The following is a 144,179-nucleotide window of genomic DNA, read 5'->3' as shown; positions in this document are numbered from 1 at the left end:
ACAGTGAAGGTGGAAGAGGTAGAAAGGAAAGAGTCAAGATAAGTACCATTCACAATTAAAGAAAAGAGAAAGAGAATTTAACATCGTATAGATAACACATTGTAACTCAGCGTGAATTCATTTTAGTAAAGTACATTTGTTTTAAAGAGAGTTTGAATTTGGAAAGTGTTGAACTTTGTTGAGTAGTGTGGTCAAGGCTATTCCACAATTTGATATATTGCACACGGAATGAATTTAAGACCATGGAAGAGGAAACCTTGGGTTGATAAAATAATTTACATTGACGAGTGTTATAATCATATACTGTTGAGTTAAGAGTAAACATATTATCAAATATCTTTGGCAAAAATCCAAATTTGTATTTATACATGAAAATAAGGGAATCCATAGAAATGAGATCAGATAAAGGTAGAATATTCATTTTGATGAACAATGGCATACTTGGACAATTATATGGAGATGATGAAATAAGTCTTATTGATTTTTTCTGGAGTATTGATAATTTAGTTAGATGACTTTTGAAAGTATGACCCCAAACTGAGTTGCAATATGTTAAGTGAGGCAAGATTAGGCTATAATACAAAGTAATAAGTATGTTTTTAGGCAATATGAATTTTAGTTTTAAAATGATTCCTATAGACCTCGAAACTTTATTACACACATTATTAATATGTGGTTTCCAAGAGAGGTATTCATTAACTGTAATACCTAAAAATTGAATATTTTCAACACATGATATATCATGACCACCAATAGTAAGATTTGAGAGGTCACTTGGAACCCTCCTGTTCCTTGTTCTGAAAATAACAAATTTAGTTTTATCAAAATTCAAAGAAAGTTTATTACAACAGAACCAATCATACAATTTGTTAACTTCTTTATTAGTAATAGATATTAAATCATAAATATTCTTGTGAAAATTTATAACACAAGTGTCATCGGCAAATAATGAATAATGGAATAATTTTGAAGAATTTGTAATATCATTTATGTATACGAGGAACAGGAGGGGCCCGAGAATAGAGCCTTGCGGAATTCCATATTTAATAAGTTTACGCTGTGATTGGACACCATTGACCATGACAAACTGATATCTGTTATGCAAATAATGTTTAAACCAATCTAACGCTAACCCTCTGACACCATAAGCATTCAGTTTACGTAAGAGTATGTCATGGTCAATGGTGTCAAAGGCTTTTGACAGATCCATGAATAAACCCAGACAGTAATTGCCATCATCAATTTTTTGTGATATGAAATTTGCAATGTTTAAGACACCCATGGAAGTTGAAAAATTTTCACGAAATCCAAATTGCTCTGGTATGAGGATATCATTTGCTTGAAGGTGGGAATATAATCTTTTGTGAATAATTTTTTCTAAAATTTTCGAAAAAAATGGTAATAATGATATGGGTCTATAATTATCCACCATTTGACGATTATCTTTTTTGTAAACAGGTATTATTTTGGATATTTTTAATTTGTCAGGAATGATCCCTTGTGATAAGGATTTATTAAATATTGCACAAAGTTGTTCAACAAATAAATGAATTGAGTCCTTAAGAACTCTGGGGGCCAAGTCATCAAACCCACTAGCTTTTGATGATTTCATAGAAGAGACAATTTTTAGAATTTCATGAATAGATGTAGGTTTTAGAAATAATGAAGAGTAGCTCTTATCAACAGGCAAGAAATCATGAAATATGTGAGAAGTGGTAGGTATATTATGTGAAATTCTTTCAGCAATATTGACAAAGTATTCGTTAAAGGAATCTGCGATCACACGAGGTGAGGACATATGAACATTATCATTATACATTTTAAGTGGTATATTTTGTCGCCTCTTCCCCAATAATCCATTGATATTATTCCAAGTTTTTTTCATGTCACCTTTGATTTTATAAAACATGTTATGAAAATATCTCTTTTTAGACGATCTGATAATAGTAGTAAGTATATTTTTGTATGTGACATATTTTTTCTTACTAACAGATTTCTTCAAATATTTATGATATAATTTCTGTTTGACGTTAATTGATTTTAGTATACCAGGTGTGACCCATGGTCTTTTACCCTTCAATTTATAGTTGTGCCTCTGAACAACAGGAAAACAATCATTATACAACTTGGAAAATAAATGTATGAATAAATCATACGATTTGTTTGCATCAGTATTGCTATTAACAGGAGACCAATCAACATTCAATAGTTTGTGTTTAAATTCTAAGAGTCGCTCATGTGTAATAAGCCGACCACTGGTTATGGAGTTGCCATTAACACATTCAATAATCTGGTTATTACTCACACACCATACAGGAAGGTGGTCTGATATAGGGCAAGTCCAAGAAAAGGTCACCCTAGAAGGCAAAATTTCATCTTTAATTTAAGAAGTTTTCTTTGGTGGGGTAAGAAAGCCTAAATATTGAATTTTAAAATTTCATTAAGAAAATTTTGATAATATGCATATTTATGCTAATTTGGGGCACCTAATTTGCATAATTGGTAAAATGGGTGTTACGTATGGGACAATAATAAAAACTCATAGAAAATCAAAACAAAACTTGTGAGATTTAGTCATAGGAGGGACATGGACCCCCTAACATCTTATTACTTTTTTGGGAAAAAAAGTGGTGTCATCTAATTAATTATGCAAATTAGGCCTTGTCCAAGGATGGAATGTCCCATACGTAACATTTTGAGGATGTTTTTTTAAGTTATTTCTCATAATACAATACTTGTATTGTTGCATCTCTGGGAAGTTCTAATTTATGAAGTATGAAAATGTTATACCCCAAAAAGTTTCAAAAATAGTGTTTACTTTTTAATTAAAAGTTAATTAAAAAATTGTTACGTATGGGACAACATGTTACGTATGGGACATTTACACACAATGCCAATGGGGAGATTCGTGTACAAAGTGAATGGAGAAAAACAAATTTCAAGAGTGCTCCAAAAAGTGATTATTTACCTTTTCTTTAGTTTTAAAGACTGATTTGTTATGAATAGTGATTAATGAAAACAATTGAAGCGAAAAAATTGTGAAAATTGAAAAATATGAAAAAAATAATAAACAATAGAAATACATAAGAAATTTATGAAACCATGAAAAACAAGAAAAAAAAATGTTGAAATGGCCAATTTCCTTTTCAGTTATATCAAATGTGTCTCAATAAAACATTTTGAAAGACAGAAACTCTTTTGTTATTTCCATATTTTAAATTATTTCAATTTGTTTAATTATGGGGAAGATTGTGTACGTTCTCTATGGGGACAAAATGTCCCATACGTAACTGTCCCATACGTAACACGTCATTAATTTGTTTAATTAGAGTCTGTAATTAGAGGGATTTGGGTTATGACATGAAACTTGCCTTAGATATACTAGAGTATTGTGACTTCTATCACACTAAGTTACAAGTTGTCAAATGAAATACTTTCAGAGAATTCTTAACTTGAAAAAATGTTTAAAAAATTGTCTTTTTTCTGCGTCCCATACGTAACGGCCAATCTTTTCTCTCTAAAAGGTCAAGGTCAAGGTCATATGTCACCATTTTTTGCATGATTATTCTTCTCCTAGATGTCTACCATCATGAGGGTATTCAATCTAATCAAAGTCAATTAACACTATTTTTCAGGTCATTAAAGCCTCTGAAATGTCCCATACGTAACGTGCGCGAATTCTTGGACTTGCCCTATATCTGAATAAATCAGTCCACTTTGAATGTCATTTTGTAATGAGTTGGTAAAAATATTGTCAATAAGCGTAGCTGTATTAGGGGTGATACGAGATGGTTTGGTAATTAGAGGAAACATGCAATGAGAATACATTGAGTTCAAGAAATTATTTGTTTTGGTTTCAAAAGAATAATTTAAAAGATTTATATTGAAATCCCCAAAAAGGTAAATTTCTTTATTTTCGTTACACAGTTTTTGCAAATAATCATCAATTGTCTCAGTAAATTCTGTAATATCTGAGTTTGGGGGCCTATAGACACAGCCTACAACAATTGATTTCTTGTTATCTTGTGGTAATTCAATGAACACCGCTTCATAAGAAGAAGTGCTTTTACAAAATTCTGTTCGTACTGTAAACTCAGAAGAATTATTGACATAAATGGCAACCCCACCACCATATTTACAAGATCTATTGATGTTGACAAGAGAATAATTATCCAATGAGAACATGTCAACAACAGTGCTTTCCCTGAACCATGTTTCAGATATTCCCATAACCGTAAAAGCATGGTTTAAATTTTTTAATAACAACTGCAACTCGTCAAAATTTCTCGGAAGACTTCGAGCGTTTAAATTCAAAATTGAAAATTTATTATTAGAATCCTGGTATTTTGTTTTAAACTCTTCTGAAAATAAATACATACAGTTGCGATCTGGAAAAAAGTCGTCAGATTCAACTTGAAAGGTTGTGTCAGATAAACTATCACCAGAGAAAGCAAGATCATTATTCATTTCAAAAGGGTTAATTTTCAGAGATTGTAATTTATCAATATCTATATTTTCATCTAGTTCAAAATAACTAAATAAGTTCCAGAGAAATTCATTGTCTGATACACACTTGTTAAATGGGAATAACTCAGCATTACACTGAGTACAGAAAGTAACAGATTGATATATACTGGCATAAGAATTACACTGAGGTTTTTTACATAGTTTGCAACAATTGAGCATAGCTTAATGTAATATAGAAAAGAAAAGAAATAGGAACACAGGATCAAAACCACATTCACACTATACAAACACACACAAAGTATCTTCTGTAAGTTACAGTCTACTAAGAACCTTGTACTAAGTTCTAGGTAGGAAATCCACACTGGGGCCAGAAAAAATCAATAAATGAACATAAGTTTGGGAAAAAACAATCACACAAATGTACATGACATGTACACACCAAGAAAAGGTAAAGTCAATAGAAAGATATAAAGGCACATTAAACTGCTACACACAAGGTGCCTTGATGCTAAATAGAATCAACGGGTCCACGTTTTAAGTAGCACAGTTGTACTATATACAGGTAAAGGTAAGCATCAGATGTATTGTCTGAAGAAATTGTTCAATAGGATATTTACAAAAGCATCAGGTCTTCTGGGCTCTTGATAAGATGCTTCTTTCCAGTAGATTTGAGTGAAACAAAAATGCGTCCGTCCATAGACCATGCTGAGCTGATCTTCTCATTCTTTTGGGCGCTTAGGAGAAGGTTGAAGTTCAGAGAAGTCAAGTCTTCATGTATTGAAATCCCGCTACTTTTCAGTTTACGTCGATTAACAAAGAGCTGCTGACGACTTCTATAGGAGCATAATTTAACGATTATACTACATTTCTTGCTACTCTTTCTCTTCTCTTGATTCGTTCCAACGGTTGCTGATGCGGAGGTTGGTCTACTCACAGATGGTTGTCTCTTTTTGATCCAATGACTGCGATCAATATCGTTGACATCAAGATTCACTCCAATACGATGGGCCACGTTCAACACAATTTGGTCAGTGTTTTCTCCTTTCAGTTCCTCTTCCACACCAACTATCCTCAGGCATGACCTTCGGGAGTATTGCTCAAGATCATTCATTTCTTTTTTTAGTCTCTCAACTTCATTACTCTTCATTTTCACTTTTTCTTCAAGAGATGCTATGTGACTCACACGAGAGTCTTTTGCATTGAGAAGGTCCATGTTTGTGGATTCTAATTGCTCACACCGTTCTGTGATACTCTGGTTATTTTTCAGAATTTGCGATTGAAGTCCAGCTATCGATTTGCCTGTCTTCTTTGACTCGGATTCAAGGGCCGCTATACGATTATCTTGTTTATCTATTCTTGCTAATATTTCATCGAGTTTTCTTTCAACAGCATCACTTATTGCTTTAAGAAAGTCGTCACTTTCAACAATATCTTTCAAAATAGTGGAAACAGATGGCCTTGGCATTGTGAAGATACAATAATAATAATATGATGAGACTGATTGTAGATCCTGTCAATGACAGCAGATAATCGATTCAAATCAAAGTCAAATATTGAGGGCAATGCAATGCAAAGTAATGCAAAGTCTATGGCAATGTACCGACACAAAATAAAGTTACTGGGACTGAAGAAAAATATTACCATGTCAGTTCAGTATCCATAGATTCATTCCAGAGTAAATCACAGCATATTTTCGGAAGCAGACATCGTGTGTAGCAACTGGGTAAGTTCACTCTCAGATTACATACCTCGATTCAACGGATGATGTACATAAAAGATGAAATCTTTGTCAAGATTTTGGGATCAGATAGCTGATATGCTCACTCGATCTAGCGCCCTCATCTCAAAATGATGCATTTGCATCAGAAAAGTATTAGTTTTTATTGTCTTTAAAGTTTAAAGGTTGTGTTGTTGCATGAGATTTATATTCCCCCACCCCCATAAAATCCCACTTTTGTCACTCGGTGTATCAGATCGAGTTCACCACCTTGATGTTTTGGTACGTGTAGCATAGTGTAGTGGTTGTGAAGTGGAGCTGCACGAACATCATTTGAGGTATAACTAGACTAGACTAGATAATGAGGTTAGTTACGGCCTAATATGAAGAATGAGTGTTTTTATCAATCACATTCACACATAAGGAAATACTGCATGTATGTGTAAACAAGTTCTGCAATTTTCTCATGCCGTGTAAAAATGTTTTAAAGGAAACCAAAACCCAAGAAGAGAATTAATCTTATTGGAAAGAGTAAAATGAGAGGAACAATTTAAAAAAAGTTTCATCAAAATCGGTTATGAAATAAGCAAGTTATGGGAGTTTGAAAACTCTTTTTGTACTTTCTATGGGCATCCTCAAATTGGCAAACGTGCTTCAAAATGGCTGATTTTGTGGACAACTCTCCATTTGTTTTGTACACAAATTTTCAGATTTTCCTCATTATTTTTCAAATTGCATCTTGCCTCCTTCTGGGCACAACATATGTCATGGGAAAATATAATCCACACCATATATGTCAAGGTCAGGAGGAGATAATGTGAAATATGTAAAATAAAGGGGAAAATCTGAAAATATGTGTACAAAACAAATGGAGAGTTGTCCACAAAATCAGCCATTTTGAAGCACGTTTGCCAATTTGAGGATCCACATAGTAAGTACAACAAGACTTTTTAATCATCCATAACTTGCTTATTTCATAACCGATTTTGATGAAACTTTTTTTAAATTGTTCCTCTCATTTTACTCTTTCCAATAAGATTGCTTCTCTTCTTGGGTTTTGGTTTCCTTTAATGGCCATTCCAAATGTTTAAAAACAATCAATCATTGGGCTGATTGCTCAATGAGACATTTGAAATACTGCCTGGTTTTATTTGTCCTGCGCGCGATGCAACAGTTCTGCAAGAACCTTCAGGATTGAAGGAAGCAGACTACATGAAGAAGAAGAAGAAGAAAATTTAGTTCACATCTTTTTAAAACATGTGGTGCATAATGAAAAGAGATAATGTGCAAGAGGTGAATATTCATCATAACTATCTTCTGTTCAATAGTCCAATGTCTTGAGTCAAACAATCAACCAAAGTATTTTTGAACTCTCTTTATTTCCTCTTCTATTACTCAGATTAAGTGCCATTGTAGTGTCAAAGATTCTCAGCAAGGTGTTGAAGAAGAGTATTTCCATTGAATATTTTGGTTTCTTTTCACTGAAGAGTATTGCCATCCAACTCCCAAAGAGCAGCATTGTAAGTATACAGTATATAGTACAATATGGGCCCCTCAAGTGTATGGAAAGCCATCAATGTCATAATTTTTTCTTCAGGAAATTTTCACAATGTCTTTTATAAACAAAGAGAAGCATCCTGAACTGTCAAGGAAAAAATGAATATATTAATATGTAGAAATAACTTTGAACAAACATGTATTTTAGATGTTTACGTTGCTGGCTTTCCATAGTTGTGGTTAATTGGATCAATTGTAACTCTTTGTAAGACGGGGCCCAGGTTTTTGTACATGTAACTGCTTTTTCTCATACTTATTGGACTCGTTCGGGCAGACCTGACTCTTCCATTCGTCTGTGCTACAGAAAATTTAGAATAATTAGTTATAATAGTACTTCCAAAATTGAATGTTATTATTTCAAGGTACAATTTAGTTCCTTAAATGGAGAGAAAGAAATTTAGTTGTTAAAACTAATTAAATCTCTATCTCTTTCCATACTTGTTATTTTTCCAAGCAGTTGACATTAGAATGATATAATACCCTAGACTTAATCCAAGACCAATCATTTAAAATAGCTTGTTGGTTCATGTCTGAGGTCCAATTGTTTATTTGTAATTTTTCAATGATTCATTTTTACCCCAACAGGAGATAGACTGTATTTGGATATCATGGAGACTCTTCAATTCCCAACAGTTGTAAGTTAGCATGTGAATTTGATATATTTGTAATATATTAATTTATCCCTAATCTTCAGGCAATTTAGTTGAATTTACCATGATACACCTAAAGCTAAAAAAAAATCACAAGAAAGCATTTTAAAAGCCAATAAAGATATTTTTATATTTTATCATCCTGCATACATGTATTTTGTGCTTTCAGTTTATTGACTAGTATTGAAAATTGGGTATATTCAGGGGTAACTCTAATCCCAAATTGAAGAAGAAAAGTTATTGCAAGTAAAATGCAAAAATAAAGTATGAAAATAGTATGAAAAATGTTAAGGTACAGTGATCCTTTAAAGGGGAAGTTCACCCTCATGAAAAGTTTGTTGTAAAAATACCAGAAAAATAATAAAAATCATTGGGGATTTAGAGGAAATCCATTAAAGATTAAGAAAGTTAGAAAGCGAATTTCATGATTTTGTTGTGTGACGTCATATATACGAGCAGCTGCCCCAAATGTTATGTAATATAAAATGCATGAGTTCAAATTTTTTGATGGTTTATGTGGACTAAAAATTTTCTTCTTTTAGGAGCGGGTGTGAAAAAACTTGTCTGTTGATATTTAAAGGTACCGGTACAATAAACCCATTTTTAATTTTTTGAGGAAATGACATTTCATTGATATTTGTAACTCATTATACATCGGAAGCTCCTCACATATATATATATGATTATATATATATGATGTCACAAATATAACAAAAAAATGAAATTCTAAGAACTTTTTTAAATATTTGATATATTTTCCCCAAACCTTCACCAGTATTGTTTATTATTTTTGTTTTGGTATTTTTACAATAAACCTTTCAGGGTGAACTCCCCTTTAAAATCATGAATTTGCTTTAACATTTGAATAATTTATTGTGATGATGTAATTTTTCTTTTTCTTTTTGTAATTAACAGACACCCTATGGCTTTGCACATAGGGGACGTAAGAGTGAGAGCAGAATTGAGTCAGGAAGATGGTAGTCTTGATGATCTACCTCCTAGAAGACCACCGCCCCACCCTGGCCCAACTAAACCAAGATCAGGTGACCAAAACATTCAACAGTGAATGCCAATATTTGTTCTTTTCATCAGCCCCATATGGCACCCCTTGAAGAGCAGGGGGCCATTTCATAAAGCTGTTCGTAAGTTAAGAGCGACTTTAAGGACGACTGGTGAACCTTTCTTACGCACTAAACCATCGCCAATGGTGTATACCATTTAACAAAAGAAAGGATCACCAGTTGTTCTTAAAGTCGCTCTTAACTTACAAACAGCTTTATGAAACACCCACCAGGCGTGTTTGTCTATTTTTCTGCTATCACCTGCCCCTGGGCCCCATTTCATAAAAGGTTGATATGATAGCAACTCTTGCTGGAATATCAACTACCATGACATCAGTGAAAATTCTGCATCTTTATCGGTTTTTCCAATGAAAGTTGACATTCCAGCAAGAGTTGCAATCATATCAACTTTTGAATTTGTGGGGCCGACGGAATGCCTGACATATCATCCATTTATTCATATTGCAATATTTCTCATGGTGTATTTTAAGTTCGCTCTTAATGTTCTTTATGATGATTTAAGGAATACATTGATTTTATAACTTTAATCTTTTTTAAATCCCAGGAATATCAAAATTCATCTTGAGCAGCCTACCTACATTGATTCAGTATGCAGCCCAGGTATGTAAAGATGCAATAAATAAAGTTTCTTAATCAACAATGGATAAAAAAATGATACATCTATTTTGGTCATGGAAAGAGAATTCAAATTCAGATATTTTTATTGTCCGTAATGCAATCAGTTATAAATGGAAATTCAATTTTTTGCACAAAATAAATTAGAATGTCGTATGATACACACAAAGATTACACAATACATAACTAAACATTATACGAATCAACAAAGAAACTTAAGACAAATTAAGATAAAGGCATAAGGGGGGGGGGGCTATATAATTTCAAGTATGACTGTTAAATGTATGGATTGAAGCAAGGAACAAAAGAATTTATGATATAATTTATATATAATCTTTATTCTCATCTTATAATAATATATTATGATTTAATTGGAAACAATGTTTAGTTTTCATTCCCATATTAGAATGACAGAAAAAAAAACCTAAACACATTAAGCTACAATAATTGGTTGGAACAAATTTTAATAAAAAGATAATCTGCTGATTGGCATGAAATCACCTTTCTGATTTCAGTGTTTATTATGTTGATGGTTCATAAATTCTTGAATAAGTTTTTTTACATTGGTATTTGACTATATGACAGTTTGGTGTGTATTTTCCAGCTCACCAATTTCTTGTGATTTCCTGTTTTCCTATACTACAGTTATCCTCGTTCCACATAGAAGCTGTCAATGTGATGCTATTAGGAGCAATGGGAACAGACTCTCTCTTACATGTAACAGTTAATGATGCATCACTAACAGGGCAGGCAATAAATGAAAGGTCAGTCTACAAAGTCATATCAAGTTAGCTAGATTTCTTATTTCTAATGATATGGGTATGCATTTATATTTTAAATGGTGATTTTTTAATTTGTGCAGCTCACTGTTAACTTGGAATGTTTTTCTTAAATGTCTGCTAGTGTTGAGTGACAAGCTTCTGTTACTTGTGTACATGTAAGTCATTTAAATGATGCAATTTTATTGGTCAAATAGGAATCTGCGCAATCCTTCTTTCTCAGTCTCTCCCTAGATTTATGTTTCTGGTGCTTTATACACTCTTTTCCTCTTTCTCTTATAATTTTGTCATTCTTACCTGATGATAGTAGGGGGAAATAATTTTAAGCAAATTTTGAAGGCAGACTTTGGAAACAATTTGAAAAACATTAATTTCTAGAATTGAGTGTGGAATTAGTATAATAGAACATACAGAAATGAAAGAACGACATCATTATCCACTTTCAGAACTACATACATTTATAGATGATTTTGAAATGCATCAAACCAATTGAATAATTCCTTTATTGTTATTATTTTGCAGACTTGTATCGGCAGACTTCTCATCTCAAAAGCTTTCCCTGAGAATGCTACGCAGTGCAAAGCCAGTATGTAAATCCTTTTTGATGTATGAATTATCAGTGCAAATTCAATCCATATTCAATCTTTCTTTTTATGACATTCAGTCTTTGAACCATTATCCAGAATAAACTTCAAAAAGTTCATAAAATATACTTTAAAAAGTCGAGAATAACTTTTAACATCCATTTCTTGGATAACATGGAAAATTGATATACGAAAGCTTGGTTTAGTGTGTGAAAACAAGTTTTCAAGTCATTCTGAGATCATGTAAAAAGTTTTAAACCATTTCAGCAGGATTTGCTGGAAGCCTGAACAACACAAGATACTTTATACATGAAGAAATTGTACAAAGAAAATATGTCTGTTTTTCAGAGGGTCAGCACCAGTTAGAGTTTAGAGAGCGGTGTTGGCTCCGTCGGTAACGCGTCTGCCCGTCGAACCAAAGATCGTGGGTTTGAGTCCTCCCCGGGTGGATGACTGAAGCCAGTGCGTTGTGTGTAAACGTCTCTCCCATGTTTCATAGATGCAGGCTATGTTACAATGGAAAACACTCCGTCCCTCGGATAGGACGTTAAATAGAGGCCCCGTGTAGAGAAGAGTCACCACCTTTGCACGTTAAGAACCCACTGCACTATTCGTAGAAGAGTAGGGGGAAACCCTGGTGTAGTGGTCCACCTGCATTCCCCCCAATCAGTTATATCGGGAGGAGAGACCTGCGGGTCATAGCAATTCAGTTCGCTTTTCATCTCCCAGGCACAGGTGACGCCAAAACAAATAATAATAATAGATAAAGTCATAACCATTTTGTTAGTTAGGTTTTAACTTACCTTCAACTGTAAGTCAAATGCATTTAACCCATTGAATCTGGTTGATTATTCTGTTTACTATAGACCCATGCCCACATGCCGACTTACTTAAAACTGAGAGTTATTTATGTAGTGTGTTGATTGTTCTGTGATTCTTTCCAAAGAATGAAGGGGAGCAGTCCCATGTTGCCCAAGCTTCTGTTGCTCTCAAGGTATCAACCCAGATTGATCTGGTAGGACGAGTCCTTACAGTAAGTAGTGTATATATTATATTTTGGGAGAGTAGGAATAATAAACCACATACGGAAATGAAATGTTTTATTAAATACTCTTATGATAGAATCACAAACTATTCTTATTCAGTCATGTAAACTCACGATCATATGAGGGGTCATTGTGTATTAGATGGTATTCAATACGTATAAAAAAGTTTGTTTTGTTATTAGAGTGTAACTGTTTATATATGAACTTCTTATTGAATAGATTGACATTCGGTGCCCTTTAAAAAATGAATGATGAAATTCATTCTATACATTGGTCATCTAACATTAATAATAACCATTATTTCAATATTTTTCATTAAAGGACAAACAAATTGTTTGTCTTTGTTGTTGTTCATTTAAACAGAACTAATCTGCAGGGGATGATTCACTGACAGCTGAAATTGATTTTAAGTGAGATGAAATCAATTTTAGTCATTTAAAATGTGTATAGCCATCAAAAATTAATTTAAGGTGATTGCTAATCATTCCCCTTTCCATCTTTTTTCTGTTCTGTGCTTGATTTCATTTATTATTTTATTTGTTCTTCTGCAGACATTGTTTGTTGAAGTTGGTAGTCCAAATATCACAATATATGATGGTAAGTACAGATAGGTAGTTTCTATAGTAACATACAAACTTGTGCTGTGAATAGGTGATCAAGACTATTATTAACACTGTCATAAACTAGTATTTTCATATTAGAGATGTGCATTTCAATATTTACAGGAAAATAGAAAAATAAAATATGTGACTGATTAATGCAGATATATGTATTTGTAAAAATTACTTTTAATTAAGATTAAATAATTATTTGGTCAAATTGCATATAACCAAATAAAATTTCCAACTTTATAATTCATATATGTGCCATTCCCTCCATTTGCTAAAGTATGCAGATTTATTTTAAAAAAATCAAGACAAAAATTCAGCAATGCGTTTATCATTAATTGGTAAAATTTTTATCAATTTGAAGTTATTACAAAGAATATAAAAATTAAAGTGATGTGCATATTGGACAAGAAGCAATAAGTGTTGTGTGATCGTAGGCTCTTATAATAGTGTGTCACTGTAGTTGGAAGTGATATCTTTTGTTTCTCACACTTACACTTCGTGTTTTCACCTTCACAAGAAAGAGGATTAACTCATCTCCTTTCTAAACATTTTTCTTTTTTTCATTGATTTTTTCTTTAACTTCTGAAGGTTTCTTGCCTACTGCTCTGACTCGAGTGTCTAAAGCTGCACCTGTCGTGATGCCAGGTATATCACATCACTTTACACTAATGATGATAGTGATCATAATTACAACACCGTCATTATTGATTTTAGAAATTATACTGCTACTGCTACTAATGCTACTACTACTACTACTACTACTACTACTACTACTACTACTACTACTACTACTAATTCTACTACTACTACTACTTCTACTACTACTACTACTACTACTACTACTACTACTACTACTACTACTACTACTACTACTACTACTACTACTAATACTTCTACTACTACTACTACTACTACTTCTACTACTACTACTACTACTACTTCTACTACTACTACTACTACTACTACTACAATTACTACTTCTAGAACTACTACCAATACTTCTACTACTACTACTACTACTTCTACTACTACTACTACTACTACTACTACTACTACTAATAATGATAATATAACCACTAATACTAGTACTAATGATAATAACTTTCCTACTACTACATCTACTTCTTCTTTTACTCATACTGTGAATTATACCAATGATGATAATGATTATAATGGTTATGTTGTTTATAATGATGATGATGGTGGTGGTAATTATGAAGATGATGTTTGTGATGATTATGAATGTGATGATTATATTGTTGATGGTATTGGCATTGGTGATGCTACTGTTTATAATGGAGAAGATAATGAGAAGGAGGATGTTTTTTGTTATGACGATGTTAGGGTATTGGGTAAGTAATCAAGGAAAGAAGATATTCAATTCTCTCCAGCACCTACAATTAAAGACTGTTGTGCCATTTTGTATTTCTCCTAAAAAAAGGAGACATCGCTGTTGTATGATTGGAGTGTTTTCCACCCACATTTGTTTGCCATATATTTACATTTCTTTGTCTACAACCATTTGATGTGAAGAATTTGTTGTAATTCCAGCCTGTTTAAATTTATTTATTCCAATTCGTAATGACCATGTATTTCCTCAATGCACAACTGTATTTTTTATTATTTTACCTAAATCTATGCCCATCATTTTCAATGTTGCAGGGACTTTATTACCCATTCAAGATGGGTTGAAAGTCAAGCTAGGAGGCCTGTGGTTTCAACACAATTTTTGTCTCACCTGCGAAGCAGAGTGAGACTATAGGCGCCGCTTTTCCGACGGCGGCGGCGACGGCGGCGGCGTCAACATCAAATCTTAACCTGAGGTTAAGTTTTTGAAATGACATCATAACTTAGAAAGTATATGGACCTAGTTCATGAAACTTGGCCATAAGGTTAATCAAGTATTACTGAACATCCTATTAAAGTTTCATGTCACATGACCAAGGTCAAAGGTCATTTAGGGTCAATGAACTTAGACCATGTTGGAGGAATCAACATTGAAATTTTAACCTGAGGTTAAGTTTTTGAAATGTCATCATAACTTAGAAAATATATGGACCTAGTTCATGAAACTTGGACATAAGGTTAATCAAGTATCACTGAACATCCCGCATGAGTTTCACGTCACATGACCAAGGTCAAAGGTCATTTAGGGTCAATGAACTTTGGCCGAATTGGGGATATCTGTTGAATTCCCATCATAACTTTGAAAGTTTATGGATCTGATTCATGAAACTTGAACATAATAGTAATCAAGCATCACTGAATATTTTGTGCAAGTTTCAGGTCTCATGATTAAGGTCAAAGGTCATTTAGGGTCAATGAACTTTGGCCAAATCGAGGGTATCTGTTGAATTACCATCATAACTTTGAATGTTTATTAGTCTAGTTCATTAAACTTGGACATATGAGTAATCAAATATCACTGAACATCCTGTGCGCATTTCAGGTCACATGACCAAGGTCAAAGGTCAATGAACTTTGGCCGAAGTGGGTGTATCAGTTGAATTACCATCAAAACTTTGAAAGTTTATGGATCTGATTCATGAAACTTGTACATAAGAGTAATCAAGTATCACTGAACATCCTGTGCGAGTTTCAGGTCACATGATCAAGGTCAAAGGTCATGTAAGGTCAATGAACTTTGGCCATGTTGGGGTGTTTTGTTGAATAACCATCATATCTCTGTAAGTTTATTGGTCTAGTTCATAAAAAGGTGGACATAAGAGTAACCATGTATCACTGAACATCTTGTGCGAGTTAGAGTAGTATTCAAAGTCAGCACTGCTGCTATATTGAACCGCGTGATGCAGGTGAGACGGCCAGAGGCATTCCACTTGTTGTTTAATTTTTACCTCTAGTTTCTCACTTTAATATTGTTCTATTTATTTGCCTGTAGATCCTGTGTGTCATTTTATTACTATCCCCATCATGGTATATAACATTTTTTCTCTCTTCACTTTTCAGTACAAGATGAATTTGTTGATGCTCCCACCACTATGATGCCAGAGAATCCACTCACTCAGAAGCTTAAAGTTATTACCAAAAAGTTTCCTGAGGTAAATCAGTATATCAAGCAAATAATTACCCTTTATGACGGTTATGGGCAAACTCTTACTTTCAAGGCAAGGTGGATGTAGCTATCTTTCCAAAGTGAAGCTAAGGGGAGATAGTCTATAAATCCAGCTTGCAGAGTAAGGGCTTTTTGGGGTCGCCTAAATTCAAGGTGATTAATTGCTTTATAATCTACTTCTGATCCATGTATACTCAAACAAAATAACATTCTTAAAAAAAAGAATGTTGGTAATAAAATTAAATGTTTTCAGCCAAGTAGGACGATTGAGACAAGATTACCATTCAAGACTTTTTTCTTGCTTGAAGTAATTGGTCTGTAATTTTTGATATTGTATGGGCATGACCATTTGTTTTCTGTGTTTGCGACTCAGATGGTATGTTGCATTTATACTGTATAATTGCAGTTGAGTAACTAACTTTTGATAAAATATCCTTGATTTTTCAATAGTACTTGCAAGTTACTCTCTCATATTTTACTATTTCCAGCTTGCAAGTTACTCTCATATTGTACTATTTCCAGCTTATTTTTTTAGTGTATTAAAGTAACTTTAACCTTCCCCTACCCCCCCCCCTCTTGTAAATGAGCTATTTATGCCTATTAGTGTACATTTTTCTTTCTTGACATGTTATATTGAATACTTTCTTACCTTTGTTATCACTGTTTATACCCATCAGGAAGCATGTTTGGATATCAAGGAAGCATCTTGGCAGATGGTCCTTCAGGGAGGTCAAAGGTTAGGTTTGAGTTAGCTATATTTCTTGTAACAAGAATTATAATTGTAACTGATATGTTAATTTTAAGTAGTATTTATTACCCAAATCTTGACTGTAACTCAAACATTCATTGTACAAAATGGAATCATTTTAGCTCAAATAATTGAAACTCACATTATAACTGTAACCTACACTGTGAAACTGAAAATTTCTTTCTATTAATCAGGTCATTGCAGTTCAACACCAAGAGCGTGATTTTGACCAGTCAGCTAGCCAGTCGAGATGGTATCATATGTTCTCAAAATGGGGATCTGGTTCTTCCCCCTATCACCTGTCATCTCACTTGCTCACGTAAGTATTCTACCAGAGTTAACTCACTATAACTCTCTGAAATCCCATGAAGGGTGTTATAAAGTGAGTCAAATAATGCTAGCTGATACTATCCTCATTTTCATTGCATGTTATATTTGTTTCATTAAACTAAAATATTTTAAATATGCTTTTATCTCAGGGAAAGGAAGATTAAAGGTATTGTTTAATTTTGTGAGCAGCCGATTTAAAAAATTCTCAAACCAAGATGAAAGATGTGTACAAGTGCATGTATTAGAACTAATAAACCCTGAAAACAACCATTATTGAGAATGAAAAGCTAAAACTACAAGGCAAACCCCGATTTTGTAAATAGGCGTCTTATAGACACCTAAATAATACACATAAGTGTATGGGATGAAATTAAGATGGTGTTTCCGGTCACTTTATATTTCAATTTTTGAAGCACTAAATAATCATTTTCGAACGCAATTTTTTCTGGGCTTCATTTTTGGAACATATCACAGACACAGGTGACAAGTGTGACCTTCTAGCTCAGATTTTTTTAAAGTCAAACCAATGTTAACCAGTCACTTTGAGTTGATGCGATGCCTCTTTATTCATGAACTATGTATGTGTGTGTGTATTCTAAATATTCAAAAACTGTAAAGTGTATGAAAAAAACAACACTGACTCAAATAATATTCACAAATAATTGTTTTTCATGATTTGATATTTTTGAATGACAGAAGATAAATCTTTACAGCAAAAAAATATTACTGCTACTCACTGGGTAATTTGTGTTCTTGCTTCTGTGAAAGCAAAATTCAAAGTTTTTTTTCTGAAAGATTCATATTGCTTGTTACACAAAGGCACACATCTGATTGTGAAGGAAGCAAATTGGAATTTACATTTCAGCAGACTATAAATACATTGTTAGAGCTACTATTTTTGCCAGGTCTTTTGCTTGATAAACTGTTGTATTTGCTGTGAACAAGCATTTACTTTTTTCTATTGGAAAATTATATATAGCCAAGATCTACTTTATTTTTAAATTCCAGATGTGGATATAATGAATGCTGATTCTGTTAAACTGTTGAGAGTAACAAGCTTAAAAACATACTTGCTGGTGAGTATTATGTAGTACAACAGATAATTTGTAATCATTATTTATATTAATCCCCCACTTGATATGTATACTAAGGGAATGTTGTAAGGTCTGTACCACGGTATGTTGTCAAATCCAACAGCTATTCTTGGTTTTGATTTGCTGGAAGGCACTCGATTAATTGTCCCCTGGTTACCAGGTGTAAGCACAATCATTTTATCATGCTATGTTTGTCCATCTTCAACAATTTTTATCACAGCAAATTGACTTTAATTGGTGATGATGAAATTCAAGTTTTGCAAAATGCTATGTATTCATGATTCATCATATAAATCTATCCTATTCTAGCATGGTATTGAATTTGTAATCAACCAATTGGCTATGAAAACTGGATGGTCTATGTACAAAGTCTATGTGAATTAGTAGTCTATTGGTTCAAAGAATATGTCACTTTTCCAGGTCAATGAAAGATGTGTACAGATAGGTGTTGAGTTACAGCGTGGACATTCCTTGTATGATGAAGAAGAGATCCTGTTCTGGGCCGGCTGGATCATGGAAACTATTGCTCTTCGCAAACCAAGGTCCACGTCCACAGGGTCAACTGGTTCGACATCGTCATCGAGATCATCATCACCCCCGTCATCGAGGTCATCGTCACCGCCCCCGCCAAGGAAAGTATCACCTACTCCGTTGCTTCCTTCCCCGCAGCAACTGAATAACACATTATCAAGGTAAAGTGTTGTATTCCAGCTTATGAGACTATAAATGAATGTTTAGTTGACTATTTTTAGTCAGGCAGTCAGGATAGATTCTGTAAAGTCAAATAAGCAGTGGAAACATTTCCTGTCGTTTTTGATCAGCAATGAATGTATAATGAATGTTATAAATTACTGTTGTATTTGTTATTTAAAACATCTAATAGAATTATTACCATTATGATTTCATGGTCTTTCAGTAAATATCACATATAATTTACCTAAACTTAAACAAAATTTGAATAGTTCCATTGTTTTAATTTATCTTGCAAATTGCCATGGATTCAACAATTAAAAGTTTGAATAGTGGACTTCATTCATGGTTATCGTATTAGTGCATATTTAAGGTCCAGTCACATGTTATTGTTAACATATTCTGCTGTATAAGGGATAATGCTAAGAGTCTGGTCATTGCTTCAAAGGACATCATAATCTTTCCTTCATGTAGTTTCATTTATTTGGTGTTATTTGTGAAGAAATTGAATCATTTACTTTTATAAATGTTTTGGATCAGTAGGTGTTGAGTGACAAAATCTTGAGTTCAAATCCAGCTGCATTACCTATGTCCTTGTCAGACATTTGTCTTTATTTCCCACTCTCCACCAGGTGTATATGAGTACCTGATATGCATGAGTGCTACTTACTTTGGCAATTTGGCTTTGACCTTGGTAATAATGTCTTGTCTGGATAAAATTAGCACCACAAAAAGATGGACATGTGTGCTATTATTTTTTTGGTTATTAATATTTTGACCCATTTTGTCTAGATCTGACTGGGAATCATGGCAACATTTCTGCTTACCTGTTGACCTTGACCTGAACCTATCTGACCTATCATGTCAGGTCAACTGTCAGGAAGTACCTCAGTGTGCTGTCAGATTGGCCACACTTCATGGAAGCTGGAGTGTTACATCTGATGCTGGGAAATCAGTCCAGAAACCATTTGCTTACATCAGGTATGATCACTATACAACAGAGACATAACTCCTTACGGTTTCCATGGTGAAGAAGAAGAGTATTAGTATTAGAGGTTTCACAGTACACTGTGTATTCAACTGGAGACATATACCTTGCAAGGCATCATGCATATGGCACTTGGAGATAGTATATACAGCCTGCTTTTACAACTTTTGCTCATTCTCCTGATGATGACAAGAACACACTTGTCGAAACACTGACTTTGGGTGTTCCTTTTCAGGACCAACCTTTGCTCATGAGAGAGTACATGGTGTCCCGTGAAACTACTACACTCATAAAATATTGATTGATGTATAAAGTATTTCAATTTATATGAATTTTTTACATGATTCATCAAGGTGCTCAATTTGGTAGTTTCCCAACCTTGTTTTCTTGGTTACCAATTTATCTTGTTTTCTCAAATTCCTTTCATCTCCACATATTTTTTTCAGAGGGAGTATGCACAGTGAACAGCTCTACTTGCTGGTTGGTGAATCAGTACGCACCCCCTCTGGAGCAATGCTTCCAACCAGACATGTCTGGGGAACTGTGTGTGCAATAGAAGCTCTTGATGCTAAGGTATTCTAATTCTCAAGACCATATTGCACAAATCTTATCTTTATTCATCTGGTATTCTTCTGTATTATAACTTGCATGGAAACTCCTTCCTAGCGCTAGCGCTGAAGAGCAGTTTTTCCAGTAGTAGCTACAATTGGTTACAACACTCTACTCTGTTCTGAATTGGTTACACAGTCACAATGAGTGAAGATTTTTATTCATTGTATCATTCCCCCTGTTTGCTAAATTGCTGATTGGTATCAATGGAGACATTTTACAGGCCTTTGCTCCAAACAGATTAATTTCAGAATATCACTAGATTCTTGAAAAGTTACAATTTCTAGCTTTCCATAGTTGAATGAACATATAGTTGTAATTCTGTCTTAATATTGAGGCAGAGATATGGTGAGCAAATGGATCATGCTTGAAAAGACTGAAAAAATACTAAGGATCTTCAGTGTGTTTTACAAAGATTGAAATCTGACTATATATCTTACAGAAAATTTCCAGTTGCATGTGATAAATAACACATCATTGCATTAGTCAGATCACGCTCATTGGATGCAATCTACAGTATGTTAATCAATGAGATTACATGATACTTAATATAATGTGCATGTTGGCACTTATGCATGGCACTTTATAGTCAACTTATATGTAAATCTCCAAGAAACATTCCCAGGTAATGTTTTCATAATAATGCTGGAGGGACAAGTACTTGTGACATATACGCTTCAAGACTTTAATTTCTTAATCTTGTAGATGGACCTATCTCCGCTCCTGGTTGACGTGGAGTGCTCCTTGCATTCTCTCCAGCTTGAGAGCTCTCCTTCCCTTCACCTCATCATCCAGCATGTCTTGAAGACCATGGTAGACCTGAAGGGAGCATCACCGCACACTTCTTCCCATCGTAGGAAGGTCAAGGTTGATCCCACCATGGGTAGGGCACGTAGGAAGTATAGATTTGCCCTGAGAATGGATGACTTTAATGCTTTTTTCACCAGCTCTATCAAAGGTTAGTTTTTAATTCATCCAACATAAACCCATGATTGTTAAAAATGTATTGCTTGTTAAATTTCAGTGTCAAAATTTGATATCTTACCCATTCAAGCACAACTTTGAGATGGACAACATATTAATAAATAAAAACAATTTCTTTCAATTTTATTTTTCACATTTATTTTTGCATATTTGACATTGACTATATATCCATTTTCTTCATCTTAGCAGCCTGAGGGGGTTGTTATTGAACCTGATTAACAATAAATTAATCAGTAAATGTACTGTATGATAGTAAGAGAATTCAATGCTCACAAAGTTTATTATTTTCTGTTATATTTGTTTAATGTCAATTGTATTATTTACCATGAACAGAGAGTTTGCTGTTACATGTTGATATGATTGAGATGAGCTCCGGTACTACAGAATCAATGTCAGCTGTAGATGGTCTCAAGTTCCTTATTATCAAGAAGGAGACAAAGGTAAGTTACATGATTACCTTTTTGCACCAGTAATTGAAAATGATATACCGGTATTAACAAAATGAGACAAATTTTTAGAAACTATGGGACTTATTGACTTGCAGTTTATATTTGAGTGCATGCTCAGTGAATTGATTTGTTTCTGGTGAATGATGTTTTTTTCCTGTAATGCAGTGTATTAAACATTAGAAATATTGATTTAACTGTTTCCATATTTTTTTAAACCTTACTTTGGTCCATATGAAAGACTTGCAGTTTCTATACTATCTTAAGTCATCTGAGGTGTAGCTGAAATTTAGAGAATTGGGGACTGTACATCATGTTGAACTAAACAGAGTGTGAAACATCTTAAAGTCATTTTGTATATATTTCAATTGCTTTCCAGTAAAGCAGTACTCTGTATAAAAAGAATAAATCTATCGATGAATAACAGTTTATATTGTTTCACTGTTATCATATTATTTTGTTCTATCAGGTCTTAAATTGTCCAAAGTATGGCAAGTTACCTGAGGGTTTGTTACAACTCAAAGAAGTCTCAACGCAATATACAGCATCTGAACGGGTAAGAAAGGTCAACACCTTCAGTTTTAAGATGTAATTGCAGGGGACATGCATGGATGGTTGCGATTTACTGCAAATCAATCTTAATAGAAAATCGGCAATTGGCTATTAAACTGCTTCTTGCATGGGAAAATTTATTATTATTAATCATTGTGCTGTAGTTAAGATTGATGTATTAATTTCTTGACTTCTTACTACATCTCTAATTATTTTTAAATAGAATTTATCATGGATGAAACCAATTTTTTGATTGAACTTGCTTGCATATTGTTGACATGTTTATGATGTGAATTCAACATTCATATTAGACTAAAAATCCCATCAGACTTTCCAAAGTTAGGTTGTCCGTAAAGAGCATTATATAAGTTTTATAATGAAAGCTAAAACGGTCTCCTTGTTCCTTGATTTATCTTTTTGTACATCAGTGTGAAGGTATAGTGCATATTAGAATAGAGTTATTCAGTAACAAAAAACATCCTAAAAATATTCAGGAGTGACATTGGGACTTGTGTATGAAAAAAATTAACTGCAAATTTATTCTTAGTGGGGCAAGGGTGGTAAAAGTAGAACATGAATCTCTTTCATGTAGAATTTTGGGATTTAATGAGTCAGTATAAAGCAATCCTTATTGTTATATTTTTTTTCAATCCATACAGAATTTGACAGTACAGCTTCCTGAGGGGATCAAAGCATCATGGGATACCTCAAGTCACATGACCATTTTCCATCACGTCAAAGAGCTGCTCGCATTTGCAAATGAACTGAAAGGTAATAGAATGCATTCCTCAAGGTGAACAAAGTTTGCATTTTTATTTTGGGAAGTTATCTATGACTCCCTTGAAATTGAAATGATGGGGTAATTGTAAGTTTAAAATGGAGATAGACTAATTTTTTTTCATTCTTCTGAATTTTAGATAAATTCCTTTATGTGAAATGCTTTAGTTATGTTAAAACCACTGAAATTTTATAAGTGGTATGTTGATGGGACGAAAGTGAGAGGAAGACCCAGAAACACATGGAATGGAAAGAATCAATGTCTTTGGAGTGATATAACAGTGCGCCACTGGAAAGGCAAATAGAAAGGCAACACGACAGCCAAGTGGTTGTGATTTTTTTACCTGATTGCTAAGAAAGCATGAATGCTTGTTGGTAAGCAATTAGAGGATTAACAGTTAAAGGTCCTCTCCAAATCATATCAAATCATTGCTCTTTTTTCAATTGCAGGGACCCTGAAAGGTGCAGGAGATGAAGCGGCATCCTTGACAGAATCCCCAACGTCAATAGCCTCTTCACCATCCACACCAGGAATTAATGCTGTGGTCAAAGTCAGACTCGTTGAGTTCCACTACAAGCTTTCTTCCAAGCACAAGTAGGTCTATCATTGATTTTTGAATGGTAAATTTTCACTTGGTCTCCCACCACTTAGCTACTTTCCATTTTGTCTCATCCTACATGGTCCATTCCTAGTTTTCCCACAACCTGTTCATCTACTAACCATTCTTGGTAATTGCCATTTAGACAATGTGCTTATGGCAAAATGGTGAGGATTTTTTTTACTTGTAAGCAAGCAACCAAGCAACCAACCTAAGGTCCTCTCCGAGGGACCTGGTAATTAGGATTAATGCCTTACCAAAGGTCGCTGGTACACTAAGTGTGAATCGGACCTGGGTCACCGGAATCCGAAACCCCCGCTCTTCCGACTTGAGCTATTGCACCTTACATGTGGTATGCAGTTTTATATGAAACTAATTTTTCACTGGTTGTTTAAATATCTAGTAGTAGTCTTATGTTCTGAACATATTTCTTTTTATTATCCGTTATGGAATCACGTTAACTTCTTTTCTTTGCCAGAAACTTTGTTCAAGCCAAAGAACTGTATCTAGTGAAAGAAGGTTCCAAGGTTCTAAAAGTCACATCCACAGAGGTCATTCTGGGCTTTGATGACCATCATCTGTTTGTTGTTCAGGTAAATCTTCAAGACTGTATTCTAATATCTGCCTCAAGTTTAACTATGGGTAGTCAAATGCCACACTGATTGCTAAAAGTAGATATTTTGGTTTTACAAAATCTCTCAGAAAGATGAAGACAATTGAAACCTTAGGCCAGAATTCAGCCATTAAGCCATGCTTAAACGATATAGTGCACACAATCTCCAATGTGTAACCTGACGGAAGACTAAGCACTCGTGCACGTCCCCTGTGTAGTGATGCATTATATACCTCAAGCATCCTGAAATTTAATTTCAACCTATAGTCAAGCTTCACTCTTTGCGAAACTTCCCCTGTATGGTATCTGTGACTTAATTTCCGATGATTCCTAATTATCTTTAACAGGCTGCATGTATAGAGAAGCTTGTAGAACATCCTCAGCTTCTTGAAGACAGACTCAGTTTCAGCCATCTGCAATCACCTACCAATAGGGCATGGTAAGAAAAGGATCTTATTCTCACCTATGTTGTTTGAATTTTACCTTATATTTGGCTAAAATTTACTAAAAAAAAGATTGATAAATGACTGTCTCAATTGTTCTTGCTTCTTGATCAGCTATGATTATTAATTACGTGTAGAGGTAATCTGGGAGCCTTGGAAAGTCTTTGGATTATGAACAATGAAGACCAATGTGTCAATCCCTCTGCAGTTTTTGTTTATGAAGAATCGTCATTTGCCTGTTTAGATCCAGGTTTTGTCAGTGGGTACTTTGGCAATTCTATTCTGTGATTGTTTGAGAGTTGCGAGAGTTGCATCAAAAGCCATAAGAATGTTATTCAAAGTCATTTTTAAGTGTCTATTAACATTCTGATACATCAAGTGCTTTTCACATTCACTTATTCACAATGTACCTCAATTCACTAAAGCAAATTCAGCAACACATCATTTTTCTCTTCCTTATGTTCTGAAGCACATTGTTTACGCTATATCAAACTGTTTGTAATTGTTATTTACTTTATTAACTACTAGATATACATGTAAATTGTTTCTTCTCTCAGTTTTCTGTTTACTGGTAATTGTTTAACCTTTATCTTCTCTGTTATCCTGTCTTATAAAGGGGTATCTTCATGAGGTCTCTTGATATTGAGTTTCCTTATCAGTATGACTTCGCAGATAACTACACAGAGGTAGGTCTGTTATGCACTCTTGCAAAGCCATTGTTTAGATTTACCTTCAAATTAGATCCTTTATCAAGTAACTGCATTTTGAAAATAAACATCGCTATTTTAGAGTTATGTTCCCTCAAAATATTATCTGAGAAATAAGATTTTACGTTGAGGATGACCTCAGAGCTTATCACAAAAAGAAAAAGACATTAATCAATTTTCAAATACACCAAATTTGGCATTGCCATGATCAATAATGACAATTGTGCCCCATCATCATTGCCATATTATACAAGGGGGGGGGGGGGGAAATCAGCTATGGTCCAACTTTTAGTAGATTTTTTTAATAACTTTAATATGTAACATATTCAGGTTGATATCTGGACTTGGTTGCTTAATTCCTGTATGATGGTGATGGTGACTTTGATTTTCTTGGTTATTTTTGTTGAATTCAATTTTGTTATTTTTTTTTACTTGTCCCTCATTTGCATTGAGACTTAAATGATATTGCATCCATCCCTTTTAAGTTCCTTTTTACACTTTTTATAGTTATTGCTACTTTGGTATGAAATCCAGAAACGTTGGTGATTTAATTCCTTCTTCAATTTTATTTCATTTTATTCCGTTCAGATCATCAACATCAGGAAATGGTTGAAGCTATTACATCAGAAGAAGCGTGTTGGTGAAGAGAAACTCTATGCTGATATCTTGATAAGAGCACAGGTAATACACATGCGAAAAATCAAAAAGTTTTCCTAACAATATTTCTATGATATTTTTTTTTTTACTTGGATGCTATGTGATCACTGGACTGGGAATGTCATGGTACCTGTCACAGTACTCCCATAGGAAGAAATCAATCTGAGATAGGTACTATGTGTGGTAACATAATATATCATATCTCTGCTTTGGTAATATTCATTTAAAAAGATTCAAGGAATATTTGTTATTGGTTTGAATCAATCTTTAGCACAGTGTACACATGGTCATGAAGGAATATTTATATTATGTTGGATCGCTCAGAATGTAATACCAGAAATATTCCAAGGTTTGAGCAAATAATCCATGAATCGCACATGAGTGGAATATTGGCCCTAACGAGTGGAATATTTCTGGTATTCCTTGAAATAAAACCATCCAATATAATTACTATCATCTATCCCATCCCTCCCCCTCCCCCACTGTGTGCTGTGTGTCACATAGCTTTCATTGTTGTATGTGTATATTTCATGCATTCGCACATGCACAGTAGACTGTTGAATACAGTCTCATATTCAATGGCAAGTTTTGTACTGAAGCCTAAGGGATATTTGTTGGATTTCAGTCCTTTTTACGGATATGCTGTGGTATTGAATGGGCATGATGCAGACCAAAAACATGTTTTAATGTATCGCTATTAAAAAACACTCTATAGAGAGATGATAATACCAATTATTTAATATTTGTTTATATGGGTGCTTGAAGCCTAACTCAAGTAGTTGCAGCAAGCAATAATTTCATGACAAAGATAAAGATCTGGTAAAGTTTATCCAAAACAAACTCTTGAAAACAATGAAATCTGCCCAGAAAAGCATATTTAGGAACATATTGTCATTGCTTGGAAAAAAGATCCATTTCCCAGGAGTACTGGTAATAAATACCCAGGCTATTTTGATATTCTCAGTAATCATGAATTTTCTACCACAGTCATTTGACCTATAATTGATGTTCTTATATTGAAACACTGGTGTGGTTATTTCATTAGACTCTGTCATAGCTCATCTTGAGATCATTGTTACAGCTGGAATTACATGTCCATGTATTTACCATACTCTTGTTCAGGTTATCAAGATGCAGATGAATGATGATCCATTCGAAGTGAAGCTGGGTGATAACTATGAAGTAAGTATTGTATTTCTTCCATTAATTTCTACTTTGAAGTTTTGAATTTCATGTTACTCATATAATCCCTCACACATTAATGTTTAGATTTGAAATTCTTGTTATGTTCGTGTGATCTGTGATTTCTTTTAATTAAATTCAAAACCATTTAATTTGTCGTTATTAAATGTAAAAATAAACAGTAGTTTAATGAGGGGAATTAAGAAAAGAGTTCAGGAGTAAGTTTTTAGGAATACTGAAATTTTCTGTATATGCACAGTGTATGTTTTTTGTGACATATGGCATCATATGGTAGTAATACACATTGGCCCATAGTCTGAAGTCAGGTTTAACTTAGACCATGGTCTAACTCTGTGCTAAAATTATGGGAAGCCAAAAGAGTCAAAAGTTTTATTAAGTTGTATGTTTCTTATGTTTACTGTGCTCTTTCCTGATTCATCGATGGTGAAGACAATCATCTATTTATACTTCCTAGACAATTATGAATGACTTGAGAGCCAAATGAGCTGAAATATGATATCTCTACTGTTAGTGATTTATGTAACAATTGGCTATCCATACTTAAACCACAACTTTAAAACCCCGGCTTCAGAATACGGGCCATTGATTTTAGACAAAATATCATACTGAAAAAAAATCATGAAGGAGATGTAGGTGAGTGGATGTATATCCTTTCTCTTCACTATGTTTCCTTTGCCCACATTTATCCATAAAAATTATCATTATTCTGTGTCTTGTTTTGTAGCTGATAAAAGATGAACGAGCAGAGAGTGAACATAGAAGAGAACTACTGGACAACAAGGTAGAGGGTCTAAAGAGGAATCACGGCCAGTTTCTACCAGGTTTGTATTCATAACCTGTGTATAAAGACCACTTAAGGGAGATGTGGTCTTTATTGACAGGTGACATAGATTTTCAGGTTTTATCAAGAAACCATCAAAGGGGGACAATATGTTGATGGTATAAAGCATTTGATAGGCCCCAGGCCTTTGTTTGTTTTGAAGTACACATGTAGTAATTTTTGTAATGTTCTGTTCTTTATTTACCTATTGTTATTGTATATATAAGTGTGCATATTTATTGGTACATTCATTCCTTTTTGTGGATTGATATTATTGAATTGTGGAAATAAGTGAAATTGATTTGATTGAGAAGATGGTTAAAATATATTATGAACAGGTGCTGAATTGAGAAACCATATGGGAAAATATACTTTAACAGCCTCTCCTGTTTGATAAGATTAATACTTCATGACAGGTGGCTGCTAAAACATGGCCAGTTACATGTAGTGATTTACATGTACATCATTGTTTGCTCCAAGATAAAAACAAACCACATGCGGATACTAAAAGTATGATTCATGTTTGTCAATAATTAATACAGTGATGGACTCGCAGTAAAAATGCTTCTAATCCCACATCATGTATTTTCTTCATAACCTAACAGCAAAGAAAATAGAAGAGCTGTACATCTCCCTGGAGAAAAAGAACATAGAGATCTTCTTGAAGCGATCCCAGAGGCTTTATGCCTCCACTCCTCAACGGAAAGTTCTCATGACCTTGACCTTGACAGGAGTAGAGATTAGCGCCCTTGCTGATGAATCTATGAATGGCAGAGAGAATATCTTACGACACATGAAAGAGATTGATGTTGCAAGGTAGGGTTGTGTTTTTTTGACAATTCATTCACATTTTTGTTAACATGGTTACCATTCATAGATCTCATCTTGATAAATCTGGCAACAAGTTGATATTAAGGTTCTGAATTAAATATGAATTAACATTTGGCCTACATGTAATTAATTAATCGCAGATTTAAAAGTGATTGCTAATCTTCTTCTAGCAACAGAATGTACAATTTAATTGCTATTGAATTTGTTGGTGATTACGGATTATTTTGCAACACCTAATATACATGCATTATTCTATCTCTGCAGTCCACCACCTTCAGACGAGACAGAATTCAGTACACTGTGGTGTCGAATGGTTCGAGGTCATGTCAAACAGTTCTCGCTCAAACTGAGAGATTATCCTTTGAATCTATGGCAGATAAGTGACTGGCATTGGTGGGGCAAGCTGGTTGGAGCGGAACAGACTGGGCCCCCAAGAGGTAAGCCCTGGGGAGACAGGCAGTCATTCGGGATGGCTTTGGAATGAACCTAGCTAATAAAAAAAACCTTCCAGATGATGATATCATATTTTTCATTTTACAACATAGCAATGCTTCCAGACAGTGATTTTGCACCAGACTTGCTTCTTTGGGTTTGACAGGGTATTTGTAATGTTTTGAACTACTGCAATCATAGACATTTAGGTTACTAGTACTTGGAACTGTTAAGATAGTATATCCCCGGGGGGGGGGGGCCACTTACATTGGCGAGTGGATACCATGCGCGACCAAAAAAACACGTAAAAAGGATGTCTTTTTCACGATAGGGCACGTTACGTACGTAACGTGATAAGGGTGTCAAAAACACAAAAATAATGAAAAAAGGGTATCTATTTCGCTAGGAAAATTACGTGTTTAGGGTCGAATATGCGGGGATGATAAAACAAAATTAAAATGTTTTATAAAGGATGTCCTTTTTGCCCCAAAACTTCGTGTTTAGAGTCCGATTTGAGCGAGGTGTAGAAGGTGGGGTCGTACTAAACCAAATAAGGTAAAGCCGACGACCGAAGGACCCGTAACAATAAAACATTCCTGTACTTGTTTAGGGGTTCATTTCAGGGAATATTTGCCAAGAGTATCGTTTTGTTTCCAATACTTGTTAAGGGTAGGGTTTCACACGCCAATACTTGTTAAGGGGTGCATTTTCAGAATATGGAATTACGTGTTTAGGGTGCTTTTCGAGACCCCATGGTCGCGCATGGTATCCACTCGTGAATGGAAGTGGCCCCCCCGGGAGTATATCTTGCCTCTTGAACTGCAGTATTCTTCTGTAGTCCTTCCTCTGCAACAGTTTTGTTTATACCTCATGTCCCATTGACATTGTTGTACACAGAGATGTTGCTAAGCTTTGTTGAGCCATGTCTGAACTGACTGAACAAGCTTCTTCTTTTTTAATTTTTTTTAGCCAAACGTGATGGTCTGGTTGAGATTGATGAACCATGGCAGGATGTGAAAGTCACTCGAAGCATGCCACCTCTGAAGTTCTTCCATGATCTCACTACAGGTAATAAAAGTGTTTGATTGACTTGACAAACAACTTGCAATGATATTGATGACGGTAGCAGTCTTGGTGGTGGTCATCTTGGTATTGGTGATGATTTCAAAGATAAGCATGAACATGAGGAGGAGGATAATGATATAAAGGGTGATAGTTATGATGGTGATGATGATGGTGAAAAGGGTGATTGTGATGGTGATGATAATGATGATGATGAGGAGGATAATGATGATTGTGATAGTGATAAGGATAATTTCTACAAGGAAAAATATGATGAACATGAACAATGAGTGGAAAGACAATTTCAGGTCAATGCTGGATATAATGATGGTAATATTACAAAATGAAGAAAGTTAAGCAGTAAAAAGTAGAGTTTTGTTAATACAATTTTACTTTTGATTCATATATTATTCCTAGATGCTACTGGTATGAGTATGGCATATGGTCCCAGCATGGAACCAGCTTGGGGTCAGGTCAACCTAGCCATGAACCTCCTCAATCGACCATCCGTTGACCCCAGCAAGCCCCTCCCCTTTTGGGACAAGGTCCGCCTACTCTTCCATGGCCGACTAACCATCTCATTGGAACAGTGCAATATGATGTGGCTTACCACCAAAGATCCTTACAATACTACAGAGCAACTGGATTGGGAGTGGAGGGATATCTATCTAGATTGGACCAATGGTTTGTGTTTTGTAACATAATGTTTGCTAATAATCGTTCAATAACAATGGCCAATCAAGAACATTGTTGCATTCACATTTCTATCAAAACACTGAGGAGGAAGCAAACTGTGTCATTCTTTCATATTTGCTGCCAATTACAAACACTATTATGGGGACATGTGTGGAATGACTCACATATTCGATCCTCAATCCTCTTTTCATGATGAATTACAGCAAGAGATCTTCTGTTTTATAATAAGGTGTGGAGAATCCCTTTCACTTGATGAAAAAGGTTTTAATACACTATATCCTTATAATCATTTAGAATTGTTCTCATTATTATTCAGTTCTCATGGTTTTAGATTTTTTTCTACAAATTAAAAAAAATTGCCAGATAGTATTATATGATGATTTTAATTCTCTTTCTTTCCCAGCACATTTCTTAATCAAGGGTAACTTAGACATCTTTGTGAGGACTGCATCAAAATATGATGATGTCAGACTTATCCACTTACCAAAGTTCAGATGGGAGTAAGTAATCTCTGTGAACTAATGTTGTATAAGAAAGTTTGAATTTAATTCAAAGTTTATTGTATTTAAGTATTTCTCACACAATTCTAATATTTTGAGTCTTGCTCATTTACCTTTATGCAGAATGTGATGTTGCTTACACCTGCTTTTATTGCTAAATCAATTTGATATTGAAAAAGTAGGCTTTGATATGATATAGGCAAGAGTTATTTGGTTGTTAAGAATGAAATCATTAGTGTTTATATTCATAATAATTATATTGATGATAATAAGCATTTATATAACTCTATTGATCTTGAAATGATCTACTCCTAGGTGCAATACTGTGATAATAACTTATTTAATATGTATGTATATCTTATATAACACTTTTCATAAAATTTATCAAATAGCTTTCCATCGTTGATGCATTAAAGCAATGAAATAAACAGAGAACAGATATTAAATCAACTAAAATAAAAGAATGAAGTAATGTTATGAATTCTTGCTTATCTACAGAAAATACATTTAGTGAAGTGTATGAATGCGATAAACAATGAGATTGAAATGGAGAATAAGTTTCATTCCCAACAATATATTTTTTGCAGCATTGGTATTGAATGGTTGACGAATGGAGATTGCAATGATCATCATAGTATCATGCCTTGTGCACCTGACAAAGTTCCTGCTCACTCTATCACACAGGTAAAATTATCTCTCTTAATACAATACAGATTAATATTGTTACACAATTTGTGTGACTTTTTTTTGGGGGGGGTACACATTTTGTATAACATTCATTTAAAAGTGAGAAGTTGAATTACACATTTTTATAGCCATACTTTTTGCAAAAATGGGTGTATCACAGAAGTTGCACATATCAAATCTTGAATTGGCCATGGATAATGATCTACTAGAAGTTATCAATGAAAGTCTGATGTGAAACATGATCCCATTACATTTTGATAGGATTCTATGATTGTCAAGAGAGTAAAATGGGAATTTGACAAGATATTTTTAAACTCAGACAAAATAAATAACACCATTTGAAACTGATTAAGTGCAGAGTGACCGTGCACTGCCATGTTGACATTGTTAATGTTAGCAGTGTAAATTCTACGCACAAAAAATTGATCAGTTTCCTATTTACACAAACTCACACATTTTGTGCGACCAAATTATCAATTGGTACTTTTAATCTTGCAGTTACACCAGTGATAAGTTTTTGTGACTGTGGCATTGCATATATGTATTTTAAAAGTTTTTTATTCTGATTGCAGGTTCATGACTCATATGGTGCTTTCAGGTCTCAGAATCTCAACCTACGAATGTCACTGGAACTCAAAGGACCTAATGTAAATATACTTAATGAATAAATATATCTTTAATTTTTTGTTTATGTTTGTGGGATACAATAATTCTGAGGTGAAAATCGCTTTCTGCATTAAATTGTTTTATTTCTTAAATTGATGTAATAAGGATGCAATTGTTATTTCATTTGTTACTCAAGGGTTGTTGATAATGTTATGTATAATTTTATAGTACTGGAGAATGAAGTGCCAAAGGGATGCCTACAGTTTTATTTTTTATGGTGTGATAGTATTTCTTGTTATATCTCACTAAATGTGACTAAAATACAACTTTACATTGATATTTTTGTTAACAGTGACAATTTTAAACTTGATATCTGCAAAAAGTTGACCATAATATATTGTATAGTATAAACATTAAATATGTTTTGACTTGACCTGTGCCTCCATATTCAAGTTAATTCTGAATTGTTTTTCATAGGATGGTGAAGAAGAAGACCCACCTGAGTGTCTGTTCTACAGTAGTACAATGAGATGGCTTCAAAATTTTCAGGTTTGTTTATTTATTTTATTTCCAGGCAAATGACAACAATGATATGTACAAGAGGAAGAAATTACCACCGTCTCGTGCCCAAGGATGACTAAAAGAAAAACTTAGTTTCTGTTGTGAAGCTCTCCTCACTAGTCGGGGCTTATGATATACAAAAGTGAAATTGGTATAAAATGGCAATAAATGTTTAGATGCATTACTTATTAAAACAAAGAAGGTAATAATAAAGAGTATTTTTTTCCATGTGCAAACGTTAAATTAACAGAAGATTAGATTTCAGTTTTGATGTATGTATTGTAATTATCAAGTGTAATGGGGAGAGAAGGTGAAGTAAATGGTAATCATATTCAAAGTTTTGGGATTGTATTCCACATTAACTTGATTGTTAATGTCTCAGAAACAACTGCATAATTCATGAATGTCATACATAAATGCAAACTGCATGTATTATGAATTTCACACCTAGTACTTTTTCTTGTTCTTGTTCTGCATAGATGAATTATGAATAGATTGATGAGTGCATTGATTGATAAATGAATGGATGAATGCATGTGGATGGAAGATTGGATAGTTGGTAGGATGGATGGATTAAATAATGGATGGAAGTTGCAATATGCATGTACAATGATAACCTCTGCTAGTCGGAACATCCATTAGCTCAAACATTAATATTTTTTCTTGTATCAAACAGTCCTGCACCCTTGGTAATGTAACAAGACCAACAAGAAGAGGAAGGCTCTTTGATAACACAGTACCAAAGAAGACTCCACTCAGTAGACATTTCAAGTAAGAATGCAGTAGTACAACATATGACTTGTGGTACATTTTTCATATGGAATATGTATCTAAATGAACTATGTTATTTCGTGCAGAGTGAATTTATATAGGTTTTGTTTCAAGTTAGATAATAAATACCCATTGAAGTATTGGTCACGAAATGAATTTCTGCAAAATCCAACAAACTCCTTCTTGTACGTGTGAAAAGAAATTCTGCACCAAATGGTCCTTGTAGAAACCGAGTATTTATTCATTTGTAAGCATAATGAGCATAATATTCAGTTACAGTAGTAGACTTAAGTTTTTTTTTGAACAATGAATAATGCATGTGCCTACATGTGTGTATCTGTATTTGGGATTTTTGTATACATTATAGTTGGCTTCATCTAATTTACATAAGCTCTTGACATCACTTTTCTTTCAATCGACTTAGTCAGAAACTTATAGATCTAGGCCCTGAAAAATTTAAAGGGCAGCTCTAGGCTGAAAATATATATTCTAAATAAATACAATCAAATTCACTGAGCAAAATGTTGAAAGTTTTATCAAAATCTGATAACAAATAACAAGTTATTGAATTTTAAACTGTAGCAATATTTTGTGAAAACTGTATGTGCACATCCTCATGAATATTCATTAGGTGGTCTGATGATGTCACATCCCCACTTTCCTTTTTCTTATATTATTACATGAAATCATAATTATTTAGATTTAGTTCCAGACTTAGTAATTTTATATATACTGAAATGTTTAGAAGTCATTTTTCTCTATGCAAAGTTAAATTAATCAGTTACCAATTTCCTGAACATTCTTGTCTTTCCAGGCTAGTAGACTTTCAAGCCAAGTTTCAAGCATTACGATTGAACTACTGGGCTTCATTTGCCCAACAAAGAGGGATAGAGGTGTGTCTAGGACCTGGTATGTTTCACTCTCAGAATGGTCTTCGGCTCTTAGAGAACAGTGATGGTCTAATCCATAGACCAATTGTAAGTTACCACTCATGCCCATCTGTAATGTCAGTGTATTGGTTACAGAACAAGTACTCTTGATGTTTATATTTTGTGCAAAATAATTTCTTTACACAAAATAAAGATGTTATGTTTATTCTATGATACATGTACTTAATAAAAAGGTAATACCAAAAAATGATCAACCTTGTTGGACATCCAACCTCCATTTTTCTCAAGTCTTACTTCACGTCATAATCTGACCAAGTCATAATCCTTTGAAAACATTACAGACTGTCAAAAGAACCAGAAATCAGAGAAAGAAAATTTCATGAAGGTCCCACATATAGGGGGTCAGACATACATATTTTATGGAATTGCCCAAATGCAATGTACATGTACATAATAAAATGTATCAGAAACAAAGTTTGACCTCCTGTTGCTATTTGAAACATAAAAAATTGAACTAAATTGATGTATATTGTATCATTTTCTATCCAACTGCAGTATATTTCATACCTATATGTCTGATAAAATAAATTATCTTTGATTTTTTTTCTTATCATCAGGCTGATTGGAGCTTTGTTGAACTTGACTTTGAAGTAGGAGAGAGCCATGTATATCTCTACACATCAAATGCAGATGAGGTTAAGGTATTATCTCAGCAGTCCAATACCTATGTGTATGAGGGTGTTTAGGGCATATGGGTTTGTGTCCTTCTGGAATATCAATTTTTATATTTTTTATTAATTTTGTTTTCTTTTGTAAGAGTAATAAGACACACATAAACAATGAAGAATTTGATTGAGAGAGCAACTGATAATGGTCATTGTTTATATCAAACTTTTTCATCATCATAATAATATTGCTAATTCAGCCTAATTATTTTGTACACGTTCCTTCTTGTGATTAATTTCATTTCACTTTGTGTTTGTTCTTTATCTTTTTTTACCACACTCTGTAACTGGAATATTTCTTCATGTTGCCTGTATAAATTCAGGATATAAACATGTATCCTCTTTGAAAGGGAGAAGAAAGTCTTGTCATAGTGATAAAACAAAGCTGAAAAAATTTAAAAAAATGTGGTTGAATTATGGTCTGAATGTTGTACTTGTTATGGTCAACCAAAAGAATTACCCTTATCCCCCCTTCCCCTCCCTCAATTGGAGAAAATAATAATTTGCCTCAAAGTTTTAGAAATGAAGACTTTGGGTAAAATTGATATAAAATTCTTAATTTTAAAAAAGGTCTGCTGTCATTCTCTTTAATTTGTTATTTCTTTGTTTTGCCAATTTGCAGTGTCACATGATCATCAAGCCCCCAGCAGAGAAGCATCATCTTGCCAGTGTCAACAGGTGACTCAATTCTTACCAAATGTGTATGATGTTCATCAATTCTTGCCAATTTTGTTCCTATACTTGTACTTATCAAGTGTTGGTGTCTTTATTTCAGTCTCAAGCTTATATATATAAACATTAACATACTTGCACAAGGGTCTATTGTTTGAGAGAGTTGGTATAGTAAAACATTTCTTTTTAAAAGCAAAATGACTAATTGCATATATTGTAAGTTTTTTTATCCTGTGAGAGCTAATCTTTCTCGTTATTTTCATCTTTTCATTTTTGTCTCACCTGCGAAGCAAAGTGAGACTATAGGCACCGCTTTTCCGACGGCGGCGGCTGCGGCGGCGGCGTCAACATCAAATCTTAACCTGAGGTTAAGTTTTTGAAATGACGTCATAACTTAGAAAGTATATGGACCTAGTTAATAAAACTTGGCCATAAGGTTAATCAAGTATTACTGAACATCCTATTAGAGTTTCATGTCACATGACCAAGGTCAAAGGTCATTTAGGGTCAATGAACTTAGACCATGTTGGAGGAATCAACATCGAAATCTTAACCTGAGGTTAAGTTTTTGAAATGTCATCATAACTTAGAAAATATATGGACCTAGTTCATGAAACTTGGACATAAGGTTAATCAATTATCACTGAACATCCTGCATGAGTTTCACGTCACATGACCAAGGTCAAAGGTCATTTAGGGTCAATGAACTTTGGCCGAATTGGGGATATCTGTTGAATTCCCATCATAACTTTGAAAGTTTATGGATCTGATTCATGAAACTTGGACATAATAGTAATCAAGCATCACTGAAAATTTTGTGCAAGTGTCAGGTCTCATGATTAAGGTCAAAGGTCATTTAGGGTCAATGAACTTTGGCCGAATCGGGGGTATCTGTTGAATTACCATCATAACTTTGAAAGTTTATTGGTCTAGTTCATTAAACTTGGACATTAGAGTAATCAAGTATCACTAAACATCCTGTGCGCGTTTCAGGTCACATGACCAAGGTCAAAGGTCAATGAACTTTGGCCGAATTGGGTGTATCTGTTGAATTACCATCATAACTTTGAAAGTTTATGGATCTGATTCATGAAACTTGTACATAAGAGTAATCAAGTATCACTGAACATCCTGTTCGAGTTTCAGGTCACATTATCAAGGTCAAAGGTCATGTAAGGTCAATGAACTTTGGTCATGTTGGGGTTTTTTGTTGAATAACCATCATATCTCTGTAAGTTTATTGGTTTAGTTCATAAAAAGTGGACATAAGAGTAACCATGTATCACTGAACATCTTGTGCGAGTTAGAGTAGTATTCAAAGTCAGCACTGCTGCTATATTGAACCGCGTGATGCAGGTGAGACGGCCAGAGGCATTCCACTTGTTAGTATATGTACACCTATCATATCCATTGATTTGTGCATGTATTACAGAGATGTATGCTAATCTTGTTATAAAGTGGTTGATTGTATACATGTACTTACACTTATGATTAAAAAGTGAGCTTCTTTGTATATACCAGAGGTGCAGAAGTTATGTGTATCATGATCAAGGTAGTGCACCTTACTTTCCCTTTCAGCTTGAATTAGATACCTACAACAAGATTTGTAACAAGATTATAGAGAAACCAAACTTCCGTGCTGTGATTTAATTTTGTAGAGTTAGCTACTGCCGGCAGAAGTGCAAGAATTTAGAGCCAGCACCTGAGAACATTTCTGATTCTGAAGATGAGGAAGAGGAAGTGAAGGATGCTAAGAGAATGAATACAGAGAATGAAGAAAGGGTAGGGTCTCATATTTCGTATCTATTGGTTTATGGAACTGGGAGGTTTCTTTCTTGCTTATACTGAGAACAAGTTAACATTTAGGGTAGTATTGAGACGGCAAAAGATTTTCTGTCATTGGAAATGTCTGATTTCCATTTCAACTTTAAAATGATTTGTAATGTATAATAAGTTTGTTGAAAATAGATTTAATCAATCTATTCACTGGTAAGCAGAAGTGAAGCATACAGTTGGTGGTATAGAATGCAATTCAACCCATTCCTTTTTTTCATAAAGGTACATGTATTGCCAGGTACTGAATTTAAAATAAAATGAGTAATGAATGTTCAAATTAATAGGTGTTTTTATACCACTTAGTTCAGCATTTTAGAGTTAATACATTTTGTGTGGATAACCTATAATTGCCACTCTCCACCCAGGTGATTAATAATTTTGGTAGTTGGGAATTTCTTTCAATGATGTGAGTACTTGTACTATGATGATACAATCAGTTAGAGTACATAGACTTGCTTGGTGGTTATCCATTGTAGTTTTTTTTCTTATTGCAGATAAATGTTCGATGCATGAAGTGTATGTATACATGGATTTTATCTTTATTAATTTTCTGCCTTTGTTTAGGATTTCATTCACAAGCTTGTAGTATATGAATTCCGTGGATCCTGGACAAGGTTCAATAGAGATGTGGTCTTTGGGCTCTATGACTCATACAGCAAAGCACAGGTAAGAAATATCCATTACCATAGCAGCTGAAATACTAACTGTTGTGGATTTAAGAAATGACCATTAGTGTTCAGAGTCTTCTTCTTTTGGGGGGTTTATATGGACTTTTGAATTTCTTAGTAATGGCTACATTTTGAGCTTTCTTGACTGTCGGATTTATATGGTCAGACATCTTTTAATGTTCTTCCTTGAGTCCAACTTTAATTGATATGTGTCTTCCAGTGTCTTCTTTTGGTGACCAGAAAGTTTTTCTAGCCATGTGGAGGATTCAGTGACATTTGCTCCAGGGGCAATCTCCAAAAACTAACCTTTACCCTGATCTCAATGAAACAAAATTCAACCAAATCAAAAGTAATCCCAAAATAACCATTCACTATCCTAACCCTATAAATTCTTTTAAAAAAATAAGGCAGGAATAGACTTACTGTCTCTCACCTCTGTAGCATCCTCCATATCTTGATTGTTGAATTGAAGAAGTGTATGAAATCAGAGTTTTTCATGTTGAATATGAAAATTGTGTGCTTTTCTTGTACCAGCTGTGCCTCTGAATGTTTTGAGTAAAAATTATTGGTAGAAAAAGTAGATAAGTTAAACTTCAATGGGCGTTGGTAATTGCTCATGAAATAAATTTTCATGCTTTCATCATTTATTTAAAACTCATCCTTGTAATGAATTTCTTTTCACAGCAGCATTGCCTGATACTAATGCAAGATATTCATGTACTTGTATTTTTTTCTCTTTCTGTATTCATTCTTTTAATGGATGTATTGCCTTTTTCCTTTCACTTATAAGTTTTTTATCAGTACTGGAAAATAAATGGAATTGAATTCTCTGTTTTTTTCCTCTTAGACTCTGAAGCAGAATCTATCCACTGAGGCCTTGAAAGGTGTGAAGATGGATAGCAGTGCACAAGCAGTAAGTAGATCTGGGCCCCGTCTTACAAAGAGTTGCGATTGATCCGATCAATCACAAATATGGAAAGCCAGCAAAGTCAACATATAAAATGCATGTTTGTTAAAAAAAATCTAGATATGAATGTATATCCATAAATTCATTGATTTCTTGACAATTTCGGGTGTTCTCCTTTGTTTACAAAGGACATTTTTGCTAATTTTCTGTAGAAAAAATTATGACACTTATGGATTTCCATTGAGTTACGATTGACTGGATCACTCGTAACTCTTTGTAAGACGGGGCACTGAATTCATTATTCGTTATGATTAGAAAGTACAAAGGTATCACGTTGTATAGTCACAGCACAGATGAAACAATTGCACATACAAATACAAATGCATTGTAAACGAAAAAATTATAGGTATCTGGGAAAGTGTGGGGTAGGGGGTAATCCACTTTGTTATTCAAAGCTTAGATTATAAAAGCCTATTTGTTTAATATGGAAATGAACCTGCATATCTTTGACAGGTTGTGTGGTGTAGTGGTTAGAGCATTGGACTCTTGATGGTAAGGTCGTGAATTGAATCTCTGCTCTGCTATTGTCTCCACTTTGATAGAAAGGCCCAAGTAATATCAGTAATCTATAATGTCAGCCACTATGTTTCAAACTTAGATGTAAAATGTTTCCTATGTGATTAGTTATAGCAGCTGGCATTAAACAGCAAAAAGCCAACCAGTTGAGTTTACCATAACCTATTTAAGTATATGCTGCAGGCTAACTTGAAGTAATATGTTGACTCTACATGTTTAATTGTTACGTCAGAGATTCAGATCCTCTTTTGATTCTTCCTGACATAGCGGCGGCAGACTGGTGGTATACAAAGTGCTCCTGGTACCCCCTCCTCGGCTGGTTCTAGCTCCACAGGGGCAGCTGGACACACCCCTAGCCCAATGTCTAAGATGCAAGCTGGTCATGGGGCTAGTATGCTGCAACAGCTTCTGGCTGAGACAAGCACCAAGTTCATGGTCTTTACTGAAGAGGTATGTACTTCTGTCACTGCTTACACTATTGCATAGTCCCATAAATAATCAACCTTTTAGCACATCCAATCAAAGTTTTCATCCCTTCCTATGTTTCTTCATGAACTGTTCACGTTAGTGGATGATGATTTGAAAGCTCTGCAACCTTTCATATGAACTGGAAATATCAAAGGATAGAAATAGAAATTTCTTGAAAATAGGGCATCAGATGTACGTACCTTATGGAATCACCCTACTATTAGTATACTACAGTGAAGACTATGGTTTATGCATGCAGAGTCTAAAACCACTGTAGTATCCAGACGGGTTACTTACATAGTTAATTAGTAGTTTGTTTGATTTCAATTCAAGTGCATTGTTATACAAATAATGCTGAGGTGTGAGTATGTAAGTGAGGCTATTTACCCTAGACACCTGCAATGGCACTATACCACAAATTATATTTGTTTTATAAATGGATTGGCAGGATGAATTTGTAGTGGAAAGTTCGTTCAAACCCAAATTTTCTAGGATCGTATTAACGAAGATGAAACACCTACTTGGCAAACTATGCGTGTAGTGCATCAAAATTCTTGACGAAACCTTTTCTTTAAAAAAAATGCATATTTCAGATGGCATCTCAGTTTTCTTTGCTAGTGGTAAAATTATACATCTAAAACTAATGATCATGTGACTTGCATATGCACTTGCTATTGGCTACATCCTTGAACCTGTTTTATTAAACTGGATATTAAGAGAATAAGTATTTGACTAGGTATACTTTATACATTATGTAAATTTAGATGACTTTTCTTTCTCAATACTTTGTTTCCATATTTATTTTCCAGACATCAGGAAGTAATGAACAACTGTCTGGTGTTATAGCTTGTAACAAAGATGATGTCATGACCAACAATTGGCTTGGTAATTCATTGAGTGTTGTGCTTTACAATGCCTTAACTGTAGTCATTATAGTGGCTGACCTTTTATAGACAGTATTTAATTGAATGTCACCATTTTAATTATTTTCAAGTTGAAGTGAGACATCAGGTCTTGCTGTACTAGTTGTGTAATGATGATATTAACTTTTTGTCTTTGATGGTACATAAGTTCATAAAGATATAGTTGGAAGCATCCATAACAATGTACAAGAATTGTGAAAAAAATAAACTAAAAAAGAGACACTTGGATCATGATTATGACATATGAATACAATGTTTTAATCTAATTCATTTTTATTGCAAGCATAAAATGTGTTTCAGTGGACCAAGTGTATTAATGTAGAATTTGTCATTGTTGATGAATAGATGTAAATCTTAATTGATATAGAAATGAGAATTAGAATTGAAATAAATATTTGAGTTGAGAGCAAGTTGAATGTGATGATTTTGAATAATTAATATTGGAAATTTGAATATGAATTCAAATTCAGCAATGAAATATGAAATCAAAAAAATATTATAAAATGGAGAATGGAAAAACTAAGATAATTGAAATTAAAATTAGAACTGGAATTGAGTGGTGTAAAAGACTTGTGTTTCAGTGATGATTGTTGAAGAATCTATGATGTTAATAGTACATTTTTGTTTTCTTTTCTACAGTTGAACTTATTAACAGTCAAGTTATGTTGCGAGGTTCAGATAGTTCTGGTTATGTATTAGTATGTGCAGCTAATGCACAGGTCATGCAGAGAGCTCATTGGCCAAAGTGGATGGAGAGTAAATTGACCAGTAAAACCACGGTGGTTGGTACATTGGATAGGATGCAGGTAAGATTCAATACGAAAAATATATCAATTAACCTTTATGTGATAATTGAAAAACTGAATTCAAATTTAGGGCAGAAAAATATTCTAGGCAGGAGTTAGTATTTTTTTTTTGGACTTATTTTGAATCTTTTGAATGTGTATTGAATCCAATTGAAATTGTAGCTCTATTGAAATGTAAGATGGTTAATTATTTTGATATATTGGAATTAAATTGTGACCTTGTAGAATATGTGTGTTTTTCTCTGTTTGGTATAATGGTGATGAGGTGTAAAATATGAGGAGGAATTTGACACTTGACTAACAGTTTGGTGGTACAGGTTTTTGGGGTTAGTGGGTAAATCATGAACTGTGAACTGGTTCCAGGGTTCAACCCCCCACAGCTCTACTTTATGTGTACTAGATTATGAGCTTCTAATTTCAGTGAATCACTTTATGTAAGACTTTCATAGGTTGATGAGATGACAGTGGGGCCAAAATGATGGTAATTAATATAAAATGCATGATAATATCTACATGAGAACATGCTAAATACCTCAAGCTCAGTGATAGTTGGCATTTCTGGATGTATTCATTTTTATTTACAATTACTGTATTAGCAGTTTAGATTCATATCTTGACTTTGCAACTGTGTTAACAATATCCCATATTCTTTGGAAGGTACATGCGTTTTAAATGGTTAATGTGTCCTTTGACAAGTTCTGACCTATCATATGTTCTTACTCCCCCACCCCTGACAGTATTTTGCAACAGTTGGTTACCCTGCTTCTCGAGTGAACCCAGCCATCCACCAAGAAGACCACGTCAAATGGCTTGCCATCTCCAACATAGAGAAGAACCCCAACCACAACCGAAGTGTGACCGACGTCCCCGCCCTGGTGGGGAGCGGGGACTCCGTGGGTGGGGTTGTCAGTGATACGGTGGGCGGGGCATCGGAGGATGTGGAGAACGATACGGTGCAGCTGCAGAGGATCATCTCGCGATGTTCCTGCAGATTCTACTACAACATGTATGGCAGGGACGTGGATCCTGATGTTGCTGCGCAGGTGCTTGCCAGAGGAGATGTGGATAAGGTGAGAGGTGCATTATTTAGGGATGATAGTACATGCAATGATGTGTAGATCTTGATGATGGGGGGGGGGTAGAAATCGAAATGAAAGGAGAAACAGAAAGATGTAAAGGAAAACATACGAAATTTTTTATTATTGATCATTTTGTAGTAGCAAGAAGCCATTTATGTTATGATTATGATATTCTTCTGGTCAATGTTGTTTCACATGTTGAATGTAAATTTGAATTCACCCCACATACATAATTATTTGCAATGAGCATGTAGTATGAGAAAAGGGAAAAAATGGTAGTGGTGAATTCCTTGAAATGGTTATGGAGTCATCGACAACCTAATATGAGGATTATTAGACATTGACTGTGGCCTGTATTCCCATGTGGTTTCTCAGTCAACCATAAAAACTATTCAGAAACACTACCCTTAATGATTTCTTTTCATATCATCCTGAACCGAAGCCCCTATCCTGACTGTAACCCAAACCAAACCAAGTAGGAAGCAAATGTGGTTCACCAATCATAAGCAGACCTGCGCTTTACCATACCAATATTTGTACTAATTCCTCAATATTTTTTTTTGTTCAGGGAGATGGAGATGATGATGGTGACCCACTTGGTAAAGAAGAATCAATAAATTCCATCACAGTGGTCCATCATGACCTAGACATCTGCACCAACTCAGCCCAGTACTCAATGATCATGGATATCATCAACAATCTACTGCTCTATGTAGAACCAAAGAGAAAGGTTTGTTCTTTGTCAATTCCATGAGATGATCAGCCTTTTTATACATCCAACCCCCATTTTCCTCCATTCTTACTACACTTCATGAACTTCCCAAACCAATATTATTGAAGAAAATTTCACATTTTTAATGAGAACTAGAAAACAGAGACAAATAATCTCAGGAAGATCCAACATATAGGGGAATGGACGAATATATTACGTAATTGACTCTTTGATGATCAACACCACCAAAGGGAATTTCTACTCATTCAATTTTGTTGGTAAGTTCTTCAAATAAACCATTTGGTCTCCTTGTCACAATATTTAACCATTTTACTCTTTTCCAGTCAGACTATGCATATAACCATAGGGAAACCAAATAATCATTGAAAAAAAATGGGAAAATCTTATAAAGTGAAGTGCTAGTAATACAATTGGATCATTAGAAATAGGACAGTAGTTAGCCAGCATTAGTATTAGACAGAGTAATGACTGGATCTGATTGGGTTTAGCTATACTGATATGAAATGGTCTTGGAAGTAAACCAACTGTTAACAAACAAAGCATATATAAAACACACCTATACCACCACCAGTTTCATAATTACCAACATGATGATTGTAATGTAATAATGGTATTTTCAAGATTTTGCTTGTCATGATAATGAGGATTATAATAATGGTAAGACTAGTACAAAGTAAGATAAACGAGATTCAAATTTTCTATTCCTCTCCATGTTTAGGAAGCCATAGCAAGGATGCAACATATGAGGTTTGCCTTACAACTCAACAATACAGAAGATCAGAAAGAGCCCATCATGCAACTTCAGAACTCTCTCAGGTAAATATCAAGCTCAGTTAATTTATTGATGCGATCACAACATATTTCATATATTCAGAGGAACTGTTAAAATTATACTGTGTTGGAAACATACATTTTCTCTTTTTCTTTGCTCTTGATATTTGTAGGAATTACATCTCCCACAATCGACGGATAGAGAGAGATCTGTACAATGCTCATCGGTCTTTGGAAGATTCAGGAAATGAGCAACCGTAAGAATGAATATGATACATTTTTCTGAATATACATTTCCCCTCTTCAATTAGTATCCTCCCTTACTTGTATGTTTAATCTCATGTTTACTTACAACGTCATCCAGATTTTTCTTGTTACTTTTTTTTATCTTAAATATTAGTATTATATGTTAATGTATTCACATAGTCGTGTTGACTGCGTATGAAGATGAGCATAGCTGCATGTTTCTATATGTTTGAAGATGTAACTGAATTAGCTTGGTGAAACTAAGAATTTTGTCCAGTTAAGTATAGATAAAAAGATGGATGGATGGAGACCTCTCGTACCTTTTATCAGTGAATACCTTAATGACGGATATGTTTCATAGATATTAATAGGAGAGAGCTGAAACATTGCCATCTGAGTGCAGTGTCAAAGTCTGTAAACAGACCATTTGCTGACTATTGGTTGAATGTCTAATTCTGGGGGCCTTAACACAAAGGCCCAAATTCACAATGGTGGTTTTTAAAAACATCGCTTGAACCCATGGTTTATGCAGATTTCCTGTTGAATTACGCTTATTTACCTTACGATGCGCGGTTTTGTCACAGTGCGCCAAATTGACACTGGTTGCCATGCTTATATAAGTACGCTATTTTATTCATGAGTCCACTGTTTGAAGAGTGGACTCATTAAATCAAAACGATGGACTCATTAAAAAAATAGCATGGATAACGACGGCAACAGGCACCAATTTGGTGCACTGTGACAAAAACGCACATCAGCATTGGACATTTTTTAGTATACGCTGTGAATAAGCATAATTGATACAGGAAGTCTGTATAAACCATGCGTTCAACTGATGGTCTTAAAAACCACCCTTGCGAATTCGGGCCAAAGTGTTTTTAAAATGGACTGATCGTTCAATTGATTTTCATGATGGTTACCTCAGTATAATCAATCATAAAAATGAGACCTATAATCAATCACAAAGCTGTATTACTGAACCATTGTTCGATTGTTTCTATATTTCTGTTCCTGAGAAATGTGTTTGATTGAATTGATATATTTGCTTTCAGACTGGTAAGGAAGGTATCTGAATTAGAGAAACAGCTGTATGAATCTAAAGAATCTCTTCTCAATGCAGCTGAGGATCTTAGGATCATGGTCAGGTAAGTGAATCCAGCAGGGGGCTGTTTCATAAAGCTGTTCGAAGTTAAGAGCGACTTTAAGAACGGCTGGTGATCCTGTCTTACGCGATTATGAATATACCATGTCCTCCCGCATTTTCCACAAGAAAGGATCACTAGCCGTTCTTCAAGTCACTCTTAACTTACAGCTTTATGAAACACCCACCAGGAGCTCATGTCATTTATCCAGGGGTTGAATGATTGGTTTGATGTATTGTTAAGAAAGAAAGAAAAAGTGTCTTATTTTAAACACAAATCTTACAGCAGTTGATATTAACTTTCCAACAGTAAATAATACTTTAAAAACTTCTAAATACTTGTACAAATATTTACTATGAAATATTATGCTATATTTTGAGTTTCTGTATAGGTAAAAAGGAAAGATAATTCCTAATAGGAGTGACATCATTGCAATTGTTCAGATATGTTACGAATCTGATTGGGCCTTTTCTTCAATATAAATTCATGAAACTGACAATAATTTTAGTTGTTGTTGATGCAACCTATGAACATGACCATTCAAGTCGAGTAGCATAACCTCTTGGCTACTACCATCTCTATACCACTCAGTTCTACAGTATTTGTCTTTCGATTCTCTTTGTTAGTTGTTATAAGGAGATCCAATTACAGACAGCACTGAAGAAGAAGATGCATCAAGGTATATCTCTTCTTTTAAATTTGATTAAATATTTTCAGTCCTAGAATACATGTGCTTTCCTGTCATGAATCTTATTTACGTTTGTAACTGAATTCCCTACATAAAGTCATGTTCAACTTTGCTACATACCTGAATAGCTTTCCAGCTTGTTAGCTATGAAGATATTGGAGGATTAAGAAATGAAAGACACTGACCAAAATTCCCACTATAAGTTGCAGCTAAAAGTGACTTTAATTTTTGCTAAGGTGCATAGAGACTTTATATCATAATGTGATATGCACTATACAAGAACTGTTTATTATTATCATTATCTTTATTAAGTCTGGACCTTCAATTTGTTTTCATCCATGAAAATAAGACAGACAAATCTTTCCTTGCATGTATCACTATTGAAATATGATCTTTGTTCTCTTTTATCAGAGCAGTGTCAGGATTGTTATTATAATTCATGAAAAATGTATTTGACTATGTAGTTACCAGAATCTGATGTTAGTAGGATTAATTTCAGATTTTTTGAGACATGCTGAATTTCTTTCTTAGTATTGAGCTATACAAAAAAGCTAATCATTGGTATTTTGTATACCATTAACTCTGCATGTTTATTACCCATCTGTAGCTGATAGTGTTCGTGTTGCTTGGCGAGCTGAGGTGTGTTTCAGTCTAGCCAAGTGGAGATTAACAGAAGCAGATGGACAACTGGGTATAGCAGACCTAGAACTCAGACATTTCAAGTAAGACATATCCTTACATTGATACAGTTGCCAATGTGATTAGGAATTCATATGAGCATGCCTACAGGTATCTGACCATAGAATGATCTGTAACCTATGACTCGTGCCAGGACCGTTATAATATGAAAAACGTCTTGTATGCTTCCTGGGTCCTGTAACATCAACAATTGATAGTGGAGCGGATTTTTATGATTGATCTTACTGGTTTTTAATACATGAAATTGTAGGAATCAGCCCCATTATTATTCGCTACGCTCTATGTTACAGGCCCCTAAGCGTAAATCCTAGAACTCAAATGATATAAAATGTCTGTCTTAATGGTTCTGTCAAGGTGTAGTTGCTGTTTAAGAATACTTCTTCTGATGATTAATGATTCTTCAGCAAGAAATTGATCAGTATTGTGCCACACTTAACCCAGGTGAGGTAAATTGGGACATGAGAGAAAGTTATTATTTGAAACCCAGATGGTGTAAGAGCTTCTTTGCTTATAGACAAGTTTATAATACTGCATTATTGTACCCTGTTTGAAACTTCTCATTAAGTTAGTGTTCATGAACATGTACAATTATCGTTATTTTCTCATTAAGGCTATGTTGTTATGATTTCAACACGGGTTCTTTCATTATGTCCTAAATATACATAGCAGTTGAGGTCCATATAAAGCTTGTTAGCTCTCTTCCTCTTATACTAGCAGTCACTTTTGTATTGTTTTTTTCATTTACATTTTTCCATTGAATATTTAATATCTGCTATGACCCCAGTGCCCAGTAACATATAAGCTACTAATCAAGTGTTCAACGTATCTCTTTGTTACAACCCCCAGGTATTGTAGGAATATCAAGTCAGATGATTCAACTGAAAACCTGATGGAGCTTGCGTATGTGACAATCACAAACCTCCTTCCCAACGATGTCTATAAGGTATGATTATAATGTTTATTTGGTGAAAATAAAAACTTGTATCCCTGGTGGCAACCCAACAGAATGCCGAAATTGTGGTCCTTATCAATCGACAATTACACATTTTTTACCAGAATATATTCACACATATTTTAGTAGTCATAAGAACAAGAACTTGGGTGGTCTTTTAGTCAGATTTTATTTTTACCTATTTTATTATCATTACCACAACTGGGGCCTGTTGCATAAAACTTTTTACCTGAGACAACTATGGTAAATACTGAAAACTAAGGTTAGTCTGATTTCTGCCATTGACTTTAACACAGGGCAAAAACTCTGGTAAAAACAACCTGAGTTTTCTCAGGTAAAAAGTTTTATGCAATGGGCCCCTGGAAAATGCGTTTTAGGGTATCATTGTTCTGATATTCTATTGGCTTTTCAGGAAGTGCTGAGACCCCAGGACACTAGTGGTAGATCAGCACAGGTCGCACTCAGGGTTATTGCAAGAGGAAAACCACCAGGTAAGCTTCATCAACTGTGAACTTTACTTTAATCAAAGATTCTCTTCTTTAGTGTAAGTTATTAAAATGTCTTTCAAACTGCTGAATTAAAATCCCTGGGGTGGAGGCTCTTTCATGTGGTACACCAGTGCTATTCTGTTATAATCTTGCCCAGTAAAATCCTCTTATGTTGTAGTCTCGTACCACAAACCACCCTTTTCACTTTTGCCATTCTAAATATTGATATGCAATTAATTTGTAACAGATTTATTGAATCATTAGTGTCCAGGCCCATCACATACTGTAGATGTGGATATCAGTTGAAAATCGGTTGTGATAATTTACTAGTGAAAATCAAACTTTCATTTAACTGGAAACTATCTGTCTGTTTTCAGTTGGTGGGATTTCGGTACAGGAGAACTTTGAGGTCAATGTTGTACCGTTGACCATCCAGTTAACCAATCGATTCTTTAAGAAGGTGATGGCATTCTTCTTTCCTGGACGATCTGTTGATCATGACGGACCTGTATCAGCTTCAGCTTTCAGTGATGATACGCTTAAGAGTGAGTTCTCAGGGCCAGTTGATATCTGCCAATTCCAAGATTTTGATGGCATTATTTTATTTCTTTTTCGATAGAAATATCTGCATGTATATTGATATGTTTTAACACATGTACAGAAAAATGTATATATAAAATATGCAAAGATTTGTATGATATGAAATACATGTACTTACGGATGTACCTTGCAGGGAATTTAAAGAACAAGAAAGAAACCAAAAATCATCATGTTAAAGCAAAAATTCAAAATTTACATCTTTATTATATACCAATATGTATGTACATATGTATATTTATTTAAATATAACCTCTGTTTATCCATTCTGAAGTATTTATCTCTTCTGTTTTTCCACTCCTATTGTTCTAAAAAGGAATTGAATCTGAAGAGAATGATACAAGTACCTTTACAAGGGTAAGCCAAAATCTTATTTCTTAAAAGTAATATTTTTTAAAGTTTAAGCCTTTTTTTAAAGCAAGAATGCCCATTTTTACTCATTCAAACTCTTGTTACTCTTTGTGAATTCTCATTCATCTTGGATTAGAATATTTCTAGATAGAGAATGCATTATAAATGTCTGTTTTTAATGTTGTTATAAGATGTAAGAAACATTTTAAAAGATACCTGTATCAACCATGGATATATCATCTCTTAGAACTGTCAGTGATACATTATCCTGATATGTAAACACTATGATGTACACTGTGTATTGCATCACTAAATGCATTGCATGTCAGTATACATTCTTATTTGGTTTGAATACAGAGTGGGAGTTTGAGATCAACTAGCAGTGATGAATCAAGTATCAGTGGAACTCTACCAAGAGATGTTGCACCATCAAAGGTTTGTTATAACCCTACCTGCTATATCATGTAGCTCTTCATAAAGCTATGAAAGACTTTACACACAACTGAAACATATTCTTAGGTGTTAAATCAGCTACACAGTGATATACTAGTAGCATTTAGCTCAAGAAGGGGTTGCATTTCATCAACAAACACTGAGTTATTATTATTTTTGTAATTTGTATGTTTTGGAAGTCTAATATTTGTACTCGGTGCTACATGGAGGAGGGGGATGATATGCTTCCAACCATTGCAAATAAGATTCTTGCAACACTCCATAAAATTGTATTTATTAAGTAGTTGTTAAAAATATTTTTTCCTTTCTTAAAATTAATACATCATTCAACATCATTCGCAACTTCTTGAAATGAGAGAGCGGTTGCCATTGGACTCATACTCATAATCGCATGGTTGTGAGTTTGAACCCATGCTCTGCCATTGTTTTCACTTTTGTCGTCTATAAAGTCAGCCACTATGTTTTAATCTTAGACGTAAAATGGTTCCCATGTAGTTGGTTATATGCCAGTTTGGCATTTACCAACGAAAAAAGCTGTCCTGCCGAAATCCTAGGGAAATTCCATAAACAGACATAGATACCTTGTCCACAATTTGAGCCTCGTCTTTTTGACAGAATTCCTGTAAGCAGCCTTTCATTACCAATCTCCACATTTCATCATAAACAAAATAATGGGAATGCGAAAAGCTGCTCTGAAAAAATACATACCACCTGTGAAATAGGATTTTAGTGAAGTTCATGATTTCTATTTATCTCTTTGATCATCCTGAAATCTCACAATGGACACCAATGTTGATTATCTAATCCGACTATGGGTTACTTTGGAATGTTCTACATCATATTGGCATGACCCTAGGCCTATGATGAACAGCTAATCTGAAAGAAGAAATCTGATTAGTTATTGGATAATTTTTGGAACAAATTATGCATGCAACAATTATCTTGATTAACCATTGCCATTTTGTGGTAAATTGCAAATCATTTTTTCACAGGGCCTTAAAATCGGTTGAATCTTGAATGTGATAGAAACTTTGTATTGTACTCAATTTTATCCTTTTATAGCTCAGTGTTACTCAAACAGTCACATGATCGTCTTCGCATGGTTTGAACAGATTTATCTTATTTTATTTTCACCCCTTCCTTAGCCAAAGAGAAAGCAACTCCTAGCAAAGCTCAAGAAAACAGATGACATTGACAAGATGAAGGTAACATGAATCATTGATTTAAAAAAAAAATAATTAAAAAAACATTGAAAGAGGTTGTAGGAGATGTGTAGTTAATACAAATAATAAGATGCTAATGGAAGATATTGTTTAATTTATCCAACTTTCCAGAAAGTGCCATCTGGTCAAATTATTAGTTATTAATTAACAAAGCTCTCTCATGAAAATTTTCAATGTAGCTCCTGAATTGAAATTTCTACATAATTACATAATTTTGAAAAATAGTTTTAAAACATAGTTTAAAAAAAAGTAGTAAAAAATAGTTTTTAAACTTGCGCATAACAATAATTACATTTTTGTTTTGCGCAAGTTCTTTATCTTGCAAGCAAAATTGCTGCATATGTATTTCATCATTGTGCTGGTTAGATCTTGTTAGTTATATATATAATATTCATGCTTACTAATGTAAATTTGTATATCATCATGAGTATTCTATTTATGGATGGATCTTTTACTTTTCTAGGAGCGAGCATTGAACAATATGTTTGTTTACATCAAGATTCCAGCAGTACCTCTACTAGTCAGCTACAAGGTACGTAAACATTGACTTTCAAAAGGACGGTACGATAGGATAGGTATAGGATTCTTTTATCTATCAATTAAGAGGATGAAATTATTCTACCCATTGGAACCATATGTATTTGAATCAAGGATTTGAGTCAACAATCATTGCATCACAAAGAATCTAACTCTCCCTTTTCGGCAGATCTTTCGCTTTCGAGTCTACTTTAGAATGTAGAGAGCTGATTTAACCCTTAGAGAGGCTTATGGGCAGTAGGAATTCTGTGTTTTGTGCTGGTGGTATCTTTTATGCGTGCATTGAGCTGTGATTTCCCATGTGCAGTGGGGTCTCGGGGGGGGGGGAATCTCCTGTTTTATTGGTGCCTAGGTTCAATTCACTGGAATCAACAAGTATAAATGTCTCCTTGTTATCTTTCTTGAACATTATCTTTGAGTTTAATATCTGTTATTGTAACGTTTATAGGTGTATTATGGCATTTACCGATACCATAGATCTACAAAATGGGAAATATGATTTTTATAATGGTTTGATTTTGACCTTTGACCCCTATAGGGTGAGAAGGATAAGAACCTGGAGGATGTGCATAACTTTCATCTCCTGCTGCCGTCTTTAGAGTACCACAACAAAACATGGACTTGGCTTGACTTTCTAATGGGAATGAAGAAAGAATACAAGAATGCTCTAGTGTCACAGGTTAGTGTGTATTATGAAAATATGGTCTGTTGGTTACCCAACTGCTTAGAAAGCATGAATGCTTGCAGTAAAGAAACATCAAGGTAGATGCAGTGTATTACACAAGTCTATGAGAGTGTTGCAAGAAACTTATTTGAAATTGATTTATTACAAATATTGGGTGCAAATTCGCAATCGATGGTTCAATATTAACCGGAGCAAACCAATTAATAATTTCTATTGCAAAATCAAATTCATTGCAAAACTCTTGCCCTATGTCTGTCAATGTTAATAAGATTCATGTAAAGTATTAGAAGATATTTACAATGCATTATAGTCTTCAAAGAGTAAGATGTTTATTTCTTTTGAGGTTAGTAATGTAACTAGAGAAAGATTTATGTGATCCCAAAGATTTTCTTTGGAGGTGCTGTGGCTGATTGGTCTAAGGCGCCAGACTGTACATGGAAATTCTGGGGTTCGATCCCCGGCTGGGGCACCTTTGCCCATTAGCAAGGCATTTAATTGACAATGTTCTCTATCCTGCATTCAAATTAATGGAAATGCTAAAAAGAGAAAGAGAAAAAATTATGTGACTCAGTGTCAGATTGCAGGCATTTTGTATAATGTACATGGGGATAGGCTATGATACAGGCATGAGAAAGAGATTTGGAGCTGAAACAGTGGTGCCTTGTTCCAGATACGTATATATACCTTATAATAGAGGATAAAGTGGCAAGGGCACATTATGTGTTGTACAATGATAGTATTCATATATTATGTTGATAGCATTATCCAAATGGGGTAGAATGTTTATATCTTTATAATCTCTTTCATGTTTATCCATGTTGTAGGCAATCAAGGAGAAGCTTTGGTTCAAATCAGGCAAAGATGATGCTGGACCAGTGCCTATTGATGCAAGGTAATTATATACTTACATTGTACTCACTTGCCTCTTGGTACTTTGATAATTATTTACTCCATAAAAACTTTGTATCATGTGTATATATTTGCTCAGTACTTCAAACTTGAATATTTTGTGCTTATATCAATATCTCAACTATGAAGCCCATAGGTATTATAAAGGAGCGTGCATCATGATAAGTTCTGCTGTATAATAAATGCAATTTCAATCTATACAAGGATGATTACACTTTATTGCATTATCTTTATACTCATCTCATTAATTGGCCAAATAGTAATTTCGGGAACCATATGTCGATTTGTGCATGTGCACTTGTGTACAAGTGAATGGAGGCAGTGGTGTAATGAGCCAAAAAAATTAAGGGGGCTCGATATAGCGTATTACGTAAAATCAAAAAGTTGTGAGCGAGCAAAAATTTCGACATGTTTATTACAAAAATCCAAGTTTGTGATAGATTTTGACTTAATATTGTCACACATTTTGGTTAAGATGTTTGATATTCTCTCATCATTTATACTTCCATATTTTCATTCTTATGCTTTAATTAGTGTTTATTATATTAAATTGTACTCTACTCAGTTTATGTAATGAATGTCTTTGCTAAGATCAATTGTGAATGTCATTTTAAACTTGCCCAGTAACCTGAACACAGCCAAGCCCTCTCTTGTACTGTAACTTGCTCAGGGTCAAACTCTACTGGTCTGTCCACTATCTGTATTCTCCTCATTTTGGCTTTCCTTTGTCTTTCAGAAATCACTCACAGTGCATCTCCCTTCTTTGTGACCTTGCATCTACTTTCAGATAGTTTTACTCTCCTCACTTTCTCTTTCCAGTGACTTTCAACCCTGTGTAGTTCTCTTTAACCATGTGACAAACTTCAGAAACTCGTTCTTGTTTATTACCTTGGCTAGTACACATTGAGGTTCAGTAACTCCCTCTTTCTCTCTCCTAATTACAACTTTGCCTTTGCCCTTCACAGACTTCTCCCCCTCAACTCCTAATGTCCAAACTCCTAGTTTAACCCTGTGGTTGACTTTATCCTATCCTTGTTTGGATTGATTTATCCCCTCTCTCTCTCCTCTCTGAATCTGGGTTTTCGCTGTGTGCTGGGGATGAACTTCATGCTATGTCCAGAAAGTGTATATGAGAGAGCAGCTTCTCGGTCAAACTGAGTCTGTTCCAAGCATTGTCTTATATGTATTCCAGTTTAGTCTTCATCAAGTTTAGTGTGATTCTAAGTTTAGCTCAGAATTATCACAAGTTAAGTTCTTATAATTGTTCCAGCATCGTTTGAAGTTATCTCAGTCACCATTTTCCATTCATTGCCCATATCTGTATGCCAGTGAATAGAGAAGGAAATAGGAACCATTGCGTGTGATTTAATAAAGCGCTGCTGTATGAAGTGAACTGTGGTTCCCTGTTTCACTATAGTGGCACTAATTTTTCAAAAATATGTAGAATTTGGTGGAGTTTTGATCATTATTTCTTCATTGTGTTGCAGGGAAGATGTTGATAAAGCGAGATTATTGATGGGACAAAAAGCCACAAATATTGTAAGTAAAGATTTTGATACTGTAAAAACATAGTGGGACATGGTCCTTAGGCCCATTTCGTGAAAAGTTACAGTCTCCTGTTATATGTACAACAAATGATATGATATGATTGGATGAAATTAGATTTGTAATAGAATAATTGTAATAGAATACATTTAAAATGATTGTAACTTTCTGTAAAAACAGGGGCAATGTAATTGCACCCAAAGTAATTGTTACACCAGCAAATTATCATTAATAACACAAACCTATTATAAAGGACTTTGGTTCGTATTGTCAGTCTGTTTCATTTGCACTTCAATTCTTCAGATACTACACAACAGGCAATAAGAATTAGGATTATGATCTATGGCAAACTTTTATGAATTAGAACTGTGTCATCATATTCAATTTCATTCTGTTGCTGCCCTTTATCAGCATTTTTTTTTTGGGGGGGGGGAGGCTAGAACTATTTAATTCTATATTTGTTTAATAACAGCACATTCTGGATTTTTATGTAATTATTTGACATGTGATAGTACTTCACAGATAATAACTCTACTACTGGATTGAAATCAGATATTGTGTTGATGATAATGATGATGTCGATTCAGTTTCTTTCTTGATATTTTCAGGCCACAGAAGAGAAGCATTCTAGCAAGAGGATTCTCTTTGGCAAAGGTCAATCAGGTCATTGAACTTCTAGCCATATCACACTATGTAGGAGTCACTGCCTAGGAGTCCTATACTCTGTATAGAGGCAACTGCCCTCGGTTCACTGCTTGGGCGTCATTACATAGTCATAGGGGGTATTGGGATCACTGCACTGTATAGGGGTAAATGCTTCACCTACTGTAGGTCCTAGGTTCAAGTCTTTGGTGTTTTTGCATATTATGTTACTTTTGACTTAAACCAACAAATTTCTCTGTCAGAGTGTGTGCATTTTTATATGACTTTACCCAAGTGCAGCATATCAGACTGGGCCCTTATATCAAATGTTTCCTTGCACTTTTTTTTCTCCTTTTAAGTATGCTTTATTTGCCCACGTCTATTTTGAGTCCTCCTTTAAAGGTATCCACTATGTTGCTGGCAATTATGTCAGATGGGAGTATATTCCTGACAAAAATGAAATCACTTGATACACAAGAATGAAGACATAATCAATTAAATACAGATGTATAGTTAAGCTGTCATGGTGACCATTTCATAAAGCTGTATATAAAGTTATATAGTCATTCATAAAGTTATGAATGACTTGAATATGCATAAGTTTTAACCATGTTAAAGGTCCCATGAAATACAGCAAAGATGCTGATTTATTCGCTAACTTATTGGTAACTTCTTACGATTCCATCGAAATTTTACCAGAAAAACATCGCACATCAGGTTCAAAGGCAGTTTTATAGTGAAAATTGAGCCAAATTCGCCCGGCCAACGAAAATCAGCCCGATTTGGTTTTGTATATCACATGACAATTATGACGTCAGGGAAGGAAGCTGTTGAGTGTTGTTGATGTTTGGATCATGGAGTGCCTATTGTGGTTGCACGAGTGGATTCAAGTAAATAAATTGAATTGCTGGAATAATATTCAAAACCTGAATCTTCAAAAACTGAAGAATCAGACGCAGCTGATGACGATGGTGCAGCCATGATCAAAGCCCCATAAAATCTTTTAAAAATCTGTTAAGGATGAGCTCGGTCGAAACAGCAACTACACGAGGAACGTGTACAATAACTAGGGGTCCAGCTGCACAGCTAGGAAAGCCTTCCTTCGATGACGTCACAATGATTGACAGGTTTTGACAGGTTCGAAAATTTTAGTGGGCGTTCCCGTTGAAGTTCATTTCCGTGGAATAACGCAACACTGGTTCGTCGTACACAGGAACCGATGGCAAATTCGTAGTTTTCAAGTAAAACTACCTTATAATAGATCTGTATCTAGAATAAGATAGAATTGGTGTCATAGAACCTTAAACAAAGTTTGTCTGGATTTATGTGATTTTGCTTCAAATGGTGACAAATATACTTCGCTCTAAATTTGTAACCATATTTCAGCTTTAAGCAATGTCACTAAAAGTTATTAAGAAACCAATTTGGGCTTGAATTATCTTCATTCATAATTCATTGATTCGTAACTTTTACAAACAACTTTATAAAACATCCCCATCTAATTATGATTGATACTTTCTATCCATATCTGACTAGATGCTCCTGTTGACATGCATTCTAGTTTAGTCATAATTTGTCATATTCTTTTTAAATTAATATAATTATGCTATAAAACCATGTCCATTTGTTTATTCATATGGTTCCAATGTTATTTTAGAAGTATATGAAGATGTATACAATTAGATATAGGTAGAGGCTTATATTTGTACCTTTGGGTCAGTTTTTATGAATATAGACACTGTATTTAAATAGTAACATGAGCTCATCACTTGAAAGCTGTGTGAGGTGGTATATTTGATGAACTTAGTTTAAAGAAAATCATGAGTATAATCAGATACATTTTATGTGAGAAAAATTAACAATAGACTATCATTAATATAGAGCTGAGGAAAATGAAATATTACATGGAATGAAAATGCTATTCAGGGTAATACCTCATGATGAAATATTAGTTACCGAATATCAATGAATTGACTAGCCCGAACACCAATGAGTTCCTAATAGAGAGAGGGGGATTCACCAAGACAGAAAGAGAAAGAAAATATAAAATGAATAGAAGAAAAATGATGCAACAGAGTGAGGCTAGGTTCAGAAATGATGATTCATCAAGGATTTGGAAGGAGTCTTGGGCCCTGTCTCACAATACTTTACATCAATAATACAGTGTAAGAGCTTGTGTAAGCTACTGAAATAATGGTAGGTGATTGGTTAAGACCAATGTTTGAGCACATGTTGTATAATTATGAAGCTGGCCTATGTTTGTTTATTATTGTAATAATTTGACAACCTGACATGTCATAGAGCCCCATAAGGCTAAGGTCCTTTTTACAATAAAAAAAAATTCCCATTCCATTTCGAAGGTGAGCATTTGTTAGTGCTAAATCAAAACAGTCGTGGCAATAGAAATGTGAGCTTACAAAGATTATCTTCAAGTGCAATGTGTTTTGTAAAGAATTAAATTATTATTTTCCATGTAAATTTATAGTTTACAATTATAGTTATGCATTGCTGCATGCATTGTTTGAGGGATACTCAGAATCATATTATGAGGGTTTGATGCGATATTGATAAAGACATTTGAACACAGTTCGTGCTTTATGTATACTGTGTATGAATGTATGATTGTAAAGGTGTAATTACTTAGAATGTGAATTATTCACATGATTATTGTACAAAATGTATAGTATTTTATACTTTTTATACAATATCATTTAATTTAATAAAGATCTACTATTTTTTTCATTATCATTTAATGCATCATGTTGATTTCTCCATATTCTTACTTAAGAATTATTCACTATTTATTATACTTAATATTTGTTTGTGTCACAGTACACAAAGGATTAAAAATGTGAACTGATATGTCCATTTTCTACGGGATTTGCAACAAAAACAATTGTTTTAAAATCTCTGTCATGCTGTATTACTTTATTCTTATAAAAGACATTTACTTATCCATTTTATATGAAGCATTTTTTAGTGAATAGAGAGTACAATAACCCAATTAACATTGAGAATCATACAAACATGTATTAATGATGTTAATAGTTACATGTATGATTATGCAGAATAAGTTATATACCTCTTTTAAGTTACATTTTTATTAGTTGAACTAATGTCATGTGATGTGAAGAGTTTGTGCTTCAACAGGGTTACAAACAGGCCTAAATCATGCTCTAATTAGTAGCTGAAACAATTCATTATAGCACATGTTGAACCCTATATGCAACTTTGTATTTCTAGAAATATGAATAACTGTTCTCATTTTAAAGGGTAGAAAACAACTGGAAATGCTAGAATAAATTTGGTAGTCTAAATGGTATATTTTCAATCCAAAATGTATGCTGTATCATGTATGATCCTTTACATTTTCTTCAACTTGTTTGTGGCAAGTGTTAAGAGATGTTTTGGCAACCAATAAAAAAGTAAAAGAATTCAATGTCATTTTTTTCCATCAATCTCTCAGTGTTGGCTCTAGTGTGTAATAACTGAATACTAGAATTTTGATTATTTTTAACACTATTGTGTAGCATTTTTTTACTAAACTTAGAAATTTCTAATAAAGTATAATAAGTAATTATCATTATCAAACATGTATGCAGACACAAACAAAATTACTGGAACAGAAATGATAAATTGAAGTGGGATATGTGTATTACATTAGAGTATCATCTGACATTCCAATCTGAATTAAGTATGCCAATAGCTCAATCTTTTCTTCAACCAATTAGTGCCCCCTCTGTCATATTTTTACGATCTCATAAATTGATTGATAGCATATCGGACATCTATGCCTTCCAGCACCTATAGGTACATTGTTTTTATACACACATGAATAATGCACACATAGGAAGGCAAGTACATATTTTTTTTTTTCAAACAAAGGCCATATATTTTTACAAATTTAATAAAAAACATGTATAATCTTTATTCAATAAGCTCAGATTACTGTAAATAATAATACAAGGTGTCTGTAAAACCTATTTCAATCTATGAAATAAAATACCCACTTCACCATTACAAAGTACCACGTAAATTTGAGACTGCCAATTAATGAAAATGGGCAAGTTTGTTTACACTGGAATGACCAAATGAATGAAAAATCATACATAGACAAGTTTTTTCAATCACATACCTCCATCATCATATTCTTATAATTCCATAAAACGAAAATCTTAAGGATACTTGTAGGATTCTGTGACTTTGATTAATTTCTCGTCAGGGTGTGAGTGGTCACAAATAAAGATCTGAAAAAAGCTGAAGTGTATTGAAAAAGTCAGAAATATAAAGAGCTCCCATACTTTTTGAACAGAGGAAAACTTTAAAAAAAAAGCTGAAACTCAAAAACAAAAAAAAGCTGCAATCAGATAAAAATCTGAACACTCACACCCTTGTCTAGATCACATGCATATACAAACAGATTTATCATTCCTCGCTGATCGCCAACAAAAAATATGGAAGTTCTGCAACATTTTCTTATCGTTTACACACCCCACAATCATTGAAATCCTAGATATACTGGTCTTTGCAATTTGGCTTCATGAGGTATATCAAAGCTGAGATAGCTAAGGAGCTAGAAGTTCAATAATTTTTGTCATTTTTAATGTTTATCTAACAACTTTCATTTATTTTTGCAATCTTTCAGAGAATGTCGTGTAAAATTTCAATTCCTTTCCTAATTCAATGACAGTAAGTTTATGATGAAATATTTTGCCATAAAATCCAAGATAAATATCATCTCTTTCTTCTGAAATGCTAGATAAAATCAAAATGGCATGGATTCAAACCATTTAGTATGGGGAAACATATCTATGGCATCCTTTTCTTTATAGAAAGTACACAGTAATTCATAAGCCTATTTCAAAATGTAAAAACAACGATTCAATCCATCAAAAATGAAAATTGAATTTCCATTATGGCACAAGCACTACTGGCAGTGATTTCAGAATTTCAAAGTGTATACACAACATGTAAACATACACTAAATATTAGACCTACTAGTAACATATCAAAATACATAATTTTTTTACATGTTTTTGACAACCTAACACATTAGGTGATTTCAAGTTCAGTGTTGACATTTTGCTGTTGGTGTTAGGTCAATTTTAACACAAGTATTACACCAAACATAAAATGAAGATGGTCTGAAAAGTCATTCACCAGTTGTTGAGATGTCAATACTGTGATCTGGATCAGTTTTACACACTCAGAATAAGTTTTGGAGCTAGGGGAAGCAATTCAAATTCCAACACCAGACTTAAAATCACCCATTGTCAGAAGTTGCTGAGCACAGCAACAATCAAAGTAATGCGCACTGAATTAAAGAAATACAGCTAATTGGAATAACTAATCACAACATGAAAGTTCCTAAAAAGAAAAAAGAAATAGTTCAGAAAATACATAGTCCAACCTCCTTTATATTATTTACATAATTCTTAATGATACATCATAAGAACATACATTGTAATTGATAGTAAAATATATGAATTTTCTGAAATGGTAATAAGCCATTTCTATACAACCTCATTGATAATCATGTCATCCTTAGGGATAACAGGTTCAATTTATTACTGCCTTGTATATAACAGTATTTGACAGCATTTTTTGCTGCACAAAAATATCCATTTCATTTGAAATGAAGAAAATATAATCAAGCATTATGAGCTTTGCTTTTCTATACATGTACTTCCTTTTATCTTTCTTAAACTTAACTGTTACGCAAGCAGCATGATTTCTATTCAAGAATGATATACATCTATATAATTTGAATCAATATAAACATGAAAATAATCATGCCTCATGCATGATTATAGAGAGTGATACAAAAGCTTAACTGAACATGATATTACATACTCATGTTGTTTTGGAAATATGCTGAATTTCAAAAGCATCCATCATGGCGAAATACAAAAATCTTTTGTGAACATTTAATCAACCCATATACATTGTCTATTTATAGAATACTCTATTTTATAAGTGGAATGATAAATGTAACAAGGTCTTTCAGAATGTTTCATTCAGTTTCCTTGATGATATTTGGTTTGAAGTCTGGAGCAACCACCTTGGGAAGTTCTTCAGCATACATCTCATATCGACCTGTCATCTGAACAATGATAAGGGGAAAAAAAAAAATATAAGGAAATATGAAATTAATAGTAATACAAGTGTTTATGAAATTCTTACAGACACAAACAACTCAATTGAAACATCCTCTCTTTTTATATCACTCTTCCTGAAATTCTCCCTTCTTTACTTCTCTCTTCCATTCTTCATCTCATGCCACTCCCTTCCTGGGGAGCATTTCATTCAGTTTATCAGTGATTTTCATCACATAATTTGCTATCAGATGAAAGGTAGCTTGTAACATCAGTAAAAATGACTAAAAAAACTCTCTTATGGATTGCTCCCCAATTCTCCCTCTCGCCCTCCATCAACTCTTTTCTTCCTCTTCCTCCTCCCTTCTCCTCCTCAACTCGCCACATCTTCTCTTTACTTACAGCCTACTCATTGCTCACACAACCATCAATAAATCTATCAAAATGAGCATGAGGAACGATCATAAAGTAAACTCTGCGTAGGTTCACTTTGCATCAACAAAACACATTGCCCAAATTTAAGATTTACTTAACGTCCATTGTTTTATTGGTTTACATCTCATATGAGGTAATGATTTATAGACCTTGTCACATCTGCAATATCATATTAATTTCTTCGCTTTCAAAATCCCTTATTGCTCGTCTCTAATGAAATGAGAACAGAAAGGGATTATAAGGGTGAATGCAGTGAAATCCCTGCTGAAAGATGTGATGATGAAGTTTTTTTTAGAGTTAATATTGAAAGGGCAGATTAGACTATACTTCTCTGTCGTATACTGACCTGGAAAGCCCACTTATCTCTGACTTGTCTGATCAGGTTCAGATCTATTTCAGTCACCAAAAGACCATCTCTAGTCCTCGACAATCCCTGTTTCAATTAAATTTAAAGAAGTGGCATCACTGAAGTGTAATAGCATTAAACTTAAAGACCCTCAAGAATCAGCTTTCACAGGAAATTTGACACCGTCATGACATTAAAGAAGTTTAACTGTTGTCTATCATCTAAAACACCTTCAGGTTTTAAGACCAATAGATATAATGTAATGAACAGTATATCACACCCATCACCTCATATTTATCATCTCACTTTTCAATGCCTGATAATGCATAAAAAAGGTTAAGGAATATCTGTGGTGAGACAACCTAATCAGCAGAGCCACAGAGATCTGTTGTATTGTAGGTATGTCCAGTGTTTTTAGCAGAGTCTGGTTTCAGCAAATTAATACCCCATCCCCCCCTTGAATGCTTAATAAACTGCATTTTTGTTCCAACTTAAATCAATTCTTGACTGCACACAGTAAAAATGTATGCATCTGCCATCTACAGATTATGAATAAAGTACACATCTAACTTGAAATTTGTCAAATAATGACCTCTGTTCTTTGAACACGAGAGATTGTAAAAAGATATGAAGTTTTTGTAGGGAGGGGACACAATAGAAGTACCACTTTGTTGTGGCAAAGTTTTGAGCATCCCATTTGGCTTTCCATACTCTCCAGTCATGATATCATTTTCTATTTATCTACTTTTCCGGATATACCCATACTTCGGAAGTGGAAATGCATCAGAAATAAACTCTCTGCCATTCCTTTGCTAACATTTTTTTTCTTTTGAGATTGCATACTTGCTTAGTATCTTGCTTTCATCTTTATTTGATGCAATAAAAGTATGTCTTTTTTCCCCCTATTTTAAGCAAATTTCAAATCTTAATTTCCTAGGAACAAGTTAGTGGGATTATATACAGCTTTATTATTTGTCAGCTCATAATAGACCTTGACCTCTTTAACAGTAACAAAAAAGTACTGACTTACTGGGGTTCGACTTCCATCTGGTGCAGCTATATAGCTTGAACCTAGAGAGGGAGACAGAAATGATCACTTGGTCATTCAGTTAAATAATAATATTAATTAATAATATTGAATAATATCATTAAATAATAATAACTTTATCTTATATAGCACTTTTCATGAAATTCATATCAAGCACTTTACAATGTAGAAAATATAAAAATATACAAAGAACAAAAATGAAACAAATTATATGAAAAAAATATAAGTAAAAGATCAAATTATCTGTTATAAGAGCTATGTTAAATATGCCATTTTCAATTTATAAGTCTTTGATGTATTACTAAAATTACAAATGCACCAACAATGTAAGAAAATATGAAGAAAAGAAACAAAAAAATATAAACATACTCACCATAGAAGTGTCCAAAGTCATTATGAGCTGAAAATTAAATATATGAAAACAAAGTCTTATATAAGTAATGAAAATAAAGACATTCACATACTCCTTTGATAAGTCAATTCTAATAGAATGACAAGAAAAAATTGCAATTATATTCCTTTGCAATTCCATGTTATCAAAGGGGAGTATTGTTTGATGCATGTAGAAATTTTTGCTTCTGATGGAGTAAGATGTTCATATCTCTTCTAAGTGTATGATCATTAATACCTGAACTTGCCATTTTCATAATGAAACTGAAAATATACTAAATTAAACAAACATTGCACTTTCTGAGCTTAAAAATCAGAAGTACATACAATACCTTTCTTTCCATCTCCTGATGTAAATTCATTTGGGAAGCTCTCCTAAAAAAGTATAAAGGAAGGAAAGGATTATTAATCAATGTAAGGTTAAATAGAGATACAAATACACATAATTATTTGCATTGGTGAACATCCATGTATTGGAATAAATTTAATTACTGCAGAAGAAGCTGGAACAGAAGTAGCAGAAGCAATGGTAGTAACAGTTTCATCATTATTACGACTATCATTATGATTTCATTGTCAGTGCCATCATTACTATCGATGTCATTTCTATTATTACTATATAAACATCATTATGATTACTATTACCATCAGAATTTTCACCATCATTATCACAATCATTATCATCATCAATCAATTTCTTTTCCTTACCGTTCCAACTCTATTGATGGCTGCTGTGAAATATGTTTGAGCAATGGCAGCATTCCTAGCCTCAATCCCCCACATTGGCTCACTATATGATTAGTAATAAAAATAATATTAAACAATCATGAATGCTTATCACATTGGAACAACAGATAATTAGTAAGTTCTGGGGAGCGGTTCATAAAAGGACTTGTTGGATGTTTCTTCTGACAAGATCTATTTTACCCACAATTGCCAAAGTAATAGTCCTAAGGTAATCAAAATCAAGGAATTTGTCAGATCTAAAAACTTGTTAGACAAAAAAATGTTGATGAAAAACAGGTTCCCCAGGTTTCTGCTATGACTAGACATCATTGAACCATAGATGAACAGAGGAAATTGAAAATATTTACTAACATTTTTTGAGTTTTAATTTAGTAACCATTTTTGCAAGTTTGTATTTCTATACACAGCTCAAATCCCAGCCACTGTATTAATTTCCCTGAGTATGAAATTCATGCACACTGTGCTGAGTGATACCTAGAAATTTGGTTCCTAATATTTCGTTCCATTAAACACTTCTATGGTGGGATGTTGGCCAGGCTAAAGCTCAGGTAATTATGACTATCAGCATGTCCAACACTCTGCAAACTGGATATACATAAAGCTGCTTAAAAATTCCCCTAACCCAAAGGTGGCATGAACAAAAGAATGCTCACAATGTCAAGATTGGAGGACATTCTAAGTGAATTAGTTATGAAGATGTCATGTTGGCCTTTACACAGTAAATAAATCATCAACATATGAAGGGGATAGTCTATTGAAACATTCAAATAGCAGGGTGCTATATAACCTTTTAGAAGCACTTGCCCACTTGGGCAAGTAAATCTTTAAATAGTTGGGATATACTTGCCCAAAAATCTATTTCACTTGCCATAACAAAATCCTTGGAAAAAAAAGTTTTACCTCTTCAAAAGAAAGTTTTGTGGTTTCATAAACCATTGACCTTTTTCTCTCTTTTGACATGATCTGATTGACCTTGTTATTGCATTTCTTTTTCCAAAGTGATTTTATATTACCTGCCATGACCAAAATTAGGGTCAGTACCATATCATATCGACCCTAATTTTGGTTATTCCACTGTGAGAATTTTGCTTGCCCAATTCAGGCAAGTAGTTTTGGTATTTACTTCAAAAGACTTTCCCGACTCTAACTTTTACTTGCCCTGGGCAATCGGGCAAGTGCTTATGTAGCTCCCTAATATAGTAGTAACAAAATCTTAAAATTGTTGGAACAGTAAAACGTGCAATGTACAACTATGAAAACACAAAAAATCAGTGTAACTTTCTTGATCTCCTCACCTGAGTGCTCCTACAGTAGCAGAAGGATTAAAAACAATCTCAGCTCCATGAAGACCATACATCAACCAGTTCAGTGGATGATGACGACCATAGCAGATATTGATGGCAATACGACCTGCACAGTAAGATCAAGAGCCAAGTCAATCCAAGCATCCAAGAATTTGCTTTTAACTGGTAGGAAACAAATTATTCATGGACTACTATGTCAGGCATGGATTGAATTGCTCCTTTTCTCATCTGAAAATATATATGTCTAGCTTACAATTACGTGGAGTCTCAACTATATTTGAAACTCCATCAACCTTCTGTAAGTCAAAGTCAAAGATTCGACTTGGGTAGATACATTCGCATTTCCAAGCTTTTTATCTACAAAACAGTTACATTCTCATCTTTTTTTCAGCCATGAAATATCAAGATATATCATTGATGTCCAGTTGCAAAGATAACCATAAATGATACATACGTGTATTCTAAAATTGATGATAACACTTCTAAAATTGCAATCAAAATCAAGGCTTACACAGTACATGTTAATTTGGAAAATTTGGACAATTGACAGAAAGGCATAGGTCCAATACATTTGTTGTAAGTCTAAATGTAACAAGTATGCATATCATTCTACTATTGGAGAAATGACAAGTTCCCTGATCTTCACATAGGTAAACTTCATACGCTAGAATTTGATCACTTACCAAACTGGGTTTCAAACACTCTGTGGCCTGTGTTGCCTTCCATGTAGTAGGTAGACTAAAAGACAAGCATATAAATTACATTGAACTCAAATGGGAAATAAGTCAACGCAGTCAGGTACCAGTTGTACTTGTGAATTATATGAAAAAAAAAAACATTTCAAATACACTCCTCCACTACAAAATGTCTATGAGTTTTAGGAAGCCTGTCTTTATCTACCCCTTTTCATTATGAAATTAATTCATCCCTAGTCAGAATCTGTATGGTTTGCTCAATTACTCAATTGACATTTTAATAAATGTTCCACTGTCAGTTCCCCAATTCTTCTCAATCACATAACAAGGAGTCCTTGTCTAAAGCTAACATTGAAAATTGGTTAATAACTACTCCAACATACCTCATTGAAATCCCCTACTCTGGGAATGTGATTCTTTCTGCTTTTTCCAAGTACCTTCCCAGTATTGGAGATCACAACTTTCAAGAAAATACAAATGAAAAAAAAAATAAAAAACTGTAAATCAATAGTTTTGGAATGATCAGTATGTAAAGTGTTTTCAACTATAAACTGGTACTTAAAAGGGAACAAAACGAAATCTCTCATCATGAATCCTGTAAAAAAAAAATTGTTTTTCATGATTCACATTTAAAAAATTCCAACAATATATTATGAAATCGTATCTTATTCATTAGATGAAAATAACAGACTCAGTCATTAGGATTTCAATATAATAAAGCTAACAAATTGGCACTGATTCCATACTAGCAAACAAAGAATTTACTTGTACATCATTCCATTAAAAAAACACTGTCAGTTATCTTTAAATTGACAGAAAAATAACATGTTTTTGTTGTACATTAAAAACAGAAATAAAAATGTAACAAACATCACACAATTTCTAATCAACAACAGCAACATTAAGATTATAATCTATGATTTCACCACTTAACCTTTTTTCAAATATTCACCTGCTGCGTTATGGATGGTTCCAAAATGAACATCATCTCTTTCCAGTATGGGACAGATGACTACCATGTTGTATCGCCTGGCAAACTGAAAAAGAGTCAAATCAAACATCAAGTAAAACTACTTTATTTTAATCTAGGCAGCACAATTCAAGAGGTAATAACACTTTTTTTTAGTTATTATGGGACCTTTTAATGACAAAATATAAAATAAAGGAGTACTCAATAACACATCAATAGATCCTCCTATCAGGAATAGAAAGGGAAATATTTTTAGAAGAGACGTTTTCGCGGTTTGCTACTAAATATTATACAAACTACATTCATTCATTGAGTTGAGAATGACAGTTTCATAAAGGTTTGGATTGCCCAAATAATGCAGTTTATATAATGGGAGTGACCTAATATTTGATTTGGGAAAATGGTTCTTGCTTAATGATTTTCAAGAAACAGTATGGTTGAAATTAAGGTTGTGATAAGATTTTTGGTACAAAGATCATGATGATTACAGTTAGATTAGTTTCAGTTTTAACTTTGATACTCAAGTTACTTAGCAGATCTTCCATAGAAGCAAAATTTGTTGTTGCATTACCGGCAATTAAATTGACACAACTGGCAAGATGTTACACATTGGTCCCCTAAATCATGGAATATGTGTTTCGTAAAATGGTGATATGGATCCTAATAAAATGATTGACTAAGGTCTATCACATGAGTCATTCATTAAAGCTAACAAGAAGTTTGCTAACAACCAGTACTAATGACTAGTTTTATTAAAGTCATGGTTTTGAGATGAGGCTGGTTTATCAAATACTATATACCCATGTTGCTTTCCTATAAAATGTATAAAATAGTTACACACACTTATTTGATTTGAAATAGTCCAAACTGCCCCAAAAATGTTCCAAAGGTACTTCATTTTTTGTAATTTTTACTAATTTTTATTGAAAAAATCAAGATCCTATTTTTTTTAAAGTGATGACAGAGTTCAGCTGGGGAGTTTTAATACCTCTTGGCATAACTGCACACTAGGGCCATCTTCAGCTGACTCAGCAAACTCTGTCCAAGGTGTCTTCTCTCGAGTACAGAAGGCAAAGGGCATTCCTAAAGAAGAAAAATTATGAATTGATAACAGCTGACATTTACTTTCAGACAGTACACAATGAATATTGACCCTTTCATACCAAAGTTTGCTGGATTTCAGAATTTCCTTCAAAACGTTGATTCTCCTTGTTAATTTTTACCCCTCGTCATCATCAACATCATCATAATCATTGTCACCATCACATCATCACTATCACCATCACCACCACCCCATTCATCACTATCAATCTTAATCTTCCCTTGGATACTTAATTTCCTTGATTGGCTTTCTTAGTGCCTTCCAAGTTTCAGTAAAGGTTTTAGTTAAGAATAAATTCTTTTTAATGTCTTCTTCAAAATATGTCTACAAAATCTTGAGAACTTGCCCATCTGATTTTCCACTACTTTTGACTAATCATATTTTGGTAAGACAGAAAATCCTTCCTTACCAAAGGTTTCCTGCATACAAAGAACATTGACACCGGCTTTACCAGCAGCCTCCGCTATTTCTGCAATTCGCTTGTGAATGGCATCTTTCTGTATACATGCAGAATCAAAGAGAAAGAAGGCTTCTTCACTATTTAGCACAGCAAATCAAAATTTATCTTTTTTTGGTTGGTTCAATATAATTTTTCCTTGCTACAAAAATCAAATACCTGTAATATCTCTCTAAGAGTGTTGTTCTATTTGCATTCTCATTTGTTCTTGTGGACAACTTTTTTTACAAATTCATAAATATAAAGATTTATTTAAAAATTGTCACTTAAGTTTTAAAGAGTTACTGTGGTCTCCATATAGAAATCAAGAATATCATACTGAAATGTGGTAACTGGCACAAAATACGCAGTAGAGATTGCACCCCCTTTTCTTCTCAAGATATTTATTTCTCATTTTACAGAATGGTTAAGGTGCATCAATCTGCATAAACTAACCTGTTCTTTAACGGGTGCAGTGGTTGGAAGCACAATCTTGTTCTGTATCAAGCCAATACGGACTAGACGAGGGGAACGCAGCTGCTCCTGGCCTGCACCTATCTGATAACCTTTGACCTCAAAGTTACCATTCTCTCCTAAGGCACCACACTCGGCAGGAAGAGCAAGGACCCTGTAAAATGCATACATGTAAGAAATTAAGAATAGGGTTTAGTTTAGACGGATGTTAATTATATGATTAGAGTTAATGCATTCCAACTTCATTTTCCTGAAGCATGCATCAGGGCTTGAAATCATCTTTAAATATGACTAATGCAGAATATGAGAATAGTGGGATAAATAGTTATTGATCAGAACCAAGAAGTATGTATTGAAAGGAAGGTTGATTTATTGCCTTTCATTGTATTTTTGATGCTGAAAGTGAAAGTCCTTGGAAATAATTTACTGGGGTCTGGGCGATATGCAATTCCATTTTTATTAAATGATTTTGAAGATGGATACATTTGCACCTTCTATTGTTTGTCTGTTTGGTTTTTATTATCTACAAGTACAAAATATTAAGTTTGTAGTTGAAAATCAATATATGATTGTCTGCACTGTCACTTGTCAGACTACATCTCTGTCGTCTGGGCCCGGGGGGGGGGGGCACTCGACCAAAAATGTGGTGGGGGTGTGCCGCGGGCGAGACAAAAAACGGGGGCCTTGAAAAGCGGGCTTATTGTAAAAAGGAGGGTCCTCGGAACGGGCTTCGGAACGACAAATGTTTGTGAAAACGGGGGTCCTTGGAACGGATCGCCAGCGTGTGTGTATGCATCCCTATGGAACGGTCATGCGTGCATGATGCAGCTGGCGCGGCCTCCGCCGGCGGAGCTCTGCGGTCGCTTTTCACCAAAATTCGACTCATTCAATGCGATCGGAGCGGCGTAACGAAAATATGCGAAGCTTTGGAGCGGATTTCCCTCTTCTTTTTTTTCGATAAGAAGAAAATGCTATGCCTTGGAACGGAAATTTGAGTGTGAAAATGGGGGTCCCCTCCGCGGCACATACCCACTATGCATTATATACTGAGTGCCCCCCCCCCCCCCGGGCGTCTGGGTGTTCAAAGGTGAAAAAAAAGATTTTGGGAGTGTATACCGTACTTTATCTGTTTTGAAAGTGAAATCCCATTTTCTTTTACAAAGGATAAATCATCTGAAAATGATCACTCAATCAATGCTAGTAACAAAGTTACAAATAAACAGTTGATTTGAATATGAAATAGGAGTCCACTTAAAGAAACGTTTTTACTTAAGATCGGGAGCGGAGCCTCTCAACAGGCCAAGATCTATGTCTCATTGACATTATAATTAATCAGAAATATAAATTGTCATTTCAAATATTTCTTCTTCAATGTGGCATTGCCTGTCGATGTATACCATAGTATAAATAACCAATCCAGGGTCGAATTAATAAGGCAGTGTATACAGCCACACGCGTGTGTCTTTACCATCCAGCCACACGCGTGTGGTTATATCCAGCCCACCTATCTGTGGATACCGCCACACGCCGCGCGCCAGTAATAACAGTAAAACGCGTATGTAGGTCTGACCGTCTATATCACGATCAAAATAACCTCATTTCTTCATTAAATTCTTACATTCTAAACCACTCTGATTTCTTTAAATCGTTTCAATTTCATTCTCACCGTCTTCTTTCCTTGCTTTTCTTGTCTTGTTACAAAAGGCCGCCTGTTAAATAGCAAATTTCCACACTTTTTTTACTTGTGTCGATTCTCTACTGACTCTAGGCTATGTGCGCGTACGTACGAAACCCAAACTGTGTATGTCTACTACTGCGCTGCGCTAACGCTGTATGGGTCTGCCACCGCGAAGGAAGCCAGAATCGACACAAGTGGAAAAAGAGAATTTGCTGTTAAACAGACGACCATTTGTAACGACAAGAAAAGCAAGGAGAGAAGACGGTGAGAATGAAATTGAAACGATCTAAGGATATCAAAGGGGTTTAGAATATAAGAATTTAATGAAGAAATAAGGTTATTTTGATCGTGATATAGACGGTCAGACCTACATACGTGTTTTACTGTTATTACTGGCGGCGTGTGGCGGTATCCACAGATAGGTGTTCTGGATATAACCACACGCGTGTGGCTGTATACACTGCCATTTAATAAATGCCAACTCGCAGCAAAGCTCCAGGCGCAGCTCGCTTGCAGACCATGGATTCCATTAGGAGTTGTCCGCCTCATCTTCCCCGGTCCAGAGCTAGAGCGTGGAGGGGAGCAGTGGGTCACGTCAGCAAGCGGTGCTGTGCTGCGTGTATCGTTTCGCAGCGCGAAGCGGCATTCACGGTCCCGGTTCACGGCATTATTAAGGCAGCGACTTATAAATCTTATTCTAGATTACCAGTACACCTAATTTTATTTCCATTACCTACAAGATGCACCATACAAAATACGATTAACTGTTTGCAGCTTATCAGCTGGGAGGTGCTCCTCCAAAATCCTTTCCAAACTTTCTGGCTCAGATGCCATCTTCAGACTTCACTTTACCAAAATAAAAACAATTGTTTATGGTACATGGTATGCGCATGCGCTTTACCTAAAATAACCTTAAAACTGAATTCGATTCCGACAAAGTTTCTCTGACACAGTGGCGTAGCTAGGATTTTTTTCCCGGGGGGGCACTGGGGGGTCCTTGCTTTTTCAGGGGGGACACCGGCCATTTTTCCGGTGTGTGTATGTGTCCACAAGGGCGGATCCGACTTTCGTCAATAGGGGACGGGGCCCGAAATTATCTTCACCTATATCAGTCACTTCTTAGTTTTATTCTTATAAAACAACAAACATAATATAATCTCATAAGCCTTATAGGAAAAGTGCGAGCGCGAAGCACGAGCGATTTTTTTTTTACTTTAATGTTTTTTTTCCTGAAAATTTAATTTTCTGGGCAATGTTATGTGTGATCCTGAACAAGATTCGTATGTACCCCCCACTGATCAGTGGTACCCCCAAGCGCAAACAGAAATTTGTATCAACTGTTCTAGCATTATCGAAAAGGGACCTGTTAAGGACTGCTTACAGCATTTCAATAATGCGAGCAAAGTTTTTGACATTCCGACCTAAAAAAAAATGGTCAATCTAAGCACTTTTTGTATTAATTAATGGGATATAGGTATGTAACTAAACAATTGATGCGAGAGCGAAGCGCGAGAGAAAGAAAATTGAGATTTTAGACCTAAAAGCGGGACACTCTATTATTATTTTTTTTTTTTTCTTTTTTTGCTCTGCCAATTTTTTCTGGGGGCACCTGGGGGGCACACCAAATCTCAGGGGGGCACGTGCCCCCAGGCCCCCCTTCCCGAAGCTACGCCACTGCTCTGACAAAGTCGACAGTTACAATAGTTTGCTTTTCAGTCAATCAAAATCAACTTCGCAGATTGACAACTTGACGGATAACTTGGTGAAACACTCTCCATCTCCCGCCCGAAGTGATTGATAAACTAGGCAACGTCAGTACCTCAGTTTCTATCTCCATCAATTTTGTTCTAATATTTTTAATTCTTTATCACATTCAAGTATTCAAAATTATAAAATCAAATAGCAGACTATAGCGACTGCCCGTGTAACTGAAAGACTGCTGCATCAATTTTTTTTTTACAAAAAAAAACAAGTGCACACAATAATGCATATATCATTTCTATTTAAACAGCTAGATAATAAAAGAGCATTGTGCATTATAATTAATTAATGCTTTTCTCACGGGCTTGGGTGCCGAATGGATGACTAGCCAGGCCGGCCGATTGTAGTCTGCTATGCAGACTCTGAATGGCTCGTGAAGTGGGATCTGCAGTTGGTTTGCGAAGCAAACCTGCCTGAAAGGGCGAGCGAAGCGAGCCAGTACACCTATAATAGTCTGCTATGCAGACTCCTAATTGAATCAGCTGTGATACACACACTGCAGACGGTGGGTCTGCAGTTGTAGACTAGGCCGATTGCGAGTTGAATATCAGACCGGAGCATTGTGCATTTGTGTAATCTAGATTAGATCCGATAATTTCTAGTCTCATTATTGTTTAGTTCAAATTGTGTTTTAAACTGACAGTTTTTCTCCCTATAAAAGTATATTCTACAGGCCTATCGGCCTGTAAAATATCGTAGCTTTAAATGAGTCCCAGCGGTGTCCCAACTAGGCAAGGAAATGTGAGAGAAAGGACTATATATAGAGCTAAAAGACCTCTTTAGCAGTAAGCCCATAGTCTTTTCCATTTATTAAAGATCATCTTGTTGTTGAGAAACGGACCGTGAGACCTTCATTTTCCGATCGCATTTTTCTTCTCATAACCTCAATTATTGTAAAATAGTTCCATGCACCACATATCCATAACCAACGGATTATGCTCCTGCCTCAATACCTCAGAGGACATAGGGTTAGATATAATTAATAATAATTTAAAAAATAGATTATTCTGAAACGGCAAATGAGTAACATCCAAAACTAAATAAACTCTAATCCTTATTAAAGGTCAAGTCCACCTCAGAAAAATGTTGATTTGAATCAATAGAGAAAAATCAGACAAGCGCAATGCTGAAAATTTCATCAAAATCGGATGTATAATAAGAAAGTTATGACATTTCAAAGTTTCGCTTATTTTCAACAAAATAAATTATTTTGTATATGAACGAGCCAGTTACATCCAAATGAGAGTCGATGATGTCACTCACTCACTATTTCTTTTGTTTTTTATTGTTTGAATTATACAATATTTCAATTTTTCATTAAACCCATAACTCCTAATTTTGTCTTTTACATTTTTTATTAATTCCATTTTATGATCGAAATCTTAAGAACATGTCGATTTCACTCCAATTATAATTAAAATCATTGTTCATATCAAATAATATACACACAAATTGTTGATAATCATTAACTTGTTACTGAGGGGTGAGTATAGGCTAGGACTGCATGCAACTAGAAAGCCGTCACACTGACCGTCTGAACATTTAAAAAAAATCCCAGTAGAATTAAGTTGGTGCAAAGCTAATCGATAAAAATTGCAAATTCGGTCCCGTGGTCCAGGGGAAATCCCCTTGACCACACACTGATAATACGCGCATATATATTGGCAGCGCAAAAATAATTTCACTGAAATCTGCGCATGAAATAAGGGACTTCCCCATTTCAATATGTCGAGCTTCGGTCGTTTGCAAGCGCATAAGCGCGCGCAAGCCTCGTCCGGGAATTCCCCGGTAGTGATATGGGATTCCCCCACTAAGTTTTTCACTTTTAGGAGGGGGCCGGAAACGGGGGGGGGGCGGCTGCGGCCAGGCTTCAGCCCCCAAGTTCCCCCCAATTTCGTGTACAAACACGTAAAAAATACCATGATTATGATTTTTGTATGGTCAGCCCCCCCCCCACCCAAGGCTAAAACCGTTCCGCGGCCCCTATTAGGCTTTCTTTTAATAAGATATGATCGAAATTCCCGGCAAAATCCGTATACTACATGACCTTGCATACAAATTTTCTGCATCAGCTATTCAAGCAGATCTGTTTTGTTTTATTTTTTTGTCATGGGTTGTCGTCACATTGCATAGGTATCTCGATATGTATACAGATCTTGGACTTTTATACTCCCAATCGCCTGTACACTCAGGTTGTGTGACGTCTCAATCTAAAATATTTTAGTATAAAATAGACAGACCCCAAATGTTGTATTTGTCTATTGAGCTTAGAGAATATTTTTTTTAGAAACATGCATCCTTAGCTCGAATATATCAACTCGAGGAGAAGAGTCTTCAAAATTAGCTTGAACTTTTTTTTTCTTCCATATTTCGTGCTTGATTTAATTCTCATGCAGGCTGGCCAATGCATCCTCAACCGGCCCCGTCGACGATCCTACTTTACCCGGGTATCATACCCGCATAAACTATAGGGGAAAATCGGATCCCTTGGGTAAGACAAACGACATTCGCTGTACCTCCGACATAAAAATTATTGTGTAATTCGTCTTTTTTAAAAAAAAGAGGGACCTGACAAAAGTTTCATCTTCATCGTTGGTATGGTACGTACAGTGGTAAACACTAATACCCTTTTTAGACAGGCTAAAATTTCCTTAACCCCGTACTATTGGTGGGGCTAAATGGCAATTTAGCCCCACCTATAGTACGGGGTTAAGCTTAGCCCACTTACGTTTTACACAGCGTTTTTGCAAAGTGGGCTAACCCCACCTATAGTACGGGATTATTTGGCCCTGCAAAAAAGCAGGGTTATCCCACCAATTGCGGTGCTAAGAGCAATAGTACGGGGTTAAGATCGCATGTGTAAAACGAAAGTGGGCTAAGCTTAAATAGTACGGGGTTAAGGAAATTGCGAGTGAAGCACTTGTACTACGAATGATCGACAAAAACCACTAGTCCGGGGTTAGCGAGTTTCGTGTGTAAAAAGCAAGCATTCCTTATCCGGGTAAGCAATAACAATTTGGCATGTGTGAAAAGGAAAAAAAAATAGTACGGGGTTAAGGATAGTACGGGGTTAGCGATAGTCCGGGGTTAAGAAAATCCTGTGTAAAAAGGGCAATAGTGAAGCAGGAAATGAGGGGTACCTAGCTGTGAGGCTTATATTTTTGTGAAGAATTTGCCATCATCCACTGATGATTTTCGGGGTGATTTGTTATGCGTGTCTGAATATGCATATTTCGGTATAGGGGTCACTGGCGCATGTTATATCCCGGGGTTATATCCAGAATGTATAGGCCTAGAGACTTAAACAATATAATTTGCAGTCAATCAGTAGCCCCATGCAGTGATTGTCAAAGCTGCATAACCCGCTTCAGTTTTTTTTATGTACAGTGTAGTTTTAAAGATTCACAATATACCGAACGGTTACTCAGCACACTGAGTGATATATTTATTAAAAACAATTTATTTATACCTCACTTAATTTGTATTGCAGTGCATTTTAACAAATTGTGATGGCATGATTAAGTATAATTTTACCTTCATTCGGATCTAGATCTAAGTGGAAATGGATATAGACAAAGTTCCAGACATAAATAGATAAATTGTTTTGGGAGTAGTTCTAACAAATGACAAAGAAAAAAAACATGAGCGAATATTGTGCATTACTCGGTGCATTCTCTAGTAGTGTACATGCCAAAAGAGGGCGTGGCAATAATCGTAAATAAGTTAAAACCAGAGTAAATCATGCATTTATAAGTATCATTATGGGCATGCCATTTTTTTTGTAGCAAAAATATTTGTCTCTTAAAACAAATATATTTTTGATTAAGCTAGTTTAGAATTGATCTACATCCGGCAGACCGTATACGTGCCGTGTCTCGTACCGTGCGTGCATATATGCACGCACACTCTATCGCAGCCGAAGTGACTAATAAATCACCGCCAAGACAAGTTTCACGTTCCCGAAAAATTAGAGTCATGGTTAGAGTCGAAGCTACTGTACTGGAAACTTTCACACAAGCGACGGAAATTTGTATTTGATACAGCAATTAACAAGGTAATGTTGAAAGCCGAGCACAATATTATCTATTTTAGTATTTTAATTAAACCTGTCCCGTCCGTACTGGCCAAAGTAACGATGACATGGATGAGCATGACGAGGAGGCCATTACCATTACCATCATGTGTGATCTCTTGTGCACGTAAATAGATAGGTGATATCACAATTCCGTGATATATTCAAATCTATGCTAGCTAAAGTAAAATCACCCTCCACCGCACATGTGCAGTTCGAGGCTTCTACTTTAAATAACCTCATAAAGTTAGAGTCGTCTCAGCCTTATCCTGAAATAAGTTGCCTCTCTTAATTGTAGCTTGTCGTGTGTGTGTGCTCATTTGGCCAATTTGGCAAGCCAAACAAAGAAGTCAAATGGGAGAGTAACCCAGGGAACTCCTGGGAACCTCAAAAAAATGAAAAGTTCCCTCCTACACCCGTCTCGATCGGCCATTTTTGTTATGAATCGTAACAAAATGGCCGATCGAGACTGGGGTAGAAGGAGAGAACTTTCCGTTTTTTTGAGGTTCCAGTTTGTGCCCAGATGTCAGGAAACTGCCACTCGTTAGACCTTCATCCATGTAATCGTGCTAAGTGCTTGATTTCTGTTTGAACTATTTATTCAGAGAATTATTATGACCATACTTCACGCTATAGTCAGGTGAGTATGGTCAACTACACGGTAAGGTCCTGGGCTCCCGCCCGGGATTTCCCTGGGTTAATGGGAGAGGAAATAAGTCACTGCCGCTGATGAAGTGAACGGCAGTGGTGATTTGAACCAGGATGCCGTCGTCTTAAAGATAGCTAGACCCTGACCAGCCTCTAATTCCAAATTCTGACATTAGACATATAGGGTCTAGTTTACTTTAGGCAGCTGGTAACCGTCTGTTCATGTCTGTTTCGAGGAGCTTTTTTTAACATTTTTATTATTTTTTAATTTCTCCTCGTACACAGACGGCTTGCTATCGTGCAGCAACCATTAGGGGGTTAACAATGCAAAATCTCCCCTATTTTTGCCTTAATTTCATTAAAATATGTAGAAAGAATCAAAGAAATGTACCAAAATAAAGATTATTTTTAGAAGGGTGAAAAACAATGACTTACTTCGGCTGTTGCGCAACTTCATTTCTCTGTTTTATCCGAACTTAATACATAAACATATGGCCATTGAGTCCCTGTACAGATCAAGCTAGAACTTCAGTCTCTGTATTTGGTGAGTGAAGCCAATAGAGTTAAGCGAAACAACCAACATGACAGAGACTGAAGCTTTTGGTTTATTTTAGGTCTAATTGAGCTTAACTTTTAGTTTTATTCAGGAAAAAAAAAATTAAAATGTCTGTTCCGTACTAACGTTAGGGCTAGACTAGGACTAGGCCAAAAGACTTTGCAACTACTATCTTTTGCATGATGTACTTTATTTAGTCACTACCTGTACTAGGTACTTTTAAAAAATTAATGCCTAGCTCACTTTGAACTGATTTATTTTTTCACTTATGACATATGAAAATGCAATGTGCAAATTAATTGCAAGTTGTGTATTAAACTGATGTAAGGTTTGATTCATCCAGGAAAAGTCAAATTACAATGGAAAAATAAATCTATTCATCTGGACTTACTTTGATTGGAACAGAGAACAGTTTCACGTCCGATCCGGGATGCTTCTTCAGCTCTTATAAATTGGCGGGAAAATCGTCGATGCCGATTGGCGCCGCCAATTCATAAGAGCTGAAGAAGCGTCCCGGATCGGACGTGAAACTGTTCTCTGTTCCAATCAAAGTAAGTCCAGATGAATAGATTTATTTTTCCATCGTAATTTTAGTTATGTATTGAAATTAAAGGCCTTTTCATTCAGTGACATGAAAGACGGTCCCGCAAAGGCCCTTTTTTTTAAATGGCCACTTGTGACTGAGCATCAGCATCAGCAATATACATGATACACGCACGGAAGAGAACATGTCTTCGGTCACTTCTTGGAAATTTACAGACAATATAACTATGAGGGCATGCTAGAAATTTGGATCACATGCTATACAGTAGGGGAAGGCGGGGTAAGTTGAGCATAGGGGCAAGTTGAGCCACCAGCCCCAGGCCAATAATGAATGAGTCAGACATTGCGGTGGTGTCATGTATTGATGACCAATAGCATAACCCCTAACCCCACCACATTGTTTCCAACTTTGAAACAAAAAGTAGTTTTTTAGAGGGAAAAATATGAATTTCAGCCAAAAAAGTAAAAAAGAGTGTGAAATAGATAAGTGCTTTATAAACACACACGTCTTTGAATATAATAAAGACATGATAACAATATTATTAGTCCAGGTATGGATCTTCATTCTTGTCATAGTCTTTTATATGATGGATGCATAATAAATATGTGGATACAAAATTATCGCACTAAGTTCGGACTGGGGTAAGTTGAGCCAAACAGCATGGGGCAAGTTGAGCCATGGTAATTCCTATGGTAATGTATCTTAAAAAACAAACCATAAAAATAGATTGAAATGCAGGCTGAAAGGAGCAAATTTACATGACTGCTCTTTTCCTTTTACAGGATGTTAGTATTTATAGAGAATTAGCAAGTGAAAAGACTTTAAACAAAAAAATTGACATGCTGGTTCTCCCCCATACATTTTGTACATAGTTTTTGTGGCTCAACTTACCCCAGAAGGTGGCTCAAACTTACCCCATATATGGGGCAAGTTGAGCCATTTGACATCGTTTTTTTCAAAGGTCACGATGACTTTCAGTGTTGGGGTAGAAAGTTATATATAGGTGGAAAATATTTCAGAAGAATGAAATTTCAAGGCAAGGTACTTATTTCGACAAGATTATTAATCATATCAATTCTAACATGCAAAAAGCAAAAACTGTCACAACTTACATGCCATACAGTACATAATGATATTTGGACCAATAAATGTCTAACAATCTTTTAAAGATATTCAAAGTAGGTGCAGTGACGATGGACTGGGGAAGATTATTCCAGTCATTGGCAACTGTGAGGTTGAGTCTGTTTTTGCTTGAAAATTTTCAGCGAGTGACCTCTAGTTTTGCGGGTTTGGTGCATTGTGAAAAACTTCTCAACCTGACAAAAGTCTATACCATATAGAAATGTGTAGACTTGTATCATGTCACCGGTTTTCATCTATATTTTAAGTGAATGTACATGTAACTTGAGATGTTGGAGCCTCTCATCATAAGGTTTATTGTCTAAGATAGGCAGTAATTTAGTGGCACATCTCTGGACTCTTTCAAGTTTATCAATGTCCATAACAAATCTTGGATGCCAGGCACTGTTCCCATACTCCAGATGAGGTCTGACATGTGTCTTGTATAAGATGGATAGTGTCACTTCATTTAAATTTCAGAAAGATTGTTTACACTGCCAAGCATTTGATTAGCTTTATGGACTGCAAGAGGTACATGTTTGTGAAATGTCAATTCCAGATCAACAAAAATGCTAGGGTCCTTTTCTTTGGTGGATGACTGCAGAATGTTACCTTCAATGTTGCCTGAGGGTTCTTTTAATAGGGAGACTGCAATAATTTGTTATCTCTTCAACCACTTCATCAGACTGTCTGATATTTTCAGATCTTGATAAAAATAGTGCAAAATAGAAATCTACCAAATTTCATAGTAATCCATGAATTGGTTTTTGAATAATGAATTTTGAATGAAATTCAGCCAAATAATAATAATAATAATAATAATAATAATAATAATAGAGGCATATTTACCCAGGGTAGCCACTTCAGTTCCGAAAACTGTTCTCCCAGCGGGCCCTGCTATTATTACCCCGGCTTTAGCACGGCTACCTTGATCGGGCGCTCGAGCATTCGAGGAATTTCTTCCTACCGGGTACCCATTCACCTCACCTGGGTCGAGTGCAGCACAATGTGGATAAATTTCTTGCTGAAGGAAATTACGCCATGGCTGGCTTTCAATAGGCTTTGTAGTATAATTTGTCACAACACACACAGCTGGAACATACGACCACGCACAGAGCGCAGATACTTTGTGTGCAATTTTACATTGGGCTTTCTGGAGTAATGAGGGAAGGGTATTTTAAAATTCTGACACTTGATTCTAAAAGAAAGGTCAGCGAAAAATTAGTACTTTCTTTCGATTTGCCATTATTAATGCTTAAAAAACCTGCTAGTTTACAAAAATATGGTACATTTATTCACAAGCTATGAGACTTTGAACTTCCTTTTTTAATGCCACATCAAAATGTACTAGTCACCAAATGTAAACTGAGTAGGTTATTTGGAGCATTTTATTCTCTTTAATTTGAACCAAAGTCATTAAATTTGGATTACGGGAACATATGTCAGAAATGCATTGAACTTTGATTGATTTTCCCTCAAAACCATTACCATTTTTGGCTGTGTGAATGCGGTGAAGGGCAAATTTTTTAGCTCTGTGTGCGGTCACCATTCTTTAATTACTCCTAATTTTAGTCTGTTGGAAGAATTTGGAGAGTAGTAATTATTTGATAATGAACAATTAATGCTGGCCTATTGGGATCTATTTTTGTAGTGACAGTATCATAGTCATTTGCACTTTTATAAGGTACACTTGCTAAAAGTCACTTTTCCAGCAGCTTGACTTGAATATTTGTCTCTTCAATATCTCTGGCTTTTTTATAGGTTTTGTTTTCATTTCATCTTATAATCTTTAGATATCTTGACACACTGTCAATGGACATTATCGATTTCTGTCTCTTTGTAATCTTTTAATTCCTAATCATTATCTTTCATTTTTTCATTCAACCATCCTACAATCTTAATCAGGATTAACCATATGGTGAACACCTATGTATACAGTGGTGCTCTAAAGTTAGTAAACCCCAAAGCACTTGAAAATGTTCATATTTAAAGTGTTCAAGTTCTGCCATAGATATTTCATTGTGAAGTCAGACAATAAAATAATACATTCAATAAAGTTTGTTTCTCCGGTCTCATAGAACATAATAGTGTTGTTGCCTGCATTCAACACTCGGCTTGAAGGAGTGCATTTTGTGGTGGGTTCACAAACTTTAGAGCACAATTGTATGTCCATGGTTATCTGTACCACCATGCAAATCTTCAAAAGTCGAAGGTCAAAATTTTACTTGTATTATGGTAATCCTCATGAAATGTTTAAAAGGAATTGATCAAGAGAACCAATGGTAATTGTTAGTGTCATTGAAAAAGATATGTAAACACAGGTTGTGGGCAGGAAGCTTGAATTTACATATCATTGGAAAGGTTCTTGGTTGAATCCATGATATGGATATTTCATTTCCTTTTAGATTTTGTACCATAAGTTATTCAGCTTCCTGTTATGTAGTTTGTAATTGTATCATCAATAGTAGTAATACATGTTAACTACTTATCTACATTAGAATTACCCAATATCTGGAGCTGACACCTAAGTTAATGTAAAATGGAGCTTGCCCATTTTATATACTGTATATCCTTATTTGATCTGCCATGAACATTCAGAAGTATTGGCCCTCGATTAACTTTTGAATATCCGGATCATAACATTCCCTTCATATATTGTAGACTTTATTTCTATAAAGATTTTTCTCTCCTTTGCTAACAGAGCAGCATTCAGCTCAATCTGTTGCAGATTATTGTTTCTAAATTATTTTAATCTATTTTCTTGAGAGAATTAAATATGTAGTGAAACCAGTTGCTTCTTGAAAAAAGCGCCGCTTTGCTTACAGTGGCATCATCAACATTGAAATCATAACCAAGGTTAAGTTTCGTTGAAATCTTAACAAGGATTAGGTTTTTGAAATGTTATCATAATTTGGAAGCACATGTATATTAAGCTAGTTCATGAAACTTAGGTATAAAGTCTGGACATAATGGTTAACCAAGTATCACTAATCATCCTCCTTTAGTTTCAGGTCATATGGTCATTTTCCTTATTTAACGATCGTACCTCATTATTTATATCTCCATATTATAGATTCTTCAAGATATTATGCACCGGTTTGTGAGATGCCAAAACAAGTGATCTAGTGTTAATCTCCTTCATTGGACGAAAGTGGTTGTGGACTAGACTATGCAGAGGTAGACAGCCTATCACATGTGGCTCCAGAGTCAACTCAGCGCACTGACTGGGACCATCCCAGCACCAAAGTGGAAGAAGGTCTGCATTGCAGGGATCTTCATCCTTGTCATCTTTGGTTACATCGGCCCTTGGGTTATCCATCATGGTAAGACCACACAGGTGACCATTGAGTGCCTGGGGGCCAAGGTCACCCAGCTAGAGGAGCAGTATGGCCCTTCAGGAGTGACAGTACTCCACGCTAACCGCAGTCCCGAACGTCCAAAGGTGCTAGCAGTGACGGGGAACGGATACATTGAGTTCATTGTGGATCATGTGAAGCCAAACAATCTATACCTTAGAGGAGATTCTTGGGTATCTGATGCACCATACCGTCCACTCCTGCGCACCAAGATTGAAGGGTACAATGATCAACGCGCGACCATCATCAACTACAAGAAGGGTATTATAGAACATATACAATGTTATTATGTTCAAGATTCGTGTGTGCAAGTTAAAGTGACCACACTGGCTCACAGGACAAGAGAAGCAATATTATATCAGGAAGTGGAAGTAGACAATACAGCTTCTATCCCTGTGACCTTGGCCGTTTCAAGAAATGGCCCTAATAATTGGAAAGGATCAGCAACAAGCAATGAAATCTTTGAAGTGAATGGAAAATCAATTGAGTATGTGATATCCACAGGGAAATTTCCTGCACCTTATGTAAGGGACACGCAAGGGCAGCACTATGTGGCATTAGTGATTGCAGCCACAGGGTTCGACAAAATAGTAGAAGTAGCTCCGGGCACAAAATACTCAAAGACAATCATTGCAATTGCAAGATTCTCTGAGCCTGTGTTAGATATTCATGCTGACACTGATGTTCTTGCAAGTTTAACTGATAAAACAGAAGAAGAGTTGTTTTCTTTGTTACATCTTGACTTTCGGGACATTTTGGATGAACATATTAGTGTGTGGTCTAAGAGTATGTGGAATAGTAAACTACTTGTAGAACCTTTGCCAAGTGTAGAGGAAAACCCCCTTTCTCCCCACTTGACATCTGAACTAGTCACTGCAACGTTTTACTATATTATGACGTCGGTGAAAGCCCCTCTCTTGGTGCCTGGTCTTAGTATACAGCAGAAGAAGGAATTAGTGAGTGCCTTGCAGCGACCACAGTCGTGCTTTAATGGGCAACCAACGTATGATAACCCAGAGCTTTGGATGCAGCTTACAAAACCTCAGGAGCTACATGATCTGATCTCACATTGGATGCACACATTGTACAAACATGGCTGCAGTTCTTTGTTATCAGCTGGAGTGACAGGAGTTGCCCAGGCAATGCTTCTCAGTGTCTTTTCTGCTCAATTCACTGATAAGGAGCTTTCATTTCATGCAGATCCTGCACACATCAAAGGCAAGTTCCTCTTTGAGAACATCCTGTACAACTCATCCTTCCTGCAAATCAATGTGGATCCGTCAGGTCCTGCTGAAAATCAAAAGGTTACTCTTCATGTTAGCCATTACCAAAGTCAAGATGATAAAGTACGCCCTCTTTATGCTTGTGGATCAGGATGCCTCCAGGCACTGCAGCTGACAGAAGAAGATCAGAAGCTGGACCTGAAGTGGACAGAACCACAAACACCATTTCTGTATTTGTCACATGACCGAAAGCACCTTGAGTATCTCCAGAAGATCATCCACATTAAGAAACTCAGGTGGTTGGATGAAATACCCATCAACAGTGCCGCCCAAGACCATCATGGTTTCCGAGTTCCGGTCATTGTATGGATTGTTCTCATCAGTCTCATTATATGCTTTCATGTTGTTCTTATCAAAATGATTTGGAATGAGTACTGTCGGGATGGATCACCAACCAAGCAGAAATCATCAAAATTTAATATCAAACCATAACTGAATGAATATTACAATACATTTATTTGTGATAATCAGAAAATGTCTAATCTGAATTTGTTTTTCATTGATAATTTAAGTTTAATTACCTCTTCATGCTTATCATTCTACGATAAAGCATAATATCACAGACTTTCACTAATGTCATAGAGAATATGAAGATATCTTTTTACAATGTAAATCATAATATGGCAACAGATTGTTGCACAGTAAATGTTCAAATGTTTTGATATGTCATGGTGCAAGATTTCTGAATTCACACTAGTTAGTATATTGATATTTAGATTGTTTATAAATAATAGTGTAAATGGGTTAATAAGGGAAGGAGTTGAGACCTAGAGTTGCTGGTCATAAGGCCACCTAAATGGAAGTTGACAGAGTATGTGACTTGCTCTGAGACCAAGGCCGGTCTCAACTCCATCCCGAGGTTTATTTTCCTGATTAAAAGCCATCTAAATTCAATTTCTTCTCAATACTTGAGTACTAACATACTTGTCAGTGCCTTTGTTAGATTTAGAAAAGAATTTCACGAGACTTCCAACTTGAATAATTAATTCATCTGGTATATTTTGTGTGGGATGTAGTAACATACTTTTGTATGCAATTCAAAAGTAGGAACCCTTTAAAGAAGTTTGAATACTGAACTTTGGTCAGTTACTTGTATCACTCTATGCCATGATTTACATGTATTTTGGTTATGCCTCCCCCACCGTATATGAATGCCATAGTCATGTTTATGATTCATCCATCTGCACCATCACTCTGTTCTGGATTTTGTCACACTGACTTTAAAAAAATTATTAGATGGATCAGATTTCAAATCCGGTTCATGTATGCAAATAGGAGCTTGAGGAAGGAAAATAATATTAGATTGTGGGGTCTGACTTTGAGTGAGGCCTTTAATACATGGTTAATAGTATAATACTCATAACTAAAGCATAGATATTTTCAAATGTGGCCAAATATATGAATATGAGAGTCATCCTAAACTGACTTATTTATTTAAAGGTCCAATGAGCAAATAAAATAATGCTCAATATGGAAGTGACAATCTGATCTGGTGAGTTTTTTTTTAAGTTTTAGAAATCAAACATGTAATATTTTTTTCAGACCAGGCAGTGGGGCATTTTAATTAGGGGAGGCATTAACCTTCCTGCATGCAGTTGAGAATTCATCTAGCTTTGCCGAGCTTCATTGTCTAAACAGCATACAACTGCACTACTTACATGTAATAGCATTTAATATTGCATGACCTTTGTTTTGATACAAGACATGATGTGATTTTGGAAGCTATCACAAATCTGTGAAGCATATGAAAGGATTACATGTACTTGATACTAAAATCAAAAGTCTTTGTACAGAACTTATTTCTTATTGTCATCCAAATCTTGTGTGGTTATAAAAAAAGGAATATATGTTATATATTTTGCAAGTTTTTGAAACTTTGAAACTTGTGTTTTGTGCCTGGAAATGTGTGTAATGGCAATATACAATGTTGTGAGACTTTTGAAGGCGACTTCTTTGATTATTGAGTGATTCTTATTCATCTTATTGATATTTTGTAATGATTTCTTTGGAAATATAGAGCTGTTAGCTGCATGGAATAAATATATTGATTTGCTATGTGGTAACCATACAGTGGCTATGCATTGGCTACATGTAGGTGCTAGGGCATTTAAAAGTAGAGGGGTGCCAGATGAAGTCCATGTGATTTAAGTTTTTGTCAAGAAAAAAATTAGAAATATTATTTAGTCAAAATATCTCTCTTTTCAATGCTCCTCCCTTCATTTTAATTTCCTCTTCCCTTTTCTCTTCCCCCTACAAGCCAGGTGTACATTAAAAAAAAATTATCAAGGGAAAATTATAGGGGTATCACTTGACCCCCCCCCCCCCCCCTCTTTAGCCGTGGCACCACCCCCATTTTAGTGTATTTGTTGTTTGCACAAAACTTTTGATTTGCGTGCTAGACAATTTATTAAAAAAAACAAGATTGAATATAGTGCAATTTAGTGAAATATTGAATTATAATTTATGTATGTAGACATGTAGATGTGATTATGTATTTGGTGTGTATATGATTCCTTATTTCACAGCAGATATATTGAGAGAGTAAACAAAATAGAGAATTATACTAGATTTTTTTATTTGTTTGCCAGTTGCATGTTTAGTGTTAATGCTCTCAAGATAATAATTACAATGTAGTTTGATGTATCATACAATATGTAACACATTTCTGCAAGGGAAAAATACCAAAGCAAGTTTATGCAAATGTCTAAACTTGATTGGTTGTAGACATGTACATGTGGTCGCATTTCATAAGTTGGGTATGCAAAAAGGGTGGCGTATGAACAATTTTCCACACGGTGCCATGGATAAATTGTTGCTACATCACAGTATCTTGACCAAATTTATTGAGTAAGATCTCATTTTGAAGCTAGAACTATAGGCTAAATATATTACTATGAATTAGATCAATACAATATCAGGAACAAAAACTATAGCACATTAAGTTTGAAGTAACAGGGGTGGCGGAGCCGGTGGATGCGGAGCCGGTGGATGTGGTAAATGATAAAATATTAATTAAACCTAATTAACAACTTACTATAATATGTAATATGACTGTTATCTTCATATTTCTGGGCGTTTTAAAGCAGGGAACAACTAAATGTCATAAAAATTTGACAATTTTGAAAATATGCAGCAATGGAATACATGTGTATGTCAGCTCTGATCTGCAACCTAATCAATTAGTAAACCGGAGAGATTTGGTTAATTATCTAATTTGTAATCTTAATTTTTAGTACAAATGTTGTGTATCATTGCAACAAACATTTCTACCCATGATATTGTCACTTTGCCAAGCATATAAATACAGTGACAGGTATTTTGGGGGCAAAAATGTGAAATTAAATACTGTTAATTAATTAGTATAATTAATATGCATACAATAATAGATAATTATTTGATTTTTGGTACAGATTTAATTATTGATGTTTAAAGATTATAACTGCAAAATACTAGGGTGATCCAACGTTGCATTAACTTTTGACACCATTTTATGTGCAGCAGGTCCAATTTGAGAAAAACACATTTCAAAATTCACATTTACATTGATGTCTATGTAATAATTAGCTGTTAATTAGTCATTTTAAGGAAAAATAAAGGTATTCGAGACTTAAAACTTTTTCATTATTTAGAGAATGGTAATAGCTATAACATATCAAAAAATAAAATTTTTGACCATTTTTACCCTGTTCGCGAAATTGGACCACCTTATGACATGGGACATGTACATGTATCAGAAGATAGTTTTTCATGAAGCCCATTTCAATTTTAGATGTAACTATTCAAGTAACCTACATGTAGGCACACCACATCCAAAGCCAGCTTGGTATTCTGTTTGCATATCTCAAAATCCTTCTAAGCCAGGCAGTGGTTTGTTATTTTTGCATAGAAGGTGTTTGTGGTGGAATAATGATTTCCTTTGATATTACTTTGATCTGTTTCTGTTCGTGTATGTGGCTTTGACTTCACTACATTGATACTTTTGAAGACTCATTGGGTGGTTTCAGACCGCCTCGAAGTTTGTCAGTTCCAGGTATTCTCTGATCGGGAAATTTACCCCGATCAGAAAATACCAGGTATTTTGGTAATGTGAAAGCAAACTACGCGTAATTTCCCCGAAAGAAAATACCCGCTCAATAGTAGGTATTTGGCGAAATTACGAGAACTTTCGCGGGGATTTTTCCAAGGTCGCAGGTATTTTGGTGATGTGAAAGCAATTTACGGGAACTTTAAGCCCAGCGTGTCATTGGGCGCGGGTGCCTCGGGTGATTGCTGGGCTAGTGATTTTGAATCTCGCGCCTTGCCTGCTTATCAGACCATACTGCGCATGCTCGTGACTTCGGGAACTTATCCCAAAGGGTACATGTATGTTTCGGGGCGGTGTGAATGCAGGAATAATTAATGGATATCTTTTAGCCTAAACAAGTTCTCGTAATTTAATGGGGATTCTTGTGATCGAGGCGGTTTGAAACCACCTATTTTATGTCTTGTCTGATCTGCCCTAGCGCATGAATCCTTTTACTCTTTTTTCGGTTTGTGTGTCTCAGAAGTAATAAGAAAAAAAGAATGGAAAGTGTAATGTTTATTGGATGACAGCCTCTTCAGTATCCCATTGCTTTTGCACGTAAAACTCCACCTTCACATTTTTTTTATAGTTTTAAAGTTTTCATGGTCTTAAATTTAATGATCTAGCTTGTACATGTACACTTTCACTTTATAGTATACTCCTCAATTATGTTAAACTTAGAGCTTCCATGCCATCAGATATCATTTGAGATACATGATATGATTTTCAGAACGAAAATTCACGGCTCAAAACTATCAATAATACATTAACTTTGTGTTTTTGAAGATAAGCTTATAAATGCAGTGAATTGATAGGTGTACATGAACATGGAATACTTTACACTATGTACTGAAAATTTTTGGGCATAGTGTAAGAATATGGGGGTTGTTTTTAGGGGTTGTAGGGCCAGATGAGCACATGCTGTGGCATTACATCCATCTGTCCATCCACAATGTAAAAATGCTGCTTCATCATCATTTCATGTCAGATGTAAATTCTCTTTGCTTAATTTGAGAGCACTAGGTAGGGATTCAAACCTACACCAAATTTTGAAACTCATTATGTGTGCTAATTCATGCACATTTTTATCTTTAAAAAATCCCCAAAATGCTTCTTTATTTGTTGACTAATTTTGATATGTTTCTAGTTCCCTCTGGTATACATGCAGCTACATTAGGTTAAATAAAGTTGTACACACAATTCTGAAATTATGAGTGAAATATTGTTTTTTTATTAATTTAAGTTGCCAATATATGTATGAAAAAATAAGTTTGTTTATCCCAACAATGTCTACTCGGCTAAAATCAAATAAGCATTGCATCAATTTCCTTAAAAGATTTTTGAGTACCACATAACTGATATGCTAGTTTTGTTGTTTCTATCCTTTAGTGTAGTAACTCGTTTTAATTCGACGATGTTGCAGTTTACATATTTTTGGAATGTTTTTCTTGTAACTTTCCAGAGAGTAGGGAGTTACCCTGAGGTAGGAGTTAATAGGTTACTGGTCATTTTGATTACATTTAGCTACTATAATTTGCGAAAAATATTGTGATAAATGAGAGGATCAGGTGTTCAACAATACATATACATGGAACTGTATGTTGATAGTGTCATTGAAAATTTATCAATCAATCAATTTAACTTATTGAACATGCCATTGAAGTTGTAATGTGTAATTTAAACACATAAATGTCCCCAGTTCAAACTTATCATGGGAAAAAAAGTGGCCAGAAAAACTTTCAAAAAAAACTTGAAAATGTCATAACTTATTTTACAACCGATTTTGATGAAATTTTCAGTGTTATGCTTGTTGGATTTTTCTCTTTTTATTCGAACATTTTGTTGGGGTGGACTTGTCCTTGAACATTTATTTGTTTTATGTGTATTTCAGAATGTAAGTCATGGTTGATAAATTCCTTTAATTTTCAAAACATATTTAAGTAAAATGCAATGTTTTCCTTTCCAAATATCCCTGTCAGTGTATAATTCTTAGTTATTCTTGTATATCTAGTAATTACTCAAAAGTTTGTTATACAGTATATTTTGGTTGTGCTATAAAATATTATGTAAGATTTTTATTAGTAATCTAGATCTTTATATACAAGTTGTGTTTATCTCCTTGTTGCTTATTGATATATTGTTTGCTGTAATATATTTCATTTTTTTAATTTGTGCTTGTTTATTTAGTTTATTTGTCTCTTATTTGGTTTTTCACTTATCACAATATAGGAGTTTGTCCTTACTGGTGGGAAATTTCTCATTGGAAATAAGTATTAGGAGGCCTATTGATGTATGTTTGTATACTAGGGATGTACATTCACATAATACTGAACATTGGTTTTCATACATGAATTTAAAAATCAAGAAAATCTGCAATTAATTAGTTTGAGTTTAGGTCAAATTATAAAAAATGTCATCCAAACTGATTTACATGTAATAGCATCATTTTTATTTGAAAAGATAGAGTAAAGTCAATCAAACATCTAAAACTTCCCATCAAAATCAAATGGAAAATAGGAAATTTATGCACTGTAAAAACGCTGTTAAAAATGTTAAGCAACACTGTTTAAACCCATCACTCTAACAACTTTTGTTTAAACTTTTAAAGCAAGTTGTTTTAAAAAGTTTAAGCAATAGTTGTTTGAGTGCCAGGCTTAAACAGCGTTGCTTAATTTTAACAGCATTTTTACAGTGTGGTATGTTAAAATTTGCATTTCTTTTTCACATGAAAATGATAGCATGGCACATTGAGTTAAGAAGTATGTGTTGTTGAGGCTATGATGACACACATGTGTAAATCCTTTTGTATTTTATATCAACATTTCTCTTTTTTTGTACACCCTGTATTACAAAACATAGTCTTACTCCTAGTGGAACATGTAATATCACCTTAATTATAACTTGTAGCATTGCTACTTTTAAAGCTGCATTATTTCAAATCTTAATCCATCAAATTAAAAGGCAGTGTATTTCAAATGATTTCATTCAATAAAATACAAACGGGAATAGTGAGTGTCTAACGCTATCAGCTCACTCTTTTGCTTTATGTGACGCCCATGTCCATTGTTTTTATGAAAAAGAATTATATAAAACACAGTTAATGCCTTTTTTATTCTGCTATATAGTTTATCTGATTTTGATTTTCCATGCTTATTTTACTGTGTTTTCTTTTCTTTTCTTTTTTTTGCTTTCAAATTAATATGTTAACAGACCAGGTCTTTGATCAAAAATCCAGATCATTGTTCTTTTATATGTATCATCAATAACTATTAAAGTCCTTTGTAATCCAGTGATATTACTATTTTATTAAACATTAAAGGTATATCAATTTGTAATTTCTTTTGCAATACACGTACGTCTGGATTATCTGGACAAGAAAGAATGATTTCTTTTACAAACATTATTTGATGTATTACTGTTCTACAGAGCCTTTTCTCATATTCATCTTATTCATCTTTTAAAGTTATAATTAGGTCTAAGTTAGTTCATTTTCAAAATTACATTAAAACTCTCATCGTGGAAAGTAATGGTAAAGTTAATTTTGAGAAGAAATTAGTCATATGCATTGATCAAGTGGAATTATTCAATGATACTGCTGGGTCCCAACAAATACAAAGTCACATTGTATGATTTCTATTAAAAAAGGATACTCTATACCTTTCGAGTATCAAATACTAGTATCAGTTATTGATATAGACATAATTGGACTATTATGGATTACTCATTTGGCAAGCTTTAATACTTTTCTCAGTATCCAATAATTACAAGACAATATAGGGTGAGGAATGTGAGGTTAATAATGTGTATTGTTTAAGTAAACATATATGATTGTTATGAAAATACAAAAGAAAATGTCTAAAGAAGGTTCTGTTAGAATTAAGATGTGTGACAGTATTCCATCAAACTGTTTATACAGTTTAATCTGCATGCATGTATACAGTACATGTAAATCCAGTTTTTCTTCAGAGGTACATGTACAGGAAAATACCCCTGGGAAAGTATCATGGATCCATGAAAATACACACAATTTCCAGGTGGAAGTTTGTATAGTTCAGTGCCGTTCAGTGTACCATAATTGATTGAATATTTCGAAAATAGAATGTTTGTCTTCTATTTTAATTCTCTTATAAAGATCAGAGCTTTGACCCACTAAATGTACTTGTTCTAATAAAAAAATACTTTAAAGTTTGAATGCTTTGTTTGAATTTATGGAGTTTGAATTTATACTTATTTCATGGAGCTTGCATCTAATGTTCTAGCCTAAGTAACGAATATTATGATTGATGTTGATATACCATCCATAAATAGACTTGAATTTTGTCCATTATTAACTTATATTGAGACATGAAAAAACAGAATGTTGATTTATAGATTCTCAGTGGCATGCAGTATGCCTAATGGGCCAAACAAACAAAAATGAAGTGACTAAAGTTTGAACCCAGAGCAAAATTTATGAAAATTTATGAATGATCTAAAAGATTTAATTCATAGGTTATCTGATTTTTTAAAAATGAGTGAATATTGCCCAATCATATAATTCAGGGTAGATGATGCTCATTATTATGAATTTGGGAAAATTATTAAAAGGGCAAGATTTCTATTCCATTATTTATTCTGGGGAAAGGGGGTTTTGACTTTCTCTCCGGTACTAACTCCAGTGATTTTGTTTCCCCACCCCTTACTGGTTCACCAATGCATGTATATGAACAGAAGTATCAAATCAAAATTTTAAAAAGTATAATTTCTGTAGGCAGCTATTTGAATTACGAAAACACACATGTATACTGATCTACACAATCTGCAATCGTTCTAGAGCAAATGATTCCATACATAGGTGCCTCTACTTTCTTTACAATGAGTACAGACATGAACTTCTGCTAGTGAATGGAAAAGGTTTGATTGATATCCGTGCACGCAGTAATAAAGATTATGTCATGTCGGCCATAGACCCATACACATTAGATTGTCTATTCGCAGATTACAGAAATTAGAGGGCCCCACCAGAGCAATGCATTTTTAAAGAAATAGCCAGCGGGTGATCAACAAGCCAGGCATGCAAATCAGATTTAATGTTCTCTATCCAAGCCTTTTGATGGGTGAGAATCCATTTGTAAAACTCCCAAGTAGGCAATGAGAATACTGTATATACTGCTGCATCCTGTACAAACTACATTGAGAGAATTACTACAATGAGGGAATTATTTAAGTATAATACTAATTATGATTGAGTATGTATTTTTTGGATTGCGTGAATTTTCGAGGTTTGAATAATAATTTATTAATTTGTTTCACTCGTGTGCTTATCGAATTTAAGAAAAATCTCGTGATTCTGCATGCATAAGATCCCAGATTTATTGTCTTTTTATTTATTCGTCATAATGTCATCAGGGGCGGCAACAATATATTCTTATATATTAATACACAATATTTATCTCCGTATTCCGTAGTCATGCATGATGAAAGATGCATTAAAGCGTAACATAGCCTAGATCTCTCTCTTTATTCTCTTCTTCCTTCTTTCATCCCTTTTCTACAATTTTACCCCCCCCCCCCATTACTTGAAAAAAAAAATCATAGGGGCTATCGCCCTTTCCCGATCCTTGTAAGTTATATAGGTCGATTCGCCCCTCCCCCAATTATTTGTAATCAGCACCCTGAACCTTTTCCTGTATTAATGACATTAATTTTTCTAGCAGATAACGACACATCGGTGAATGTATAAAGGAGAAATAAATGGATTTGTCGCTTCCCTACAGCAGAAAATCACTTGTTTTTTGTTTTTTCTGTTTTTTTTTGGGGGGGGTGATTATGGTGATATATTGTTCTCGGTATTATTTACTCCTTGAATCGTTGTTGTTTGGTTTTAACGGCGTTTTCATTCAATAAAGAATATTATGCGCCAATCAAAATTATTCTAACACATCAAAGGATTTTTTATTGCTATTTTCAGTAGATAAGGCCTTATATTTTAAGATTTGAGAAGTATGGTGATGTCTACAAAAAAAGTACAAATTATAAGACATGTCTTATAAAATCGGAAGTATAGTTTTGCATCATTCGCAGGTCATTCCTATCATCTATGGGGCCTGGTGCCCTCCTGCTTGCTGCACCGTTGACCGGGGCAAGCCCGGTCAGCACACTATATCATAGGAGCTCTAGCAAAATATTAGGGCACCATCCCCACAGCCAGTCAGACCAGCAAGCGATGACAAAAAGTTTATTTCAACGAGCAGGAGTATGAAACAATGGGCTTTGCTAAAGGGGGAATGGTCGTCCTCTTACATTAGTTTTCAAGTCCTGAAAAGGGGGAAGAAGTTGGAACAAAGAGTATGGGTCGCGTAATAGGCCTCCATGTTCATATGCAGCTGATGCAGGGGGTAGAGGGGCAGTTACACCCTTCTCCCAAAAATGGCGAAAACTTACGCTTTTTGGCTGAAAAGTTTACAAATGAACGTGTGCACGAAACACTTCCCGTATACGGACACAACACATAACGAAAGACGAACCTGTACGACGTCAGCAATATCATATGACGAATGTGATGTGCAATTAAGTCATCGATGAATCACTATTTAATAAAACAATGATGCAACCCTTGTTAGAGCACTAGTTGTTTTGGAAAAAAAATATATGAAAAAGGAAGAAAATTACAATACAGATATCAACTTATCGCTCCCGACTCTTTAGTTTCAGATTGTGACATAAAGTTCATGATAATAAATGAATTAGAAAGCTATTTGGTCAATTATATTTTAAACGATTTCATAACATATAATCTTGTTGGAGGAGAAATGAACGACAGTGTGACCATGACGCATTGGATGGGGGGGGGGGTAATATCACTGGCCGTCTATCAGTGATTTGCAGATGGAGCAATGAATAATTATAAAGCATGACATAGGAGAAGATACTGTACGTACGATGATAAAGTGTAAACCCCTGTATCTGATATGGAGATATTCATCTCACTATGTACAGTCGGAGGGAGCGTTGCATACAATTGCAATTATTACAAAAGGTTGATTGAAGACAGTTGGAAAACTCCATCCTTGGCAGAGGCGAATGGGAGACTGAAGGGGGAGGTCACACACACTATATATTACCTTTTTTTCTTTATCTTTGTAATATGGCCTATTTTTATCAATGAAGTGTAAGATCAATTGTTCATGAATATTTCCCGAAAAAAAACTTGTGACCACACCCTATATGGTTATTTGATCCGGTGGTCAGTTGCCATGAAGTTATTATTCTGAATAATAAATCCATGATAAAATATAACGAGGTCCTTTCATTTTGCCCGGAGGAAGAAAATGAAGGAAGCCTCGGACAAGACGGTTGCGTTAATTGATTGAAAATTAGTTTTCAAATTCAGACCGCCTTTTCCTTGTATTGCAGTGAATACATTTTAGTTATTGTGATATTGAAAATCGTTTGAAATATTATTTTGTATATGAATTAATAGAGGGTGTTAATCGAATATAAAAATATACATAAATATTTTGTTTCAATAACATTATTTTTTTCATAAGTTTAAACGCGTATACCCTTTATAGTCCGTTATACCGGGTGATAGGGGAGAGTGGAAAGGGAATGGAGGAGTTTAGGAGTAAGGAAAGGAAAAGCAATGGCGTATTGTAGGTCTACTTGTGTATTTCTTACTTGTAAAATGATTCTACCCAAAGTTATTAATTACAAAATGTGGGCCAGATGTTCAGAACTATTTCCTTTACGCGAACATAATTATAATATTTCTTGCACTACTAGGGGTTTATCGAGGTAAAGCAGGGACGGCGCCAGGGTATTTTGTGAGGGTGTATAATTTACAAAAGTTAACTTCACTTTTCTGTCACTCTGAATATGGGTATGAATTATGGAATAACACAACTACGACCTCTCTATTTTTTGTGCACATCCTTACTTTTCTGATCTCTTCCTTCTGTTTCTCTTTTTTTTATTACTAAAATATCATATAAGGGCGTACGTCACACACTGCCCCCCCCCCTTGGTGAAGCCGCCCCTGAGGAATGTATTCTTTGTTCAACCTTTCAAAACAGAGTTTGTCTCTCTGTGAGCTTTGGTATGACTTGTCCCTTTTTTTAGTAGGACTATATAATGTACATGCCACTCCTTAAAAGCAGTACATATCTAAAAATGATATTGGCCAAATTGTGAAATAGATGAGCCACAACCAAAGCATCTACTGAAATGCGTAATCATCAGGAAACAAGGTCGGCTGCACAGCGGTGTTGTCATGGAAATCACAATCGAGTAATAGTGGATTTATTAGAATAACAGAGCAAACATATAGGCATTATACATAAATATGTACGTGCACTTGTCCCTAATGGATTTCGTGATAAATGACTTGGTTGTGTGATCTGAAATGTTTTTCTGTACATGACTATGCGCTCAAAAGACAGTGTCTAAAATAAAATTGTCTAAAGACAGGCTCTACAGATGGCGACAAATCCACTCTTTCCATGCATGTGGTGAACGATGTTATTCTGTTTTTTCTTCTTCACGATCCACATCATCCGCTGCAAACAGTCCTTAGTTGGTCGTTTTTCATGTCAGTATCTTAAAAATCTCATATCTCGTTTACACTCGCACTCGCATCAATAGTCATTTTCATAATAATAACAATGATAATAATAAAATTCTTAGGACTTCCAGTTTTCAACATATTCAAGGCAGAAAAATCGCGCTTCGCGCTCTCATTAGGGCTTATTAGATTTGTAAAATATGTCACATCTAATCACAAGTCACTGCAAACACATAATCGGATCCAGGGGGCCGAGGGGCCCGGGCCCCCTTTTGGCAGAACAAAAAACAAGAAAAGAAAGGGGAAGAAAGAAAAACAGTGAAAAGAATGGAAGAGACGAGAAAAAAAAGGAGCGGGGAAAAAAGAGGAGGAAGACAAGAGTGGATAAAGTAAAGTGAGGGGAAGATTTGGAAAAAAATCTTTCATGTCACTACAAAAAAAAATCGCTCGCGCTTCGCGCTCGCATTGCATGTTCGATGAGGTACATATCTTGCTCAATAGGCTGATATGGAGCTTAAAATATCAAGTATTGAAGTCAATATACAAAACACATTTCAGTTCGGACATCAAGCTTTCAGTATTTAGTTTGATTTACAAATTGATTTTTCAAAAAGTGCTCTGTAAATGTCAGTTTAATTGTCTGAGTATCACCATATTCAACTCGCACTGCGCGCTCGAGTTATTTGATTTGTCAAAGTACCCATGTGTTCCATAAAGTTATAAAAATATCCCTTTTCAGGTTCGATTGTCAAAACAAATCAGCTAGCACTGCGCGCTCGCATTTTGATCGGTGAGTAATGAACAGGTCCTACATCTATAACAAACTAATAAAAAATTTCTGACGTTTTAGAAAAAACAAAAAAAATCGGCTCGCGATTTGCGCTCGCATTAATTGTTATAAAATTACTATTAACCCATGCATTCTATTTAAGATTACAAAAACGCTTGAAATGTCCAGTTTTCAGACCTTAATATCAACTAATTATTAGATTAATGCAAAAGATAACATCTTCATGAATTCTTAATAATCAAATTGTCCCTCTTTTTAGAAAGGAATATAGACAAGTCTTATCTTGCGCTTAGGAATAGTCATCATTTTAATGTGATGACAAAATATCCTTAGATTAATTGTCCCGTTTCTAGGTCAAAATAATTACAAAAATATCAGCTCGCGCTTCGCGCTGACATAATTTATCAAGTGCGGTCCATATCCACTTCAGATTTTTCTGACACAGTGCTTGAAATAGTGCTTAAATTTATACTTAATCACATTGGAATAACAAATATTTTCAGCTCGCGCTTCGTGCTCGCATTATTGATTTTCATGACAAAAAATGTATTTAGTATACCAAGATTTTTAGGTCTAAATCTGAAACACGCGCGATGAGCAGCTGGTTCTTTACTTAAGACATGCTTAGATTATCCAGTTTCAGATCAGAATATCAAAAATTATTTTTGATTTATTATTTTGTTTAGTTATTATCTTATTTAGTTATTTAGTTATTTAGCTATACTGTTCATTATTACCCAAAGTGCTTCGAACGTCAATTTTTTAGGTCGGAATGTCAACAATTTTCAGCTCGCGCTTCGCGCTTGCATTATTTTATTGGTGAAATACGTACCGTCTTCACGGCTAACTGCAAACAGTCCTTAACAGGTCCATTTTCAATCAGGCCTGAACCTATATTAAAAATTACTGCTCGCACTTCGCACTCGCAGTAATTATAGTTACGTACGCATGTTGTTCAGGATCACAAACATTGCTCAGAATGTTCAATTTTCTGGACAAAATGCATGAGATATCCCAAAATTTCAGCTCGCGCTTTGCGCTCGCACTATAAAAATAGGGCTTATGCATTGGCGGCGGAAGCCCAAAATTTTAGGAGGGGACAACCAAAAAAATTTTGACAAGCAAAAAAAAAGGTTCTCAACCTAAAAATTTTAAGGGGACATAGGAAAATAAATTGACAAGCAAAAAAAAAAAAAAAAAAAAAAAAAAAAAAAAAAAAAGGTCATCAACAACAAATTTAGGGGGGAACCGTCCCCCCGTCCCCCCCGCTTCCGCCGCCTATGGGCTTATGAGATTATAATGTGTTTAGGTTGTTTTATAAGAATATAGATAAAAAGTGACTGTTAGGACTACGTACCCCTTCAAAGAAACCAAAATCAACTTTGAGCGGCAGATGAGGGAAAATATGGGTGAATCTTTTTTGCCCCCCCCCCCCCATTGGCGAAAACTGGATATCCGCCTCTGAAACAGACCTCATTCGGTCATTTTTTATTTCCAAAATTTTCAGCTCTTGAAGTTCGCACTCGCAGAGTTAGATCCCTTTCCAAATCATGATTTGTTTTCAAAGAATGCTATTATAGGATGTCCAATATTCAGGTCGTAATATCAAAATTTGCAGCTCGTGTTTTGCGCTCGCGTTATCAAATGTGTGAAATATATCCTCTTCATGAGTTACTGCAAACAGTCCTTATTAGGTCTTTTTCAGGACAGTATATAAAAAAATTTCAGTTAGCGCTTCGCGCTCGAATTATTTACATATGTGGCATACGTTATACTGTTCATAATATTAAAACAAAGAAGCACTTAAAACTTCAGTCTTTAGTTAGGATCACCCCCTCAAAAAAAATCAACTTATAGCGGTCGATCGGCGGGAAAATGTTGATGGAAATAGTTCCCCCCCTCCCATGGCGAAAGCTGATCCGTCCCTGTACATCGTAGGATATCATCAGGGCGTTATCATTCTACAGTCGGTCAGGATAGGCGTGTTCGGGGTTACTCCGCTATGGTTACTCGTTCGCCAACCTGCAATCTCTCCTATTATCCGGGTCTATTATAGCAGATGATGAAATAGTTAATGCCACGTATGCTTTAAATGATAAGTTGTTTTTGTTTCAGTGGAAGTTGGCAAGTTTAGAATGACGTGGAGAAATTTGAGTAATAGGTTTCTCATGTTTATTTTGATGTACATCAGATATTGAGGAAATGACAACGTGGCAATTGCAAGAGAAGAACTGGATAATAAGAATGGAAAAAGAAAATGGAAGTGTAAAATATGAAGCTATGAATAAATCAACTCGTTGATTGGATGTTTCCTAAGAAAATCAGAAGCATAATGAATCATAAATCTAAATCGGCGGGAAGAAAATATGGCACATGTGGCAACATCATCTAAAAACCTTCGCCAATTAAAGTGAACGAACAGAAAATGATCGTTTTAAATTGAAAAAAATGATATATGCCTAATATTCTTACCCTATTTCTTTTCCGTTTCTTTCCCCCCTTTTTTTCTTGATCCTGAAACTTGTTTGGGTCCCCATCCACCATGAGTGCTAAAAATTGCATCATGAGGCACTCGTCAATTAACTACTCCGATACCTTAAATTGTGACCCCCCCCCCCTATAATATAGCGGAGAAAATTGTAATTAGAGGAGAAACTTTTCATTTAGTGGGGAAAAAGAAAAAAAAAGAATAAAACATGCCAGATCGGGTTAAGGAGCCCCCGTTAGTATTCGTGGACACTCGACCCCCCCCCCCCGGCCCCCCCGTAAAAAAGATCCATGCTGGCGCTATCCCTCCCGCCCTCAGGATTAGTGGATTAGAGATCATTTTGGTTCTTGGATCGAATTCATCAGGATGTTGGAAAAAATGTCTGCCTGTGCGAGCAGTTTATCAAAACATAACACATTGATTTATTAGAAACATCGATAATACTACCCGTACGTGTATGGGATTGGCTCTCTGATGCAAGACCTCCAAGATCTTCTATTTATAAATAAACTTCCACGTGTCGCATATTGCGTCATAATGAACTCCACACATCAATTAGCAAATTGACCAATCACATCCTCAGTTGATGACGTATCAGCCCGGTATTGCAGCCAATCACAAAACGACACGGGAGCATAATATCTCAGGAACTCTATTATCTATTGATTGTATACAATCGCGAATCATAGGGAGCTGGTACTGAAAAACGACATGTAGAGAACGAAAGAAACTCAACTTTCAGACCGAATTTCGTCGCGAACGGGTGGGTTTATCCCTCTCCAAATTGATTAAACCTAGAAGAGAGTCTTTAAGAACCATTAAGATGGCTTCTACAAAAATTATTTTCGCGACTGTCCCTAAATCTGACCAAGTGAAAACGTTCGATATCAATATGTTACCCGCATCAAGGAAGGCACAAATTCTGCAGCAGATGGCCGCAGCGACGGATGCTAAGCTGGGCCTGCAGATCTCCGACAAGTGCAAAGAAGAGATGCCCGATTCCAATCCAGCACCGAGAAAGAGACAACGGCTCACGCATCTCACGACTGAAGAAAAAATGATGAGAAGGTAATTTTCATATTTTGACGTCTATTTGGTAGACGGTGAATTATTTTCTGTATTCTAACCTAATTTGCTTACAAATATGAACTTAAAAATATGAATCATTCTGAGATTGAGAATGATTGATATTTGAAGTGTTAGGTAGATCCGGGCCTAATCATAATGGTCTTAATTAATGCTCCTTTTTAGAAAGAAATTGCTGTATTTATTTTTTTTGGGGGGGTGCTATGATTTGGTAACAAGCCTACATGTACAAGAACTTTTTTTTAATGCCAACAACAGACTTTGGAGCCCCTTTGCCTCACATATGCCTATTCATTTCATGAAGTCTTGCAGTAGTTATTTTCTGTTTTCTCTGCCCTACGAACAAGTGCTTGATTCTTGAAGCAAAGGAATTTTTAATTATTGCAATTTCATAAATATAGATACCGGTACCGGTATGTAGAATGTAATTGTAGGAAATGCTATCTGATTTGAACTTTTAATAAAATTATTTACACTTCATTTTCATGGTTTGATATAGGAAGCTGAAGAACAGAGTAGCAGCACAGACAGCAAGAGACAGGAAGAAGGCTCAGTTTGATGACCTGGAGGCAACCCTAACTGTCATGGAGGCCAGAAATAAACAACTTCTCCTTGAAAACACCCTATTGAAGAAACAGAATGAGACTTTACTTGAAGAGAACAAAGAACTAAAGGAACGTCTTCAAGGAAACAAAGAGGAAACCCAGTCCCTTGTAAGCTTGGTTTAATTTTTTCTTATACGTCGATCAAAGGAAAAAAGATAGAAATAAGATTGGAAAACACTTTATCAGGTTTTATTGCATCTTTATATATTAGCACAACGGAAATACATTCACCCTTTGACGATATGCAAATATTCCTTCAAGTAATGATAGAAACATTGTCATATGACATTCAATGGGAAGGGGGCAAAATGCATAATTATTGCAAGTCTATTTTTTGAGTTCCTACTAAATCAATCATATTGAAATTGATTGTGAATTTGAGATTTGATTGATAATCTGCTTCTTTAAACGAGGGCTATGTGACTTGCTACATTTAGTATTACTCTGTCAATTGTAAAATTGCAACAGAATATTTACAAAGTGGTAGTGGCCAGTACATTAAATTAAATATAGGGAGTCAGAGTTGGCATTTAAGTCAGTTTATATGACTGAAATTGTGTGTGTATAGTATAATTACTGATTGTGCATAAAAATTATGTTTTATTTAAAAAATGTGTTTTCATCTGTTTCAGGTTGTCTTGGATCATGGCTATTGCATGGATTCCACCCCCTCTCCCATCAGTACGCAGCCGACCATGAAGAAAGAGGTCGATGTCAAGTCACCTGAGTCCGCAGCACTCAATGCTCCTCCGCAGCAGGAGTTGGCTCGACATCTCCTCACCTTCCTGTCGATGATGCTGATGTGGAGTCTGAAGACGAACTTCTGGGGCTCCTCGGTCAACTCAACCAGGCAGCCGTCAACGGAGCCATTCGTCTTCTCGGGCCAGAAGACCAGGACGACCCTCAAGGAGGAGGAACCATTGTGCCTGGTAACCCGGAAGACCAACAACCAGGGCAACAGGGATTGGTGGGGCCCACAGCAGCAGAGCTGGAATCCATCAAAGAACTGATCCAGTTTGACCACGAGTACTTGAAGCCTGTTTTAGATGTTCAAAATAAGAGCCCTGATAATGGAAGCAGTATCGTTGTCAATGCATCCTTGACACAAGACATCCCAGAAATGGACACCGGAATACCCAGTAATTGTATTGCACAGATTGGTGAAATGGACACTGTACAATCCTTCAAGACAGAAGGAGAAGATGAAATGGACTTGCTTCTCTCCATGGGTTCCAATAGAAATACCTTTGATGACTTAGAAACAGCAAACCCTCTAACCTCTGACACTTCCTTGACATGCGACCTTAAAGAACTCATGGGATTGGTTTCGACACCTAAGGACTATGATTGTCACAGCTTGAGTGGGAAGAGCGACTATGGATCAGGATCAGACTCTGGTATCAGCGATGCTCCCAGGTCTCCATTCAGTGATGAAGGGGGTCCTCTGGGATCTCCTGGATTAGGAGATAGCTTATGGGAGGAATCATTTACTGATCTCTTCCCTTCACTTGATTTGTAATTGTAAATTGTATTCCAATTTGCATCCTTTATCATGTCCAGCTTCATTTACATTCCCATTATAAGTTTATTTCTTATGTTTAATGGTTCAGGATTGGAAATAAGTATAAAAAATAATTGCTAAATTGGATATGAAGAAACCCATCCCATACAGACACATGCAGTTGTGTACACATTACTCCATATCATTTTATTGTTTTCTTCTTCGAAATGATAACTAAATTTGTTAAGAATTCACCCACAAGAAAATGATGGAAATAATGAAACTATGATCAGTGTTCTTCAAACTTATAACGTTAGAGCCCGACTATTAAAACATAATTTCTTAAATATTTTAGATTCTGTGACCATTGAAATATTTTTTGCTGACGCAGATTGTCTGTTGAGATATATTTTCATAAAAGAAATTTAGAATTCATCAACTCATGTGAGGTAATATTTAATGAAGAAAAAGATAAAATCCTCACTTTTCAATAGTACTAGAATTATGTCAAGTGAAGTTGCTGACATAGTTTGCCCTAGATCTCTAAATGAGCGATTTTTTGCTTATTATTTTGTTGATTTACATTAACGTATCAAATTTGTTCAAGACTAGAACACATTTGATTTGACTGACTTCATATGTTATTGAGGTCTATTATTGATGATACACGAGTGCACCCAGGGGAGGAGAAATGTCTGTTTTCACTGTCATTATTATACTAAATATGTAGAGTCCATATAATTGTGAAACAGTGCTTCTTCTTCATCAATCTGTGTAAGCTCATATTGTAAATAGTGCATTTATTTTGAACATCTAATAAAAAATGGCATAAAGGCACACATGTTTATGTTTATGATTTTGTAGATAAATTTGCTACTACATAGAATATAGCCATGCAGGCTCCCCTACCCCCTCTGCCAAAGATTTGCAATCAGTCGCAAAATAGATTGCTTGTGAATACTTGTGTTACAGAACCATAAACACATTACTCCCCACTCTCCCTCTGTTTCACTGCATTGTTGCCTTCCCAATGAGTGCTTATTCTGCATGTCCTGTAATATTCATTTAAACTTCACTCTTTCAGATGGATGATGTTATGAATGATCTTACACATGTGTAATGAGAAAATGGATGTGATGTGATCATGTTTCTTAAATTTTGCCGCAGCAGTTCATGTACAGGTATTGATATGAGTGTTGATGTTGAATATGGGGATGGAGATAATGACGGAGTTGGAGCAGCTGATGAAATGGTGATAATGTTGATTAAGATGTATGGTAGCCTTACAGGCCTACAAGGTGGTGAAGGTGTCAATCCGTGGACAAATTTCCATGGTTTTTGCATAGTGGATTATAAAACAAAGCCTGCACTAAAGACTAGATTCACTCCTATACTGTGGCTACTTCTATCATGGAGTATTGTTTGACACAAATAGAGTAGTCCCTCAACCATAGACATGGTGTAATTAGTGTGAGTGTAAAAAACAAGTCGATCTACTGGACAAGAATACTGGTGGTGCTGATACATGGTGATATGAAACAAATTTTGAGGGGGCCAGACATGACTCATTTTTTAATAGCAAAATTTCTAAAAAGCTGCAAGCATTTAATACAAAAATTTAATTCAACAATAGATTTTGACATGATATTCAGAAAATAATGTATTTTACCCTTGACTCTTTTTTTTTCCTGGTCATGAAACTTTTTTGGAGACCCATGGCTCAAGCCACCCCATATTCATAGGCTATTTATAGATATGCCAGTGGTAGTATGGTACTGATATGAATTGAATTAATTTAGGTTCTCTGATGGTGGTATGGCTGTTATTGACTGACATGTTAAAGATGAGGTGGAAGAGAAGAGAGAAAAGGATGGAAGTTGTAATTAAGAGGAAAGGTTAAAATAGAATAAGATAAAACTTTTGACCTATATAGCAATTTACATGTATATTTAAATGTATATATATATACACACACATTATTTTTATTATGTTATATACAGTTGAGGCCGAAAGTTTACATACACCCGTGGAATTCAGTGTAATTTGTTCACTTGCCAACCATCATAAAACTTACTATATCTTCAATAATATAAATACTACCATGAAGAATTTGGTATCAAATGAAAGAGCATATTAAGCTCTTCCACGTGATTGGAATAACGTTGAGATCAAAGTATATTTCAGGTGGAATTTTCTTTGAAGAAAAAAAGTAATATTAATGCCATTGTCTTCTATTGTTAGTTTTTATATTTTCAAACATTGTTTCATAAAAATATATAAATGTCAAATCTATGATTTATATTACATTTTCTATCATGATATGTCACCACTGAACAAAAATGTGTAATCTGAAATGTTTATTTTGAGAAGTAACTAACTAGCACAAATATGAAATGTTTTTGTCAAGTGTTTATATTTAATTTGTCTAAAATATGAAGATTTTGGGGGAAAATTTCACCTAAATATTTTTCAGCTCCTGGTGACAAAGCAATGTGATGAAGGGGCATGTCATACTCATTAGTTTGATATCAAATTTGTCATGATAGCACAAATATTTATAAGATACAGTAAATTATATGATGTTTGACAAATGTCAGCTTTTCTTTTAATTTCCTGGGTGTATGTAAACTTCTGGCCTCAACTGTATATATATATATATTTCATGTCTTTCTTTCTATCATGCAAATTGAAATAAAACATAATAAAAAATAAATCTATAACAAAATTATATTTCTTTATTGACTATCAAATGATGCAAATTTATCATTTTTAACACATAGCCGTGTAATGTTTATCACTGCTATAAATAAAATTATATGTAAACTCTTAAAATAAATATACGGTGTATAAAATAATATCAGGGTCCCCAAAGTCATGGAAATTCCTGGTAAAATTTGTGGTCCTGGAAGGTCAGGGAATTCAGAAAATTTGTGAAAAGTCATGGAATTGCATTTTACCTCTTTGCTATGGCAGCTTTTTAGTTTATCGTGTCTCGCAACTCTCATACTCTGTGATCATATACTCTGCTATCATAATTGGTGTTCATGATTCCCATTTTCCCCAGGTTTGTGACATCCCAAATTCTACATAACTCCCGAGACGTCACGGGAAGTTATGAAAAGCAGCAATGAAGTCGTGGAAAAGTCATGGAATTCTGTTTTTAATTTCTTTGGGAACCCTGAATATAAAAAGAAATAAACAATGAAACTACTAAAAAGCATAGCAAATAAATATTGCACCACCCCCCCCCCCAATAAAAAATAATTTGAATCATAGTAAGAAATAAAACTCTAACAAGGTATTACATAATTCATAGAAATTGCATGCAGAAATAGAAGTAATGACATTTCAAAGTTTTGCCCCCCCAAAAAAATAAAAAATAAAAATAATAATCTACACAATAAGCCAATGAAATAATGAAATTCCCTCCTATTCATTTTGTATTTTGTTATGAAATATAAATTTCATTCCTTAAATGAAATATCTAAAATCATAAATACTTATTGTGATGCAGGTATTTTTTTATAATCTATCCAATGAATATCTTGTATTTTGTGCTATATTATACAAAATATATAGCTAGTAACATTATCGGTCCCAAATAAGAAAAAGAAAAAAAAAAAAACTAAAACTAACAAATGCCCTGTTTTACAAGGGATTTGGTCGAAATTTGAGTTCTTGGCTCATCTGAATTTTATCTATTAATTCAAGTTAGAAATAAAAGACAAGCATATAAACAGCAAACGGTTTCATCAAAAGTGTTAAAATAGGTGGATGAGGGGTTATGTTCTCTTCAGATTTTGTTTCTTTGAAAAAGAAGTATAAATCATCATCATATCATATAATCAGGGAAGTACATTTCAGATGATGTCAGTGATATTCAACCCCATTGGGAACCCACAGATTAATGGTTTTTAAGGCCTATGTCTTCTATCTTCCATCAGATTAGAAAAAAATCTCGATAAGCAAAGGGATCACACAGATCGGTAATATAATGTAATAGATATATATTTAAAAAAAAACTAAATAAATTTATATAAAAAAAAACCTGGCATTATAATGATTATCCTATAATGAAGGGCAAAATTATATAAAGCTAGTGATGGCTTTTGATAGTTAATTCCTCTCGCCAAATTTTTGAAAATTGGTTGAACTGGGATAGTCCTTTTTTGGTGCTATATGATTTTATAAACTGAGCTGTAAATATTACCCTCCCCCCCGCGAGAATATATTGATAAACATACATTTTCTTGACCAAATTGTAAGGTTTTTACTAGCTCGTTTCACTCGACCACATTTCCCCCTTAAAAAAAAAACTTAACAAAGCAGTGCTAGGTGTTTTTTTTTGTTTTTTTTGAGGGGGGGGGGCTTGGTTTAGCTTTGTGGTTGTTACTAGTAGTCTGGATATGCGCTGCTTCTGTCCAGAAGCGAACCAGCCTGAAATCTGTAGACTCGTTGAATCATCTAGGTATACCCAGTTGTTGTGTGTCCGGCCGGTCGATCAATTTTAGAAAGTCTTTTGGAAAAATTTACAAGCGAAGTTTTATCAGTTATTAATACAAAATGTTCGGAAATATTATAAAGAACAAAACAGAAGATGATTACAAGTATTGAATTCATATTTTTAGCGAAATCCAAAGACAAAAAAGAAGGCTTCAAAAAGATAGTGTCCGGACACCCGACCCCCCATCCTACGTACCGTGGACCTATAGGTCCATGATCCTACACACACTGAGCTGCAGATGTGAGTCTACATCATAGATAATTTTGTAGACGAGGTTGTTAGTATCGTGTATGATATATACGTACAACAACGGTATACGCTATACAGCGCTGAGCTCCCACAAGTTTCCAATCATCATGGCCAACAATCCACCAGCGGAGAATGACCTCGCCAAGAAAAAGAATTTCCGTAAAAATAATGACGACCCTTTGGTTCTTCCGAAGAGTGCAGCAGATAAACAGCGTATGCAGATCGAAAAGCTGATGAGAAATCCAGTAAGTACGGTAACGTATGAAAACAGTAGTAGTAGACTAATGCATGACTCTCTGCACGTAATTTGATCGTGAATGGTTTGATGTTTTAATGGGAGACCGAACTGGGACGGAGTCGCAAATGATGCTTTGTCATAATTGTTTCTCGACGATGCCTGGAGAGAGAGTGGAGCCGTGACCTTAGATCCGTACACTTTCCATGAATTCATTCATATCAAACACTGATAGTTATTGCCCAGCTGCCATTTGTCCGCCAGACTGCATGACGGCGCATCATTCAATGAACAAGCGTTACAAGGTTATGATTAGACAGCTGGCAGCCGTCACTCTAGGCGACACCGCAATACTTACCCGTGTTAAGAAACTGAGACTCCACTCACGCGCATTTGGGCAGCTCTAGCTTAGAACTAAGCTTTCTTTCCGTAAAAAATCTTTATTCGTATGATTCAATAAATGTTAATAAATATATAATTACTCTTAAATCGGTACTCACCGGTTCTTTTCTTGAATTTTCTGCCAAATTCCCACGCTTCTGGCTTCAATTCTGCGATGGATTCTGTTGCCATAGACAGCTACACATGCAACTCTATTTATAAATGGAGCGCCCCTTACGAGAGTTGTTAATGCCGCGGAAAAATTGTTAGGCATTTTGGCCTGTGGTCAAGGCGTTCTTTTGTTTCTATTTTTTTTATAGGTATGAGATCGAAATCACAGCGACTATTCACACTGTTCCATAATGATTCCGAAAGGAGGTGCAGCACCCCCCACCCACATGGGCGCAAATCCCAGGGGGACACTTCCCCCTAACCCAAAATAGTAGGGGCACATTATCAAATGTCCCCCTACTATATGATGGAAAGAAATAGGCCTACATCATTTAAATCGAAGTAAAACATGTATTTTGGACGAGACGACCTTCTTTTGGGGGTGATAAACCTTCCTTTTTGTTTTTTTTTGTTAGTTTGTTTTTTTTGCCTGTTTTCCAGCCCCTGGTCCCCTACCTTAGATTTCCACCCTTGCCTCCCACTACTCTTGCAGTCAGTCCGCAGCACGTCCGAAACGCCTCTATTTTATTCAGCGGTATGCATGGACACTCGCGTTTATGCATACGTAATGAGCTGTGAAGACGATTTTTCGGATCGATTTTTTTTGCCCTTAATATTAATCATTTGTCATGAAATTGGTGTCATATTACACATGAAACTCTGTATTTTATGTATGAATTAATAAAATCCGTGTTTATTAAATTTTGGTGACTGATATTTTGCTTCAAAAAAAGTGTTTTTTTCAAGAAATATACTTGTCAGAATAGAGCTTATTTTCGAATAGAAATCATACTTGCGTCAGATCGATATTATAATCAGTATAAAGTGTAGACATTCTTCTTTACGATGAAAAAGGAATCATGAAATTTCATGATGTAGCAAAGTCAGGAACCAGCAAAAACCACGGGAATGTCCATCGGTAATTATTGGAAATAGGCACGATCGCCACAGTGGGAATTGAACGCTGTGATTGGTCAACTCGCGTCGCACTGGTGTATACTCGTGATATATTCCTTAAGATCTCGCCCTGTTTTCTAAGTTCACCGTGGCGCTAAGCATTACGCACTTACCTGGAAATCCTGGGGGCGAGGGTTCGATCCTCGAGCATCATTTTTTTTTTTTTTTTTTATAATTCAATATCAGTTTTTAGCCTTATCCCTTCCACTTACAGCTTTAATCAATACATAAAGATCCACTTTCGCAGTTTTATTACCAATGAATATGTATCTTGGGTACTAAATGTCTTTTGGGGGAGGTGCTATTATAATTAGAATGGATTTGTTACATTCATCAAGGGACCAATTATGATTGATCTGATCAACCTCAAATGTATCAAATAAATATCAACATCAGTTTTTTTCCTCAAAAATTTGCACAATGTCCTTTATAAATAAAGAGATCAATGAATGTATGAATTTACAGAATATCTAAAAATATTTTGAGCAAATATGCATTTTAGGTGTTGATATTGCTGGCATTCCATAGTTATAGTTGATCAGATAAATTGCGACGCTTTGTAAGATGGGACCCAGTATTTACATGTATATGTCTGTATCTATTTCAGTAAATTTGTTACTGAACACCTTTTCACTTTCCTTTGATCACAGCCACTCCCATCCAATCAAAAGAATATCTCAATAACATAACTCTCAACAACAACAATACTCTCAAATTCATCTGCATCTACATGTATCTCTCTTGTTCATTCAGATTTGATAAGGCAGAAGACAAATAATAATAATTACATTCAAATGAAGTGAATTGTGAAAAATGTATTTTCCCTTTTCAAAACCAAAACAATAAAATCAACCATAGCTGATCACAAAACAAGACAAATTGTATTCATGTCTCTCATAGCAAGAACAAATCCACTAACTGCTTTCTATCAACTACAACATTAAATACACATGTTGGTATAGTAAATCTTATCACAGGAAAATGTGATAATACAAATACATGAAACATTGCCAGCCTCTTTCATATTTACCAAACTGGGCAAGAATACTGTTATCTATTGTAGCACGTACATGTTGGTAGAATACTAAAACATAGTTATATATGAGTCCGTAAGTAACTTAAATTACCTCAGACCAATAAAAAAAGTTTGGCACACTGTATAAAAAATTTTTCCTTTACACATGTACATGTATAAATAAATATATATATAGTAATAGGAAGATCCATTATGTTCTTCATGGCAGGAATGGTCTGTCAGCCTCTTATAAATACATGTAAACTTGGCAAGAACACTTTCATCTACATGTGTATCACAGAACAAAATACATTGTAGGCAGCACAGTAAACAATATCATAAATAAAAATACTTCAAGGTTTAAATCACTTAAATCACATATCCAGAATGAATGTCATAATCATATGTGTTCATAAATATTATCCATGACAAAGATTTCATTATTATGCCAATGACTCTTAGGTAAACAAGCCAAAATTAATGTTAGAATAATTTTAACTGCATCGAAATGGGCAGCTCAGCAGATTCAACATTGTTTATACATGGTTCAAGACAATCATTGTACGAACCAGAAGAGAAATTTTTCTTTAAAACAAGTTAGACTGGTGGATATTTTACATCCACTTTTGATTATGCCATGGTAACATTTATGGATCACATTTGGCTTTTTGTATTGATGCTACTCCTAGTCCTGACACATGTGATTTTGCAGAGTATGAAAAACTGATCTATTGACACATTCATGTAGAAAGACCATTGTGAGTTCAATACATAAAATCATACAATACATGTATGTAAACAGCATTATAGCAAGGAATGGACATGAAGTTGTGAACTTTATACTTATCTTATATACAATAGCTTCAAAACAAGAACAAATAAAGTTTTTAATACTATATACAACACACTAAAAGATGAATACTGAGATGATAATACAATTAAATCACACACTTGAAAAAGTTAACATTGTTTAAATATGGTTCAAGACAATCATTGTACGAACCAGAAGAGAAATTTTTCTTTAAAACAAGTTAGACTGGTGGATATTTTACATCCACTTTTGATTATGCCATGGTAACATTTATGGATCACATTTGGCTTTTTGTATTGATGCTATTCCTAGTCCTGACACATGCGATTTTGTAGAATATGAAAAACTGATCTATTGACACATTCATGTAGAAAGACCATTGTGAGTTCAATACATAAAATCATACAATACATGTATGTAAACAGCATTATAGCAAGGAATGGACATGAAGTTGTGAACTTTATACTTATCTTATATACAACAGCTTCAAAACATGAAAAAAATAAAGTTTTTAATACTCTATACAACACACTAAAAGATGAATACTAAGATGATAATACAATTAAATCACACACTTGAAAAAGGTTATCCCTGATATTATTTGCAAAATATTGCATAGTATGTACCCTTAAGTACATGTAGTATTCAAAGTTCAATAGTCTGTAAACCCTACATGTACATGTAAGTGCAAGTGCTAAGCAGATCCAAGGTACAGGTTTCTAATTCTGTTTCATTCTTTTGTATAATCCTTTCATCCTGCTTTATGCTTAGCATGTAGTTTAGAATGTCTGATGATACATTTACCATATTTGTAACACAAAGGTATCTGTCACATTCATAGATTTCAAGTTTTCAACATTTTCAAGGGGGAGGGGCAAATGTCCCTAACTCCCTATATGGTCTTGTACAATTGTAACAATGCTCATTTTGACGACGATACGGCATGCTTTTGTCATACATGTACATGTAGTTATAGAATATCCTCGTCCGAGTCTTCTGACTCACCGTTGTGTGAATGGTCTGTAATTTCACCAAGAACACTTTCAATGTCACTTTCATTATCACTTACATGTAAGGTATAGGACACATTTTCTTCTGTATCTTCCTCACTTTCACTTGAATAATGATTTTGTTCAACAGTGTTCTCAATGTTTGTACATTGAGAACATCTGCATCCTGGTCCACAATATTTCTTTTCTTTTTTGCATTTACATATATTTGTAGCACATTTACTTTTCGCACAAGCACATCCTCTTGTCAAATAAATAACATTTGATTTTATCTTATCTATATTTTCTTGTGAATCCCATTTGCAAGTCACAATTCCACTATCAAGAGAAACAGTGTAACCATACAAATTAATGTCTGGGTAAAAGAAAATAGCACTTTCAGTTTTACTCCATACGGTCTGGACCCAACAAGCCCGCATCCAATGAAATCTCAGAGCACTACTTGATGGTAACAGTCCATCTTCATAAACACCTTTCCAGGATGCTCTTCTAACAACATCAAGAGCCTTAATATGCTGCTCAAGCACATTGTCTGCACTTATACTGTTATATAAATCTATTGGTGAACTGAAATTATGCAAGCATGCTCGATTTGAATGATAATATACACATAAAATAAGGCGATAAAATGATAGCAAACCATTCTCAAAGTTCTCATTCAAAGAGCTTTCACACAATGTACCATGTGTTTCAGGAGAATTTGCAGCAATAAATGGACCATATTGGAAAAACAATTTCAGAAAAGTGGTTTTCCCATTGTGTGCAAAAAAAGAAACAAAATCACAGCCAGAACAGATGTATAGCATTTGAAGGCACTTTCTAATGTGAATACCTTTATTCTTTAACTGGGATAAATCACTGTCATTTTCACAAGCTAATTGTAAATTGATTAGGTTCAGAAACTTTTCTTGTCCTACCTTGGCATCGAACTGAATAATCACAGATTTATTTTGAGCAAAATCTAAGGGAAGTCCAATCATGGCAATATCACGGTCAATGGAATAGATAAGGATATTACTGCACTGAGAATCTAATGCATGTAGCCAAATCTGTGTGTCTGATTCCTCATGATTATGAACTAAATGGTGAGTATGACTTCCACTGGCAGAAAGCAATTTTCCAGACCACTCAAATGATGATTCTAACCCAACATGGAATCCACCAGAGGTTATAAATACTTGTTCTGCATTTTTAAAATGAGATGGGACTATATCAATAAACTTGTTAGATAAATACCTGCACAGCATATGCTTATGTGAACGTGTTTTTAAGAATTTCATCCAGTTATTTGGAAGATGAACATCATCATCAATATATTCAAATGTTTCTTCTTCGTCATCACCAACTTCATCTCTACGGGATCGCTCCATACCTTTAGGTGATAGCCCTTGTGTATTTACCTGATCGAACAATATGCGCACTTCTTTGAAACCCTTTTTAAAATTTGATGAAACCCATCTCATTACGATAAAGTCTGCATAATCCTTAAAACATTTGAAGTGTTTTAATGGTGATGTATATATGATATTCATTCCTTCTATTATGATACATGAATTAGGTTGCACTTGAAAGGTAGACTTAATTATTTCATAATGTGAATTATATCTTTTGTCAAAATAGTTATATATTATATATTTTGCTCCCTTATATGGCAAGCCATTAGAGGCGCAAATTGCTCGAGGAACTGTTTGAAACTGGCATAGATCAGAAATTGGCTTATTCGTTTCTTGAGAGTGGGCTATAGTTCGTTTATAGCACAGAGTTATGAGTTTATTTTCTTTCTCTAAATCGGTCACCTTCTTTTGTCTAACCTTTTCTTTTGCAAATGTTTTCAAATTAAATCTACGGGTGACTGGTTTTCTAACAGAAGTATCACCAAGAACTGAAGTTTGACAAAAGGCTAAAAATGCATCTTCACCCATCGGTCTATAATTCAACAAACATTTCTGTTGAACACTTGTTGCACTTTTTTTTGTAAAAAGTTGGAAAAGGGGCTGAGATTCTTCAAATTTAAAGATGTTATTTTCAAGTTTACTATAGTACAATTTTACGTTCTCATATTCTGACCTTATGACAGAAATGTCCAAATCGCGTTGATACTTCTTATTTTTCTCAATCCCTAATTGCTCTTCTAGATTATGTATTAATTGTGCTTGTTGTTGAACTGTACCTGCCAATTTATCCATGTCCTTAGGTAAGCTGTGTGAAAGGGCCATTTTCACATCTTTATTTATGAGCATTTCATGACACTCATCAAAGCCTACTTGGGAAAAATTGCTACCAGAAATGCTTGAAACAAATGCTCCTCGCTCAAAATGTTCTCTAATGTGACCTGGTAATCCACCGATCATTTTCAAATGTGCTGGTATTAAAGATGCATAATTCAGACGGTCAAACGCCTGGAAAATAGGGGCCATCTTTTTCAAAGATACAATACGCAAATTCCAGTCCCCCTTTCTCATAGCTGTGTGTAAACTTATGTAAGCAAAACAATCTTCTCTTAAAAATTGATGCCAAAATTTGAATGTTTCACATTTCTGTGACATGTTCTCGCAAAATGAATCAAACTCAATAATGAGAGGACCTAAGTCAGACAAAAGTTTTTGTTCAGCATCTTTAAACTTGTCCATACCTGTATGTTTTCCTTCATCAAACTTGACACAAGAAACTACCTCTGATAAAAGCTGTATAAAATGTTCATTTGTAATGGTAACTTCTTTGCCTTGTCTGTGTTCAAGAAAGGAATTAATAAGACACATGAAAACTGCCTCATAACTCTGCAATATAAATCTGTGAGTTCTCTTAAAGGAAGAGCATGTTGCTAGACTCTGCAGAGTCATTTTTTTATGGGAAGACTTAGCTACATCCTTTAATCCAGCATGCCAAAATATTTTCATGAGGACTTCCTGGTAATTTTTCAATGTATGCCAGTCTCCAAGAAAAGGTATCATCCAATCCAGAGCCTGTCCATACTCTTTCTTCAAATTGAGAAGAAGTTTAACTGTAGCACCATCACCTGCTACAATTAGGTGATTTACAGACTGTCCTATCTTAAAAGTATCATATAAAATTCCTAAACAATGCTTGAGGGTAGCTGGGCAATCAGCCTTCTCATCTAACACAAATAGGTAAGCAAACATTGATTTCTCGACCTCAAGATCATCTTGGAACGCTAGCTTACATTTGAAACTTGGCAATACTATTGGTAAATCTGAATTAATAAGAGAAAACCTTTCTGCAACATAAATAAACATCTCCTTGAAAAAATCTTTAAACACGTGGATGTCAGCTTCAGAACAAGAAAAAAAATCTTCAGTTAATTGAGATCTTATAAATGTTTTCATTGGAGGTAACCTTAATTCACTAATACTTGAAGATGGCAAGGCACACTCATCAAGGCGAATTCTCTTTCTTGCAACAGGTTTTTTGGCTTCAGAAAATAAAGTATGACCACCTTTTTCAGTACACGTAGAGGTACTGGCACCATCATCATCAGTATGTACATTTTTATCAATATCCACATCCATTGTTAAGTAATCATCTTTAAGTATTTCTAAGAAATGTAGCTTTTCTGTTTTTGGTTTGGGCTGTTGTGCCATTGCAGATGTGCCATGCCAACTCCTAGGAGCGTTGGCCTTTACAGCGGCAAATGAGGAACGCACATCAACATTGTCAAGAGAAACGACTGTTGTTACATTTGGAAAGAGAGATGAGGTAATACCCAACTTCTCTCTAAAAGCAAACTGCTGCTGCCAATATCTTTCAAGTGTATCTTCAGAGCAAGTGAGTCCTAAATTATTGCACAATTGTAATAGCTTTGAAGATTTTGAGAGTCTTTTGATAAGTGTTCCAATAGCAATATGTAAAGGATAACTATTTTCATCACTAAGAATAAACTGTAACAAGCAGGTGGCAATTATCCTTTTACATTTGCGCTTCTCTCCTGACTTGGTGTTATAGGAGGGGAAGTGTATATATTCCTTATCAACTAAAACAGATGAATTTTGAAAGTATTTGTTTTCTTCCTTTGTGGCAGTCAACATTGATATTACATTCCAAACGAGTGGATTAAATGAATTATATAAATCTGTTAACTGAAAGTTTATTACTGATGAAGGATTTTGTAAATAATGTTCCCTTATTTGCTTTCCTTGATAACACAAACTACGATTACAATTAACAATCAAATTCCTAAAATGTGTATTCATCTCAATAGATGTACAAGTATTTGTTTCATTGGGAGAGTCTTCTGTTTCTATGTCTTTACTACTTTTAAGTTTCAATAATCTATTTTCAAAAGAACTATTGTGCCAAGCTTCTATAATGGACTCCACTGAAAGATCGGAAAGATAAAAAAATATACCCTTTTTTTTAGCTAGTCTGTGTATCTTAAAAAGGTCGCCAAACTCCTCCAGAATCTTAGTCAGAAAAAAAGTTTTAGTTTTAACAAAATCATGGTATCGGTCTTGATCAGTGATATTTAATTTCACATTCGTTAAAAAACAATCATACGCAGAACTTAACAGAAAGCTTTTGGATGATTCACACATCCTGGAAATATCTAAATAGGACAGATTTAGTATTTTACAGAGTATCTTATCTTCATCTTCACTACCTTCAGAGGCAGAGACATTTCTCATAAATTGTTGTTGGAGCTCTTTCATTGATTTCCCAGCTGAATTTTTTCGTAGAGCATATCTTTGACAGGAAGGACATAAGACAGTATTTTCTTCTAATGAAAAGTCATCATTTACTATTCTCAGCTTATCTACAGACTCCTCAGAAAGATTTGCACATGGATATTTTTTACCAAGTTTCAAATTGCATCCACAAACTGAACAAAATACTTTTTTCTTGATATTATGTAGTTGTGCCCTGTGTTTAAAACAGATAGGAATTATTTGTGGGATAGACAATGCTTCAAGAGAAAATGCATTATTAAAATCAGTTAACAAACAGGCAATATCTGCTTGTGATACTTGATCACAAATCAAAAAATGGGACAAGAAACAAATGGGCCGCTCTACTTTTCTTGACTTTTCAGGAGTATATATGCAAGATTTCAACTTTTTCATATACTTCAGACGACATGCATTGCAAATACATTTGTTAATATCTACTTGTGGGCATTTTTCCTGAATTAAACAATTCAAAACTTCAGATGATGATGCTGACATGTGAAAATACCTATTGGAAAATCTAGTACAAAGTTGGCAAGGACCACATGGTGTTTGACCACATGGTGCCTTGTTCTTCACCCCAGCAATATACTATTATAAAACATGTGTACTTCGGGCAAGAACTGGAGACACTGACAAGGTACATGTAATGGAGAAAACTTATCTGGTGGCTTAGAAACGTAGATACAGGCAAGATGATAGCAGTCACAGCAGGAATTATGAAGATTATCTGGAGGACGTGGTGAGTGATGAAAGCGATCAGGAGACATTGTGATGGCAGTAAAATGCTCCACATCTACAAGTACAGGAACTGGTTGGAACGGAGTATACGCTGAAAGATGGAGAGGTGTAGGGGCAAAGAATGTTGAGGGGTTTGGTCTGGCTGAGAGGTGCAAAGAAGTCGGCCGTGGTTTGGATGGTGGTGGCGGACTGGGTCCAGCTGCAGGATGGACTTGAACATCATGATTATGTATGCTGACAGGAATGACATCATAGTTGATCTGTAAAAAAAAGGAAAAATTAACATTTGGAAATAATTTATGTACTCTATACTGACAAGATTGCACTTTAACAGAAGGAATAATAATTATTCCATCAATTGGCAAAAATATTTCTTACAGAGAAACTTACGTTAATAATCACTTTTAAGAAGATTGGAAAAAAAATTAAAAGACATGTAACACAAACCCAACCAAAAACAGAAAACCACCCGATTCTGCAAAATGTTTTTTTTTGTTTATCATTTCCACTGAACTGTTAATGAGTTTATTGTGCGGAATCAAAAGCACATGAGATAAAAATACCTTTTCAGCTTTTCTTTTCTTCCTTTTGTGGTGTCTTTTCCGTCGTCGTTTCCTATCAACATACTTGCTAGTGCAAGAAGGAAGTGGGACAGATGATGAGAGAGGATGGTTCACGTGCACATGTAGATTAACGTAAGGGATGAGGGCTTCTGTCCTATACTCCGGGTAGTGGCGGTGAGGAGGAAGCGGAGGGAGAGGCTTGATTTTTACGGATTTTGTTGATGTTTGAAACCCATCTTCGGAGAAGCTAGGCCCAAGCTTCCAATGACGGCTGACTTGATTTCTGTATGTATACCGGTTATTCTTCTTTTGATTATTGTAACACGAGTTCCTCAAACTTGGAGCTGATTTAATTTTAGAAGGTTTTGGAGTGTAGAGTTTTTTCAGTTCAGGAGGAATCCAACTGGATTTGTTGATAGCACATGTAGGTTTGTAATGTTCTTGAATGAAAAATTCGAAGCAACACGAAAGTTCAGAACTGCCAGCGAAATTTAGATGAAGTCCATCGGCTTTAAATAAAGAATCGTCCTCCAGGAAAACAGAAGTAAATTCGCTAAAAGTACAATCAGGTAATTTTAGAGAAAGCTGCTCTAGATTATAATTGTATATTAAACTATGTTCATATAAAAAGTCATCATCCCATCTGGGCAAGATACTGGAAAAAATGATATGAGCAGAGCGGAATAGTTCTCTAACTGTATAAAATAATTGTATGAAGTCTTTCCTGTCCTTTTCCCAGAAACTATTTTTTAAATTGTTAGTTCCAATATGAATAAAAATGTACTGTACTGACGAGTCGAAACCAGAATCAAAACAATGGAGTAAACGTGTCCGTAAACTAGCAACAGTCGCACCAGGAAAACAAAGGGTCTCTGAAGATAAATCGCTGAGGTTAAGTGTACAGTTACGAATAATGGAATCTCCTATGACCAAGATATCACACCCTATGGGCAGCTGACGTACAGACCTGTGTGCAGGAAAGAAAATTAAAAATAAATTCAATCTTGTTTACGGTAGTAAGATAGGGGGATGCCTACTTCAAAATGTGGGGGTGCCAAAAATTATAAGATTTTTAATCATTTTAAAGAATTTGAAGTTGCAAGATGATAGCAAATAAATAAAGGGGTATAAATACTGATTAAATTTCTCATAAATGGCACTTGGCATCAGTTGATGTATTGTACATGCAAAGTTAAGTTTCACAGCTTTTTCCATGGTGCCAAAATGAGAAGTGTGCAGACTAAATGGCATGCAATAAAGTTTTTACCCTCAGGTATTATCATAAAACAAGATAAATCGACTACATGTACATGTATTGGATTTTTCCCAGTTAAAAGTAAAAATTACCGAGCTTTTCAAACATATGTACAATGATGTAATTAATTAAAATTACAATGAAAAAGTTATTTGCTGAGTTTTAGCATTCATTAAACCAAAGAAAATTTAACAATGAATATTAGAAAAAGAAGGAAACAATTATTCAACAGATTAACTAATTTCAATTAGATATAATTATACATGTTCAGCCAATTTCATAATGCAAATAAAGTGCAGACCTATTATAATTTGTAACTTTATACCTGAAGATGCAAAATAAAAACCACCCCCCCCCCTAAAAAAAGTTAGGGTACACACAAAACAGATTTGAAAAGTCTGCGCATTCCCCCTTGCCCATGCAGACATGTACATGTATTATGCAACAACTACAAATTGTACACCCTACATAAGGCATTCATACAAAAAAATCTGACTCAAGGTCGAAAATAATGAAATTTGTGTGGTGGCCTCAATATGCATCCTTTCCCCATCAAAATCCATGAATCATGCATAAAGACTAGGTCAGTATAAGTGAACGGGTGCGCAGATAACTACAAAAATTATTTCAAATCTGAAAATGACTGGCCAAGAAAAAAAAGGAAGCCAAGTGTCCATATATTTCTTTTGTTTTTTTACATTTTTGGCACTGTTTTAAAAAATGAATAAATAAATAGACCTAAATAAATTTATATAAAACAAATTAAGTTAAGCAAATTAAATTGTTGCGCAGATGTACACATAGGTACTAGACACATCACATAGGGCCTAAATAAGTCTAAACTTCTTTTACAAAGACTACAATGATGCAAAAGCCTAACAAAAAACAGTCAGTCATGCGGCTCATGCCATGGCATGGTTACCTCGAGCGATGTTCGTGCAGGCTTAACTCCACTTCACTAACGCTAACCTACGCTCCACCTACCCGAACTCCAAGCCCGTGAACTCAATCTGATATTCCGAGTGACAAAGGTGGGATTTTATGAGGGAAAAATATAAGTCATGCAACATCACAATCTTTAAAAACAATTAAAACTAATATTCTTACTTTACACAAAGTTTTTCTTTTACATGCTTCTATCAGTCTCAAAATTGGTGATTTAGAGCCAACATGAAGTTCCTCACACGTATAAATATTCGCTGGGATTTCAAACCATCGCGAGGGTGGTTTCAAATCAGCACCAAATTTTTATGTGAGGAACTTCGTTCATATTGGCTCTAAATCACCAATATGGAGACTGATGCCATGGAAAAGAAGAAAAGAAGTGAAACTTTGTGTAAAGAATATTAGTTTTGTTTTTAATGATCGTGATGTTGCATGAATTTTGTTTTCTCCCCATAAAATCCCAACTTTGTCACTCTGAATATCATTATCAGACTGAGTTCATGGAGTCAATGTTCGGGCAAGTGGAGAGTAGTGCAGTGGTACTAAGTGTAGTGGAGCGCGCCTGCACGCACATCACTCGAGGAGGTACATGCACTACGTTAAAGTAGCTTTTTTACAATAGTCCATATGCCTAGATTTTCCTTTTAAATCTACACAAAATCATCAAAAACCTTTCAAATATGATTTAGCAGAGTTAATTTGATGTATGCAACATTGACGGTCTCCGGCAGAATGCCTTCAAGTTCAATAAAGTTATTTTTCCACATTGAGACAGCTTTGCCAAATAGCAGATTGCTAAATACAAAAAATACAACAGGTGGGACCGAAGACAATGGTTTACCACACAGGCGAAAGCTCCGCGAGTCATAGAATTTCGCGCCATCTGAGCTACACCATTATCGGTAACTTCCGGTAAGGAACACATTTTCTCTCATTTAAGGGTTCCAATTTCTATAAAATTTATGGAGAAAATGAACTTGCGTCAACTTGGTTTTAACATATTTTGAATGGTGACTTTCCATCTTTCGATTGAATATCAAAATAGACAAATTGGTTATGTAGCAAAGTCAGGAACCAAAAGCGAAATTCTACGAACAAAACCAGGGTCAAAATATTTCAGAAATTACGACGATTATAATGGTAAAAATTAAACGCTTAGAAAATTCGAAAAACGGCAAAAAAGGTATCAAATTGAAGCTCAGAATTTCGAGAATAACTTACCGTTGCATGCTTCCATGTTGACTGAAGTTATCGACTAGAAAATGAGCTATAACTAGACCCTTACAAATCTCGCTGAAATTCTCGAGATTTTCATGTCTCGAAAATGTCACGTGATCGCCGGCAGGCCGCTGAATAAAATTTCGGCGAGAGCCTCATTAACGCACGCACTGCGGTCTGACTGCTTGATATTGTTTGCGAATCTGTTTTGTAAATTAAAGGGGAATTTCACCCTGATAAAAAGATGATGAAAATATGAGAAAAATCATTTCAAAATATCGATGAAGGTGTTATTTGACAAAAAATGGAGTTGATAGAATTTAGAATGCTTGATTTATTGTGACGTCTATAACGAGCAGTTGCTCTATCCTAAATATAAAATGCCCAAATTTCCCATTTTTAATGGTCCGTAACGACCCACTTTTTTCTTTTTGATAACAAGTATGAATTGATATAGGCCTACTAAAATGTACCATAAAAATCATTATCATGTATTTCTTGACATTTCATTTACTTTTTTACCATAATAATAGCTGCTTGCAAAGGCCTACGCCGTCACAAAAAAACCCGGGGGGGGGGGGCACTTACATTGACGAGTGGATACCATGCGCGACCAAAAAAAAACGTAAAAAGGATAGGGCACGTTACCTACGTAACGTGATAAGGGTGTCAAAAACACAAAAATAACGAAAAAAGGGTATCTATTAATTCGCTAGGAAAACCGTCGTGTTTAGGGTCTAATTTGCGGGGATGATAAAACAAAATCAAAATGTTTTATAAAGGATGTCCTTTTTGCTCCAACACTTCGTGTTTAGAGTCCGATTTGCGCGAGGTGTAGAAGGTGGGGTCGTACTAAACCAAATAAGGTAAAGCCGACGACCGATCGAAGGACCCGTACACTCTTAAAAATATTGGGTAAAAATGCTCCATGATGGTAATTATGTATCCAACCAACATTGGGCATTTCTTTTGGGCATTATTATTTATCTAGTGTGATGAAAATTTGCTCATTCTAAAGTAATTTCTGCTTATTTTTTAACCATACTGGACAATATGCTTCCCGCATTGGGTAAAATACTGCCCAAAATTGGTTGGATACATAATTACCCTCGTGCTGGTTAAAATTTTGCCCAATATTTTTTACAGTGTAACAATAAAACATTCCTGTACTTGTTTAGGGGTTCATTTCAGGGAATATTTGCCAAGAGTATCGTTTTGTTTCCAATACTTGTTAAGGGTAGGGTTTCACACGCCAATACTTGTTAAGGGGTGCATTTTCAGAATATGGAAATTACGTGTTTAGGGTGCTTTTTGAGACCCCATGGTCGCGCATGGTATCCACTCCTGAATGGAAATGTCCCCCCCCGGGCAAAAAAAATCTTACCTTTGAAAAAGATTGGTGGGGGATGGATTTTCCTCGAACGCATACCAATTTTTTTTCTGCTATTTTCATAATAAACTTTAAATGAATTCAACTTTGCACTACTTAATTTTTTCAAAGACAACATAACAAAATTACATCTCGTCATCATCATCATCACCACTATCATTAGCATCACCATCATCATCACCACAACCATCATCATCACCAAGATAATTTTCATCATCGTCATTGCCATCATCATCTTTTTTTTCTTTATTTTTTCCCCATCCCTTCTTTTTTTTTCTTCCAATATTCCTCCTTTTTTTTAGAGCGGCACACCGTCATGCTCCCTCACTGATTATCCGCCTCTATATGCTTGGTGTTGTATAAATTGGCGGATACCTGAATGAAATACTGAAGAGAAAATAAGGAAAGGGAAAAAGTAAGAAGAAAAAGAAGATGAGGAGAAGAAAAAAAGAAAGCCAAACAAATGAAACAAAACAATGTCAAAATTTCGTAATAAAGTCTTCTACGTCAGTTTAATAATGTTTTCATTGAAATGAGAACATAAAAAAATGAAACAAGTAAGATGGGCTATACATCGTAGCAAAGAAATAGAGGGAAGCTCCGAGACAATAAAAAGGGTGAGAAAAAGAAAAGACTTTGAAATACTCACAACACGAGCATAATAAAAAAATATGGAATAAGCAAGGACAAGTAGCTGAGGGACACCCCCCCCCTCTCTCTCTAGTTATTTATGTATCAAACTCGCATACACAAGAATTTCTTACTAATCAAAATATTGCGAGCAAAAAGCACGAGCTGACATTTTTTTAAATATTCAAAACTGATAGAGAGACACATTTTAAACAATTCATGAATCATAATAATTATACAACCAGCTTACCAATCGAATCATTCGATTGCGACAAATGATCTGAGAATTAATGCTTTTAGGAATTCATTAAATTAAAGCAAAGTATCTCAACATTAAAATAATTAAGGCGGGCGCAAGGTATCAGCTAATACACCGATAATTTTTTTTGGACATTTGAGGTATTTTCGGTAATCATGAAAAAGATTAATATTTCATGAAAGCTCAAATCCCGAAGAGCGGAATATTTTTATTAATTGACTTTTTAAAAAAATGTTCTAAGCCCCATTTAATATTTGATTATAAGTCGATGCATTAAAAGCTGAAAAAATAAAGTATTTTGTGTTCCTCTATCATAATTGTCTTTCTCTTTAACCCTGGTTCTTTTTTTCTGGGGGGAAGCATTTTGGTTAAAAAAGAGAGAAAAAAGATAATTGCTGGCTTGTGGACGCCCGGTGTGGACGGTGGTAGGGACACCCCCCCCCCCCCCGTAGTTACGCCAATATGGGACCAAATGATCCTAAATTTAAATGTCCGAGGCGAAACTTGTGCAATCAAACGTTATTTCTGAATAAATTAAAGCTTGCGCTGTTCAACTTCAATCTCTTTCAGCTAAATTTGCGATGAACGCTGCGTTATGAAATATATAATTATCAACATCTGGCGAAAAGAATAACCGACCGATCACCTGACGAGAACGTGTATACGTGATCTGCATATCAGGTCCGATCGAGAGTCAGAAGTGAAGGACAACTGCCAAGAAAATCAGGAAAAAGTCGTCAAAATGTAAGTTCCCCTTCATTTCTTTCAATTTTTTTTTACTTAATGAAGCATAAATGTATCATTAAAGCAAAATTTCAACAAAAGCCTCAAATTTAGCTAGTACTTTTGTTGAAATTACAATAAATTTAGATCCACATAAATCTCTAACCCAATTTTAGCACTGATGTCGCCTATGAGGTCCATACATGTAATGTTTGGACCTCATTGGTACTAGGAGTGGCAGCCGTCTGTTTCGAGGAGTTTTTTAACATTTTTTAATTTTTTTATTTCTCCTCGTCGACAGACGGCTCGCTAGCGTGTCCCCGCCATTAGGGGAGGTACAACGCAAAATCCCCCCGGCGGGGCTCATCGAATATTTTCTTAAATATAATGCAATATATAAAAAGAAGCTTACCAAAATGCAGCTTGTTATTTCCTCTAGGCTTTGATTGGCATTTAAGTGGTGAAAATTCAATTGAAAAGGAACAAAATCAGTGACTTTCCTCGGCTGTCGTGTAGCTCCCAATTCACTCGTTCCTCCGAAGTCGATAATGTACACAAACATATGAGGTGGGATGAACTTCCGGGTCAACTGCTTATCGAAACCGTTGGCCAATCAGATCATCTCTTTTACGTCAGGCTTATGAATATTAATTTTCTTTTCCTTTTCAACGTTTGCTCGCCCGGGCACTGTATATGTGTGACGTAAAGGTCATGGGGCGGAGTCTAACTTTCGCCGGCCACTTTTCATGAATAATTCATTACCAAGATGGCTGCCCACTCTCCGAGTCGCAAGTGTCAACTTTTAGAGACAATCCTCTGAATGCCAGTTTCAAAGCGGGAATTTAGGGTAAGAAACTGTCGTCACTTAAACATTAAAGGTGCATATGAATGCACTGTTTGTGTAAAATATCACGGTATTGAGGAGAAAAACAAGAAATTAGCCGTGGCCATTGAGCCCCCGTACAAACGACGGTTTAACTTCGGTCTATGTATTTGGTGAGTGAAGCCAACGAAGTTCAGCTGAACAACCAACATAACAGAGACCGAAGCTTTTGGTCTAGGTTATGATATAACCTTGACTTGTTCTCAGTTATAATATATCTCCATGTGTGGCAAAATAAGGCTGGCAATGTTTGGCTTATTTTCTCTTTTTGTTTGGGGCAAATGCTTGATTTTTTTACACTGACAATTTCCATTACACCTATTATTTATACAACTTGGCACTTATTTAAATTTGATACTTTGAATCATTTTTTTCTTAATAAAAAATAGAGATAAAAAATGAAAATTTTCTTACCATATAACTTTCCACCAATAGAGGGCGTACACAAAAATATGCCCAAAATTCAAGTTTTTTTGCACTCTGGTAAATACAAAAATTATTCCCAAGTTACCAATGAAAAATAAATTACAACTGTATGGAAATTAGTAATTTTGGTCACAAAAGAGATATCTTAATGATTTTTTAAAGTGTGTGCTCTGTACAACATTGGCATACCATAGTCCTACCTGTAGATTCCCCACAGGCAGAATGGTAGCAGTGAACAAGTGCATGACGGTGCGTATTTTATGATTTGGTCAAGTTAAAGTTTCTTCAAGTTAAAGTTTTCTAAATTATAAAACTTGAAGAAACTTTTACTTGACCAAATCATAAAATACGAACCGTCATGCGGTCTGGCGGACAAATGGCAGCTGGGCAATAATTAATAATCTTGTTCTAAAATTTTAAATAGAATCAGATGAACATAAAAAAATGCTGATGGATTACCATCATCTCTGAGTCTGAGTCTTGTGAATTATTTTTTGGGAGTATACGTGGCACTGACTCATTCTATAACATTTTGCAGTCTATTTTTACAAACTACCTCGCCCTTTATTAATAACAGTAAGACCAAGATCAAAATCTCTAGGCCCTACAATTTTATTTAAGTAAAAATTTTGTCTCCGAAGTTAGATCATTAATAAGTTTTTAGTGTGATTCAGAACAGTCATCCAACACGTCTTGGTGTTGGTCAGAATAGATTTTTCAGATCACTATACTGGCGAATCCCCTTGACCTAGTTTTGTCATCAATTTTTGTTGTTGTTTTTTTATGATCTGCTGTCAATTGGTTTTTGTATGAAATGTGAATATTTTGTGAATGAATGTTACTATGTTAGCCTGATACATATTTTTAAATGGACATTCCATCACACAGACATTTCTTGAGATAAGATGCAAATATGTGCAAAATATAAGACACAGTATGTAGCTTGAAGGAGGACCAATGAAGGCAGAAATATGGATTAAAAATATATCATTGTTTTAGAGATGATTTCTGCAAGTCACGTACAGTCGTACACTATTTTGAAAAGGGGAATTATTTTAGTATCTGATTACTGCTAGATTAATTAACCTTTATGCAATGATGGGGGGGGGGGGGGAATCATAAACTACTTTCGAATTGTTGGATGACTACTTTAATATGTTAAACAATATCCTTTTCCATTGTGAGACCAGATATAATTCAAAATACCATCAAACTTTGTATGTATGGCAGTGAGTCCAAACTTTGCTCATGTCCATACTTCGCGGACGGTCATTATCTCAAAAACTAGCCAATAACCTTAAAATCTGACATCAGCAACGTGAAAAGCGAACTAAAATTACCCTTTGGCGTAAGTTTCTTCAGGATGAGTTCAGTATTCATGAAAATATTGACAAAAGATCTGCAAATTCGTCACCGTTATTGCCCGTTCCGAAGAAATCTGATATTCTCAACAAGCATCACGATATCATTTTGCAAGCAGATATTATCAAAAATGTGAGTTCAAATGTGGTGCTGACTGATTCTATAGCATTTTGCCATCAATCTGAGTTTGTTCTCCACAGAACTTCGGTCTGCGAAGTTATGTCACACTTTTTCAGAACAGATTTCCAGCACAGCGCGCATTTGTCGATCAGAATAGAATTTTGAGATCGCGATACTGGCGAAATCACTTGACCTATTTCACATTTTCATCAATGATTTTACGATCTTGCTGTCAATGTGGTAACTATTTCTTGAATTGGTTTTGTATAAATCGTGAATATTTTATGAACAAATTAAAGCCTGAAGAATATTTTTGAAAAGTCCGCGAAGTTTGGACACCTCATCATACTTCACTGACCCGACATACTGTATTAAAGATCCCATGGGTCTTCATTATCAGAATTCCTAACCTTATAATGTAATAAGTTCTTCAACCTTAATGAAATGATATAAAATGTTGAATGTATAGTTTTTGTTCAAATGCTTGATGTACTGAGTAGTAATAATTTCTGCCTCATTGCCTTGTGACAGTGCATGAGATATGATTCCCATAACAAACAGGTTAGCTATTAAAATGAAACAGCCTATCAAGATCATTGTTGTATCATTGCATGTGCATTTAGCTCAGTAGACTTACTAAACCAATCAGCATTGTTCTTTCAATTAGGCTATTAGTTATTAATGGCTATCCTTTAAATTTATGTTACAGAGCCCTTGTGATGCCATAATCATAATAGTTGATTTGTTCTTCTACATGTACTAGTATTATGGTATGCATCCAATAAATGCATAACTTGGATACCTCATTGCACCTTGTATCCTTCCTCTGTAAGGTTGAATATTTTCAGCACTTTGATTGTGCTGAAATTTATTCAGTCACAGCTTATTGCAGTTTAGGTGATACTGAGATAATTTTGAACAACAATCTTTAAGATTTTAATTGGTTTAACTGATCCTGACTTTGATTCGCAGGAGAAACCAGTGTTCATCCCAGATGCAAAGAAGGAATGGACACCGAGAGCTCCTGCTGAGTTTGTCAGAGATGTCATGGGTAAGAGACTATGTCATTCATTTGTAATGTGCAGGGGGCCATGAGATATCATTAAGGGCTGCACAGTATAATAATCAAATTGAAATATTGTGACTTTGACATTTCAATGAATAAATATTGGATCCATGATGATGATGCGCCTCTTATACTCTTATGCTGAAAACAATTGACATTTGTATGTTTTTCAGACAGGAAATTTGCCTTGAAATGCTATAAAACTCTGACATAAACCCAATGCAACTCACCAGGGTCCCAAGGAGTGGGTATGATAAGAAATTAATATACACATTGGTCTACAGTTAATGCCATTTGGTTGACAATCATATTACTCAATTCTGTACTGATTAATGATTATAAATTTATATTTATTATTAAATGCAAAATAAAATGATATAAAGTAAAATAAATAAAATTATACTGATATGTCATCACTGACCAATGATTCATATTTGTTAAGTGCTATCTTAATTGTGAAAGGAATTATTTGATTGCTAAGAAAATTAATAATCATAAGTTAGAAATTAGGTGGTCAGCGGCTTGAGGTTCTGTCCAAGGGTCCTTGGAACCTTGTAAGTGATTATGAGTAAAACCTATTTCATATTCTATTTCTCAGTCTGCCCACTCTCAATGTAGTAATATGACTAATTATTATACATAATTTTTATTTAGTTGCTTGTGAAATCAAGTTTGCCATTATTCTTAACTTTTGAATTAAATTTAACTTTTCAAAGTTATAATTTAGTTTTTTGTATGCTCCATATAAAATTTAGGATCTAGTGCTGGAGCTGGGAGTGGAGAGTTTCATGTTTATCGTGGATACCGTCGTCGTGAGAATGCCAGACAAGCTTTCATCCAGAACAAGGCAGAAAAGGTATTGTTTTTTATGTTGATTGCTAATAGAGACAGGATTTAAATACTAATGATCAACAGAGGAGTGTACATTAATATTATGGTATCATTTATTTTTTTATGTTATACACAAATGTATTCATTCATAAATGGAAGAAAAATAGAATGGTTTCCTTTTTTTTCCTTGATTACTTTTCATGATCATAAGAAAATATACTATTCGGACATTGAATATCGTATAAAAAAAAAATCAGAAATATTCTGAAAGTAGTTAATGATTATTTTTAGCTTTAGATGAAACTGTATAATTCATTGTTTTGTTGTTGATATATAGGATGAACAGGATCGTGAATACCATAAGAAGTTAGAAGAAAATCAGAAACTAGCCAATCAGAAGACTGCCAAGAAACGTGCCAAAAGGTGATACTTTATCAAAATTCCTAAGACCTTGTTGGAATATATAAAACAACATACATTTAATAGTGGAAATATTAGAAGAATAAGAATACAACAACACAAGTTTCATTAATTTACACTTTCTAGATTAGTATTTGCTTTAAGTACTCGTATGTCGTATTAGCAAGCCTCAAAATAGGCTCTTCTGTCTTGCCTGAATTCACTGATGACATATTAATGGAGGTGGGATTACTATATATGTAAAAAAATAAAAAAATGATTTTGTCTGCCATATTACATTTTTAAAATTTTAAACATTTTCATTAAAAAAAAAAAGTTGATGAAAAATGCAGCTCTAGAATATATTTCTGGCATTTTTATTTTGCCAATTATTTAGTGCAGATTTTTCGGTTCCATGACATTTGCTCTGGCGACAGTTGCTCTAGTATTGAAAATCTACACGTTAAGCCAAACGTAAAATATAACCTACAAAACCAAGTAAACCCTAATCATTATCTTTATTGTGAACCAAGTACTCTATTACAATCCTAACTCTAAAGGCCACCGCACACCTTACAACCCGACCGGTTGACGACTGGCTTGCGACTGGTGAGGGGAGATGTGACGTCACAGCTCTTGTCAGCATGAGCATCGCAGACCGGTCAGAGACAAGTCGCAAGGAAAATCGGAAGGATTTGACATTTCGAATCCTTATGACTTGATCGCAAGCTCAATCCAACCTCCAGCCAATCAGACAGCAGAGTTGCATAACGCGTATTATGATAAACAAAGGGCATACGCAGTAGTAAGCGCAATTTCTCAGATGCTATGCCAAAGAGCAAAAAGCGCATGCGTGAGTCGCAGATCGGATCGCAAGGTGTGCGGTGTCGAGGCTTATGACTGCCTTGCGATTCATCTCCCCTCACTCAGTCGCAAGCCAGTCGGCGACTGGTCGGGTCGTAAGGTGTGCGGTGGACTTAACATATGTCTTCTTAAATATTAAGACCGGAGCAAATGTCGCAGGAGCAAATGTTGTGTCACCAGCTTTCAATATCTGCATTGAGATACTTTGTAAACAGCTTTGCCTGACAGCAGGGCTCATAGCAAAATAAGAGCAAGCCAAATGAATCACCAACCCCCTCCCCCCCCAAAAAAAATCTTAATTTCTATAGTAGGTTTTTCCCCAGCCAAGCTCTAAATATTTTCTTTACTTTGTTGTGCAGATGAATTGAGATAATTGAAACTCTTTATCATATGAATAAAATAATTTATTCTAGTAATTTGTACAAATTTCGATGTAATTTTCATTGAGTGTTTGGGGTAGTGAAAATAAATGAATTGAATTGAAAACACATCTGATTACATCTCTCTTCATAAGATGGCATCATACTATCCTTGCTGGTGAGTCACACAATATTGCCCATGTATGAGGCTTGTAAATTTGATTAAATGTTAAAACTTATAGCTGGTATCAATCTTTGAAAATGAAACTTGTAGAGTTGTATTTTGCAATTAAGTAGATTTGTATTGCCTACATTTTGGTTATTTTCATTTTCTGCTTCTGAGTAGGGCTCTAAGTCATGGTGACAATTTTTTTTAAGATTCTAGATAAAAATGATATTTCTAATAATGATAATCCTGATCAATTTCACTTTATTCTTCTCTTCATGAAAAGGAATACATTGGCACAACATGGAGAAAAAAAGTGGGTCATAAATGATGCAGCCCAGTACATGATTACTTAAGAAATATATACACTTAGAGAACCCATTTATAATATGGGGAATATTCCAGCTAGACTATGTTTCATGTTCAAAATTTGGCATGATAAAAGGAATACTGAACTAATGTATAATTCATTTTAAATGTTTGTTTTTGACCAAGGTTCCAAGGAATGAATAATACAGTCATAAGCCACATGAATATCATGTGAAAGGATCTATAGAGGATTTTTTTCCCCAGAAAAAATATGGAGTACCAGTTTTCAGAGCTGTATGGTATTTTAAGTGTATTTTAAGACCTGTGTTTCCATTCATAGTTGCTATAATATACGATTGTAAGATACTAACTTTTCATATTGGGAAATGCACCCAGGAGGGGCCAGTCAAAAATATTGCTGTACACATGCATGAAAAAAAAAAGCATGTTGAAAGGGGTGTTTTTTCAGTTTTAGACGGGGGCCCCGCATGCACTCGTTAAGGGTATGAAAAACACAGATTTTGAAGAAAAAAATTGTGGTTTTGGAAGACTGGTCAATGGTCAATCGCAGGGTCAAACGTATTTAGGGTACATTTTTTTCCAAAGCTTTTTTTTTAAGACTGGCCAAACGTATGTAAGGTATGTTTTTCCCCAAGCTTTCTTCCTAGGGTCATATTCTGGCGACATCTTGTTTTTTTGGTCAAAATGTGTAGATAAAGCCTGCGAAAAACTTGTTCAGGAGGTTATTTTGCACACAGAGAAAAACTTGTTTAAGGGGTGCTTTGAAATAAGTAGGCGTACACTAGTTAAGGGTATCAAAAACACTGATTAAAAAAAAAGGTTTTGAAAGACCGGTCAATGGTCGATCGCGGGGTCAAACGTATCTAGGGTACATTATTTTTCCAAAGTTTTTTTTTTAAGACTGGCCAAAATGAGTGTAAGGTATGTTTTTTCCCCAAGCTTTCTCCCTGGGGTCATATTCTGGCGACAACTTGTTTTGGGGGTCAAAATGTGTAGGTAAAGCCCGCGAAAAACTTGTTCAGGAGGTTATTTTGCAAACACAGAAAATTCGTTTAGGGGGTGCTTTGAAATAATTTGGCAATACATTTGACTGCCCTCCCCCCCCCCCCCCCCCCCGAAATGCAAAATATGATTAGGTTTCTGGGTTTTACATTATCAATCACAATTCAACATGGATCATTCCTGCTGTTTAAATATCAACATGAAGTCATTTGTTATACATGAGGATGAATGAAAACCCATTTGATAGGCTAGCTATTAAAGTTTGTGAAGTGATGGTCTTGAAGTCAATGAAAATGCTTTTTGAAACTACTGCAATTATATCTTGCATGGAAATATCAGTTTTTAGAAGAGTCCATGAATAATGTGAATAATTCTCTGTGCCAACGCAGTTTGAGACCACGGCAAGGGTATCTTGCTTTTTAGGCAGAATTATTCAGGAGACTTCATGAATGATGTGGAATGATTATCTTACTATTCAAGACAATAAGATTGCATCGACCTTGTCAGTGGAAATATCATCTTTGTGATGTGGTAAAGCTCATTGCCTCATGGTCATTTCTAGTTTTTGTATTCTTTAATCACTTTGTTGCATAGCTTCTGCAGTAAGAAGACACCATACACCATGTACCGTGTGCATAGACGTCAGGCTTTAAGCATAGAAACAAAGATGGAAATTCTTGGTGCTGTTGAGCGTGGTGAAAGAAAAACTGACGTTGCCAGAGAGTACAACCTTCCTTCCAGCACATTGTCATCAATCTTGAAGAACAAAGAGAAGATCAAAGAACACTTTGATTCTGCAAAGATCGGACCGTCAAGGAAAAGAATTCGCTTAACGGACCTTGAGGACTTGGAAGAAGCTGTGGTTAGATGGGTAAATGATAGGAGATCCAAGAACTTCAAATGCACTGGTCCCCTCATTCGAAAGAAGGCTCTCCTCCTTGCCATAAAGCAGGGCCGCCATGACTTTGTAGCCAGTACCGGGTGGTTAACCCGGTTTAAAGAAAGGAATTCAATCAAATTATTGCCCCAGAATGAAGTATGGATGGATGATGCTTTGCCAGATAAACTTGGAAAATACAAGCCTAGAGATATCTTTAGTGCAGATGAAACAAGTATTTTTCATCCCACGGTACAGGCTAGAAAAATGATGTCCAAAGGCAAACAATATCATGGAGCAAAGCAAGACATGGATCAATTATCTGTTGTGGTCTGTGCCAATATGGATGGTAGTGAAAAGCCAAAGCCTTTAGTGATTCAGAACCCAAGGAACCCTTCCTCGTTTAATTCTTCACCAGAACAACAGGTGAACAAAAAGGTGTGGACCGAGACAGATGTGTTTGTTTCATGGGTGAAAAAGCTTGACAATACATTTTCTGCTTGCGGCCGCAAAATACTCCTGTTCATAAATGATTGTTCTACCCGTCCCCATATCCCAAATCTTCAGTCTATCGAGTTTGAATTCATCCAATCCAAGAAGACTCTTAATCCTAATCCGATGGGCCAGGGGGTAATAACAAACTTCAAAAAACACTATGACCGAAGACTGGTCAGTTACCTTGATACCCTTCAGTGTGGAGAGACATCAGCATCATTCTCTGTGAAAGATGCTACTGATATGATATATTGGGCCTGGCAGCAAGTTACTTCAGATTGTATCATCCAAAGTTTTGAGAAGGCACATTTCTTGGTTGGTGCCATCGACCCTAGCCTGATCGACTCTGATGTTGACAAAGAAGTTGATCTTGAAGGGGTCCCTGGCCCTTCTTGTCATTCAGGCAATATCCATGATAGGATGAAAATGGAATGTGAAATGTCTAACATATCTCCAAACAAAGATGACAAAACATTGAACGAAGAGAAGGACCAGACGTGTCTCGAGAAGGTTATGCAGTCTTCAATAATATTTAGTGAGTTCACCCCAGCAAATGAATATCTGATGTGTACTGCTGCTTCATCTGGTGAAGACCTTGTGAAAATTGTTTCTGATAGTTCTGACAATGACGAGGCATCAGATGTCACAGTTCTCTCACCCCCACCTTCATTCTCTGAGGTCATAAACTGCTTGCAACGTGTGAGAGACTTTCTTTATAGCAAACAAGAGTCAAGTGACAAACATTATGATGCTGTTACATGCTTGGAAAAACACATCTTGAAATACAGAGACAGTACCCCTGTCCAGAATAAGGTAACAGAATATTTCGAAAGTACAGTACAACAAACGTAGAGGGCATCAACCCCTTGCAGTGTTGCAATTTTCTAAGATTTTGTGACCGTTGTTTTCTCGGCATTTTCTTTTTAGATTGTAGAGTTGATTTTGGAGGGTTTGTTCAGTTTTACCATTTTTTTAAATGAATATAAATGACAATTGTACCTCTGTCGAAACTTTCAAAAATCTTCTAAAAACTTTTTTTATTTAAGTCTTAGCTCTTAATGCACCTTGAGCACTCTATAGAGTGGATTTGGTGCTTTATAAGTCACATTATTATCTTACAAAATATGTTAAATAAAGTTATAAAGGGGATTATGTATTTTTCATAAAATGTAAACAGAAGTTATGATGATTCTTGTAGTTTGCATATCAGTGAAAATGTAGATTGATGACATTGTGATACCATTCTCCTAAATATTACTGCTTCCATCAGATCTACACCAGCCAACACAAGAGCCATTATCTTGACTGCTGTTTATCTCTGTTCACAGCCTCAACTTCATCCCTGTCTCCATCCTCCAGACCTATTATATAATTATTTACCATACTGTATCACCCCCATCATAAACATCCCCTTGTTCTCTGTGGTTTTATATACTTCCATTATCAACCCATCACTTTGAGAATATTACATAGCCTTGTACTGTGTATGATAGGATGTAGTTTAGTGAAGAATAAGGGCAGTTGTGATTGTGACTCCAAACCAAGCAGTCATACTCGATCATTGAGCAGTTATTGAGTTCGGGGGAGCGTTTCATCAACATTTTTTGTCTGACAAGTTGTCAGATCTGACAACTTTCCTTGATTCTGATTGGCTGAGAGGTGCTGTTACTATGGTAATTGTCGGATAAAACAGGACTTGTCGGATAAAATCCTTTCATGAAACGCTCACCAGGTGTGTATCAGAGTAAGAGAACACATATACATGAATATCCACAAATGTGACCCAGCTTTTTATAATCCATCAGGCACAACACAGAGATCAAAGACGACCACTACACTAGCCCAGCCAAGGCAAGTCCTAGTCTAGACCTAATATTATAGACTGAAATTATCTGGTCCTACATGAAGTATCAAGCCTATGTACATTCTGATGGGTCTTGACTTGTGAACTAGCAAGGGGCTAACTTCTCAGGCATGGTCATGTCACAGCCACTATTTTCACTCTATAATTTTACACAAATTTGCTTTAGCATGCATGCAGCCAACCGTACCTACCTCCGGACCAATGGGGCTGATGCACAGTCATCAGACCATATGGCTTCGATCGACTCAGGTGGTTGCGCTGGATTATGTAGGCGCACTAATGTGATGAAGTGTTATTTAGCTGAAGAAAGTATCGACCTCATGTATATTTGTAATCATATTGATATGCAAAGTCATGAAATCATTATCATTACCACATAATATTTTAGTTAAAATACAGGACTGTAGATTTCATATTTTCAGGCATGATATCTAATGCATAAACTTTTCAACCAAACTGTTGAAATGAGGAATTGGGAAAAAAATCAACTTTACAATCTACTAAAAAGTGCTCTGAGAGGATTTTGTGGGTCACCAAATGAGCTTGGCTAAATTTGGGTGAAATCAGCAGATTGATTTAGTTATGTAATGACAGAATTCAATCTGGTTTACCAAAGCCTCTGAAGGTTACAAATTTGTTAGGCAATAATTTAGTGATGATTTTATTTTGAAAATGTCCATTATTACTCAATGATTTTTGTATATTTTTAATTTCTTCTATTATCATTGTCTGTTAGTTTATCTCTCTTTCGCTATTACTCCATGAGTGTACTGTGTTGGTACATGGTTTTGTATTTCGTTGGCATGCCCATCAGAGTGTGTGCGCACTGCAAAGTGTTGACGCCCTCTATGTTCGTTAATGGTACAGAATTTTTCCTTTTACAATGATGATGATATTCACTGAATATGTTTAGATATTTGAATAGAAATTCCTACTCCTCAATAGAAAGGGAGTAATAGAACACAGATTAATTCAAATAATAAAAAACAGAAAAGAAATAGGGAGTGATGGACATCATCGACTGACTCATTTGCCTATCACTCAGTTGTGCATATCACTGTTATGTGAAAAATAAGCAAAACTTCAAAATGCCATAACTTTCTTATCTTACATCCGCTTTTGATGAAATTTTCAGCGTTATGCTACATGTACATGTAGTTTGATTTTCCTCTATTCAAATCAACATTTTTCAGAGGTGGACTTGACCTTTAATAGTAAACTCTAAATCATTTTAAAATAAACATGAAATGAACTTACCTTTGTAAAATCATATAGTGGTTTCTTAATAAAATATGAACTAGACAGGGGAGTAATATTGAAACCAAATAAATTGAAATAGGAATTGATGAAGACTAAATGAAAAGAAGGGAGGAGATTAAAGACAAAGAGGTCAAGAAAATACATATTAAATGGAATAAAAAGAAAAAAAGTAAAAAAAATAAAAAAGTAAACCATGGATAGAGTTACATGTAAGTGCCCAGTTGTATGAGGGTTTTGTAATGGACTGTCATGTGTATCGACTATTTTTACAAAACAACTTTCGAGATAGGTTTTGTATTAAACACATAATATAATCCATCCTTTGGCTCACTAAGATATAGATGTTATGTTGTATTTGTAATAACTCTTTTAATAGTGATAACTAAATAATGATTTGATAATGATTTAGATGATAACAATATTTAAGAATAATGATTTCACAATATCCATCATTTACATGTAATGGCAACTGCACATTAAAAGGACAAGTCCACCCCAACAAAAAGTTGATTTGAATAAAAAGAGAAAAATCCAATAAGAATAACACTGAAAATTTCATCAAAATCGGATGTAAACTAAGAAAGTTACGACATTTTAAACTTTCGCTTAATTTCACAAAAGAGTTATATGTACATCCTGGTTGGTATGCAAATGAGGAGACTGATGATGTCATCCACCCACTATTTCTTTTGTATTTTATTATATGAAATATACTAATTTTCTCCTTATTGTCAAGTGATACAACGATTAATTCTTCCCTGAACATGTGGAATTAGCATTGTTTAATACTATATGGTTCGGTCAAGTTGGTCCTTATTGTAAAATCTAAAAAAAAAAAATGAAATATTGTTTAATTCAAACAATAAAAAAACAAAAGAAATAGTGAGTGATTGACATCATCGACTGACTCACATAGTTGTTCATATCACTGTTTTGTGAAAAATAAGCGAAATTTTAAAATGTCAACTTTCTTATTTTACATCCGATTTTGATGAAATTTTCAGCACTATGTTAGTTTGATTTTTCTTTATTTCTTCAAGTCAGCATTTTCCTGGGGTGGACTTGACCTTTAATCATGATATCTCGATAATGATTACTTTTATCACGGGTTTGACGAGGCAGCTTTGGACTCTCAACAAAAGATAAATTAATAAATTCTACCCTTTTAAAATCTTTTGACAATTTTCATCATCCTTTATTTGATTTTGTTTTATTTTTTGTTTTTTGCTCTGATTTATTAACTTCTTTTATGTTGTAGTCACACCAACGAAACTGACTCCTTATCAATAAAAAAGCTAGGTGTTTTGTGTTATTCTGAGTGGCGTACTATTGGTTGGTGTGGAGACAGTTTTATTGGTGTGACTGCAAGCAACGTTATTTGGTGGAGTCTCCATCTCCATAGAAGATTTACCTATCAACATGAATGTTGAATCTTCCAGTGATCTTATGCAATTCTATTTATTTTATAAGGATAAATTTTTAGTGATTTTATTTCTTTGTCAAGTCAAGATACTGTTATGTTCAATATTAATTATTTTCACAATGTAATGTATGTAACTTAATGAGAGTTGAGATATGATTGGATCCCTGATATCAATCTGATTATAATTGAATGAAAAATTATCATAGTCTGTCAGGGCATGTTAATTTGCTTTTCTACCTTACTTTCCTTATCATTTTGTTCTTCATTCTTTTCCCTTCATCCAGTTATTTAGTTTCTACTTTACTATCTATCTTCAGCCAGCTGAATCTTTAGAGAATCACTTTCATCCATGTCCAATTCTTAAGAAAAGATTCCGAAAAGATGTACTGAGCTTAATATGTACTACCCTTGATGACACCTGTTTACAAGTACAACTTGTCTGTGTGGCTCATTCCCACCCCCATTCCCTCTCTCTTACACATCATGTACTAGTATTTTCTCTTTCTTTTATGTTATCTGCAGGTTAAAGCAAAAACAGAAAATGCAGGCAAAGAAGAAAAAGAAAGAAAAGGAAGAAAAAGGTAAAATTATAGCTATTTTTCAATGGCATGAGTTTCAGTGAATGAACAACAAAAGGAATCAATGGGAATTATGAAAATAATAGATTTCCAGACTAACCCATGATGATGCTATGTTCACACATGGAAAGCAGTGAGCTGCTTGAGATTTTATTATTAATTAAACTGATAGGTGCAGTGAAGATTGGGGATACACTGTTATGAGTTTACGTACATTTTGCGAAGAGGCAATATAATTTGGTGTGGTAACTTTGTGGGAGCTAAATATGAGATAGTTTGTTGAATTGAATTGTATTCAGATTAATAAGTGAAGAAATGGGGTCATGTTTCATATAATTTATAAGTTATACAAGACTTTATACATGACCTGATCTTGGGTCCCAAATAAGGTTATTAATTCTTTTGGTTCCCAGGGCCAGTATTTAGTTTGATACTTAAGACAGAAGTATTTTACTCAGTATTTTGCTTTAGTAAAATTCTTAAGATGACCTAACCACTGTTGATATTCAATTGCATTTGTTTGCTGTTATTTTGCTTAAATCTAAATCAGCCGCCTACCAAGCTCAAGTCAGCTTTTTGTACAGTTGAAAATACGTTATATGCGCAGTCCTACATTCTGTGCACAGATGGATAAATGCATTGTGCATTATTTAGCTCAAAATTTATGTCACAATGGTTATTAGAAAATATTTTGCTTAAATTTGGCTTGATTTGCTTAGCCAAGCAAAATATTACTAAGTAAAATACTTTTGAAAAAAAATATTTCTAATTGAATACTGGCCCAGATGTAGATTGAAATTCTTTCTTTACCAAGCACCTGAAATTGTGTATGCAAAGCTTCTCATTTGTCAAAATATGACTTTGTTATGCACATAGGAAATGAATAATAATGATGATAAGGAGAAAGTAGGATGCAATGATAGGTTACCAGCTGTTGTGTGTAAAGTAGTTAAAAACTTACCAAAAGCACAAAATTTGAAGATCTTGAACCAATGTTGTTATATCTATAATGCCATTTATGAAACTTGACTTTGCCATGCTATGTATCACACTGGTCTGTATTTGAAAGTTTTTCCAGCCAACTCAAGTCTTTTAGATATACAGTGTAGCTTATTTTTAAAGCAAATGATATTATTGAAGTGAAGTGTTTGAGGCATTTTCAATATCTGTTACACTGTGTACACACACTGATTGCATGCACAGCTCATATTTTGCACACTTTTCAAGTAAGAAATAGACAATTATTTTTTGCGTCTATAATGGACAGATGAATGCCCTGCCCAAAGCCTTAGAATGATTTTCAAGAATATTATATTTATTCACCCAAACTTCCCTTGATTTGGTCTGTGTCTTCATTTGCCATCTTGGGTAAACCCTAAATGCGGATGGAGCTATGGTGACTGTATTGTTTTGTGTCCTCGAATTTACCTTTTAATTTACCACCTCCTTTTCATCTCTTTAATTCTCATATTAGCCAAAAGAAGAGCTGAAGAGGGCGAGGAGGGGAGTGAAGACGAAAGCGATGAAAGTGACAGCGAAAGTGACAAGGAAGGAAAGGATGATGATGCAGAGGATAATTGCTTTGTGATAGGAGGAAAATGAGAGGAAAGAATCCTGTTGCTGTATGCTCATAGATGATATATTATAGACTGATATATGAATGATCCACTGCATTGAGATACTACCAACATTCGTAAGTTTGCTTTGAATACTGTGTTACAGAGATCAAAACTTGATGAGTGACTGCAAAGGCTTATAAGGTGATGCTATTGAATGAGCAGTTGAACATACTGATGAAGGAAAGATTGACCATATTGAGATGCAACCATTGATCTGATGCCTGTGCTGATACAGGTCTATTGTTGGTGTAGGGAGGTCCAAAGTTGATAAAGACTTATGTATGGACTGAGCAGTTGAACACCCTCTGTATAATGGAAGATAGATTGATGACCAAAAGATCCACCATATTGAAATACAACAAGTTGATGTTCGACTGTATCTGTACTGCTACCAAAGGGCAGTAAAACATGACAAAGGGCTGCAGTTCAGGTGTTGTATGGTGCTATGAACCGAGCACTTGAAAGTGAAATTTGACTAGCGATGTCTAGTATGCTTAAGTGTATAGATGAAAGTGAAAGGCTAGATTGGATCTGAATTCTGTGTTGCTGGACCGAAAATCTCAAGGAAATTCTGCAAACTACATTGATAATTTTCCTTTGTTTGAGGATGTATTATGTTTCGAAAAAATAATACTGCATTCTGCAAAATTATCTCATAATCAGGTGTGCAGTATATTCCATGATTAAAGGGATCACCATAAGATCGTATATGCTCATTATTTTTATGGGGAATGCAGTCAATGCACACTCGGTTACAAATGATAAACATTCCTTGTGTAACGATAATATACATGGAAAGATTTATATTTTCACTTGAAGTGTATAATTTTTTGAGGGCATTATTTTTTAACATCTGTGGCTTATTTTACAAATAAGAACCAATGTGTTAATTTTAAAATACTGGTATTATGAAATATAGAAAGACATGTTATGCAGCAGAGATCATGATTCCACTTAAGCATCGCTATCGGAGGTGTGGTCAGGGGCTGTGTACAAATAATCCTTGCATGTTAATCTAACAGATTGACGGTAGTACTTGCGGTAAGTCTCAGGTGAACTATTTCCACAAGGGGTTAACGATGTAATGCTTCAGCAGATATGCAGTAGCTTGTTTGGTTTTGTAATAATATATGAAGGAGTGTCTTACAGAACTATGTAGTTGCCTACCTGAAAAGTATACTGCAATGTCAGTGGTAGATGGTTGTAAGTATGAAGTATTTCATGCTGAGAGCCAAGAGGGTGTTAGCTGGGTGCATTGCTCCCGAGTTACGAGTAAGTGTCCTGGATGATTACAAACATAGTCGACATGTTAAGAATACTTGTGTGTGTATAATATCACCAGCTTGAGGTACCTTTAGAGCAATGCTTTATAGAAACTTTTACCTATCTACAAGTTAAAGCTATTTTACAAAGTTCCCTCTCTATTTGAGACATATCTTGAGATATATGTGAATTTGAGAAAATAATCATGTGTCAATTTTGTTATATATAGTGCAGTATGATTTATGATGGATGTATTGTATCGCCCAAGGATAATATTTCCCAAAAGATTTTTTAAAGAATGGCTGTAACTGTAGAAATGCAGTG

General features: G+C 34.9%; 5 protein-coding genes and 1 pseudogene across 8 annotated transcripts in view; 4 read left to right on the top strand and 2 right to left on the bottom strand.

Annotated features, from left to right (window-relative positions):
- The window catches only part of LOC121408999 (protein KIAA0100-like), a 61,878-nt gene extending 1,939 nt beyond the window's left edge, over window positions 1-59,939 (top strand). Inside the window, exons 2-64 of one of the 2 annotated variants that reach the window (XM_041600766.1) lie at window positions 7,584-7,704; window positions 8,327-8,376; window positions 9,307-9,434; window positions 10,018-10,073; window positions 10,734-10,852; window positions 11,390-11,453; window positions 12,398-12,484; window positions 13,049-13,094; window positions 13,697-13,753; window positions 16,076-16,167; window positions 16,859-16,917; window positions 17,124-17,248; window positions 18,268-18,335; window positions 18,774-19,045; window positions 19,836-20,024; window positions 20,478-20,604; window positions 21,346-21,598; window positions 21,958-22,064; window positions 22,540-22,626; window positions 23,282-23,393; window positions 23,850-23,994; window positions 24,477-24,591; window positions 24,959-25,050; window positions 25,671-25,740; window positions 26,350-26,442; window positions 27,541-27,600; window positions 28,346-28,442; window positions 29,047-29,257; window positions 29,537-29,709; window positions 30,674-30,772; window positions 31,184-31,450; window positions 31,866-31,962; window positions 32,550-32,646; window positions 33,222-33,296; window positions 33,733-33,804; window positions 34,493-34,587; window positions 35,402-35,564; window positions 36,095-36,178; window positions 36,825-36,880; window positions 38,533-38,656; window positions 39,275-39,376; window positions 40,226-40,291; window positions 41,129-41,311; window positions 42,139-42,214; window positions 42,892-43,058; window positions 43,796-44,128; window positions 44,706-44,867; window positions 45,589-45,686; window positions 45,815-45,898; window positions 46,940-47,032; window positions 47,656-47,708; window positions 48,325-48,439; window positions 49,263-49,359; window positions 49,781-49,859; window positions 50,234-50,401; window positions 50,770-50,810; window positions 51,162-51,239; window positions 52,403-52,462; window positions 52,944-53,012; window positions 53,556-53,696; window positions 54,527-54,594; window positions 56,099-56,150; window positions 56,765-59,939. In XM_041600766.1, coding sequence (XP_041456700.1) covers window positions 7,584-7,704; window positions 8,327-8,376; window positions 9,307-9,434; window positions 10,018-10,073; window positions 10,734-10,852; window positions 11,390-11,453; window positions 12,398-12,484; window positions 13,049-13,094; window positions 13,697-13,753; window positions 16,076-16,167; window positions 16,859-16,917; window positions 17,124-17,248; window positions 18,268-18,335; window positions 18,774-19,045; window positions 19,836-20,024; window positions 20,478-20,604; window positions 21,346-21,598; window positions 21,958-22,064; window positions 22,540-22,626; window positions 23,282-23,393; window positions 23,850-23,994; window positions 24,477-24,591; window positions 24,959-25,050; window positions 25,671-25,740; window positions 26,350-26,442; window positions 27,541-27,600; window positions 28,346-28,442; window positions 29,047-29,257; window positions 29,537-29,709; window positions 30,674-30,772; window positions 31,184-31,450; window positions 31,866-31,962; window positions 32,550-32,646; window positions 33,222-33,296; window positions 33,733-33,804; window positions 34,493-34,587; window positions 35,402-35,564; window positions 36,095-36,178; window positions 36,825-36,880; window positions 38,533-38,656; window positions 39,275-39,376; window positions 40,226-40,291; window positions 41,129-41,311; window positions 42,139-42,214; window positions 42,892-43,058; window positions 43,796-44,128; window positions 44,706-44,867; window positions 45,589-45,686; window positions 45,815-45,898; window positions 46,940-47,032; window positions 47,656-47,708; window positions 48,325-48,439; window positions 49,263-49,359; window positions 49,781-49,859; window positions 50,234-50,401; window positions 50,770-50,810; window positions 51,162-51,239; window positions 52,403-52,462; window positions 52,944-53,012; window positions 53,556-53,696; window positions 54,527-54,594; window positions 56,099-56,150; window positions 56,765-56,827 — 6,952 coding nt within the window. In that variant the 3' untranslated portion in view covers window positions 56,828-59,939. The remainder of the gene's footprint in view (window positions 1-7,583; window positions 7,705-8,326; window positions 8,377-9,306; window positions 9,435-10,017; window positions 10,074-10,733; window positions 10,853-11,389; window positions 11,454-12,397; window positions 12,485-13,048; window positions 13,095-13,696; window positions 13,754-16,075; window positions 16,168-16,858; window positions 16,918-17,123; window positions 17,249-18,267; window positions 18,336-18,773; window positions 19,046-19,835; window positions 20,025-20,477; window positions 20,605-21,345; window positions 21,599-21,957; window positions 22,065-22,539; window positions 22,627-23,281; window positions 23,394-23,849; window positions 23,995-24,476; window positions 24,592-24,958; window positions 25,051-25,670; window positions 25,741-26,349; window positions 26,443-27,540; window positions 27,601-28,345; window positions 28,443-29,046; window positions 29,258-29,536; window positions 29,710-30,673; window positions 30,773-31,183; window positions 31,451-31,865; window positions 31,963-32,549; window positions 32,647-33,221; window positions 33,297-33,732; window positions 33,805-34,492; window positions 34,588-35,401; window positions 35,565-36,094; window positions 36,179-36,824; window positions 36,881-38,532; window positions 38,657-39,274; window positions 39,377-40,225; window positions 40,292-41,128; window positions 41,312-42,138; window positions 42,215-42,891; window positions 43,059-43,795; window positions 44,129-44,705; window positions 44,868-45,588; window positions 45,687-45,814; window positions 45,899-46,939; window positions 47,033-47,655; window positions 47,709-48,324; window positions 48,440-49,262; window positions 49,360-49,780; window positions 49,860-50,233; window positions 50,402-50,769; window positions 50,811-51,161; window positions 51,240-52,402; window positions 52,463-52,943; window positions 53,013-53,555; window positions 53,697-54,526; window positions 54,595-56,098; window positions 56,151-56,764) is intronic. The other variant, XM_041600767.1, reaches the window with a different exon arrangement.
- Window positions 59,940-62,415: 2,476 nt separating this feature from the next.
- LOC121408998 (beta-ureidopropionase-like) lies at window positions 62,416-73,359 on the bottom strand. The gene is made up of 14 exons (XM_041600765.1): window positions 73,252-73,359; window positions 70,823-70,994; window positions 70,340-70,427; window positions 69,817-69,911; window positions 68,811-68,895; window positions 68,242-68,318; window positions 67,847-67,901; window positions 67,155-67,269; window positions 65,821-65,902; window positions 65,445-65,487; window positions 65,096-65,122; window positions 64,705-64,745; window positions 63,675-63,761; window positions 62,416-62,901 (listed from the first exon to the last, which is right to left on the bottom strand). Exons 1-14 carry the CDS (start codon window positions 73,350-73,352, stop codon window positions 62,812-62,814), a joined length of 1,158 nt encoding a protein of 385 aa, XP_041456699.1. The 5' UTR covers window positions 73,353-73,359; the 3' UTR covers window positions 62,416-62,811.
- Window positions 73,360-78,178: 4,819 nt separating this feature from the next.
- LOC121408997 (uncharacterized protein KIAA2013 homolog) lies at window positions 78,179-86,578 on the top strand. Its single transcript, XM_041600764.1, has 2 exons — window positions 78,179-78,333; window positions 84,292-86,578. The coding sequence occupies exon 2, from the start codon at window positions 84,412-84,414 to the stop codon at window positions 86,287-86,289; it is 1,878 nt and encodes a 625-aa protein (XP_041456698.1). The 5' UTR covers window positions 78,179-78,333; window positions 84,292-84,411; the 3' UTR covers window positions 86,290-86,578.
- A 15,825-nt stretch (window positions 86,579-102,403) lies between these two features.
- Window positions 102,404-105,769, top strand: LOC121406953 (annotated as a pseudogene).
- Window positions 105,770-109,687: 3,918 nt separating this feature from the next.
- On the top strand, window positions 109,688-143,831 carry LOC121408996 (tigger transposable element-derived protein 4-like). Of its 2 annotated transcripts, XM_041600762.1 has the most exons (7): window positions 109,690-109,930; window positions 130,432-130,510; window positions 131,281-131,381; window positions 131,694-131,779; window positions 135,071-136,661; window positions 140,918-140,976; window positions 142,448-143,831. In XM_041600762.1, exons 1-7 carry the CDS (start codon window positions 109,727-109,729, stop codon window positions 142,461-142,463), a joined length of 2,136 nt encoding a protein of 711 aa, XP_041456696.1. In that variant the 5' UTR covers window positions 109,690-109,726; the 3' UTR covers window positions 142,464-143,831. The 2 variants fall into 2 exon arrangements, with proteins under 2 accessions (XP_041456697.1, XP_041456696.1); XM_041600763.1 differs by lacking the exons at window positions 140,918-140,976; window positions 142,448-143,831 and adding an exon at window positions 137,654-138,727 and having other exon boundaries at window positions 109,688-109,930.
- Window positions 112,243-123,763, bottom strand: LOC121408995. Of its 2 annotated transcripts, none has more exons than XM_041600760.1 (3): window positions 123,670-123,763; window positions 120,249-121,215; window positions 112,243-119,945 (listed from the first exon to the last, which is right to left on the bottom strand). In XM_041600760.1, the coding sequence occupies exon 3, from the start codon at window positions 119,440-119,442 to the stop codon at window positions 114,226-114,228; it is 5,217 nt and encodes a 1,738-aa protein (XP_041456694.1). In that variant the 5' UTR covers window positions 119,443-119,945; window positions 120,249-121,215; window positions 123,670-123,763; the 3' UTR covers window positions 112,243-114,225. The 2 variants fall into 2 exon arrangements, with proteins under 2 accessions (XP_041456694.1, XP_041456695.1); XM_041600761.1 differs by having other exon boundaries at window positions 119,236-119,945.
- Window positions 143,832-144,179: the final 348 nt, after the last annotated feature.

The sequence above is a fragment of the Lytechinus variegatus genome, chromosome 2 (assembly GCF_018143015.1).
Source record: "Lytechinus variegatus isolate NC3 chromosome 2, Lvar_3.0, whole genome shotgun sequence".
NCBI lineage: Eukaryota > Metazoa > Echinodermata > Echinoidea > Temnopleuroida > Toxopneustidae > Lytechinus > Lytechinus variegatus.
The sequence above is the reverse complement of the archived record's forward strand: the minus strand, read 5'-3'. Positions and strand labels throughout refer to the sequence as shown.

Excerpts from the sequence above, each read along its gene's own strand:
- LOC121408998 (XM_041600765.1), bottom strand. The coding sequence starts at position 73,352 with ATGGCATCTGAGCCAGAAAGTTTGGAAAGGATTTTGGAGGAGCACCTC. Across the intron at positions 70,428-70,822 it reads CTGCACCCGTTAAAGAACAG|AAAGATGCCATTCACAAGCG; the intron begins GTTAGTTTATGC and ends GCATGTATACAG. Across the intron at positions 65,903-67,154 it reads GCTACTGTAGGAGCACTCAG|TGAGCCAATGTGGGGGATTG; the intron begins GTGAGGAGATCA and ends CTAATCATATAG.
- LOC121408997 (XM_041600764.1), top strand. The coding sequence starts at position 84,412 with ATGTGGCTCCAGAGTCAACTCAGCGCACTGACTGGGACCATCCCAGCA.
- LOC121408996 (XM_041600762.1), top strand. The coding sequence starts at position 109,727 with ATGATATATACGTACAACAACGGTATACGCTATACAGCGCTGAGCTCC. Across the intron at positions 109,931-130,431 it reads AAAAGCTGATGAGAAATCCA|GAGAAACCAGTGTTCATCCC; the intron begins GTAAGTACGGTA and ends TTTGATTCGCAG. Across the intron at positions 131,382-131,693 it reads TCCAGAACAAGGCAGAAAAG|GATGAACAGGATCGTGAATA; the intron begins GTATTGTTTTTT and ends GTTGATATATAG.
- LOC121408995 (XM_041600760.1), bottom strand. The coding sequence starts at position 119,442 with ATGTCAGCATCATCATCTGAAGTTTTGAATTGTTTAATTCAGGAAAAA.